Here is a 144,179-nt window from a genome sequence, read left to right on the forward strand (position 1 = left end):
GGATTCATCTCTTGGTTCTCTATTCTGTTCCAGACAACTAGTTCTCTGTTTTTCTGCCAGTACCATGCTGTTTTGATCACTATCGATGTATAGTACAGTCTCAGGTCTGGTAGCGTGATTCCTCCTGCTGTGTTTTTATTTCTGAGTAATGTTTTGACTATTCGAGGTTTTTTCTGATTCCATATAAAACGATGTATTATTTTTTCAAGATCTTTAAAATATGACAATGGAGCTTTAATAGGAATTGCATTAAATTATATATTGCTTTGGGTAGTATAGACATTTTAACAATGTTGATTCTTCCCAGCCATTAGCATGGTATGTTTTTCCATTTGTTAACATTTTCAGCTATTTATTGTCTTAAAGTTTCATACTTCTCTTTGTAGAGATCTTTCACGTCCTTTGTTAGGTATACTCCCAAATATTTCATCTTCTTTGGCACTACTGTGAAAGGAATAGAGTCCTTGACTGTTTTTTTGGCTTGGTTGTTGGTATATATAAAGGCTACAGATTTATGGGTGTGGATTTTGTAGCCTGAGACATTGCTGTATTCCTTGATAACTTCTAAAAGTTTTTTAATAGAATCCCTAGTGTTTTCCAGATATACGATCATATCATCTGCGAAGAGTGAAAGTTTGATCTCTTCTGACCCTATGTGGATACCCTTGATCGCCTTTTCTTCCCTAATTGCAATGGCTAAAACTTCCATTACAATGTTAAAGAGCAATGGAGACAATGGGCAACCTTGCCTGGTTCCTGATCTAAGTGGAAATGATTTCAATTTAACTCTATTCAATACAATATTGGCTGTGGGTTTGCTGTAGATGGCCTCTATTAGTTTAAGAAATGTCCCTTCTATACCAATTTTCTTAAGTGTTCTGATCATGAAGGGATGCTGGATATTATCAAAAGCTTTTTCTGCATCAATTGAGAGAATCATATGGTCTTTATTTTTTAGTTTGTTTATGTGCTGAATTACATTTATAGATTTACGTATATTGCCTTGAGACCCTGGGATAAATCCGACTTGGTCATGGTGTATAATTTTTTGATGTGTTGTTGGATTCTGTTTGTTAGGATCTTACTGAGTATTTTTGCATCAATATTCATTAGCGATATTGGTCTATACTTTTCTTTTCTTGTTGGGTCTTTCCCTGGTTTAGGGATCAAGGTGATGTTTGCTTTATAGAATGTGTTGGGTAGTATTCCTTCTTTTTCTATATTTTGGAAGAGGTTTAGTAATATAGGTACTAGTTCTTCTTTAAAGGTTTGGTAGAATTCTGACGTAAAGCCATCTGGTTCTGGGCTTTTCTTTTTAGGGAGATTTTGTATAGTTGATGCTATTTTAGAACTTGTTCTAAATAGGCCTGTTCAACATTTCCACTCGGTTCTGGCAAAGTCTTGGTAGGTGGCATACTTCCAGGTATTGGTCAATTTCTTTCAGATTTTCATATTTCTGAGAGTAAAGTTTCTAGTAATATTCATAAAGGATTTTTTGAATTTCTGAGGGGTCTTTTGTTATTTCATCGTTACCATTTCTGATTGATGAAATTAGATATTTTACTCTTTTTTTCCTGGTTAGGTTAGCCAAAGGTTTATCTATTTTATCGATCTTTTCAAAAAAACAACTTTTGGATTTATTGATCTGTTGTATAATTCTTTTGTTTTCAATTTCATTTAATTCTGCTCTAATTTCTTTTCTTCTGCTGGATTTGGGGTTGGAATGTTCTTCCTTCTCCAGTTGCTTGAGATGTCCCATTAAATTATTAACTTCCTCTCTTTCTGTTTTCTTGAGGAAGGCTTGCAGTGCTATAAATTTCTCTGTTAGGACTGCCTTTGCAGTATCCCAGAGGTTCTGATAATTTGTGTCTTGATTGTTTTGTTTCAAAAATTTGGTGATTTCCTTCTTAATCTCGTCTATAACCCATCTATCCTTCAGCATAAGGTTGTTTAGCTTCCATGTTTTTGTATGGGTATGCAGGTTCCTGTTGTTATTGAGTTCAACTTTTATTCCATGATGGTCTGAGAAGATGCAAGGAATAATTTCTATTTTTTAAAATTTGCTGAGGTTAGATTTGTGGCCTAGGATGTGGTCAATTTTGGAGTATGTTCTGTGGGCTGATGAGAAGAATGTGTGTTCAGTTTTGTTGGGATGTAATGTTCTGTAGATGTCTGTTAAGTCCAGATGTTGAATGGTTAAGTTTAAATCTAAGATTTCTTTGTTTAGCTTCTTTTTGGAGGATCTATCCAGCACTGCTAAAGGGGTGTTAAAATCTCCAACTACTATGGAACTGGAGGACATCAAGTTGCTCATGTCTGTTAGAGTTTCTGTTATAAATTGAGGTGCATTCTGGTTGGGGGCATAAATAATAATAATTGAAATCTCATATTGAGTATTACCTGTAACAAATATGAAGTGTTCATTCTTATCCTTCCTTATTTTGGTTGGTTTAAAGCCTATTGTGTCTCCAAATAGGATTGCAATGTCTGCTTTTTTCTGCTTTCCATTTGCCTGGAGTATAGATCACCATCCCTTCACTTTGAGTCTATATTTGTCTTTTAATGTAAGATGTGATTCTTGTATGTAGCAGATATCTGGCTTGAGTTTTTGTATGTAGTCAGCCAAACTGTGCCTCTTTAGAGGACGATTTAAACTATTCACATTAATTGAGAATATTGATAAACCTTTTGAGAGTCTGGTGGACAGTTTTAATCCTTTTGCAACTGTGGAAGTTGGAATTTGATCAAAATTTTCTGGATGGGTTTACTTTTGTGGCGGAGGGTTACGCTGGTCTTTATGAAGGATATGTGTGAGAATATCCTGGAGAGCTGGTTTAGTTATGGCCAATTTCTTCAACATGTGAGTATCATTAAAGTATTGAATTTCTCCATCATAAATGAAACTCAGTTTAGCTGGGTACAGGATCCTGGGTTGAAAGTTATTTCTTTTTAGGAGATTAAAAGTCGATGACCATCCTCCTTTAGCTTGAAAGGTTTCAGCAGAGAGATCTGCAGTTATTCTAATATTCTTGCCCTTGTAGGTAATGGTTTCTTTCGTCTGGCTGCTTTCAGAATTTTCTCCTTCATATTAACTTTAGTGAAATTGATTATGATGTGTCTGGGGGATGTCTTATTTGGGTTGAGTGGTGCTGGAGTTCTGAAACTGTCTGCTATCTGAATTTCAGAATGTCTTGGCATGTCTGGAAAGTTTTCCTTCATAATCTCATGGAGAAGAGACTGTGCCTCGTGAAGCTACTTCGTCACTTTCGGGGATCACTATAAGACGAATTTTGGTTTTCTTCGAATTATCCCAGAGCTTTCTGAGAGAGTGATCTGTTTTTGCCCTCCATTTCTCTTCCTCTTTGGGAGTTTGGGAGCGTTCAAAAGCTTTGTCTTCAATGTCAGAAATCCTTTCTTCTGCTTGCTCCATTCTGTTTACTGAGGGATTCTACTGTGTTTCTCAGATCTTTGAGGGCTGCAATTTCTTGTCTCAGTGTGCTAAAATGTTTGGTCATTTGGTCTTTGAATTTGTTGAATTCTTGAGATATCTTTTGGGTTACTGCTTGGAATTCTAATTCGATCTTATTTGCTATCCAGATTTTGAATTTGATTTCTGACATCTCAGCTATTTGTTTGTGCATGGGATCTTGTGCTGTGTCTGCCCCATTGATCCTTGGGGGAGTTGATCTACTCTGATTATTCATATTGCCAGAGTTTTTCTGTTGATTTCGCCTCATGATTGTTTTTACCATTGCCTGTGGCTGTCCTCAGAGTTGGGGAGGTGTCTCTCCAATATTAGATGCCAGCAGGATCACTCTAGTGTTGCTTGATCTTTGTAGGGAGTGACCCTGTGTAGTTCCTCTGGGGCTGCCCCAGCCAGGGAGTTCTGGTTGTGGGAGCAGCTCTGGAGTGTGACACACCCAGATCCAGCAACAGGGAGGGAGGTGATGCACACAGTTCTGGGAGTGCCTGGTGCCCAGTGACTTTGGCACAGAGAGCCCAAGGCTCCTGTAGTCTCTGGCCAGGAGAAGGGCTCCCCCCAGAGGCAGGGAGGGCTCCGGAGGGCACGCGGCTACCAGAGTCCCTGGGCAGACAATTGGGCCAGTGTGGAGGCAGGGAGGTTACGGGAGGGAGGAAGCGGGGTTGTGCGGCTCCTGCAGTTCCTGGTCAGGGCGTGCGGAGGCCTGGCGGACGCGGGGAGGCCTGGCAGATGTGGGTTGCAGGTCCGGCATGGTGGCACAGCTCTTACCCAGGTCCAGGCGGGCGCTGATAGTGGTCGTGGCGCAGCTCTTATGGAGGTCCGGGTGGGCGCGGATCGCAGTGCAGCTCTTAAGGGGGTCTGGGCGGGCCCTGATGGTGGTTGCAGCACAGCTCTGTGAGCTGCTTTGGTTTTTTTGGACATGGCACTCAGTTGAACTACCTTGAGAGAACTTGGGCAAGAGTGTGGAGGACTTAAAGCGTTGCCTAGAGCCCCCGACATGCTTTTACATAGTAATGCTTTTTAATTTGGATGCTTATGTTTAGTTTTACTTGAAAAGTAAGTTTGCATCCATGTTAGCCCGTGTCTAATATTTTTCACTGTTACTCATTTCTTATGTATCTTTGGATATATCTGTCCACTGTGGTGAGGTGAATTAGGGGAATCTGTAATAGTAAAGTGGAAAAAGATTTTCTTCACATGAGGTTTGTGGGCAGGAAGCTTCAGAAAGCAGAATGTCATCCTTGATGCCGACAGGTGACGTCATTAGGCTTGGAGGAGATGGGGTTGGTCTGTGTGTAAAAGCCACCAAATATATATGCTGGTGTTGATTTCAGCACATCTAAGCGTTAGTAATAACGGTGGGTGGTGGGATTGCTGGTGTCACCTAGATGCCCTGCTGTTGCCTATGGACTGCTTTTTGCAGAACCATCTTTGGAGAGGGCTCAGGATGTAAGCGCAGTTTCAGGTGGCAATTAGGCGGGACACCTACAAGGTGAGAGAATTAAAAAGGAAAGTTTACTTGAGGTGAAGGTGAGTATGAACAGAGGGCAAGTTTGGGGGCACATGTGGGTTTCAGTCCTGCTCTGCCATGGGAAGCTGGGTCACCTGGAGCAGTTAACCTTTCTGAGCCTGTTCGCTCATCTGTGTCATAGGGGTTTTGTTTTATTTTGCAGGGAATGGTAGTGGTAAAACTTAGAGATACTGAATGCCAAGTTTATGGTACCCACAAAGCACTCAATAAACTGATTCTATTTTTTTTAGTGAAAATATCCTGTGCCAGCAAGATATTCAGGAATCACTTACCCAGGTGACCCGATTCTCTGGAAACATTTAGAGAAGTCTTCTCCATTCGTCCTGATTACCCTCAGTGCCTGTAGATGACAAGTTTGATATTCTGTAATGGTATTGTCAAGGCCCCCTGGTGGTGCAGACAAGGTACAGGCCCAGGGCTCTGAGTAGTGGCTCACGCATAGCCAGTCCTCACCCGCAAGGGAGATTTTAATAGTCTTGAGGCCGTAAGTCACTCTAAACATCTGGTGGCTGTGTCTACCAGTATGCCTCCAATGCAGTCGCTAATAGGTAATGCTAATTCATATTCTCTCCATCTCTCTCTTCTCCCTGGTGGTCGGTTTGAAGGGATGGTCATTTCTGCCTCCTACAGTATATTACTTGTTGCAGGCAATGCTCGTCTCTCTTCCACCATCTGAATCCCAGACTCCATGCCAGTTGCGACTGTAGCATAAGATAATCAGTGACATCTAAGGGCTGCCAGTTAGGATTTTAGTAGAGAAAGTGATTTGCTCTTTTGTGGTTCCTGTGCTTGCTGCCTTACGCAAACAGAGGAGCAGTGAGCGCACCACCTGCTGCCTTTGGTCTTTCATGAAGTAGCTTTTATACCTTGCAATGGTGCTGTTGGATCTCATTTTTTCAAACTCAGGTAAACTTGAAAGGTGGGTGGCGTGGTGAGGAGCAGACAGCAAGCTTAAGGAATGTATGTGAATAGTGCCAACTTTATTCAAGAGAGCTTTCTCTGAGACACTTCTGACAATTACAGTGGGGCAGACATTCAATAGAAAGATATCTGTATTTTGTCTTCTGTAAAAGACATAGGAAGATAAGAGATGAGTGGTCAGAACTGAGGTTAAAAGGGCTGTGAGCGCTTGGATTTCAAAGAATGGGTAACTGGATATTAAACGAGACTCCTAAGTCTCCATAGGAGGTACTCACCAATTTCTGTCCTCAGCTTTGGGCCAAGATGGTTGTTGTTTAAAAGTTTATTTCAGCCTAAAAATACATACCCTACTATGTGTACCACACTGATATTTTCTATTCCTTTTTTTAATGCAATTCTACTGACAGGCCTAGAACCACAGTTTGAAACACATAGGAAATATTTCCCTACAGTATTGGGGCAGGCAGATGAGTATGGTGAGGCCATTGGCTAGCAGCAATAGCAATACTGTGCAGTCATTCCAACACCCAGATGAGGCTTCCAGCAAATGCTATCATTCCTCCTTCCTGTTGTTAATCATTCTATATCTGTATTAGTCAGGGGTCTCCAGAAAAACAACCCATACAATGGTGTGTGTGGGAGCAGAGTGATTATTCTAAGGAATTGGCTCATAATTACAGAGGTTGGCAAGTCCCACGGTCTGCAGAGGAGCTGACAATCTAGAGACCCAGGACAGCTAAGGGTGTGATTCCAGCCCAAATCTAAAGGCCTTGAGAACCAAAGGAACTGATGTTGTTGCTTCAGTCTGAAGGCCAGCAGGCTCAAAACCCAGTAAGAATTGATGTTTCACTTCAAGTCTAAAGGTAGGAAAAGACCCACGTTGCAATTTGAAGGCAGTCAAGCAGGAGGAATTCTCCTTTGTGGGAAGGAGATATTCAGGCCTTCAGGTGATGGGGTGAGGTGCACCCACCTTAGCAGGGCGATCTGCTTTACTTAGTCTCTGGTCTGATTAGGTTAACACATAAAGTTAACTATCACTATACCCCAAATAAGGCACCAATCTTCAATGCTGTAAGATCCAATTTAATTTAGACTTTACTAGTAGTCAAATATAAGAACCAAAAAAGAAATATAACTTCAGGAACTCTGGAAATGCTTCTATAATGAGTGCAGGTATATTCCAAAGTGTAGGCCCACATATCCAAAAATTGTGTTGCATTCTCATCAGCCAGGTCAGTTTGAGAAAGCACGCACAAAGTTATAGTAGTCGATCTTTCCTTCTCCGTGAGAGCACAGCCTGATTAACTGCAGAGGAGAGCAAAGCGAACAGGTGAGACAGAGCTGCAGGGCTTCCTTCAGTTTAACGGCAGAGCGCCCTTACACATAATGATTGTGAACCTGGTAGGTTGGTCAGACAGTATCCCCATCTTACAGTCAATGAAACCAAAGCTGGGTAAGTAAATGGCCTTCCCAAGATTTCAAGACTAACATCCATATTTATAAGAGCATTGTCATTTTCAAGCACTTTTCAATGTTTTTATAGTCAAACACAAGCCTTTGGGGGTTTTTTTGAGAAAATCTGACTCTGTTGCTCTGGGTAGAGTGCTATGCTGTCACAGCTCACGGCAACCTCAAACTCCTGGGCTCAAGAGATCCTCCCGAGTAGCGGGGACCACAGGTGCCCGCCATTCGTACCTGGCTAATTTTTCTATTTTTAGTAGAGATTGGGTCTTGGCTTACTCAGGCTGGTCTCAAACTCCTGAGCTCAAGCAATCCACTTGCTTGGCCTCAGAATGCTAGCTAGAATGATAGGTGTGAGCCACCACACCCAGCCCAAATACAAGACTTTTCTGCTCAGCTCCAGTAAGACTTTGAAAATAGCAGGATTCTGTTACCACAGCCTAGTGGAAGAATCTAGTTACACCACTACTCAAACCACATCCCCTGAAACTCTATTGTGACTGGTAACAGACTGATCTGCTGTGGTTATTTTTATATGACGAGTACAAATCTGCCCCACCCACCCCTTCCCTGTTCCACTTGCCAGTGACTGCCATTCCTGTCTCCTATGTCAATTCCCACATCAGACACTATGAATGACTTGAAAATAAAAGTTGGGCATGCTGTCAGTCCAAAATTTGAGGAGCTAAATGGGTACTTAGCCCACATGAGCAAATACCTTCCTTCCGTCTGCCCTCCCTGAGTCCCTGCTAAAGTTTCTATGAAAAATCCTCATCTCCAATCTAATTGTTTTAGACCAAACAAAACTTTTTCCTAAATGACTCTTAAATTCTGAACATCACTTTTGTCTATAACATCTTTAAGAGGTCTAAAGAACCTCAATATCCTTAGTCAGTGAGAATGCCTCAATGATTATAATACAGAGTCCTTGGCAATTGTGAGGAAGATGTTGTATTGACTTCCAAGGGAACCCGGGGTAAAGGGCTTTGTAATGAAGAAAAGGCACGAAACTAGGCACTCATGCACATGTCCATGCTCTTTCTCCATTTGCAGCTGGCCATGTTACCCCTGCTGACAGATGGGCATGGTCAGCCCTCTTCCATGCTAGCCTTGCGGATGGGCCAATGTAGATATTGGCCCTGAAGGGTATCAAAGGCTGCCAACCGTCACCATGAACTCGTCTTTGAGTCTCTCCCTGGCAGCTCCCCCTCATCACTTCAGCTCTGACATGGTCTACCAACCTGTCTGTGCTGTCTGACCACAGGCCCAAAGAGATGCCCTCCTACAGCAATTAGAAAAGGATGCCAATGCTGGAGTCAGGGAGAAGTACTTATTAGGGCAGAACAGTAGATCTGATTTGAACATCCTAAATCTGTTCTAGTTACCATGAAATACACATGCAGTTGTATGACCAATGCTCAGCCTCTGTAATCGACCTGGAAAAGTAATTCATACTGACCTCCTTAACCAAGGAGTCGTCAATTGGGACGTTAAAAGATTGGCAAATTTTAAAGAACTTCTCCCTATCCACGTATCCAGAAGCTTCCTTGTCGTAAATTTGAAATGCCTCACGAATGTTGTCTTTGCAGGAATGATCTTTCAGTTGCTTCTGGATTTGATCTATTAAGGCTTCCATTTCTTTTACACTTGGATCCTCTTCAGTTTGAATGCTATAAAGGAAGGAAGGAAATGACTAAATATGGTGTTCTTTTTTGACCAATCTTACCTCAGTGACCAAAGTTCTCACCTGATGAGGTTGGGGAAGTTTCTAATGACAAACAGCTTTGATGCTAAGCTGGCCAGTGACTGGACACCTGCCTCTGCGGGCCGATGGCTGACTTCCACATCAGGAAGGCGTGACTGGGGGCAGTATTTGAACTGCTTTCCTTCCATCTGTACCAGAAGGAGTCAAATCTATGATCATGCTGCCAGCATCTCAAATGCGGTATTTGTGGGAATCACATGATTGTCTCTTACTGCTGTTTCAGGTTAATGTTACCTCATCTAAAAATAAATGCCTGAGTGTTTAAAGATATATATACAGTAGAACCTCCATAGTTGGCCACCTCCCTACATTGGCCACCTCCTTCAGTTGACATAATTTTCATAGACTGGACATGCACCACATGTACGTATCAGTATAGTAAGCCTAGATCCTTACACTGACCACCTCTATATGCTGACCAGTTTGTTACAGTCCCTTGGGTGGTCAATTTACAGAGGTTCTACTGTATATATAACCACATGGCCAGGACTCTCTTGTAATTTTAACAAGTTAAGAGATTGCTCTGTGTGGTGGAGTGGGAAGTTTAGGCCTAGTATTTACTGAAATGAAGAGAGATAAGTAACAGAGCTTTTGGAAGACATGATATCAGAAACATTCATGAAACTCTCAAGTGAAAAACAAGCCGGTAAAATAGTGCTATAGCTTGGATGCTTGCCTCCTCCAAATCTCATGTTGAAATGTGATCTCCAGATCCTTTTGTAGTTCATACACGATGACTGGGTGTTCATGCACCTGTGCGAGATGTGTCTCATTCAAATTTTGTTACAGCAGGGAGGGAAGGAAGGGAAAGAAGGGGAGGTAGGTCTCCAGTGTTGGAGGTGGGGCCTACTGGGAGGAATTTGGGTCACAGGGTCAGATCCCTTATGAATGGCCTGGCGCTCTCCCTGCAGTGATGAGTGAGTTCTCACAGTATTAGTTCTTGCCAACATTGATTGTTTAAAAGAACCTTGCACCTCCCCCCACCCCTGCTCCTTCTCCAGTCATGTGACAGGCCTGCTCCGCCTTCACCTTCCACCTTCCTTGGCAGCTCCTTGAAGCCCTCACAGAAGCAGATGGTGGTGCCACACTTCTGGTACAGCCTGCAGGACTGTGAGCCAAATAAACCTCTTTTTTTTTTTTTTTTTGAATAAATGACTCAGTCTCAAATATTCCTTTATGGTAACACAAAACAGATTAAGACAAATAGTATTACAGAATTATTCGATTTTATATGACTATTAAAAAACAACAAATTAGAAGTAGTCATCTCTGGGTTATAAAAATTTCAAATGTTCCCTAAATTTTTATTCACAAAACTTTTTTATTCTGGACATTTATTTTTAGAGTAAAACAAAAACTACATAAAATTTGTTATAAAAATTCCCAATATCTAAATGCTCTCTCACACTATTTATTAAAGAAGCAGAGGGCGGTGCCTGTGGTTCAGTGAGCAGGGCGCCGGCCCCATATACAGAGGGTGGCGGGTTCAAACCCAGCCCCAGCCAAACTGCAACCAAAAAATAGCCGGGCGTTGTGGCGGGCGCCTGTAGTCCCAGCTACTCGGGAGACTGAGGCAGGAGAATCGCCTAAGCCCAGGAGTTGGAGGTTGCTGTGAGCTGTGTGATGCCACGGCACTCTACCGAGGGCAATAAAGTGAAATTCTGTCTCTACCAAAAAAAAAAAAAAAAAAGCAGAATATGTTTATCTGATGAGCATGATTCCAGTCATATATACTGTATGAATGACCACCACGGGAGCTATTTTAGTGGCAGAAAGCAGCCAAACCTCGGTCTTCCCATATTCCCAAGAATTAGAGCACAGAGCATATGAAATTAAAATGTGATCCTCCAATCACACTGAGAAAGAGAAAGGAACCCTCCCTCCTCTGAGGAAGCCAGATTCCTATTCTGCTTCATACACCAGGGAAGATACCCATGGCATAGGCTGCCTTGAGCAAGATGGAGTAAATGTGCAGATAGATGGCAGGTGGTATGATTTCAGGCAGAGCTAGTTGAAGTTACAGCCAGAGCCCTGGTCAGGGCCTGTTCCCAAGGGGAGCTGCAAGTCCCAGAACAAGGTTTCCTCCTGTGGGAACACAGGGCCAGCTGGTTGTGCTTTGCAGGGCCTGCCAACTGAGAGACAGCTGGAGGTCCCAGAATGCTGCATGAAAACTCTGTGCCAAGCTCACCAAACATGAATGTGAGTTTTATGGGGTGACTAATCTCCCATAGGTGAGAGGGACATCACAGTTTTTTCTGTTTGCTCTTAGAATATTTTGCTATGAGTAACCTGGCAAAGTCCTCCACTTAGCAAGAATTGAGTGGAATTCACATATTTTCTTAAAGAGCAAATAATCTGTAATGCTATTCTTCCTTACCTTTTGGTAGAGGACAACTCTGATACCAACATAGTGCTAGGACTTTAAGGTGACCATTTCAATTGTTAAGATTTAGCACGGACCCCCTCCTCCCCTGCCCCCATCTGACCTTGGCTCTTAATCTGTGACTAAAGACATCCCTTGAGCCCATTTAGACAAACTCACTTCCAGGACAGGGAGTCATTTGCCTAGTCATTTGGTAGTCAACAGTCTTTACTGAATAAGAACAGCGATTTCTTGGTACTTTTCTCTAACAAAGCAAAAAAGATTGTAACGGATTTGAAATCTCAGCTTTGCTGCGTGATCGTGACTAAATTACTTAACTGCTCTGTAGCTCAGTTTCTTCATCTGTAATATGTTTATAAAGGAAGCCAGCTCATAACGGTTGTTGTGAGAATGAATTATTACAGAGAAAGCATTTAGTACCTAACATAGTGATATACAACAATGTTGTTACTGTTTGTTTTTTTTTTTATTTTTTTTTTTTGTTGTTGTTACTGTTTTTAACTGGCAGTTTTAACTGCCAACTTTCTTTGGCAGTCCTGGTAGAAATACTCATTCACTCATTCCACAATTATTCATTGGGCAGGTAAGGCTCAATGCAAACGTTGGCAGGGGAGGAACAAATCAGCTTGAGTATGACAGGAATCCCGTCTGTAGTAAGGATCCCCGCTTTCTAGGTGGAATGTTAAGACACAGACTTTAACATCATTAACAGAAAGGAGAAATTCACATTACCATTTTAAGTGGGAAGAAGAGGAGAGGAGAGCCAGGAAGAGGTGAACTGAGGAAGTGGCATTTGTCATAGGACTCAAAGAAGGTGAGAAATTGGACGTGCAGGATAAAATGTAGGAACCACAGATGAGGGGAACAGCCTGAGCAAAGGCAGGAAGAAAGGTACTCTGTTGCCTGCGTTAGAGTGCCATGGGTTCGAGCCATCCTCAAGCCTCAGCCTCCCAAGTAGCTGGGAGTACAGGCACCTGCCATGACACTTGGGTAACGAATTTTATTTTTAAGTGATAGCAACTTGTTAAAAATTAGTAAGATGGCTCCAGGCGGGGTGGCTGATGACTGAAATCCCAGCACTCTGGGAGATCAAGGCAGGAGGATCGCTTGAAGACAGGACTTCAAGACCTCATTTCTACAAAAGATAAAAAACAAAAAACTTAGCCAAGTGTGGTGGCACACACTTATAGTCCTAGTTGCTTGGGAGGCTGAGGAAAGGACAAATGTTTGAGCCCAGGAGGTCAAGGCCGCAGTGAGGTATTAATATGATTGCACCATTGCCAATATGCAAGATGAATGGTTTGGTGACAGTGTGTGAAATGAATTAAGGAAGGGAAGAGAGTGGGATGGGAAGATAAGGTAGACACTCTATGGAGCCCTGGGTAAGCTGTGATGGGAGTACTGGCAGCCAGCCACTGGTGCTAACCTTCCTGATACTCATTCTCCTTTTCTTCTTCAGAGAGCCCTATTTTGTTTGGAGCAGGAATTAAGAGTGACCATGTGAGACAGCCTAGGCAATGAGATGTAAGCAGAAGTTTCTAGGGGGGGCTTCTGGGAAAGTCTCTTTAAAAACAGGAAAGATATGGCAAGATTGATGCTTTGGTCTTTTACCCATCGTTCTTTCCCTTCCTCCTGTCTACAATATAACTGCAATGCTTAGTGATGGAACATTCACGTTGAGGCCACAGAGTGATAAGCACAAGGACAAAAGCTACTTACTTGCTAAGGATGTCTGAGAAATGACAGAGAAGAAGTAAGGTCCCTGATGACATTGTAAAGACCCTATACCAGCCTGCCTCCCTCCAGACACTGCGTTCATGAGAAACATAAAACTCCACTGGGTTAAACTAATATAAAGCAGGCCCTCAATATTGCCAACCACCAAACCATGTTCCTCTAGTACATTCAGCCTCCTCTTTTCCTAGACAGCTATTGTATTTCTTTAAGTCTTGCAACAAGTTTTTCTTTTTACATTTTAACATCTCTGGAATTAGAATGCATTTTTTGATTGATCATGAATAAGGGTTATATGTGGCAATATTTTTCTTCCTTAGTAAATAAAAGAATGCTATTTTTTATTTTATTTTTATACTTCTCTTATTTATTTATATGTTCAATAAAATAGAGCATTTCTTTCTTTTTTTTTTTGAGACAGAGTCTCAAGCTGTTGCCCTGGGAAGAGTGCCACGGCATCATAGCTCACAGCAACTTCCAACTCTTGGACTCATGCCATCCTCTTGCCTGGGTGTTTTCTATTTTTAGTAGAGACAGGGTCTTGCTTTTTGCTCAGGCTGGTCTCAAACCCATGAACTCAAGCTATCCACCCACCTGGGCCTCCCAGAGTGCTAGGATTATAGGCGTGAGCCACCATGCCCTTGAGCCACCCATGAGCTCAAGCTATCCACCCACCAGAGTGCTAGGATTATAGGAGTGAGCCACCATGACTGGCCTAGGGTAGAGCATTTCACAATGTGTCCTCTTTCCTGAAACCTCCAACATCGCTCCAGCCTCACCTTTCCTATTGTGCTACTGCAAGAAACACAATGAAACAAATAGAAGAGCCTCCCATCCATATCTACTCACCTACCAGCATCTGTGCCCCCCACATACTCTGTCTTTCTGACTGTTATCATAGGTCAAAGTTTCAAAGAATAATCCTAGGACCCCTGGAGGTTCCCAAGACCCTTTGAGGGTCTATGAGGTCACCACTCTTCTTATAATAACATAAGTCATTATCTTTTGACTCTTATTTTCTCATAAGTGATAATGGAATGTGCCGCGGGTTACACAATGAATGATGTTGTAAGCACGCTGCATACAGAAGCAGGTGCCAGTTGTCTTCTATTACTGATGCTATATATTAGAGAGATTTGCAAAAGTGCATCATTTTATTGAGCATTTGTAAACACATACGGTGTTTTGAACAAAAAGTATGTTATTTGTATTAACATGAAATGGATTTATTATTGTTTTTAAAAATAAATTAATATTTCTAAAATTTTCAGATATGATTTCTAATATGCTAAGTATCAATAGATATAAATACATAAAAACTCTTTGGGGGGCCTCAATAATTTTTAAGAGCATAAAGGAGTCCTGAGACCAAAAAGTTGTGAGAAATACTGTCCTAGATGAATGGTTGGTGGTTCCATCAGCCAGTTCCCTCCACTTGGGCACTAACCCCCATTCTCTCATGAACTCCCGCAATTCTCTCCTCTCTCACACATATTTATGTTTCCCTTTCTACAGAATCATTAACATACAAACATGCTGTTATTTCTTCTATACTAAAACAAGAGCAAAACCAAACCAAAACAAACCACCTCTTGACTCCACTTCCTCTGCCAGATAATACCCCATTTCTTTTTCCCCTTTGTACCAAACCACCTCCCAGACCTTAGTCCTTGGAGCTATTATCCTCTTTATTTACACTGAGTTACAGAATTCAACCAGTCTTATGGCCTAAGATATCATGTATATGCCAGTAACGCCCATATTTATATTTCCAGCCCAGACCTCTTGCTGAATTGCATATTGACATATTCATTAGCCTATAAGCTATCTCTGCTAGACTATACTTGCTGTCTTAAACCGAGTATAGTATATTCAAACCAAAATCTCCACCACAGCCAGCCCACCCAGAATAAATAAACAAACAAACAAAACCCCACCTCTACCTCTTCTACCCATAGTCCACATCTTCCCTATTTCAGCTGATGACAATTCCTTACTCCCAGTTGCTCAGGCAAAAAATCTTGGTATCATCAATTAACTCTTTCTTTTACATCCCCTAGAAAATCTGTCTAAAGTCCTATCAGCACTACCTTCAAAATATATTCAAATCAGACCACTTCTCCCCACCTCCGCTAATACCACCCTCAGCCATCATCATTATTCTTGAATAGATTTTGCAATATTCTCTCTTAATCTCTATTTTAACATATTTTCAACACAACAACCAGCTCTTTTAAAACATGTCAAGTATCTCTTTTACTCAGAACCTTTTACTTTGAAAAAAGCCAACACCTTTCCAAAGACTTAGCAGGTCTATGTAACCTTATCCCCCGTTAATTTTCTAACCCTACCCCCTATTCCTCTCCCTCTTACTCGCTCCATCTCAGCCACTCCCACTGGCCTTTTTGGCAATGTTCCTTGAGCACTCTAGGCTAAGCATGATACCAGTTAGGGCCTTCGCACTCACCATTCCCTGTTCCTGAAAATCTCTTTGTCCATTTGGCTAACACGTTACCTTCCAGCATTTGCTCAATGTCACTTCTCAAGGTGCAACCGCCTATCCGATTAATTGCAACCCACCGCCACTCTTCAGAAACCTTAATTATGCTTATTTGTTCCATTTTTCCACAGCAATCTTCACTACTATACTATAATTTACTTATTTGTGTTATTGTCTATTTCCTGCTGCTTAGAAGGTCAACTCCAAGAGCACAGTGACCTCTTTTCTGTTTTCCTTACTGATAAAAGCCCAAGGGCCTGATGATAATATTTGACACATAGTAGGCATTCAGTAATCACAGTTATCCTTTGAGTAACACAGATTTGAACTGTGTAAGTCCACTTAAATGCCGATTTTCTTTTATCTTTATCAGCCCTGAGAAAAGAAGACCAACATTTCCTCTTCCTCCTCCTCCTCCTCCTGAGCCTCTTCACTGTGAAGATAATGAAGATCTTTATGATGATTCACTTACACTTAGTGAACAGTAAATACATTTTCTCTTCCTTATGATTTTCTTAATAACTTCATTTTCTCTAGCTTATTTTATTGTAATAATATAGTATATAATGCATATAACATAAAAAATATGTGTTAATCAACTATTTGTATTATTGGTTAGGCTTGCCTGTCAATAACAGCCTACTAACAATAGGCTACCAGCAGTTAAGTGTTGGGAGACTCAAAAGTTACACATGGATTTTTGACTGCGCAGGGGTTTGGATCCCCTAACCTCTGTTTTGTACAAGAGTCAACTGTATCTGCCAAATAAATGAAGTTGAAAAATTTCTAAGTTATTAGTTACTATATTAGACCCAGGGAATATTCTGCATATATCTAATAATTCCCACTTGGTGAGGGAAATCTGAAAATCTAAGATGTTGATTTTCCTTACCAGGTGGGAAACATTTTTTTTGTGTGTGGTTTTTGGCCAGGGCTGGGTTTGAACCCGCCACCTCCGGCATATGGGACCGGCGCCCTACTCCTTGAGCCACAGGCGCCGCCCCAAGGTGGGAAACATTTTGCCAAGAACTCCTCCCCAAATATCTTGCATATGCCGAAGCCAAAATGAACCCTAGGCAGTCAAACATACTTGTCCGCCTTTGGTGCAGGAGCTTCTTGCTTTCGGACACGGTTCTGAATTGATGAGAGTGCTTCTGGCGAATACTGGGCAGCATTGCTCTCCATGTATTTCAAAACATACTCATCTGTATCAAGGATGACAAACCGGTGGCCAAACACTGGGGAGAGGGTAGCAATATACATAGCTTTGTTATGTTTCTCTCAGGCAATCATGAGTAAAATAATATTAACCCTCCAATGATAACTTCACAGACAGGTGTGACCCAGACTAATGAATTTTCAATAGCTCTGTAAACTAATGTGTAGTAAATTCATTGTCAACATTTACAGCCAACAAATATAATCAATTTAGAGTTTAATTGATAAGGAGAGAGATCTTAATCATTATAGTATATATATATATACACAAGAATATTAGCTTTAATCTCAGCCAGAATACAGCCTGTCTCTTATATGAGTTAAATAAATTAAATTCTAGCCAAGAATAAAACCCATTCACTCCACCAGTAAAAAATTCTGCACTGTGTTGAGACCTACCCTCAATCACAGCACCAATGTAGAAGTCAGCAGGGCCATAGTAGATGGGGTTGTCCACCAGAGAGTTTGGTTTAACAACTTTAGTCCTGCCGAGGTACTTGCCCCCAATGATACCAGAATTGCGAACAGGAGGCTCAAAGATACTAATCATGTCAGTAGCTAGAAAATAAGATAAGATAAATCGGCGGTCTTTATCTTCTGGGATGGGGGATTCCTAGAAAGGTGAAGAAAAAGAGGATATTATTAAGGTTCATGATCCATCTAGATGCTCCAAACTTAAAAGCCTACAGGGGTCTAGGTATAGGGTATGAATGACACGGGTTGGGTTCATCTGATATAAACAAACAACATGTGGCGAAACTCTGGTGGCCTGGAAAGGACATGTTTCCTTTAAGGGAGGCTGCCTAAACTCAACGCCAGTTGATGGTTCCCTCATCAAAATGTAGGCCCAGTGTTGCTAGGTCTTTCAGTTTTTAAAAAGATGATAAAAATCTAGATTATTATATAAAACCCCTGATTTTAAAGTGTTGACTCCCACTCTTCCGAAAGCACCATGCAGTCCAAACAAAACACATAGTTTAGGGTACATATGTGGGCTATACATATTGTGCCCACAGGCTGCAAGTTTGAGATCTCTTGGCTGACATTAGGTTAACAAATTTTGAACAACTAAGATGATTACAGAGGTTTAGTTTTTTAAATGAATATATTTATATATATAATATTAAAAATAAAATTTAAGAAGGAAGGAATAAGTAATGTAAAATCACATAATTGATAGTGATTCTGAGAAACTATCTTATAAACAAGATTTTCCCTAAATCAAGTCACACAGTGATGACACTATTCTAAGCCTTAATATAGACATGCTGATTCCTGACTAAAATCTTATATTGCAAATTCAGCATTTATCTTCTCATGCAGACCATGCAATTATATGTGTAATAATTTCTTAACTATTGAAGAAAGTCTTTAGGTTTTCTCTGAGTAAAAGAATTCTCTCATAGCATTCCCTCTTCTCAGAGTCACCAGACCTTTTTGATTGGACACCCATGAAATAAAAATATAAATTTCAAACAGACACCCACAGTATGGTTAATCAAAATCAAATCATATTGCTCCTCTGCTATCAACTGTCCAAAAGATTCCCATCACACTTAGAAAATACAAAGTTCTAAGCAGGGGTAAACCAAACCGATTGGGAGCGCAGTGTTAACAGTTCATCATGGCAGGAAGGAACATTTTAAAAGTTAAAAAAAATTTTTTTTTAAAGTTTTAATTTTGAACTAACTTTACATTTACAGAAAAGTTGCACAAATAGTACAGAAAATTCACACATACCTCTTACTAAGTTTCCCCTAATGTTAATATCTTACATAACCATAATGCAATTATCAAAACCAGGAAAATAACAGTAGTCAAACACTTTTAAATAAACTACAGTCCTCATTCAAATTTCATCTGCTTTTTTACACATGTTCTTTTTCTATTTCAGGATCCTATCCAGGATCCCGTGTTATTTAGTTGTTATTTCTCTTTAGTACCCTCTAGTCTGTGATAGATAGATAGGTCCTGCCCTTATCTCTAATGACCTTGAAATGCAATTGAAGACTGTTGATCAATTATTTTGTTGATTGTTGACTGTTGAGATGTTCCTTGTGCACCTCGTTTTGCATTTTTGTTGAAAACATCCCAGAAAAGGTAATGCATCCTTAGTGCATATTGAGGAGTTAACGATATCAACATGTCGTTATTACTGATGATCTTGACCTTGCTGACTCAGTTAAGAAAGTCTTGCCCCTTAAAGTTACCATCTTTCTTTTTGTAACTAATAAATATTTGGGGGAGGTATTTTGAGATTATGAAAACCCAATTTCTCCTCAAAGGTTTTCCTACTGATTTTAGCATCCATTGATGGGACTTTTCTCCAATGACGATTGCTGCAGTGTGTGCCTGATGGTAAATTTTCTATTTCTCACTTTTCTTCTACATTTATTAATTGAAATTCTATGGTATGAATCAATTGTATCTTTGTGGGCATTTATGACTGATAGTGTTTAGAATTGCAGGCACATGATATTAATAAGAAACAGACCAACTTTTAGTTGGTTTTATCTTTAAATTCTCTATAAGCTCGTTACCTACACCAGCTTATTACCTGGACTACTCCTATGACCTCAGTCCTCTGGCCTTGTTAAATCATTGGTTACAGAGCTCTGGCCTCTGGCCTGTCATTTCCCACTAAATCAATCTTTATTTTGTGTCCCACTAAATAAATCTTTCCCTACTACAAGGTTAAGATTAGATTAAGAAGTTTTATTATTTTGGCTTTTACATTTACATTTTTAACCTACCCAGAACTGATTTCCATTTTGGTCTGAAGTGGAGGTCAAATTTTCTTCTTTTTTTCCTATATGGATGTGAAATTGTTCTGCTATCATTTATCGGAAACCTCCCTTTCCCAGCCCCTCTGCAGTGCTGCAATTTGTACCTTAAGAGTAAGTAGGTTTGTTTCTGGGCTGCCTGTTCCATTGCATTGGTCTAATTGTCTATCCTTGCACCAATACAGTATTGTTTAAATTACTATAACTTAATGATAGATTGTGATATTTTGTTGAGCACATCTCCTGATCTTGTTCATCTCTGAGAGTATCTTAACTGTCCTTGGTTGCTTTGCATCTCCATGTAAATTGTATAATCAGTTTGTGAAGATCAGCAAAATAAACACATTTTGGGCTTTTGATTACAATTGCTTCAAAAGCATAGATCAATTTGAGGCAAAATTTTTTTGTTTTTGAGACAGTCTCATTTTGTTGCCCTAGGTAGAGTGCCATGGCGTCATAGCTCACAACAACTTCAAACTCTTGGCCTCAAGCCATCCTCTTGCCTCAGCCTCTCAAGTAGCTGGGACTAAGGCACCTGCCACAACGCCTGGCTATTTTTGGAGACGGGGTCTTGCTATTGCTCAGGCTATCCACCCACCTCAGCCTCCCCAGGGTGCTGGGATTTACAATTATGAGCCACCATGCCTGGCCCAAGGCAAATATTTTTATAATATTGAATTTTCAAACCAATGAGCATAATATGTCCCTTTATTTATTTAGGTCTTCTTTAATTTTCTCTCAATAATCCTTAAAGTATTATATACCTTTTGTTAGGCTTATTTCTAAGAATTCAATATTCTTAGAAATGCTATGGTAAATGATATTTTTTAATTTTATGTTTTGTTTTTCGCCATTTGCATATTTATTAATGTGTAAGGTAGATTCTTTATTTTACATATGTATATTAATGTTCATTTGTTCTGGTGAATGTTGGTTTTATTTCTTCCTCTTCAATCCTTATACTTTTTAAATTTCCCTTCCTGTTTTATTGCTCTGGCGATGACCTCCAGAATGATATTGATCAGGAGAGGTGACAGCAGTCCTCCCTGTTCCTAATCTCAGAAAGTACACTTTTAACATTTCACCACTAAGTATGCTGTTTGTAGAAGATTTTTGGTAAATACCATATTTTGCTAGGTATGATGTAGTCCTATGTAAAATGAACACTAATGTTTTTGGCCCAAACTTTGAAGAAAAAAATCTTCCATTTTCATTTTTTAATTCAATTTAAAAAAATTTATATTTAGGTACTTAGCTTTGTATTATAAAGGAGTTTTAGCATATGGTACAAGAAATTGTATGTAACGAATTATTACAAAACACAAGAACAGATACAAGGTACAAGAAATATACTGGTAACAAATTTATCAGTATACATATATCCATGAATCACAGAAGGCCCAGGGCTCTTCATCACTGTCAGTATCAGAATTACCTTCTTCATTCATCCAGCCTTTGGCTTGCATGTGTACAATAACTCCACTTGGAATCTTTTCCTTCAGAAATGTTTTTCTTTTAAAGACGAGCATAGGTGGCCACTTTGTCCCGTCTGCACAACAGGCCAGAACCACAGTGCAGTGTGTTTTGTCTGGCCCCCTAGTTTAATAGCCACGGGCTTTGCTCCTTCTGCAGGACGGCACATCAAATGTCAGTGGGACCTCATCCATATTGGCGATTTAGGACAGCTCAAAATTATAAGTCTTTTGAAGACTGATAACGTGAGAATGAAATTCCAAACTTGATTCTCACAGGCTGCTGGAAGTTTTGGAGCCAGTTACCCCCTCTCTTTATAAAGTTAAAGCACCATTTAGGTGTCCCTGAGAAACCATCAGAGTTTTTTTTCTTGTGCAGTCCTTTTGCCCTCTTGTATCACCTCGGTTATAACAGAGACCCCAGTTTGACCCTGCTCCAGAATCCATGTCTTCACCTCCTGCTCCACTTCTGTCCACTTTGGAGGTTTCCCTCACATTGCCTTCTTCTGTTTTGGCATCTGAAGAAGCTTTGCTTCCTGGTGCCTCCAAATCTGATGACATTCTCTGTGGGAGGAGGTTCAAAGGGTCTTTCAGCAGCGGTTGCCCTGCTCTTTAGCATATTTAATAACTGTTAGCTTAAAGATCGCAGTGTACAAAAATCGTTTCAACATTTTCCAAGGGATTTTCCAATAACTTTTACAAAAATATTGGCTAGATTGTTAGCTCCCACATAGTATATGAAGATAAATACATCAGTCTTTGTTGGCCAAAAATACTTTCATTGCAAGTTCTTCATAAGTTCAACAAAACCAATGACCATATACTAGAGTGTTATTTTGCATGTGGATGTTATTTCTGCTTTCTAGATTTATACTTTTAATACATAAGCATAAATAAAAGAATTAAAAACATTTATATAAACACGGAATTATTACTACTCATATACAGTGCACATCCTTATTTTTCACTCAAAAATTTGGGCAGAAAATGAGTGTTATACATGGAAAAACATGGTATTCTTTATCAGATTAAGGAAACTACTTCTAGTTCTCTTTCTATTAAGAGTTTTGTTTTAAAACCATAATGGATTCATTTTAGTAAGTGCTCTTCAAAATCTAATTTTCCTCTCTTATTCTATTCATGTGATGACTTTTAAAAACTAAAAATAGGCTTATTTGGCTTCTCATTGTCTGCTGGAATTCTCATAGTTTTTTTTTTTTTCAAGTTTGAGTTATATAATGCTAGTATTTGAAGTCCCTATGGATATATTTCTATTGACTGTCATTTTGGTCATTTTTCCTTACGTTACTTTGCTTTGTTTCTGGAAATTATATCTAAGATGATGCTATCTTCAGAAAATTTATATTTGCTTCTGCCAGTTACCTGGAGGCATTAGAATCCAGAATCTCCTTAATCTGATTTATATAACTGAGATAATTCAGGGGCTGCAATAATTGAAAGGCAGAAAATAGTCCCTTCAAAAATTAGCCACTATGTAAATGTGGTACAGTGGACATTGGAGACTCAGAAGAAGGGTGGATGGGAGCGAGGCGAGGGGAGAAAAACTCTTTATTAGATACAATGTATACTACTTGGGTGACAGGTCCACTAAAAACCCAGATATCACCACTATACAATTCATTCATGTAACCAAAACCCACTAAATATATTGAGAAGGGAGAGAGAGAGAGAGAGAACTGGCCACATATACTAAAGCACAGAAGGTTTACCACCAGGTGCTTCTGCCTTTGACAGGCCCTAGATTCCAATGCTTGTCCTAATAGATGCTTCTTCTGGAATCAGCAAATGTGTCCAGGGCGGAAACGGCCCCAAATGTCAGGCTCCCTTCTCTGATTCTTACTATTCCCTCAGTTCTTGTTCAGTGATTCTTCATATCTTGCTAGTTGATTAGCATCTTCAAGTATGTACGTGCACACACACACATAGACACACACACACACACCTCTCAGCAAGAAGGTTGATCCATTATCTAGCATATCATTGCTAGAAACAGAAGTCCTCTTCAACATTTGGTGATAGCTCACATTTGACAAGGTTTTTTTTTATGTGAGTAGAGAAGATTACAGTCAATAGAAATGTATCCTTTCTCCTCATTTAGCTTTAACTAACATTATTCATAGACATTTTGGTAATAATTATATAATAATTTTTCCAGGATTTTCAGGGATGGAAGGTAAGCTTATAATTATGTAGTTTATAAACATATGAGCCCTTTTCTCCTTTCTTATCCTAAGCATTATACTGGTTCTTTCTATTATTATTATACTGGTTCTGGATCAAAAAAATACTAAGTTGAAAGTCAGAAAGATGAGTTTTAGTCCTGCCTTGGCCTAAGAAGCATTGGGACCAGGGATAAGCCAATTAGACTCTTTGATTCTTATGTTTTGAAACATAAAATGAGTAAAATATTGTATTGACTTATTCATGCACGATGTACATACATATGTATATATATATAAATTCATTTGTCCATGCAAAGTTATTGAGTTTATCGTCACCATATTGTAATTCAACAAGCCTCTTGAATTTTAATAGTAACTCAAAGAACTTAGTACTTATACAACCTTCGACAATCAGAATTCTTATGATTAAGAATCTAGTTCACCTAGATTTTGTTAGAATTCTCTTCTCATTTAAGGCATTGTTTGCTATTTTTCTAAAATAGTGAACAATTACTAATCAGTTATGTTTTCACTTAATTTTTATCTTTTCAAATATTGTATATAGTTTGAAACGTCAAATGACCCATCACTCCCCACTTCCTATTCCTATTCCCAGAAATAGCTTATTTTAACTTCTGTGATTTCATGTCAATATTTCTACATAAAATGCCTATATTCCCATTTGTGTAGTTTTTTTCCATTTTAAAGATATTATCCTTTGAATTCCTATTAGTAATTTGTCTGAAGTAATTCAGGAAGTTTCTCTGAAATTAATGCAGGATTTGAGCTTATATCTATTTCCAAGCTTCATGCTCTCAACTACTCATCATATAACTTCTCAAGGGCAGTATCTATTAAACTGGTATGATTCCATTTATTCTATTTAGTGAATATAATATTTTTCAGCTAGATATCAAAGGTAATTCTAAAATTTAGTAAGATATGATCCTTATACTCAGGAAATCACATTATACTCAAAAGGCATACAGAAACACAAATGGTTTGAATATAACTCATAATTTCATAACTGCTTAATAAAAGAGGCAAAAGGTCTTTTGACATTTAAGGAGTAGAAGTGGGAGATTAATGATCCAAGAAAGATTCTTCGGAGAGAAAGGCCTTGAGTTAGGTCTTGGTTCAGGGACACCATACTTTATTTATTTATTTTTTTAATTTTAATTTTAATTTTTTTTATTAAATCATAACTGTATACATTGATATGATCATGGGGCATCATACACTCGCTTCATAGACCATTTGACACATTTTTATCACAATGGTTAACATAGCCTTTCCGGTGTTATCTCAGTTACTGTGCCAAAACATTTACATTCTACATTTACCAAGTTTCGCAAATACCCCTGTAAGATGCACCACAGGTGTGATCCCACCGATCCCCCTCCCTCTACCCACCACCCCCCACCTTTCCCACTTCCCCCTATTGTTAGGTTGTAACTGGGTTATAGCTTTCATGTGAGAGCCCCAAATTAGTTTCATAGTAGGGCTGAGTACATTGGGTACTTTTTCTTCCATTCTTGAGATACTTTACTAAGAAGAATATGTTCCAGCTCCATCCATGTAAACATGAAAGAGGTAAAGTCTCCATCTTTCTTTAAGGCTGCATAGTATTCCATGGTGTACATATATCACAATTTATTAATCCATTCATGGATCGATGGGCACTTGGGCTTTTTCCATGACTTAGCAATTATGAATTGGGCTGCAATAAACATTCTGGTACAAATATCTTTGTTATGTTGTGATTTTTGGTCTTCTGGGTATATGCCCAGCAGAGGGATTACAGGATTGAATGGCAGATCTATTTTTAGATCTCTGAGTGTTCTCCATATATCTTTCCAAAAGGAATGTATTAATTTGCATTCCCACCAGCAGTGCAGAAGTGTTCCCTTTTCTCCGCATCCACGCCAACATCTCTGGTCTTGAGATTTTGTGATATAGGCTAGTCTCAGTGGAGTTAGATGATATCTCAAAGTAGTTTTGATTTGCATTTCTCTGATGATTAAAGATGATGAGCATTTTTTCATATGTCTGAAGGCCATGCGCCTGTCTTCTTCAGAGAAGTTTCTCTTCAAATCCCTTGCCCAGCCTGCGATGGGATCCCTTGTTTTTTTCTTGCTGATGCGTTTGAGTTCTCTGTGGATTCTGGTTATTAAACCTTTGTCAGAGATATACCCTGCAAATATCTTCTCCCATTCTGAGGGCTGTTTGTTTGCTTTACTTACAGTGTTCTTAGCTGTGCAGAAGCTTTTTAGTTTGATCAAGTCCCAGTAGTGTATTTTTGAAGCTGCTTCAATTGCCCGGGGGGTTCTCCTCATGAAATACTCACCCAGACCAATTTCTTCAAGGGTTTTCCCTGCATTCTCCTCTAGTATTTTTATAGTTTCATGTCTTAAGTTTAAATCTTTAATCCAATGAGAGTCTATCTTAGTTAATGGTGAAAGGTGTGGGTCCAATTTCAGTCTTCTGCAGGTTGCCAGCCAGTTCACCCAGCACCATTTGTTAAATAGGGAATCTTTTCCCCACTGAATGTTTTTAATTGGCTTGTCAAAAATCAAATAGCAGTAAGTAGCTGGATTCATCTCTTGGTTCTCTATTCTGTTCCAGATATCTACTTCTCTGTTTTTGCGCCAATACCATGCTGTTTTGATCACTATCGATTTGTAGTAAAGTCTGAGGTCTGGTAGTGTGATTCCTCCTGTTTTGTTTTTATTTCTGAGTAATGTCTTGGCTATTCGAGGTTTTTTCTGATTCCATATAAAACGAAGTATTTTCAAGATCTTTAAAATACGACAGTGGAACTTTAATAGGGAGTGCATTGAAATTATATATTGCTTTGGGTAGTATGGACATTTTAATAATGTTGATTCTTCCCAGCCATGAGCATGGTATGTTTTTCCATTTGTTAACATTTTCAGCTATTTCTTTTCTTAGACTTTCATAGTTCTCTTTATAGAGATCTTTCACGTCTTTTGTTAGGTAAATTCCCAAATATTTCATCTTCTTTGGCACTACTGTGAATGGGATAGAGTCCTTAACTGCTTTTTCAACTTGACTGTTGTTGGTGTATATAAAGGCTACTGATTTATGGATGTTGACTTTGTAACCTGAGATGCTGCTGTATTCCTTGATCACTTCTAGGAGTTTTGTAGTAGAGTCCCTAGAGTTTTCCAGATACACAATCATATCATCTGCCAAGAGCGAAAGTTTGATCTCTTCTGACCCTATATGGATACCCTTGATCGCCTTTTCTTCCCTAATTGCGGTGGCTAAAACTTCCATTACAATGTTGAAAAGCAATGGAGACAATGGGCAGCCTTGTCTGGTTCCTGATCTGAGTGGAAATGATTCTAATTTAACTCCATTCAATATGATATTGGCTGTGGGTTTGCTGTAGATGGCCTCTATCAGTTTAAGAAAAGTCCCTTCTAGACCAATTTTCTTGAGTGTTCTGATCAATGAAGTGATGCTGGATATTATCAAAAGCTTTTTCTGCATCAATTGAGAGAATCATATGGTCTTTGTTTTTTAATTTGTTTATGTGCTGAATTACATTTATAGATTTACGTATATTGAACCAGCCTTGACACCCTGGGATAAAACCAACTTGGTCATGATGTATAATTTGTTTGATGTGTTGCTGGATTCTGTTTGTTAGGATCTTGTTGAATATTTTTGCATCTATATTCATTAGTGATATTGGTCTATAATTTTCTTTTCTTGTTGGGTCTTTTCCTGGTTTGGGGATCAGGGTGATGTTTGCTTCATAGAACGTGTTGGGTAGTCTTCCTTCTTTTTCTACCTTTTGGAACAGGTTGAGTAATATAGGTACTAATTCCTCTTTAAAGGTTTGGTAGAATTCTGACGTGAAACCATCTGGTCCCGGGCTTTTCTTTTTAGGGAGGTTTTGTATAGTTGATGCTATTTCTGAACTTGATATGGGTCTGTTCAACATTTCCACTTGATTCTGGTTAAGTCTTGGAAGGTGGCGTGCTTCCAAGTATCGGTCAATTTCCTTCAGATTTTCATATTTCTGAGAATAAAGTTTCTTGTAATATTCATTAAGGATTTTTTGGATTTCTGATGAGTCTGTTGTTATTTCGTCTTTGTTGTTTCTGATTGATGATATTAGAGATTTTACTCTTTTTTTTTCTGATTAGGTTGGCCAGAGGTTTATCTATTTTATTGACCTTTTCAAAAAACCAGCCTTTTGATTTATTGATCTGTTGTATTATTCTTGAAATTGTTTTCAATTTCATTTAATTCTGCTCTAATTTTGGTTATTTCTTTTCTTCTACTGGGTTTGGGGTTGGAATGTTCTTCCTTTTCCAGTTGCTTGAGATGTCCCATTAAGTTGTTAACTTCCTCTCTTTCCGTTCTCTTGAGGAAGGCTTGCAGTGCTATAAATTTCCCTCTTAGAACTGCCTTTGCGGCGTCCCAGAGGTTCTGATAGTTTGTGTCTTCATTGTCATTTTGTTCCAAAAAATTGGCGATTTCTTTCTGAATCTCATCTCTGACCCAGCTATCATTCAGCATAAGGTTATTTAACTTCCATGTTTTTGTATGAGTATGCAGATTCATGTTGTTACTCAATTCAAGTTTTATTCCATGATGGTCCGAGAAGATGCATGGAATAATTTCTATTCTTTTAAATTTACTGAGGTTAGACTTGTGACCTAAAATGTGGTCAATTTTGGAGTAAGTTCCGTGGGCTGCTGAGAAGTATGTGTATTCAGTTTTGTTGGGATGAAATGTTCTGTAGATGTCTGCTAAATCTAAATATTGGATGGTTAGGTTGAAATCTAAGATTTCTTTGCTCAGCTTCTTGCTGGAGGATCGATCCAACACTGCCAAAGGAGTGTTGAAATCTCCGACGATTATGGAGCTGGAGGAAATCAAGTTACTCATGTCTGTTAGAGTTTCTCTTATAAATTGAGGTGCATTCTGGTTGGGTGCATAGATATTAATAATTGAGATCTCATCATGTTGAGTATTACCCTTAACAAAGATGAAGTGACCATTCTTGTCCTTCCTTACTTTTGATGGTTTAAAGCCTACTGTATCTGCAAATAAAATTGCAACACCTGCTTTTTTCTGATTACCATTTGCCTGAAATATGGATGACCATCCTTTCACCCTGAGTCTGTATTTGTCTTTTAAGTTAAGATGTGACTCTTGTATGCAACAAATATCTGGCTTGAGTTTTTGTATCCAGTCAGCTAACCTATGCCTCTTTAGAGGACAGTTTAAGCCATTCACATTGATGGAGAGTATTGATAAGTCTGGTGGAATTTTGGGTATCGAGTTTTTCAAAGGTCCAGTGGACATTTTTAATCCTTTCGCCAGTGTGGAAGTTGGAGTTTGATCCGAAGTTTCTGAGTGAGTTTACTTTTGTGGTATAGGATTGGGTTGGTCATTGTGGAGGATAGGTCTGAGAACATCCTGAAGAGCTGGTTTACTTATGGCAAATTTTTTCAACATATGAATGTCATTGAAGTATTTAATTTCTCCATCATAGATGAAACTCAGTTTAGCTGGATACAAGATCCTGGGTTGAAAGTTATTTTGCTTCAGGAGATTAAAAGTTGATGACCACTTTCTTCTGGCTTGAAAAGTTTCAGCAGAGAGATCTGCAGTTATTCTAATATTCTTACCTTTGTACATAATAGTTTTCTTTCGCCGGGCTGCTTTGAGAATCTTCTCTTTCATGTTAACTTTAGTGAAGCTAATTATGATATGTCTGGGGGATGACTTATTGGGGTTGAATCGTGCTGGGGTTCTGAAGCTGTCTGCTATCTGAATTTCAGATTCTCTAGGCATGTCTGGAAAATTTTCTTTCATAATTTCATGCAGAAGGGCCTCTGTGCCCTTCGAGGCCACTTCATCATTCTCAGAAATCCCAATAATTCGTATATTGCTTTTTTTCAAATTATCTGAGAGCTCTCTGAGTGAGTGATCCATTTTTGCTCTCCATTTCTCTTCCTCTTTGAGAGATTGGGAGCATTCGAAGACTTTATCTTTAATGTCAGAAATCCTTTCTTCTGCTTGCTCCGTTCTGTTGCTGAGGAATTCTACTGTATTTTTCATATCTTTGAGGGCTGTAAATTCTTGCTTCAGTGTGTCTAAGTCTTTGGTGGTTTTGTCTTTAAATTCGTTAAATTCTTGAGACAACTTTTGAATTTCTCCTCGAATTCCTAATTCCATTTTATTAATCTTGTCTGCAATCCAAATTCTGAATTCGATTTCTGACATCTCAGCCAGTTGTTTATGAATGGGATCTTCAATCACATCTGCCGTATCTTTTCTTGGGGGGGTTGATCTATTCTGGTTATTCATGTTACCAGAGTTTTTCCGCTGATTCCGCCCCATGGTTATTTTACTGCCTTTGATTTTTCCCCTGGGGCTTTATCGAGGGCCCGTACAGTGTTGTGGCCTGAGAAACTGGGGCCCTGTCTTGTGTGGTGGAGCTAAGTGGTTCTGTCTTGTTTTCAGCTGGTTTCTGTTCGATCCTATTGCAACTTCTACTCTGTCTTGAAGTCTCAGCTGTGTGGAAAAATCAGCAATTAAGTCACCCCGCCTGCCCCCCTCTGGCCCCAGTTGGAAAAGGAGAATCAAACCTTCCTACAACCGCACACCCAGGGCACTGCCTGAAAAGTCCTCAGTCTATTAGCCCAGTTCAAAAGGTCCAAATCAACTGTCTCAATCGGCACCTGTCTCTGGTGGGAGAGTTCAAGAGGTCTCTGGGAACTGGATCACAGGGGCCTGGTGACTCCTCTGACATGGCTCATCCCAGTGCAGCGTGGAGTCAGGAGGAGCCACCCAGCAAGCAGAGCAGTCTGGGAAGGTTGACGTCTCCTTCCCCACTTTGCCCCTCCGTCGACCCAGTCACTGGTATCTCTGCAGATGGCTAACCCAGTTGCCTGCAGTGAACAGACACTCCAGGGGTTTTCACCTGCCTGAATCACAAGGAAGTCTGCCAGGCCCCCGCAGACTGCCGCTATTTAGCAGGAGGAGATGGGCCCTGACATCTTTGAGTGCTTGATGCAGGTGATGGGAAGGAGGTGTTCACTCAGGCTTAGCCCCGTTCCCTGATGGGTGCTGTTAACAGAACAGAACAGAACAGACAGCTTTGCGGGGTTCTGTCTCTGTTCCTGCCGAAATCGCCTACAGAAGACGGGCTGTTCTGAGTTCAAACGTCTTTACTGCTGGAGGTTTGTGTCCTCTTTGCTGCTGAAGGCTTGCGTCCGATAACTTCTCTGGGTGGGCCCCGCCCTGGAAGCTTCCCAGGTTTGTGAGCAGTGTCAGGAAATCTCCCGCTCACCAGTGGCCTCCTCTGGTTGCCCAGGGAGACAGGGGGTGTGGCCTCAGAATATCCAGAAGTGAGCCGTTCTGCCGTTAAAGTAAAAAAGGCTGTTGCTCTGCCTCCAGGGAACTGCCGCTCTGGTGTGGGGCACTCAGCTGACCCTTTTCTCCTCTGTCTCGCACCCCAGAGTCAGCACTGAGCAGCCGCAGTTTATGCTGGGTCCACACCCCTCGAGAGATCCCCCAAGAATCCGAACTCTTGGGGGACAGGCCCCCAGACGCTGAGTGGGAGTGGGGGGGAAGCTAGAGTTTCATTCAGTTTTATGCCCAGCTGTACTGTTGCCCGCCTGGGGAGGGCTGCTGCACCGCACCACAGGGAAGTGCCACCAAGGCTTGATTTCCCCTCAGCAGAGTGCCCTCTCCTCGCTCATGTGTCTCAGAGTCAGCGCTGACCTGACGCAGCTCGGGCACTATGCACTCCCCTCGAGAAATCACCCAAGGATCCGAACTCCTGGGGGATAGGCCTCCAGACCCCGAGTGAGAGTAGGGGCGCTCAGCGGGGAAGCTAGAGTTTTATTCAGTTTTGTGCCTGGCCATAATGTTGCCCGGGGAGGGCTGCTGCACCGCACCACAGGGAATTGCCGCCAAGGCGTGACTCCCCCTCAGCCCGGTGCCCTCGGTGCCCTCTCCTCGCTCGCGTGTCTCAGAGTCAGCGCTGACCAGTCGCGGCTCGGGCATGTGCGTTCCCCTCGAGAAATCACCCAAGGATCCGAACTCCTGGGGGACAGGCCCCCAGACCCCGAGTGAGAGTGGGGGGGGAGCTAGAGTTTCATTCAGTTTTATGCCTGGCCGTATTGATGCACGGGGAGGGCTGCTGCACCGCACCACAGGGAAGTGCCGCCGAGGCGTGACTCCCCCTCAGCCCGGTGCCCTCTCCTCACTCACGTGCCTCAGAGTCAATTCTGACCAGTTGCAACTCGGGGACTGTCCACTCCCCTTGAGAAATCACTCAAGAATCCGAACTCCTGGGGGACAGGCCTCCAGACCTCAGTGGGTGTGAGGGGAGTGTTGGGGATTCAGGGTTGCCGGCAAAGGATTTTTAAAGTTTTATTCAGTTTTATGCCCGGCCGGAGAATGCCACGGCACCCCAGTAGGGGAGGTAGGTCCAGTTTTTAGAAGGTCTCTCCTGTGGAGTGTAGTGGGAGGGCCTTTAATTTCTGCCCGTTTGTTTAATTGTGGGGCTCTTGAGCCGGTCTCATGGGGGAGGGGGACTCCCGTCCGCTTGGTGGTGGATTTTGTACCTTTTGTTTGCGTCCTTGTGATCACAGCTTGCCTCAGCGGTGTTGATGTGCGTTCTTCAAACTTCTCTCTTGGTGTGGCTCAAGTCCACCAGGATACTTACTAAATTCCTGTCCCTTAACTCTCCTTCTGGACGGGAGCCTCTGCTGAAAGCTGGCTTCAGTCCGCCATCTTGTCTCAATATCGGCACCATACTTTAACACTATCCAACCTGCCCGAAGGCTGGCTACCAGATCCAATGGTTAGCTGGGTAATCAAACTCTGACAGCTGTTATTCTAAGCTTACAGATAAAATGGACACAATACTGAGACATAAAAAAATCTTAATACATAAAAATTAGCCTCACCAGTGCAGCCAAATAACGAAGCACCTTGTTATCATTCATCAGCATTTTAATAACATCTTTTTTTGGAGCTTTTGGAATGAGAACAAAGCAATTCTGAGCAGAATCTTCAACAAATCCATATCCATTATAAGGAGGTAATTCCTGGAGACATATAGGAAACATGTAAGGCAGATGCTATTTGTGTTAAATTACATTAAAGGTGATAATAACTTTTTTTTTTTTGTAGAGACAGTCTCACTTTATCGCCCTCGGGAGAGTGCCGTGGTGTCTCAGCTCACAGCAACCTCCAACTCCTGGGCTTAGGCAATTCTCTTGCCTTAGCCTCCCAAGTAGCTGGGACTACAGGCACCTGCCACAATGCCCAACTACTTTTTTGTTGTTGTTGTTGCAGTTTGGCCGGAGCCAGGTTTGAACCCGCCACCCTTGGTATATGCGGCTGGTGCCCTACCCACTGAGCCACAGGCGCTGCCCAACAATAACTTCCTTTAAAAAGCAACTCTGGAAAACACTTATTCAAAAATATTTTCTATATACATGGACATAAATATAGTAAAAAAAAAATACCTCTCATTCCCTTTCTATTTATTTATGGATTTCACATCATGTTTACCGATCATAGAAGTAACTGTTGATGCTATAAAGTAACTCCCTGGGCTAGATAGAAACTATTGCTGATGTTCACTGACCCCTCACTACCAAAGCAGAGCCTGGTCCCGCCCTCAGTCTCAAGGCAGATGACCTTGTGGTCATCCTAAAAGGGTGAGGCCCACAGGTCTGTCTGTGACCTCATTGTTCTTGGGTGTGAGCCTCACCCTGAAGCTCTGGAAACCATTTCCTCAGTCCATTCCAAGTGTGTGTGTGTGTGTGTGTGTGTGTGTGTGTGTGTGTGCATGCTGGAGTTGAGGGAGAGTTGGTCGGTATTTTACTCATGCTGCTTTTCCTCCTTTCTACCTCCATATTTCTAATATTTTTATTTCTTGATTTTTATATCACAAACAAGATGATGCTAATTTTTTTTGAGAACTCAGATGCCTTGTCTAAACAGGACCCTCCTTTTTTTAGTGAAGAAGCTCATTTATGAATAGGAAACCAAGTTTCAGGTGCAAAGATTATTTGATGAGTTGGTATAAAGGTATACATTGAATTTCCATGTTTCATTCTGGCTCCATGAAGAAACTGAAACATCAGTGCTGGGTGCAAAGATTCATTTCCCTAAGAATTTTAGGTCAGAAACCAGGTTTTCCTCTTCCTCTTCAATGCTAGCAAACACCAATGGAATTCTATTTCCATGACTCCTTTTTGCTCTGCTTTATCAGGAAACTCAGTTTGCACCACACTTTTTATTTATAGATACCCTCCCAAAATCTTTTTGTATTTTGGGCATTTTAATAAATTAGTCCATATGGTTGTAGTACCATCTATAACAAGATATTCTCTCAACAATAAATTACACTATTAAACTTGTCCTAGGTGTATTACCTGGAAGACTGACCCCTCACTCATTTGCTGGGGTTTAGTTAATGTGATCCCTCAGAGCTAGAATATGCCTAGTAGATTCTGCAGATGGACAATGGTCTAATTTGCTTCAATTGCAAAACCACTACTCAATGAATATACAGGTTACCATGGACAGAGGAACCTTGGGCTCACATCCTACACGATAAGCATTTGAGTTTCCTCTGAAGACCAGGCAGAAACTGTCACGTGGTGAAACCTGAACTTGCTTTGCATCTGTACCAACATACAATGTGAGCATCCTGGTTGAGGAGTGGGGTGGGGCAGGTTGAGAGATCTGAAATAAGGAGGTAGCTATAAGCCTCTGAGCCTTTTTCTCATATTCCTATTCTGTTTAAACATACTTTGACCTATTTTTCCCTGAATCACAACTTATTTCCCTTGCTTGGATAAAGATCTTGCCTAAATATCAGCCCATATGCCTGGGGTTCTGACACCTTGCTTCTCATACTGCGAGCTTTTGCCTGGGTCATTCCTGATCTAAACTATAAGAGCCATTCATCTGAATATGGACACCATCACTCCTAGACATTCCTGCTCATATGAACCACTTACCAGATTTTGACCGGGCTTTGTAACCAAGCTAGTACACATGGAGCCTGAGAGTTCTATAATCCTTCAGATACTACTTTTAGGGGCCGCCCCCATAGCAAATCAGCTCTCCTAATTCTGGCTTCTTCCTCTCCCCTGCCACCATGCCTCCAGATGGAGCCAACCTGAGATAAAACCTATCAAGCCATTGGGTCTATGCTACTTATTCCTGATCTAGCAGATCCCCATGATTCTCAAATTGAATATACCTACTTCATACGCACTTCCTATTCCTAACCATTGGCTTGGCTCTAGCTTTACCCCTCTAGACCCTGCTACAGCTTTCTATCCCTGGTTTCTGCTAAGGGTTAAGATGACTGAGGTATAACGACTAAGGATCATTCATGTAAAGCTAGTATGTATAAGGTATTTGCTGCTTGGTAAATGAAGCTCTCCTATTTATTTCTGATAAATTTCACAGACCAGCATAAAGAATTATTTCATAATAGAATTATTTATCATATAGAATTTATTGGGAATAAAATGACCAAATGCTATGATTAATGTGCCAAATATATGAATGCCTTATTACATAAAATTAGTTTTATTACACAGAAAGGCTGTAAAAGGGCAACCAAACAAGCCAAAAATTATAATGGTTCTTCAATTTTCTCTGCTCTTTATTCAAGCCTTCTCTCCATTTTTTACCCCCTTAGGAGACAGATTAGGAAAAAAAAAAAAATGACAGTAAAAGGATGGGAAACAGGCTGGGCGCGGTGGCTCATGCCTGTAATCCTGGCACTCGGGAGCCTGAGGAGGCGGATTGCTTGAGCTCAGAAGTTTAAGACCAGTCTGAGTAAGTGTGAGACCCCATCTCTAAAAATTAGCTAGGTATTGTGGTGGGAGACTAAGGCAAGAGGATCACTTGAGCCCAAAAGTTTGAGGTTGCTGTGAGCTATGACCCCATGGCACTGTAGCCTAGGTGAGAAAGTAAGACTCTGTCTCAAAGAATGAGAAAGAGAGAGAAGAGAGAAGACAGAAGAAATGTCTCTTGTCATTTCCTGCTTCCCTCCCCACCTTCCCTTTCCTACACGTTGAACTAACCACTGTTAGTAATAGTATGGTAGATATCTCTCAGGTCTTTCCTTTAGCATATATAAGTAGATGTTATATACAGAAATTTACAAAAATAGGACCATATTATACATATGTATTCACTTAAAAATGTTATAGACATTTTTTCATGTTAGTGTGTATAGGATAGGCTTTTTTGTTTTTTACAAGCCTTTTAGTCTTTTACTTTATGAATGGATGTCTTATAACTTATTTTGTCAATCTCCTTACTCTTTGTCTTATTAGAAATAATGTTACGATACATATTCTTTGACATATCTTTTTATAATCTCCAAAGCATTTTTTTTTCTTTTTTGAGACAGAGCCTCAAGCTGTCACCCTGGGTAGAGTGCTGTGGCATCACAGCTCACAGCAACCTCCAACTCCTGGGCTCAAGCCATTCTCCTGCCTCTGCCTCCCAAGTAGCTGGGACCGCAGTCGCCTGCCACAATGCCTGGCTATTTTTTGGTTGTAGCCGTCATTGTTGTTTGGCAGCCCTGCGCTGGATTCGAACCCGCCAGCTCAGGTGTATGTAGCTGGTGCCTTAGCCACTTGAGCCATAGTTGCCGAGCCCAAAGCATATTTTCTAGATTAAAGATATGCAATGTTTTATTTTGAAAGAAATATAAGTGATAACAAACTGCCTTTTAGAAAGATTATTCTGATTGGCTTTTCCATTAACAGCATATGAAACTTCCAATTCCTTCACATAGGGCAAACACTAGATACTTTGATTATCATTTAGATTGGGGATTTTTTCTTTTTTTGGCCATTTATATTTCTTCTTTTGTGAACTACTCTGTTACATGTACTTTGCCCACTTTTTATTGGGTATTCATTATTCACAAAGAAGTCCTTTTTTCTTTTTCTTAAATTTCTACCTCAAATAACTTATTTTGTCACCACCCTAAGAACTGCTATCCAATTACCTGTTTTACAGGAGGTGGTTCCTGCTTGCTCACATTGACGTGTGGCAAATCAGAGATTCCAAACTTCTCTTTGTAATACTGCCGGGTAAATGGGTCACAATCATAAATGAAGAAAGTTCTCCCAAGGATAGTAAGTGGTTTCCCAACAATGAAGTCTTTGGCAGTATACCATTCCAACACCTCTTGATCAGAGATTTCCAGCACACACCGAGGGAAGTTCTCTAATATAAGATAGTATTAAAGGGAAAAAAAGGCAGAATGAACATGGAAAGAAAGAATGCTATATAACAGCCAAGCATTCCTGTGATCCTGTGGGAGTAGAGTCTTTTGCTTTGGTCAAGGATCAGGGACTTCTCTACAGTCCCTCTAGAATATAAAGCTATATATTTCTATCTGTTGGCAGGACAAGTAAATATTATCCCGGATGGCTTTTGTAGAGTCTCTTTCCCATATTCAGCTCAAACTATCACTACAAATCACTAATATTAACAGAATTGATGCTTAGAAGAAATCATTATGGAGGAAAGAATAAGCTCCCTTCTATAAAGATAGTATCTTAGCTCTAGGAGAAATCCAAGTTATTTAGTTCAATTTGCTACCCATTTATCCATTCATCCAACAAGTTTTTAGTGACTGCCTATATCATATTAAGTATACTGCTAAATATTGGGAATACAACAATTAAAAATATAGATACAGGCTGGGTGTGGTGGCTCATGCCTATAATCCTAGCACTCTGGAAAGTTGAGGCAGGAGTGGGCGGCACCTGTGGCTCAGCGGGTAGGGCGCCGGTCCCACATGCCGGAGGTGGCGGGTTCAAACCCAGCCCTGGCCAAATTAAAAAAAAAAAAAAAAAAAAAAAAAAAAAAAAAGTTGAGGCAGGAGGCTTGCTTAAAGTCAGGAGTTTGAGAAAAGTCAGGAGTTTGAGATCAGCCTGAGCAAGAGCAAGACCCCATCTCTACAAAAAATAGAAAAATTAGCTAGGCGTGGTGGCAGGCACCTATAGTCCCAGCTAATTATGAGTAAGGCAGGAAGATGGCTTGAACCTAGGAGTTTGAGGTTGGAGCAAGATATGATGATGCCACTGCACTCGGCCTGGGATGACAGAGCAAGCCCTTATCTGTAAATAAATAAATATATCTATATATATATAGATAGATATATATTTTAAATTCCTGCCTTCATGAAGAAAATATTCTGCTTAGAGAGACAGACACTAAACAATTACACAACGAATGGTTGCAATCATTGTTATTAGAATAGTGTGACCTAGTCCTGGAGGCAGTGACCCAGGGAGGGCCAGCAAGATTATTACAATAATCCATTTATGTGAGAATCAGTCATGTTTTTAAATTTTGATATTTAAAAAATGTTTTTGTTACATGGATACCTTTCATAATGCTTAAGTCTAAGCTCTTAGTGTGCTCATCACCCAAATAGTGTCCTTTGTATCTGACAGGAAGGTTTTTACTCCTCTCTCCCCATTTCTTGATTTCCTATGATCTTTACATCTCTTGGTGCCTGGATGTGCCCTTGGATTAGCTCCCAATTATTAGAGAGTAAATGTCATATGTTTTTCCATTTCGAGATTGTTCACTTAGGAAAATGGTCTCTAATTCCATCTAAGTTGCTACAAAAGACATTATTTTGTTCCTTTTTATGGCTAAGTCATACTCCATGGTATATATTGTACATACCACATTTTGTTAATTCACTCATGAATTGATGGGTACTTATGTTGATTCCACATCTTTGTGATCGTGAATTGTGCTGTAAATACATTCATGGGCAGGAATCAATCATTTTTAAATGTGGAATCAATCTCGTATTTTTGGAGTAAATCCAATTTTATTGTACCGTTTTATGCAAACTAAAGGTTAACTTGTTTAAGATTGATTCCCTGCAGCCTGGCCTCCATGGAAATCATAACAATCACTTAGTTCTGGTAGAATGCCACATCTTACAGCTGTAACCACAAAGCTTTGACACAGAACCACTATCACATGGGAAATAAGAAGTAGGCTGTTATTCTCTTAACTGGTTATTATTAAGATTCAAAAATAAGGCTAGTTACTTTCTGGAACTAAGTTTCTGGAAGAAAGCTAAATTTACGCTATATAAGGTATAAAGGCTTGAATTCCAGCCCTTGATTATGGCAAAAGAGGGGCTGGTATTTCCCGAATCATGCATCTTAAAAGCTCTACAATCCAAGGGATCCTTCTCCTAATGTCTCTAATCCTACTAGATCACTTTGAGCTGCTGTAGGAAGTAATGGGCAACAGCGTATATAGCTCATGACTACTTGAATTTCCCTCACCATATTCCAGGAAATCTGGTATATGTTTGTGCTTGCCAGCCGTTTACCTTTGTTTGCCCAATAAATTATTTTTTTCATATACCACCGAATGTGTTATTTTATTAGTTGTTTCAAAGAAACAACTTTTGGCTTGATAAGTTTTCTCTGCTAACTTTGTTTTCAACTTTGTTTTATGTTCAGGCTCTTGTTTCACTTTTTCCTTCCCTTTAATTTCTTTACGTTTTAGTTTTTTAGATTTCTAACTTTTTGAGAAGTATCCCCAGCTTCTTGTTTTTTTCAGTTTGTCCTCTAGTTTTTTCAGTTTGTCAGTGTATAATTGTCATAATAGTTCTGATGATCTTTCATATGTTTCTGGTATCAGTAATAATGTCTCCTTTTTTGTTTCTGAGTTTATTTGGGTCTTCTCTCTTTTTTAGTCTACTTAGTGGTTTATTGATTTTATTTTTTTCATAAAACACCAACTTTTCGTTTTATTGATCCTTTCTTTTCTTTTTTTTTTTTTTTTAGCCTCCATTTCATTTAACTCTGCTCTGATCTTTATTATTTCTTTCCTTCTACTAATTTTGAGTTTGGTTTGTTTCTGCTTTTCTAGTTGCTTGAGGAGCATCATTAGATTATTTGAAATCTTTCTACTTTTTTAATATAGGCATTTATTGCTATCAACTTTCCTCTTAGCACTGCCTTGGCTGTATCCCCTAGGTTTTGGTATGTTGTATTTCGATTTTTATTTATTTGAAGACTTTTTTTGTATCTTCCTCAATTTCTTTCTTGACCCAGTGATCATGTAGGAGCATGTTGTATAATTTCCATTTATTTCTACAGTTTCTAAAGTTTCTTTTCTTTTTTTTTTTTTTGTAGAGACAGAGTCTCACTTTATGGCCCTCGGTAGAGTGCCGTGGCCTCACACAGCTCACAGCAACCTCCAACTCCCGGGCTTAAGTGATTCTCTTGCCTCAGCCTCCAGAGTAGCTGGGACTACAGGCGCCCGCCACAACGCCCGGCTATTTTTTGGTTGCAGGTTGGCCGGGGCCGGGTTTGAACCCACCACCCTCGGTATATGGGGCTGGTGCCTTACCGACTGAGCCACAGGCGCTGCCCGTTTCTAAAGTTTCTATTGTTACTGATTTCTAGTTTGATTCCATGGTGATCTGAGAAGATGGTTAATACAAGTTTGACTTTTAAAGTTTGTTTTGTGTCCAACATATGGTCTGTCCTGGAGAATGTTTCATGTGCTGATGAGAAGAATGTCTATTCTGTAGCTGCTGGATGAAATGTTCTGTAAATATCTAGTTGGTCTATCTAAGTGCAATGTAAGTCCAATGTTTCTTTTTAATTTTCTGTCTAGATAATCCATCTAATACTGACAATGGATATTGATATCCCTAACTATTACTGCATTAGAGTCTGTCTCTCCACTTAGATCTAATAATATTTGCTTTCTATATCTGGGCACTGCAGTGTTGGGTGCACATGTATTTAGAATTGTTATATCCTCTTGCTGATCCGATCCTTTTATTATCATATTGACCTTCTTTGTCCCCTTTTACTATTTTTGACTTAAAGTCTATTTTATGTAAGTATGACTCAATCTGCATGGAATATCTTTTTCCATCCCTGTACTTTTTTCTATATGTGTCTGTATAGGTGAGATGAGTTTCTTGTAGACAGCATGTAGTTGGCTCATTTTAAAAATCCATTTAGCTCATATATATCTTTTAAGCAGAAAGTTTGATACATTTACAGTCAAGGATTATTATTGGTGTGTGAACGTTTGATCCTGTCATTTTTGTTACTGAGTTTTAAAAGCCACATATATATCCTATGACAATTACTTTGTCAAATATATTTCACAAATATTTTCTCACAATCTTTAGCTTCCCTTTTCATTTTCATAATAGTGTCTTTTAAAAGAAAAAGTTTTAAATTCTGGCTTTTTCTTTTATAGTTTGTACTTTTTTGGTCACCTTTAAGAAATATCTGCCAAACCAAGGTCACTAAAACTTATGTTTCCTTTTAGAATGTTAATGGTTTTTACTTCTTACCTTTAGGTCTATGATCCATGTTGAGTTAATATTTGTATATGGTGAGGTAAAGGTTGAGGTTTAGTTATTTATTTTTTGTATATGCTATCCAATTGTTCTAGAACTATTTGTTAAAATGACTATCCTTTATCAGATCTTTTCATCTTTATTAAAAATCAAATGACTGTATGTATATATGTGTGAGTCCATTTCCAGACAATTTGTTCTGTTCTATTGGTGTATATGTCTATCTTGCCAGATTGTAAAGCCTTATGAAATATGGGCTTATACTAGTTTTAGATTTCTATTGATTAGCATGGTTCTTTCTTCTTAAATGAATGTTCAGTTAATATAATATTATTTGAATGAGGCAATAAAAATGCTCAATTAGGAAAAACATTCAACTTTCTAGAGCACCAAAAATCTAACTAAAAGGTGTTCTAGATTCATTTAAAATGCAAGATCAGTCATGATCTATGTGTATTTGACTTAATAAAAAAATAATAAAAAATAAAATGCAAGATCAGGCTGAGTGTGGTGGCTCATGCTCGTAGGCCCAGTACTGTGGGAGGCCAAGGTGGGAGGATTGCTTGACTCCAGGAGTTTAAGAGCAGCTTGTGAAACCTGGTGATATCCTGTCTCTACAAAAGATTAAAACATTAGCAGGGTATGGTAGCATGTGCCTGTAGTCCTAACTACTCAGGAGACTGTGATGGGAGGACTGCTTGAACCCAGGAGTTGATTGTGCCACTGCATTCCAAACTAGGTAACAAGAGTAAGACACTCTCAAAAATAAATAAATAAATAACGAAAAATGGCACAATATGTGAAAAATTAGGAAAGCCAGTTTAAAGGATAGCTAACATATTTAGACTTTCAGAACCTCATGCCTTAGGTTACATGCCTTCTGAGGAGAAGGCTTTTGGTAAGACAAATACCTATTTTGACATCACCTACTGGTCACTTGTAATCACCCTCAATGAAAAAAATAACTTTCAGGATTCTAGATATTTTAACTTCATCTATTATGAATATATATATATATTCATATATATTCAGAATATATATAAAATTCTGATTAATCTTAACTATTAAAAGAAGGCCCTATCAGAGAGAACTTTTAAGAGATACTCCCATAATTTCCTTATTACTGTCCAGCACAAACTCATCATCTCTTGGATGCCCCTAAACATGCCATAATTGTTCCTAATTCCCAACCTTTGCTCTGTTCTTCTCTGTGTGTTCTTTCCCTTTGTTGTCTGACATTCTAAATCTGTGTATAATTCCAGCTCTTCCACAAAGACTCTTTAGTTTTTTAGGGCCAAATCTCTGTTCAGTGATCTCCATCTGTACGACAAAACTAATACATAATCAGACATATTCAATGTTATTATTTTACAGCTTTGTATATTTTATATTACTTGTCTCCCTGGGGATACTAGAAATGCCTCAAAGACAGGATTATGAGCTGGAAGTTGCATTTTAATTTTATTCTCTATAGCACTTAGCACATGAAATCATTCCCACAGCAGATACTTAATTATCATTTAACAAAATTTAATAAAAATCGCCCATTAGATAAATACGTTTGAAAGTCAGCTGCATGCCATGCCTTTAAAACCACCATTCTAGTTAAAGGGATTATTTAAATTGTGGAGCTCAGCCTTTTCTGTACTTTTACCTCATGAGTAACAATGATTTTCAAAAAAAAGATATGTTTCCTGCCTCTGAAAAGGACCCCATATATGTCTCTAGGCTATCTCTCCATATAACCGTAATAAAAATTTTTTTAATTTAAAAAACATGTAAAGTTATAGAAAAAGAAGGTATAGAAGATGATTATATATTGAAAGTTTTAAACATAGGTCACATTGCTAAGACAGAGACAAACCTAGAACCCCAAATTTCAAGGGATTCAGTTTCACTATGGCTTTTTTTCATTCCACCTGGAATATATTCCTAGTCTTTCTTTTTGTCTACTGTAAATCTAACATTTGTTAGCTCCAGATGGGACGAATTTCTGGCTCATTTAAGCAGTCTGGAAGCCCAAAATTAGTATATTAGTTCCAGTGTCACTGAACTTGAAGAGGGTTCTATAGGAGGCTGAGTATAATATGCATGGTAGGCAGTAGCTGGACTAAGCTGAACCAGGGCACAGATCCAGTCACTGCCATTTGAGAATATAAGCTGTGTTAACAGTTAGTCTCAATTTTCAAAGAAAGAAATACTTAGTGTGAAATTTCCTAATTTTAAAATGACCATTTTTAGTTTTTTTATCCTTTCCCCCAATCTCCTTCTCCTCACATGCAACCATCCTAGTGTGTAGCTTTTTGACTATGTTTTGCATGTGTTTCACATTATATGAATGCTCTTGTATTATGTATCTCATTTTATCTTTTTTTCCTACATAGCATTATATTTTTAAGATGCATCCATTTGTTCCCTGTGTATATCTTGTTTATTGCTTCTAACTACTGCATATTAATAAAAAATGTTCACCACATTTTGTTTACCAGTCTCCCAAGGATGAAAACTTCCAACTCCTTACCTTTTTAAAAATAATACTCCAGTTTTAAAAAGAGACACTCTGCAGGCCAAGTAGTACATGTGGATAGGCTGAATTTAGTCTTAGACTATCAATTTGTTTATAATCTCTGATCTAGGCAAACCTCTTACTCATTACCTGGAATTTCTTATCTCCTAGTTCTCAAAAATACAGTAAAAAGAAAAAAAAATCAGTGAAAATATTTTCAGAATTCTGTTTGCCATCCAAACATGATAGATGTCATTACATGTGACCAAGAGGACATTTGTGTAAGAGAAAATTCTTTAAGTGTTAAGTCAATAACAAAAGAAAGCCTAGTTATCTCAGGAAACAGTAAACAACAGCTCTCCACTGCTATTTTGTTGCATTCTCACTCTCCAACATACCAGGTTATTTTAAACCAGCAAAGAAAGAGCTGGGGTTGACACAATGGACTCCACCTCTATGAGTCACAGACATTCCTTTTCCAATTTCAACCCAAGCCACCTAGAAACGTCCTGTTTAGACATAAAGTCAGGAAAGCATGTAAGGTAATGCTAAGCTATATTCTTGAATGACAACAGGCCTGTTTGAAAAAAATGTATTAATAATCTAATATTAAAGTGCTTTAATTGAGAAGTCTTGCTCTATGGCACTTTAAATGAATCTCCCACTTCTGTTTTCATTTTGTTTCCTTGAGCTAGGTATCAGTCACCTCTACCAGACTGTCTCGGAAGCATGACTATACCAAGAGGAATGTAAAGGAGGAAAGTTGTGGGAAAGCCATTTTCTGAGCACCTAAGAAAACACAGCTAAAGCCTTTTAAGCATAAAGGAATAACCACACTGATTAAGTAATTCCTTTAAGATCCTAAATATATACCAAGTGGCAAAGGATAAACTGAATCAAACGTACTTGCAGTCTCCGCTAAAACTTTAGGCATACGCTGGCGGTTCACCAGGAGTGGGAAAGGATCTCGCCCATCATTCCGTTCATGGACTTCTCGAATTTCCACCGTATCATCCATAAGATAGTAGTGAATGATGTAGGTCCGACATTCACCAAACATGCTGTCGGTATCATCCCAGATTGCATAGAATCGAAGAACCTTTGAGGAATCCAAAGTAGTGACTCAAGTAAGAATCCTAAAAGTGGACAGTTTAACTTAGCTACTTCAGTATTTACATATCAGACAGTGATGAAGAGATTAGCTGGAAAGACCATGAAGTAATCTCAGATGGTAAATTGAAAAAAAGAAATATTCATCAAAGATACTAAAATGTCTGAAATTATACACCAGATGTCAGCAGCTGGAAAGAATTAAATAATAGGATTGTAAGTTTGTGTCAAGAAAGAACAGCCTACTTTGATCTAAAATATTAGTCAGGGAAAGAGAAGTAAAATCAAAAGAGCAATAAGGTCCTTAACAGTGGTTTATACATACGTATTAAAAAAGGTACGTGTGAATATGGTTTACATACAATCTGTGTGGAAAATAGTTTCATTTATTAACCAGACTTTTCTTGATCCCATCAACACACATCTTTGAATAATAGTATCAACACAATATTTAAATATAAAACAATAACAGATATATGATTGATATACAGAAAATCCATAAAAGACCATAATAATGTTAGGTTAAATTTTCTGAGTTAAAATAAGTTCAATTTCTGAAAAAAAAAAAAAAGCAGCAAAAAAGCATTGTGGGTCTCTCCTTTTAGTATAAAAAGGAGAAGATTCAAATCTGCTTATACACATCAGCTCACAAGGGACAGGATTAGAATGGTTGGAACAGAGCTAAAAAATGCTGAGAGCCTTCTGTACTCCAAAGTAATATAAAATTTAACTAGGAAACATCTGCAATGGAATTTCTGTTAAATTAACTATTTTAATATTAGAAACCTACACATACGCAATAGCTTTGAAATTTCTCAATAATTCATTTAAGGTTTCCCTAAGGATCCTATGAGATTAACTCATACTTAGGGAAGGATATGGTCAGATGGAAATGTAAAGTGGGAAACAGATGTAGCTCAGGAATAGGTTTAAGATTTAAATGTTTGGTGGAATTCACAAGACTTAACTCCACAATCTTCTCTGGATCTCTAATGTGAAACTTAGGGATTCCCACAGTTCTAACTCTAGATGAAAACAGAAAGCACTGTACCCAAACAGTTAACTTACAGAAATAACATTTCAAAATAGTTACCAATACAGCCACCAAACAGCTTGCTAAGAAATTCCTGCCCTATCTGGAAACTAATAAACCTCCTGGGGTGCTTAGGTCACTTACTTGTTTGTCAAAGGTGAGAAACTGCTTGAGCTGATCAAAGTCTGATGGGGTGATATAATTACGAACAGGCTTTTTTCGGAGTTCAGTGTAAGGATCCAGAGCCATCTTCTCTGGTGGATTTAATTCAATTCCTTGACTTTCCAAAAATGTCTAAATAATTTAAAATTAATAATAGTAATTTTTCTTAGAGCTTCTTAGAGTAAGTAATAAGGTAATGGTATAAAAATAAGTGTAATGATAATTTCCATGCTATTGCTCAAGTCAACCATTGGTTTGCTGGTTTAGCATATCTAAGCTTTATTGTCTCCCCCGATTCAACTCCGTAATGCAGATGATAATTGATAACTACCTGAAATACTCTATATTGTAAAATTACTAGGTAATATGTATGCTAAGCTAGTTGAAAGGCATGGTGACAAAGTAACTGGATTCAAATGTGAATTTAGATCAATAAAATTTAATTAGGTACCCAAGAACAGAATAAGTTCTAGGGTTGCTTACATACACACGTCTGGAACCTAACCATGGTTTATAACAATATGTAATTCATATGGAGGCAAGCTGTACAATGGCCAAGTTAGGATGAAATCATATTACCAACTTTCCAACTCACTTAAAAGAAATGTTGTTTATATATGATTAAGTCCCTCCCCTTCACGAAAAAGAAAAGAAAGCATACGCACTGGTCCTGAAAATGCTTTAGTAAAATAGGAAAGAGAAACAAAGTACTCAAATATCCCCATAAAAAGTTAAAGAAATCATATGAATTTGACACAGTCTTGAATTTTCTTTTTCTAATAATGAATAAATATCAATTTCAGAATCACTATATCTTTTAATACAGCTTGGCATTTCATCTTCTTAAAAGCACCACCATAAACTGTACCTTTTTTGATAGTCAGAAAAGAATAACTCCATGGTTATCTGTTAACATTATGGAAGTGAAAATTAACTCAAAATTTGGGTTTCTTTTGGGAATTATGCATCTTGCTTTTGAACATTTCAACAGAAAACATACTCAGAGCCAAGTATGTGAATTCCAGTATTAGCTCCACTGATAACTATCCTGTGATCTTAATATTTAAACATTTATTAAGCAGTCTCCAATATCTTTTCGGTATAAAAACATTAAGATCTTCTATTAAAGCTATTGACTGGAGATAATGATTAACAATAAAATTTTCCCGTGAAGTGTAGGTTAGTATGGCAAGAGTAACTGATTGTGGTATTTAATAAGCACTGTACTCCCTTCTCTTAACTTTCAATAGATAATTGGGCCCTTTTTAAACCCTATCTTAGGAATTCGGCAGGCATGCAGAAGCCTCTTTAAGTTGTCTGTTTTTCCTGTCTCTTAGAAAAGCCTTCTAATCTCTTTGAAGAATTATTCTAAAATGTCCCAGAAGGAGGGGAAAGAAAACAGAATGCCTTTGAGGGAAAGAAGAGAGAATGGGGGAAATTCCCCCATACTGGAAAAGACGGGGTTGGTGGGTCTCAGAAGAACAGGATTCTATGGGTTTGCTATGGAGCACTCTGAGCGCACACGCAGTTATAGTCAGGACCATCCAGGCTCAGGCATTCCAAGTTCCAGGATCTTACCTAGAACCAAAGCCCTGGGTCCCTGGATAATCTATGGGTCCTGCCTGTATGATCGCTGGGAGTACATCTGCTTCCTTGTTATTCACAGGGCTTGGAATATTTTTTCTTTAGCTGCCACTTGCCTGGGTATAAGATGGGCTTGGAATCTCTGGCAAAGCTGAGAGTGAATAGAAACACCAGCTGTTATAGACCAAATGTTTGTGTGCCCCCCAATTTCATATACTGATGCCCTAACTCCTAGTCTGACTATTGAGAGATAATAACCATAAAGGAAATAAGCAGCAGCACCAGAGCCAAGATGGCGGCCAGCAGGAGGCTGATGAAGGAGCTTGAAGAAATCCACAAATGTGGAATGAAAAACTTCTGTAACATCCAGGTTGATGAAGCTAATTTATTGACTTGGCAAGGGCTTATTGTTCCTGACAACCCTCCATATGATAAGGGGGCCTTCAGAATCGAAATCAACTTTCCAGCAGAGTACCCATTCAAGCCACTGAAGATCACATTTAAAACAAAGATCTATCACCCGAACATCGATGAAAAGGGGCAGGTCTGTCTGCCAGTAATTAGTGCTGAAAACTGGAAGCCAGCAACCAAAACCAACCAAGTAATCCAATCCCTCATAGCACTGGTGAACGACCCTCAGCCTGAGCACCCCCTACGGGCTGACCTAGCTGAAGAATACTCTAAGGACCGTAAAAAATTCTGTAAGAATGCTGAAGAGTTTACAAAGAAATATGGGGAAAAGCGACCTGTGGACTAAAATCTGCCACGACTGATTCCAGCAAGTGTGAGCAGAGACCCGGAGCAGTGCATTCAGATACCCCGCAAAGCAGGACTCTATGGAAAATTGACACGTGCCACTGCCTGGCGTTCGCTTGTGGCAGTTACTAACTTTCTACAGTTATCTTAATCAAAAGTGGTCTAGGTACCCTGTAAAGAAAGGATTAAAAATTAAAAAAAAAAAAAAAAAGGAAATAATTAAGGTTAAATGAACTCATAAGGGTGAGACCCTGATCCAATAGGACAAGTGGCCTTAGAAGAGGCACTAGAGAGCTAACTCACTCTCTCTTCATGCACATGCACTGAGAAACAGCCATGTGAGCACTCAGCGAGAGCTGGCTGCAGGGAGAGGGCCTTCAGTATAACCTGACCATGCTTGGCACACTGAGATCACACTTCCTGCCTCCAAAACTGTGAGAAAATAACTGTCTGCTGTTTAAGCCACCAAGGTCAGGGTAGTTTTATTATGGCAGCCCCAACCAGCCAAGACACTATCCCCTTTGGGTTGGGCTTAAGTTGGTTATGCATTATTTTTTGAAAAACAATATTTCTTGCACACTAGAATGTGTAGAATAGGATTCACAACCAGCAATGATATTTTAACAAAAAAATGCATTCTAGATCTATGATTTCTAGAGCTTTATTTTTTAATGTGTTCAGTCAGTTCTGTCTACAGGACCGAACATTCATTTAGAGCAGTGAGGAAGAAGGAGGAGTTGTGGTGATACACGTGAATAGAGGTGTTTCCTGGTCAAATCATGCCATAAAGACAGCTGTCTTCCTTAACCACTCATTGGTCTAGTCTGAATAGATTTAGATGGGTATAAGTTTTAAATTTCCATAGGCGCCAACTTCAAACCTAATAGGTCAGTTGCTGAAAACATAATTCAATCTAGTCTCAGTGCCTGAAATAAACAGCTCTAGTCAAATATCAGTTATTAAAACACATTGATCGTCTTCATTCACAGATTCCATTACTTGTGACTTTTCCTGTTCACTAAAATGTACTTAACACCCCACCCCCCACCAAGTACTTGCCATATCTTGCAGTCATTCATGAATATGTACCCAGTGGCAAAAAATGTGAGTTACCCAAATGGGCAAATTCTTCGCAAAAGTTGAATGAAATGAAGTTCTGGCTGTCTTATTTCAGCTTTCACAGTGTAACACGTGTCCTTTTTGAGGTCTATTTATTGATGCATTTTTGTACTTTTTCTCGGTGATTTTCCTGTTTAAAGTGGTCCCAAAGCACAGTGCTGAAGTGCTGTTTATAGTGTTCCTAAGCACAGAAGGCTTTGATGTGTCTTGTGGAGAAAATGTGCATTAGATAAGCTTTGTTCAGACACGAGTTACAGTTCGTCAGGTGTGACTTTAATGTTAATGAATCAACAATATATATTAAATAAGGTGTCTTTAAATAGAAACATACAAAATAGCTTATATGTTAATTAGTTGGTTGACAAAAAATGTTATGACAAGAGACTGGCAGAAACCTAACCTTGTACTCCCCTCAAGAGCAGTGATTTAGTATTCACGAATTCAGTGTTTGGGGTGACTATGGGCTTACCTACCATGAATAATTAAAATTGTCACTGGATTAGATCAACTGCTCAATGATGAACTTGTAAATGTTCAAACTGTGCATGTAGATACAATAGTAAAAAAAATTAATATCTTTAAGTTGAGATAACATTTTATAATTTTTCACTGTTGGTACAATTCTGAAACTGCTTGTTGAAAGAAGCAACTATCTCAAAGGTGGTCTAGCTTTCTATCCTGTTTTCCTCTGTTGCTCTGGAATGGTGCTGATGCCAGGGCTTCTTTCTTTACTTCCTTCAGGCCTCTGTTTACGTATATGATATCAGTGAGATCTTCCCTAATCAGCCTTGGTCAGCAGCCCCCCAACTTTCATTCCCTGTATTCAGCTACAGATTCCTCCATTATCTGGTATATTACATATTTATCTGTTTGCTATTGTCTTCTCCAACCAGAATGTAACCTCCATAACAGCAAGTCTTTATATCTAGCACGTAGAACAGTGCCTGATACGGAGTAAGCATTCAATAAACATTTGCTGAATTAACTACTAGGAAAAACGTTAAATAAGTGAATTCATAGGAGCTCACTGCATGGTAAAAATTAATCACATTTGACATTAGGTAGTAAGGGGTAAAGGACATAAAACACTTCAGAAACTATCTTTGTTAGCCGGGCGCAGTGGCTCGTGCCTATATAATCCTAGCACTCTGGAGGCTGAGGTGGGTGGACTGCTTGAGCTCATAAGTTTGAGACCAGCCTGAGCAAAAGTGAGACCCCCATCTCTACTAAAAATAGAAAAACTGAGGGAAGAGTTGAACCTAAGAGTTGGCAGTTGCTGTGAGCTATGATGCCACAGCACTCTACCCAGAGCAAAAGTGTGAGACTCTGTTTTGGGGGAAAAAAAGGAACTATCTTTGCTGCTAGACAAAACAAATTTATAATTGATTTCTTATTTCCTTACATTTTATACTAAAGAAAAGTCATCAAGTCCTCTATATATGTAATGTTAAGAAAAGTTATCTTTGTGTAAAAATAATCCAATTTTATAAAATAGAGAAAGTAAAGAACTTCCTCCATATAATTTTTTTTTTTTCATTTAAACATGGTTTTATTTCAGGAATCCTTCAGATAGCAAGTTTTCTCAGAATAGAGCAAGCATCGTTTACCAAAACATGGCACAAAAAATTTTAGGTGTACATCTGTTAATAGAGGTAACTATTTTTGTAAAATCTAACTTAAGATAAAATGTTCGATGGTACTGCAGCAGGGGTGCTACTTGAACTGCCATGGGAACCAGTTCTAACCAAATGATTTAGCTATGATGACAGTCTGACTTGGAGTGAATATGTATCAATATCATTTGGAAAAAAGACATTATTACTACACAGTGTTGGCACGTATCAGCAATTCCCAGACACAAATACCTAGTTAATGTTCTTCACACAGGAGAAATTACCAATGTCCTCCCCTTACCCTAATAAATTAAATGTATCCTTCCATAAGTCAGAATGATGCCTTAGACCCCACAACTTCCAAAAATACAACATATACTATACCTGTGTGAACTGGTCACAGTCAACAATGCGGAAAGTTTTGCCATAAATTGTGATATCTATTCCTCGATTTAGGTCTTTCCAATGGTAATGGTCTCCCCGGTCATTCTTGGCTAGCCGCTGGCGTTTGATTAATTTGCCTTGAGGGATCCCAGAGTTTTCCACAACAGGCTCTATGACAGATATGCTGTCATCTTCTAGATAATAGTAAATGTTCACCTGACGGATTCTATAAAATTCCTCAGTTGAGATAGGAACATCTTCTTGGAAATAGGCTTCAAATTTCAGCACCTGTAACACACGAGAAAAGGAGAAATGGTGTAGGATTAGTTTGCCATTGTCATCAAAAAAATATCAAGTACACTTCTGAAAAGAGAACCACACAGGGAAATTTGAATACTTAACCACTCCTATTCTCTAAATCATGGGTGTCTAACCTTTTTTTTCTCTGCCACACTTTAGCAGAATGAGGATTGATTGCCTTAGGCCACACATTAAATACACAAACACTATGGACAACTGATTAGCAATTTTTTTCGCAAATTCTGTGATATCCAATACCACAGATAAACAAAACAAGTCCTCACAGAATTAGCAAGTTGGACACCCCAACTCTAAATCAAGAGTTGGCAGACTATAGTCCACAGGACAAATTTGACTTCCCAAATGTTTTCTTCTATGAACTCCCAGCTAAGAATATTTTTTAACATATTTAAACAGGTTAAAAAAAATGAAAAAATAGTATTTCATAACACATGGAAATTACATAAAATTTAAATTTCAGTATCTATAGAAAATCATATAAATAATTAACACTCATTTGTTAATGGCTGATCTTCTATTATAAGGGCAGATTTGAGTAGTTGTAATAGTGATATATGGACTATTACTATGGACTGAATTATGTCTCCACATGTCAATTCATACCGTGAAGCCCCTAACCTCTAAGTGACTGTATTTGGGAGAGAAGAGTTGTTAGGAGGTAATTAAGGTTAAATGAAGTTTTAAGGGTGGGGCCCTAATCCAGTAGAACTGGTGCCACCTAGGAAGAGAAAGAGAAATATTCCCTTCCTTCAAGCTCCTCCTGCAACACCCAGGAAAAACTTCAAGAGAACATAGCAAGGGTCACTGCCTAGGAGCCAGGAAAAGAGCCATCACCAGAAACCAAATAAACTGGAACCTTTATCTTGGGCTTCTAGCCTGCAGCAGCATGAGAAAATAAATTTCTATTATTTAAGCCAGTCTGTGGTATTTTGTTATGATAGCCCAAACAAAATAAAAACACTAAAACAACCAAAATGTATACTACCTGGACGTTTACTGAAAAAGCTTGTTGACATCTGCTTTAAATACTCACAGTCTGTATAGTTTATTTACTGTGTGTTCCTTGGTGAGACAGTTTAATGACCTTTACTCTACGAGCTTCATCTCCATGACAGAAGTCCCTCCCAGACCTTCTGGATAGAGTAACAAATTTTAGACAAGACTTTTTTTGGGTCTTAAAATGGATGCAAAGGCTCAACTTCACTTCTTTAGAAGTGGAATCCCTTGTAAATACATATTACTAACACATTTATTTTTATAGACTTTATATTAATGACGTTCAAATCATTAATCCACCAATCTTTGAAAGGCATGTAAACACCCTTACTGTGCTTTCATCTTGTTCTTTCACAGTTGACACTATCCTTTTTTAGCAACAGCACTCATGTATAAAATTATTTCATTTTCCCATTCATCATTCATAAAATACATATTATGTTGAGCAAACCGTTGGTGCTCTGGGGAGCATCAGCATCAAATCAGAATGGCACACTGATTGCACTTTTAAAAAATATAACACAATATTATAAAAAGCTTATGTTGACATGCTTTGGAATTAAATTTTAAATTTCTGTTATTCCATTTCTATTTTTAATATTTCTTTTCAAGGAGAGAAAGTACTAGAATGGTGTTCTAGGTAGGCAAGAGTGTTTACCCAAATCTCTACTGCAGTGGTTCTCAACCTTCCTAATGCCACAATGTATTTTCATGGTTAAAAAGGTGTCGCAACCCACAGGTTGAGAACTGCTGCTCTACTGGAATAAAAGAACAAATCAAGAAGACCCTTAAATGAAGACACAAATACAGCTTGATGAATGGAAGATGAAGTAATTCTATCCATGAGTGCTGTTGCTAAAAAGGATAGTGTCAACGGTGAAAGAATAAGACGAAAACAAAAGAGAACTGGCAATTACATAGAAGAAAAGCGAATATAATGGAATGGGGTCTTTAGAACTCATAATAAAAAGATGAAATAGATGAGTGCTTTGGAATGTTTAAAGGAGTAAAATAACACGGTAAAAACAAAAGGCAAAGATAAATTTAAAGTGACATTTTAGATCAATTGCAAAGAATTGCAGGTGAGGACGTGATTATAATAATTCTTGTGTGAAATGGCCTGTATTTGAGCCATAGATTTATAAATATGTAAAATGTTAAAGCTAGAAGTGATGGGCTAATTCAACCCCATTTGTTTTACAAAGAGGAAAATGAGGTCCAGCATCATAAAGTGGCTTGCTTGAGGCCATACAAGGGTTTAGGGCCAGAGTCAGGACCAACACAGTCTACTGACTCAAAGCTCAATGTTCTCTCTACACATCTTACTACCTCTCAGAAAACAGGTGCTATAGTGGTTCAGAGAAGGAAATGGCATGGGCCAAAGTGGTCAAAGAAAGCTTAACTTAGAGAAAACAGAAGATTATTAGATTTGAAGAGTGAGAACATTTTAGATAAGTAGAGGGGACAGCGGGGATTCTAGGCAATGGTAACAACAGAAGCAAAGGAAGGAAACTCAGCAGCAGGATGCAGGCTATGGTGGAGGAAAAAGTGCGAGGCATGGTCATCAGATTGAAAAGCCCCTTCAATAGATAAGGTCTGCAGTCATAAATTGCCAGCATGGAAAAAACATAAGGCAGCTGACTGAATTGGTAATATAGATGTGCAAGGATAGAAGCCAGATGAGATATTGAGAAAATCTAGTGCTAGGGATATAGTAGTGATCCCACAGAAATAAAAACATATTTTGGTAGGACAGATGGTGAGCTTGATTCTATTAAATTTGAGTGAAAGCACAAGTTGATACTGCAGGGAGTAATTTGAGATGCAAGACTGGGTTTTAAGAAGGAAGTTAATATTAGAGAATAGTCAAGGATAACTCCAATGCTTTTGGCCCAAGCAACTGGAAAGATGGAATTACTACCAAATTAATATGTAGTGGCTCACACCTATAATTGTAGCATTTTGGGAGGCTAAGGCAGGAAGATCACTTGAGCCCAGGAGTTCAAGACTAGACTGAGTAACTAGCAGAACTCTCATCTCTACAAAAAATTTAGAAAATTATCTGGCATGGTAATGCACACCTGTAATCCTAGCTACTTGGGAAGCTGAGGAGGAAGATTACTTGAGCCCAGGAGCTCCAGGCTGTAGCAAGCTATGATTGGGTCACTGTACTATAGCCTGCATGACAAAACAAAACTCTCTCTCTAAAAAAATCAAAGATTAAATTAAATTTTAAAAAATCAAATTGATAAGAGGAAGACTTCCATTAAGCAATTTTGGGGGACAAAATTAGGAATTCAATTTAAGACATGTTTAGTTTGAAATATTAGACATTTAAGAGAAGATGTCAAACAGAAAATTATATACACATATGTTTAGAGGACAACTCATTCCACAAAGAGGACATTTCAAGTCATGTATCTGGACAATTCACGAAGGGAGTAAGAGGAGAACTACAGAGAAGAGAACCAAAGAATGAGTCCAGGACCACAGCTATGTTCCTAAATTATCAGTTTACTAACACTGGAGGGCATGAAGATACCTATGGCCACAAGAACTTGGCCTTAGAATGGGAAACAGGGAGGGTGTGTGTGTGTGTGTGTGTGTGTGTGTGTGTGTGTGTGTGTGTGTGTTTGTGGGGATACATACATATATTTTAAATGTTCAAATAGCCATACTTTTTGTATTCTGGTTTTTAAAAATCCAAATGATTATTTAATAATTAAATCATTTATTTAAAAACCTTCTAGATGATGCTATATGATCACTACAGATTAATCCTAATTTCCTATCTTTATACATTTATAGAAGTAAGTTGTGACCATATGGCCATTTTGTAAAATCCAAAAAATCCCTTTGAATTGAATTTAACAGACATCTACAGAACATTTCATCCTAACAAAACTGATTACACATTCTCATCAGCCCATGGAACATACTCTAAAATTGATCACATCTAGGGTCACAAGTCTGACCTTGGCAAATTTAAAAGAATAGAAATTCTTCCTTGCATCTTCTTGGACCATCATGAATAAAAGTTGAACTCAGTAACAACAGGAATCTGCATACTCATACAAAAACATGGAAACTAAATAACCTCATGCTGAATGATAGCTGGGTCATAGATGAGATTAAGAAGGAAATTACCAAATTTTTGGAACAAAACGACAATGAAGACATGAATAAATCAAAAAGTTGGTTTTTTGAAAAGGTCAATAACATAGATAAATCTTTGGCTAACCTAACCAGGAAAAAAAAGAGCAAAATCTCTAATTTCATCAATCAGAAATGGTAAAGACAAAATAACAACAGACTCCTCAGAAAGTCAAAAAATCTTTAATGAATATTACAAGAAACTCTATTCTCAGAAATATGAAAATCTGAAGGAAATAGACCAATACTTGGAAACATGCCACCTTCCTAGACTTACCCAGAAAGAATTAGAAATGATGAACAGGGGCCGCGCCTGTGGCTCAGTGAGTAGGGCGCCAGCCCCATATGCCGAGGGTGGCGGGTTCAAACCCAGCCCCAGCCAAACTGCAACCAAAAAATAGCCGGGCGTTGTGGCGGGCGCCTGTAGTCCCAGCTGCTCGGGAGGCTGAGGCAAGAGAATCGCGTAAGCCCAAGAGTTAAGAGGTTGCTGTGAGCCGTGTGATGCCACGGCACTCTACCCGAGGGTGGTACAGTGAGACTCTGTCTCTAAAAAAAAAAAAAAAAAAAAAAAGAATGATGAACAGACCTCTATCAAGTACTGAAATAGCATCAACTATACGAAATCTCCCAAAAAAGAAGAGTCCAGGATCAGATGGCTTCACATCAGAATTCTACCAAACCTTTAAAGAGGAACTAGTACCTATATTACATAACCTTTTCCAAAGCATAGAAAAAGAAAAAATACTTCCCAATACATTCTATGAAGCAAATATCACCTTGATCCCCAAACCAGGAAAAGACCCAACAAGAAAAGAAAATTAAACACCAATATCACTAATGAATATTGATGCAAAAATATTCAAGAGGATCCTAGCAAACAGAATCCAGCAACACATCAAACAAATTATACACCATGACCAAGTGGGTTTTATCCCAGGATCTCAAGGCTGGTTCAATATATGTAAATCTATAAATATAATTAATCACATAAACAAATTGAAAAACAAAGACCATATGATTGTCTCAACTGATGCAGAAAAAGCTTTTGATAATATCCAGCATCCTTTTGTGATCAGAACACTTAAGAAAATTGGTATAGAAGGGATATTTCTTAAACTGATAGAGGCCATCTACAGCAAACCACAGCCAATATCGTATTGAATGGAGTTAAATTGAAATCATTTCCACTCAGATCAGGAACCAGGCAAGGTTACCCATTGTCTCCACTGCTTTTTATCATTGTAATGGAAGACTTAACCATCACAATTAGGCAAGAAAAGGCAATCAAGGGTATCCACACAGGTGAGAAGAGATCAAACTTTCACTCTTCACAGATGATATGATTGTGTATCTCTAAAACACCAGGGATTCTACTATAAAACTCTTAGAAGTGATCAAGAAATACAGCAGCGTCTCTGGTTATAAAATCAACACTCATAAATCTGTAGCCTTTATATATACCAACAATAGTCATGCTGAAAAACCAGTCAAGAACTCTATTCACAGGAGTGCCAAAGAAGATGAAATATTTGGGAGTTTACCTAACAAAGGACGTGAAAGATCTCTATAAAGAGAACTACGAAACTCTAAGAAAAGTAATAGCTGAAGACGTTAACAAATGGAATAACATACCATGCTCATGCTAGGAAGAATCAACATTGTTAAAATGTCCATACTACCCAAAGCAATATACAATTTTAATGCAATCCCTATTAAAGCTCCACTGTCATACTTTAAAGATCTTGAAAAAATAATACATCGTTTTCTATGGAATCAGAAAAAAACCTCGAATAGCCAAGACATCACTCAGAAATAAAAACAAATCAGGAGGAATCACACTACCAGACCTCAGACTATACTATAAATCGACAGTGATCAAAACAGCATGGTACTGGCACAAAAACAGAGAGGTAGATGTATGGAACAGAATAGAGAATCAAGAGATGAACCCAGCTACTTACTGTTATTTGATCTTTGACAAACCAATTAAAAACATTCAGAGGGGAAAAGATAACCTATTTAAGAAATGGTGCTGGGTAAACTGCCTGGCGACCTGTAGAAGACTGAAACTGGACCCACACCTTTCACCATTAACTAAGATAGACTCTCACTGGATTAAAGATTTAAACTTGAGACATGAAACTATAAAAATAGTAGAAGAAAGTGCAGGGAAAACACTTGAAGAAATCAGTCTGGGAAAATATTTTATGAGGAGGACCCTCCCCAGCCACCCTTCACCCCCCCACCCCCCAACCCCACCCAGGTCATTGAAGCAACACCAAAAATACACTACTGGGACTTTATCAAACTAAAAACCTTCTGCACAGCCAAGAGCACAGTTAAGTAAAGCAAGCAGACAGCCCCTAGAACAGGAGAAGATATTTGCAGGTTATGTCTCTGACAAAGGTTTAATAACCAGAATTCACAGAGAACTCAAACTTATTAGCAAGAAAAGAACAAGGGATCCCATCGCAGGCTGGGCAAGGGACTTGAAGAGAAACTTCTCTGAAGAAGACAGGCGCACAGCCTACAGACATATGAAAAAATGCTCATCATCCTTAATCATCAGAGAAATGCAAATCAAAACTTCTTTGAGATATCATCTAACTTCAGTAAGATTAGCCCATATCACAAAATCCCAAGACCAGAGATGTTGGTGTGGATGTGGAGAAAAGGGAACACTTCTACACTGCTGGTGGAAATGCAAACTAATATGTTCCTTTTTGAAAGATGTTTGGAGATCACTTAGGGATCTAAAAATAGACCTGCCATTTGATCCTACAATTCCTCTATTAGGTATCTATCCAGAAGACCAAAAATCACATTATAACAAAGATATTTGTACCAGAATACTTATTGCTGCCCAATTCATAATTGCTAAGTCATGGAAGAAGCCCAAGTGCCCATCGACCCACGAATGGATCAATAAATTGTGGTATATGTACACCACGGAATATTATGTAGCCTTAATGAAAGATGGAGACTTTACCTCTTTTATGTTTATATGGATGGAGCTAGAACATATTCTTCTTAGCAAAGTATCTCAACAATGAAATAAAAAGTATCCAATGTACTCAGCCCTACTATGAAACCAATTTATAGCTTTCATATGAAAGCCATAACCCAATTATAGCCCAAGAAGGGGAAAGGAGAGAGGGAGGGAATGCGGGGGGGAGGATGGGTGGAGGGAGAGTACCTGGTGAGACCACACCTATGGTGCATCTTACAAGGGTACATGTGAAATTTACTAAATGTAGAATATAAATATCTTAGCACAATAACTAAGAAAATGCTGTGAAGGCTATGTAACCAGTTTGTTGAAAATATTTCAAGTTGTACATAAAACCAGCACATTGTACTCCATGATTGCATTGATGTACACAGCTACAATTTAATAAAAAAAAAAAAATCCCTTTGAAGCAAAGAAAGACTAAATAATGTGCATTTCAGTTCTTGCTCTATATGCCTTTTAGTATATTCATATTATGTAAGAAGTATAATGTATATATGGCATATTGGGTAAGGAGTAGGGCGCCAGCCCCATATGCTGGAGATGGCGGGTTCAAACCCAGCCCTGGCCAAAAAAAAAATAATAATAATAATAATAATAAAGAAACTGACTATTCAATTAACTTGGGTACTAAATTCCCAAGTTCTCTGATTATTTGGGAGCTTCTGAAATAAACAGCAAATGGTAAAAATTCACCTATTAACCCAACTTCTAGAAGTTTTTTGTCTGCACACTCATTTCTCATCATTTAATATGTGTGAATTTGTCCTATAAAGTACTTGGGCTTCCTTGGTATATGAACTACCTGTATGCTAAAATAATACATTTTCAACATGTAATTCATGTTACAGAGAGCCACACTAGTATATGAGGTCTCAGGTAAACAATACTCTAACTTACCAAAATACTTATTTATATTACTCAAAATGGTATTTACCTATTTACTTATTAAGAATAGTTGTAAGAGTTCTATGGTTCTCTAACAAAGAATGACTGGGAATGTAGTTAATAAGGAAAAGCTCTTTAGCAAGTAGTTGGGATAACATCAGCTTTCCCAGATAGAATAAGAACTTGATGTATTAAGGACAGAAAAAATAACATGTAGATGCTGTTTAAAGTGTTTTTTTTTTTTTTCATGGAATTTTATAGCAGGCCGAGCTCTTCATGTAAGCTTCAGAGTTTATATATGAGGAAACTAGAGATTGTGATTCTAGAAATAAGGCCACTCACATAGCAAAAGCATAAGGTTATGTAATATCACACCTGAAATGTTCCTTGAAAAACAAATACTTATTGGTAATTTGTCTGTCTTCTTGGGAGAAGGTTCTGTTCATGTCTCACACTCAATAGTTAATGGGGTTGTTTGGTCTTTTCTTATTGATTTGCTTGAGTTCTTTGTAGATTCTAGTTACTAGACCTTTGTCAGATCCATAATATGCAAAGACAGATGCATGGCCAACACACACATGAAAAAATACTTATAGTCCTGAATCATCAGAGAAATGTCAATCAAAACCACTTTGAGATATCACCTAACCCCTGTGAGAATAGCTCATATCACGAAGTCCCAAAGCTGCAGACGCTGGCAAGGATACAGACAGACAGAAGGGAACACTTATACACTGTTGGTAGGATTGCAAACTAATACAGCCTTTTTGGTAAGAAGTATGGAGAATCCTCCAAGAGCTAAAAGTAGACCTCCCATTTGATCCTGCAATTCCATTACTAGGCATCTACCTAGAAGAAAAAATATCTTACCATAAGGACATTTGCACTGTTTATTACAGCTCAATTCACAACTGCCAAGATGTGGAAACAATCCAAGTGCTCACCAACTCCTAAATGGATAAATAAACTAGAGTGTCGTATACCATGAGATACTACTCAGCCATAAAGAAAGATGGAGACTTTACATCTTTATATTTACCTGGATGGATTTGGAGAGGAACATCCTCCTACGTAAAGAATCACACAAGAATGGAAAAGCAAGCATCCAATGTACTCATACTAATATGAAACTAGTAGATAAACAACTACACATGAGAGAAAAACACACATTCAAGAAGGGGGGAGGAAAGGAGAAGGAAGTTCAGTAAACTATCACCTGTCAGGTACAATGTAGGGGTACAGGGCACATCTCCTGGGTGAAGGACTCAACTACAACTTGGACTTTACCTTATAAACACAAACAACATAGCCTAATCATATGTACCATTATATTAACCCCCCCCCCAAAAAAAAGAAGGAGGAGGAAAGAAAGAAAGAAAAGAAAAGACGAAAACTTAAGGAAACAGCCTAGAGAAAAATAACAATATATGGACTCATAGTTTTAAAAAAAATTACATTTTTCATTTTAAAGAGAGTGAAGATTTGTCATCATTACAGAATATAATACTTCCAAAAAGCACAAAACACAGAGCAGGTAGATATAGAGCAGTATAAACTTAAGAATTCAGAATTAACTCAGCTTTTCTTCAACTGTATTTGGAAAATATTCCAGTGAAGTCTACAGGGAATTACTTTATGTAATCGGCTTCCTGACTAATGAAAGCCTCTTTTAAGCCCAAGCTCAGCTGTCTATGAATAAGGGTTGAGGCATCTGAACAATTTTCTTCTCAGAGCACTCTGGGAATCCTGTGGTTTATTGTTAACTTTTCTGCAAGCAGTTGGCTTTCAGACACTTGAATTCAAGGGGTACCCTAAAATCCCAGATGATACCTTTTTGTCAAAAGCCACATGTGCAGGAATAAAGTCTGCAGGTGGGGCTTGCTTAGGTTGCCCGTAAGTTAGAATTGGTGCTTTGTTAGCCAACTCATCCAGGTCAGCTTGGGACAGCTGGTTGACCTGGAGCCGGTCCCCACCTATCCCAACTGTTGGACGTCGAGCAATGGCATAGCCATTCCGGTAGCCCAGTGTCTGGCTTCTATGGAAGGCTGTTTTCTGAGGAAGAAAATAAATGTGTCATTAGAACATTATATAAATTTTTGTTTAAAAATATGACTTAAACCTTCACTTATAAACATCACAAAACTTAAAAAGTTTACCTACATTAAAAGGTTCTAGGGCGGCGCCTGTGGCTCAGTCAGTAAGGCGCCGGCCCCACATGCCGAGGGTGGCGGGTTCAAACCCAGCCCCGGCCAAACTGCAACCAAAAAAATAGCCGGGCGTTGTGGCGGGCGCCTGTAGTCCCAGCTACTTGGGAGGCTGAGGCAAGAGAATCGCTTAAGCCCAGGAGTTGGAGGTTGCTGTGAGCTGTGTGAGGCCACGGCACTCTACCGAGGGCCATAAAGTAAGACTCTGTCTCTACAAAAAAAAAAAAAAGGTTCTATATTTTTTTAAAAAGGTTCTATATTTTAAGCTAGAACAGTTGGATAGGATCAAGAAGAGACGTTCCTACCTGAGCTTAAAATAAAATTTAAAGCCTTGTTCTGCAATGCCCAATTAAACTACAGGTTCACCTTACATGAGAGACTAAAATAATAACTCATGTATACTCTTAATTTTTCACTAGTCTTCCCAAGTTTTTCTTCTCATCTGGTGGTTTTAAAGCTATAAAACCTAGAAGATCTAGTTCTGTGAAATTTATATTTATGTGCAACTCATTTATTTTTATCTGCCCTTCTTATTACAGTGACACTGATACCTTCATACAGCTCTTTGGAAAGCAGCTGACCATATAAATTCTTGAACTTAATAATTCCATCCCTGATCATTTATTTTAAGGATATGAGCCAAATTTACGGGCATATAATATATGCCTGAAGCTGCCCATTACAATGGTAAATATTGGAAACCATCTAAAAGACAAACATATGAAGATGTGAGTAAATAATAGAAAATTCACTCAATGGACCATTATGTGGCCATTAAAATACTTGTTTTAAAAATGATGTAGCAACCTAGAAAAACATTTTGTGATCTATAAGGCCAAAGAACAACAGATAAAATTATATGTATACTATAATTATAAGCATGAAAATCTGTGCACGAAAAGAGACTGGATTTGGCAGTCTTTATAAATATATATAAAGACTTTATATATACTTTATATTGTACTTCATATTTCTGAATTATGTTTATTTTTATGCTTTTTTCTGGTAATTAGAAAAAAAATAAAAGATTCCATTTTAAAGAGTAGAAAGGCAAATTAGGTTATGTTGTATATTTGATGGTTTTCCTTTTTCTGTTATTGGTCAGGTTACTTTCAAAATTTTATATATAATATTCAATTACAGATAATTATATATATAATGTAAGATTAATCATAAAATGCTTTTATGAAAAATAAAACTTGTCTAATTCTAATTTCTTTGAATTTCAGCCTACCATCTTTCAAGGTTTGTGCTAACACAAAAGGGATGATAGAATAAACTTCTTTTGCTAAAATACTTATGAACTGCAGCCTTCCCGCCCCCCAGAGGCTCACTCATTCTGTTGCCCCAGGCTGGTGTGCCCTGTCATCAGTCTAGCTCACAGCTACCTCAAACTCCTGGGTTCAAATGATCTGCCTGTCTCTGCCTCCCCAGTAACTGGGATTTACAGGCATCCACCACAATTCATGGCTAATTTTTCCATTTTTAGTAAAGATGGGATCTTGCCCTTGCTCAGGCTAGTCTCCAACTCCTGAGCTCAAGGGATCCTCTGTTCGTGGCCTCCCAGAGTTCTAGGATTACAGGCATGAGCCACCACACAGACTTATTTTTAAGGGTTATGTATTAAAGGTTACAAGTCAGTGACAGGAACTGCTCCAGTTACATGACATAGAACAAAATGGGCTGAATTGACGTCCTCATTAGATAACTTGTCTAACTTCAAGGTCCTTTTTTTTCTACTCTAAAGACAGAAGCAACATCATTGATTTCAGTTTGCTTTTCCACTTTTAATAATGTCTGTACCATCACTTGCCATGACTCATATGCACCCCAGGCAAATCAACCTCAGGCCTCTGGAGTGCTCTTATTCGCTATGGTTTATCTTCTCATTGCCTTTAGAGTTACCTATATCTTCAGTGTTGAAGATACCATGACAATGTTTTTCACACTCCAAATAAGGCAAATTGGTTGATGCTTGGCCAGAGTCCTTAAAATGTGAAATATGTCCAATGCACAGCTCATCTTACTTGTAGTACAGGAATATACATCTTTAGAGTCTGGTACTTTTATTCACATCTCTGTAATTCCCGAAACCAACTTAACCCTGCCTACAGTGTAGACTGACACCAAATGCTTAAGCTTCCTCTATGGGGCAGGAAAATGGCTATAACATTTTCTAAATTACATAAACCTGAAAAGTCCACTGAAATTAAGATACAACTCTATGATGTTGTATCTTAATGCAGGAATAATTATGAAGAGATTCAGAATCCAAATTCTCTCAGGAAAATAAACTGACTAAATATTTTATCTTTAGGAACATGCTCATCTGTGTAATCAGTCTACTGAATCTCATTATTGATTTCCCAGAATATATATTTCAGTGACCCTGTTAATATTAAAACAAATACTCAATAATTTTAAGAACTAAACTATGTCGGGAGAAAAAAAAGAACCTCAGCTGTTGTTGCTTCTTTAACATTGTCTAGAAAATGCGCCTAAAAGCAAAGCTGAGAGAAACAGCAAAATAAAATCTATACAAGAATCATTTACTAAAATATTAGAATAAAAAGACTAAGGCTAGGGGAAGAGAAAACAGCAACTACATTGTGGTTGAGGGACCTGAAATGGAATATCTCCTATAAAACAGGGAAAGATGGTTAGAGAGAAAGATGGGCAAGCTTCACAGAGAACTCACAAAAGCGTTAAGAAACAAAACAAAACAAAAACTCCAAGAATGGGGAGAGGGTGTCCCTAAACTATAGAAAAGGCAGAAGTGGAGAGGAAAGGGATGGGGTGGGCAGAAGTATAAAGAAGGGAAGAGACTTCGGGAAAGGACCTGGTGGGAAGAAGAGACATGCATACACACAAGACCTGAAATGGAGGTGGGAGTGGGAGAGACGACCGAGTCCAGGATTCTGAAGGAGGAGGCGGGGCGAGAATAAAGGACACCGGGAACGTGCGTAGGAGGCGGTTGTGGGAATGAGGATGAAGGTGGAGAGAGCCTAGAGTGATTAAGGATGGAGCTGGGCAGGCAGGGCACGACGTGGGGGAACCTGCTAGGAAAAGGGCCTACCGTGCCTGGGAATCGAGTAGGGGAAAGAGAGCAAGGAGGAGGAGGGGGTTGGAGGAGCAAGTGAGAAAGCGGTGCCGTTCGGGGGATGAAAACGAAGGTTGAGTGGACGAATTAACCAGAGGAACCACATGGAGGGTAAAGGATGGGGGAAGGGATGAGGCTGGCTGGGAAAGGACCATAAAAATTCGGCAGAGAAAAAAGAATTGGGGCAGAGACGAGGACGGGACTAAAGGGAGAGAGGACAGACTTGAGAGGAGAAACAAGGTTTTCTGATTCGCCAGCCCTCGGGGTGAGGAGCCGGAGGTGGGGACAAGGTGGAGTTGGGCAAATAAATCCTCACCGTGGAGTCCTTAAAGGACGTGCCCGGGAGAAAAGGCAGGCCATGCACAGGGTTGGACACCATCGCAGCCGGTACCGCCGCCGCCCGCACGGTCCGGCTGCGTCCTCTCCGGTTGCCTTGGCAACAAGCCTCTCGCCGGGGCCCCAGTCTCCATGGTAACATCAAACATCCCAGGAGCCGGCTAAGGGAGGGCGAGGCCCGAGGCGCAGACGGGACAGGTCTGCGCGTGCGCCGTCCGCGGGACTCCATACTCTCGCGGTAAGGTGGTCGCGGCCACCGGGCGCGGTTAGTGGGTGTTGTGGGATGACCCCGCCCCTTACGCTTCGCCCCGCCCCTTTCCACTCCCAGAGGAGGAGACGAGGGATCCTTCAGTGAGACAGGGAAAGGGGGTGCATAAGGAGGCGGTATTTCTCCGGGCGATGACTCGGGTCTGAGCCAGCCCTTAGATGGGTTGCGTAGGGTGGGATGTACCTTCTTCTTTCCCTCCACCCCAGTCATCGCCGTCCTCACTGAGCTCGGGCACTGTTCTCCCAGCTCTGTCCTTGAAGTGTAAATGGTTGATCCGGAAGAAAGTGTCGCGACCCCAGTTGCAGATTATTCATGATTACATTTATGTTGCTCTGGGATGGTCAGTGAGCTAATGTAACGGTCTCGTTTCTGATCCTCCCACTGCAACGTTTCCTCATCCCTGTCTGCTTTCAGCTTCCTTTATTCTACCAACACCCTCTCAATTCTTGTAGGCTGGGCCTTGAGAATTTGCTGACTGAGAGCTGGAGGCTGCTTGTCTCGGTATCTCGTTTATACGTGTACATACCTGTAGCTGCGATGAAACGATTAGAACCGCAAAGGGAAACAAGGCTGCTTTAAAGAGAAAGACTAAATCATAAGAAGCAAAAACTGTAAGTGGGGTGGAACATTGTCGACAGAATTTTTACCTTTGGTGCTTTTTACAAAAGTCTTTTCAATTATTTTTTTTCTTCAAAGAAACATTTCTTCAAAGAAACTTCCTATTCCTGAAACATTTTCATTGCTGAAACCCGTCAGCGCTAAGGAGCTTAGACATAAAAACAAAAAGCAAACAAAACCCAGGTCTCTGGAGATTTGGATTTATTAGGGCTGCAGTGGGGGCCAGGAATCTGATTTTTGTAACAGGTGTTTCTGACAATCCAGCCTAGGAACCTGATAGAGTAGTAAGCCTGACACAGAAGGCATGGTTCAGTGTCATGGGTGGTTTACTGCCAGCACAGACAGCAGCTTTACTTTTAGTGCTGCTTGTCAGAGCAAATCCTCTTGTTGGGTTTCACTAATTGGCCTGAATGCACTAAGTGGCACCTGGAGCAGTTACTGATGCCTGTCGACCACACCTTCCCTAAAGAGTTCTGTTTCCTTGTCACTCTCTCTTTTTTTTACTTTTAAAAACGTAAAAGTTTCTTTTCATTGTCTGTCGGTACTTTAATACAGCAGTTTAATGCACTAAAAAAACTTCAGTGAAGTTATTAGCATTGTTTAAGTTGTTGAAAACTTTAAAAGTACATGACCCTTGCATTATTATACCTAAGCCACCAACCTAGGATGGAAGCAAGTCACTGGGAGAATATGTCCTGCTGGCAACTTCAACCTTCCATAGAGAAGGAAGGTTCCTCTCCCACTTCTCTCTACCACTGATGCTGATTATCCAGAATCACTGATAACTATAATTCTCACCAACTCTTTAGGTTAACCTTAAACTCTTACAAGTACTAGGATCCCTCCCTCCTTCCCTACTCTCTTAGTAATAAAAGTAAATCCCATGGCATTAGGACACACTGCAAAGCCTACATTGACTAACTGCATAGTTACACTTATATCTGTATTTCCTGGGTTGGGTAGGGAAGGAGCTTGTGAGGCTGGAAAGGGTGAGTCATTCCTAAGCTGATTGTCCATTGTGGCATCTGTTTCTATTTGAGGAGTGCCCTCTACTCAGATGCTTTTTCTTTCCCAGAAGAACACCCTAGTTAAATGGTTAGGAGTGTGTTTTAACTACTTTGGAGCCCAGAAATGCACGGTGAAGAAAACTTCGGTTGGTCTATGACCTCCTAAATATACTATCATCTCCAAGGAGGGGCAGTCTGGTAGTGTTGCATCAGTGCTAAAAAGCATAAGGACAGGTATGTGAAGAAGGAGAAAAAAAACAAAGATAGGACTTTAGAAAACTGCCTGGACCCTTAGAAGGTTTGGTATGATTAAGGGTTTACATCTCATTTTGACCACTCAGCATGTATTTCCCTTTAGTTTGTACCCACGATTTCCAACTTTGTGGAATGTATACAGGAGAGGGCAGGAACCTGATTATCTTTGGCAGCAAAAAAGTGCCATGATTGAAAGGCTATTGCATAAATCCTGGATTCAAAAGACCACAGAAATATTGCATGATATTTGGCAGGTGTTTCAGAGCTTAGGGAATGGAAAAAAATGGAAAGGTCAGACTTCTAGCAGCCAAGCCCAAAACAAGGCCTCATGGATTGGATGACGTCTCTCAGGGAGACTGATGGGAGATGTCCTGATGAGACAGATCACGAACTGTCACCTAAAATAAATGTCTCCCCTTTAAGCATTTTGCCCACAGCTGGCTTCACCCAGACTTTGTTTTAAATACTATGATATTCTTACTCTTCAGTACCTGAATTCAGGGGATGAAAAATACCAAACAGCTGTCTGTGTTCCATTGTTTCTGCAGTGATTTTTGGTGTTCTACTTCCCTCTGCTGGAGAAAATTGTTACAGCAAGACTTCGGGGCCCAAGGCGGGAAACCCCAAACAAGGAATTACACACCGGCAGGTTTTGCAAATACTGGTGGGTGGTAAGTGTGTGAATACAAGGATACGTTGGGCAGAGGTGTGTCCCTCAGTCAGAGTGCTCTCCAGCATTCATTTCCATCATCCCATGGTCTCTGGAATCTCTTATATAAAGAGCAGGCCCCGTCAACAATACTGATCTCTACAAAGTATGGCAAAAGGAGAAACATCCAGTGATTTCCAAGAGGTTCTGGAGTGGATTTAGGAGCTGCAGGAGATTTTTATTTGACACAAAATCAAACAACTTTGGTTTACACTATTTTAATCTTTCTCTACTGCCTGCCGTTTGGAAAAACCTGTTTTTCTGATGCTTTTTCGTCCTATTTGATGGCTTAGCTGATTTGGCTAGAATTCCCTTCTCTCTTTAGAGGTCATCAAACATAGTTCACAAGATATAAACTTCATAAGAATATCTTTTTTTGCTTTTTTCATTGCCATTTTCCTAGCTCCCATCAGTGTCTGGAATCTTATAGATACTCATTAAGAGTATCTATCAAATAATTGACCAATGAATAATGGCCAAATGAATGAACAATGATTCAGAGATCTGCTGGTAAAGTATTTTTCAAACTGCCAGCAGCTCCTCATCAGTAATTCTTAAAATTAACTTAATTAATTGTGACCACAACCAGACTTAAAAAAAAAAAAAAAAGGAAGAAGTTGTCAGGATGCATCCCATGTTATATGGGTAAGAATAATACAGGGAAAATATTTTCAAGATACATATACAATCATATTGTGAGTAGGGCTATCATGGTCACAGTAAAAATGCTTAGAAAGTGATTGACACAATTTAGCTGATTCATTTTACTAATAAGAAATTCACAGACCAAAAGATGTTAAGGAACCAACTGACATACATCTTAGACTCTAACTTAATTCTCTCACAGCTAGAAATGATATCCCTCATTTAGCACAAGAGAGTTCATTGATCTTGGCGTTCTGTTTGTAAGGTATCTCTGAGATAATGAAACATCAGTGTGAACAAGTGTGCAAAGGCAAGTGTGGGAATGGCGGGGTAGTAATATTGATTACAGTTTTAGATTCCAAATGTTGACAGGATGTGATTCCATTTATTCAGGTAAGTGGCAACTTTGAAGCAAAGGGGAAATGACTTTGATACCTCCTTTCTTGTTGCACATCCCAAACCACTTTTCCTTTTCACCCTTCACATATGCAGTGTATAACAAAGTGAAACACCAGGTTCATAATAAAACACCAGGTTGGGTTCTGAGAGCCACGTTCTTGCCCTAAGTGTGTTCTGAATATTTATATGAGTTTCGATAATTTACCCAAGTATCCTACTTTTTATCTCTAGAGAAGCCTAGATCAGAGTTAATGATCATTGCTTTGGGATCATGGGATCATTTTGAAAATCCTATAAATGCTGTGTACTCTGGCTCCTCAAAATGCACATATTCACATGTACAGATTTTACTTATAATTTCACGGAGTTAATAAGTAAGCTCCAGTGGGTGTAGGAAGAGTCAGTTGAGCTCTCCCTTCTCTGAAATTTAAGAGATAAGAAGTTCATTATATAGTACACCAGAGGCAGACTGATATGGTGGTTAAGATTGTGGACTGTAGAAACTCTTTGGGACAAAAGACTCTGGTCTGCAAACAACTGAATTGCAAAGGCAGAAAAAGAGTAAGGTGGAAAGAAAACTTATAGATTAAAAGTCAACCAATTGCAACATGTGGGCCCTATTGGGAATCTGATTCAAACAAAAATACTTTAAAATAATTATGATACTTCTGAGAATCTGAATGTTAAAGAATTGTTCTTTAATTTTTTAGCCATGATAACAGCATTGGGGTTTTGCTTAAAGCGTCTTCATCTTTTAAAGATACATAAATAAGTATGTATTATGGAGAAAATGATATAATGTCTGGAACTTGCTTCGAAATAATATGGAAAGAAGCAAATGAGTGGGGATATGGAGGAAACTAGATTGAACGTGAGTTGATAATTTTGATGTGATTATCTGGGAATTCATTATATAATTTTGCCCACTTTTATATATGTTTGAGGTTTTTCATAATAAAAGTTAACTTTTTTTTTTTAAAGTATAGAGTCTAGAGCTAGGCTACAGAGGTACAAATTCTAATTCTAGTATTTACCAGCTCTGTGACCCTGTGGAAATTTCTTAATCTTTCTTTAGCTGTAAACAGGGACAATAATAATTACTGCCAATTCATAAGGTTGTTGTGAGCATTAAATGAGTTATTACGTGTCAGTATTTACAATAGTGCTTGGCACAGTAACTGCTCAATGACTGCTTGCTGTTACCATTGTCTGGGGTAGCACTCAGAATGGAAAGTTTGGAGGGTGAGTGGGGATTGAAAAACTATAGATGACTAATTCAAAACAGATTGAATTCAAAGAAGAAGGGAGGTGAGTTGGGGAAAGGTGCTGGGCATTTTAAAGACTGCAACATTTAGAAAGGTTTGGCTTGCTTTCCCACAGAGTCATGACCTTTTCCTCTTTCTTTGATTCCTCTTCTATTTTTTATCACCACTGGGATATGAGAGCAGACAGGGAATTTAAAGCCTTTGCACCCAAGTGTGAAGGTGCCGGCTGGTAAATGAGCTGGTTGTGAGGCTGAGGAGTAGAGGCAAGGACCCGGTTGGGAAGTCACCCAGGTGCAACCCAGGAGTGCCGGCTTACACGAGTAGATTCAGTTGGGAAACACATTTAACCACACTGACAATTGGCCACTCTCAACTTTTAACTCCCTACTACAGAGGTTCTTTTGTATCATACATGTGATAAGCTTCCCGTCAGTATCTCTAGTGAGACCTGCAAATCCTTCTCTCCCTTTCATAGGGGATAGGTGGGGGAAAGATGGGGTCTTTGTGTTCCATTCTCTGCCTGGACTGAGCTGAGAAACTGTGAGCCACTGGTTAGAGAAGATTGCATCAATCTAATAGTTTAAAAACTGGCATTGGCCCTGGGATGGTGTACTAATTTTCTAGGGCTATCATAACAAAGTATCACCAAACAAGTGGTTTAAGAACAACAGAACCTTTTTGTGTCCTCGTTCTGAAGTCTAGAAGTCTGAAATCAAGGTGTTGGCAGGCGGTGCTTCTTCCCCTCTCCTTCTCCCCCCACCCCGAAGCTTCTGGCTGTTACCAGCCATCCTTGGCACTTCTTAGCTTGCAGGTACATAACTCCAGTTCTCTGCCTCCAGCATCACACGTTCTCCCCTGGGTGTGTCTCTGTCTCCACTTGGCCGTCCTTCCTCTGGGTCTTCTCTTCTTATCCGACCCTAGTCATGCTGTGTTAAGTATCCACCCTACTCCCTTACGACTTCATCTACTCTGTCTCCGAATAAGGTCACCAGTTGAGATAGTGGAGATTAGAACTTCAACATATCCTTTCGGGGGACACGAACACGTAACACATGGGACTCAAGCAGTAAAAAATGAGTGAGTGGACCAGTAGGGTTTGACAACTCTTGGGGACCATAGTGAGAAAGGGCAGTGCTGCCAGCCCGTCTGGGTGTTGGGGTGCCAGTGCCTGAGGAAATCATGGAGACTGAGTGTAGGGGACGGAAGGGGGAGGACGGCAAGAAGGCCCACACCATCCCCTTAGGAAAATAAAATACCTACTCTGTTATGGGTGGAGAGAAATCCCTCCTGAGGGCCTAGAGCTCTTGCTCTGAGAGTTGTCTGGGAGCTAAGGGGAAAGGGGAGAGGAAGAGGAGCAGCGGGAAGGGCAGAGAGGGCGAACCCACAGCACTGCTCAGCACGATGTGACAAATGATAATGACAATTGCCACTAGCACTTACTGAACACAAGCTCTGCTCTGGGTGCTGTGCTAAGGTATTTTTCCCATAGTAAAGTTTGTCAGATCCCAGGGTAATTTGTTCTTGTTTAGCAAAGAAAAAACACTGGGTGGGGGCAGTGGGGGGGGCCATGTCCTGCATGTTGCCATAGAAGTCTTAAAGAAATAAGGTTAGCCTGGAATAGTGCTCAAATTCAATTTAATGAGGAATAAGATAAATTAAAAGGTCCTGAAGGTAAGCAAGGATTCACTAGAGTCATTTTATACACATTAAACAAGTGTTGAAAAATAATTTAAGGGCAGTCAGTGATTCTTAAAGTAGGTTTGAGTCCTTTAAAGTCTTCAGGTGACTACAAATGACATCTGAGATTAAGGTTTGTAATGTGACTGGGTCCATGTTGGATTCTATAGCACAAGACACGTTTAGGAATCTCATCATTGGTACCACCTCAAGAATAATACCATGAGGACTTTTGCTTGCTACGTGTCTAGAAATGAGAATTGCATGTTTAGTTTCACTTCATTTATTGTTGGGGGAGGATCTACCTCATATTTCCCTCTCATTTTAAACTTTTTCTTATGCTTCACAATTGGCAATGGGGTAATCAGGTTAAAGAATCTTCTACATTCACTTAATTTTGGTGGTTAAGAATATGGAGTCTGGATTCAAAAGGTTGGGTTTCTGTGATCTTTCATCATTTAATAGCCAGGAAGTATTGGGAAAATTCACTTTACACTTCATTTTCCTGATTTGTAAAATGGGGGAGGTAATAGTACAAACCTCACAGGGTTGCTATCAGGGTTAAACGAAAGAATCTAAGAAAACAGTTTAGCCAGCCCGGTACTTGGCCAGTAGTGAATACTAGATAATGTAAACTGTTATTATTATTTCCAGTTTGCAGACTCTTCACTGGATGTGTCATTCCATATCTTCCCAGGAATTATCCAAGAGTGCAAACTAATGTCAACAGAGTAAGGAAAATTCAAAGCCTGTCTAGGAAGTGGAGGTCGGCACTCTAAACACGCTCTGGGAGGAATGTGGGGAGAATCCTGCGAGCATGAGAGTGTGTCCATGGGAACAGTTTGCTGGGCCAGGCCCATGAATGGAATTAGTTAATGTTAACCTGGTTTTGTGCAGATGGCAGGAAACACAATTTGCCATATTTGCTAAAGGCAAGGTCATGTTTAAGTAATAATTAATACATGTAAACAGTTCACCTAAATTTCCTTGGGCAGAATTCTTCCCCAGCTTGCCTCTTCCTGAAGTCATAAAAGCAGAAGTCCTTACAAGGCCCAGCTTCTGTCCTCATCTCCCACTCTCCTCCTCCTCCCTGTTCACATGCTCTGGCCTCGGGGCCCTGGCTCTTTTCTTTCTGCCTGGGAGAGAAACACAGCTGCCTCCCTCACCTCTCTTTCAGGGTTTTTCCCCAAGTCTGTTTAAAAATCGCACACTCACCCACCCCTCCAGGCTATCCTTCTCCCTCGCTCTCTCTTTCTCCTTGGCACCGTCACCTTCTAATATACTACTGTATATCACTTATTTGATTTCTCTGTAAAGGGTGAGGAATTGCCTGTTTATTCATTACTGTGTCCTAACTACTAAGAACAGAGTTTGGTAACTGGTGCTGTTTGTGGAAAGACCGTCAGTGAATACACATACCTCCTACCCGCTCAGCAGGCCTGGCCTCGCCTCCAGGGAAGGTCTTTCTAGCATAGCATTCTGAGTCTAAGGGCTTGATTCAGGAAAGGCATTGTATCCAATTCTTTCAATACAAGAGATAATGTATCATTGGCTTGGTTTCATGAGCAAGTATCTCTGCCACAATATCATCAAATTACCTATATAATGTCACATAAGAAGGGAGTGTATGTAACTATCTTGGTATTCCTGTAAACTGAGACAAGGGCTTTTGATTTTATACTTTATGAAATTGAAAGTACCAGGTTGCTTTAAAATTTCTAGTTCAAAATTTATGGTTTTTCAGGAATCTTTATGTATACTGCTAATTTACCTTTGATCATTGACAATATTTTGACACAAGCTTATTTTCCCCTAAAAGGGATTTAATTTTAGTGATGGGCCCATGGATTATCTTTTCTTCTGCATTCTCTTTAATAACCATGTATCACTTTAAACTGAGAAATAATGAGTTCTTTGGCTTTCTACTAAGTCTATATAAATATTATAAAGCAGAGAAAGATTTTTTAAATTTCATACTCTAATCTATAACTCTTGTTAAAATTCCTGGGAAAGCCAATTGTTTGAGGAACTGATAATCCCACTGAAAGATGAAAGGGAGGGTTTGGGAATTAGTAAGAGTATCAAGACTAGAGGAGATTCTCATCCAAAGATTCAAAGGTATTTTCAAGAAATTGACTGGAGAATGGGATTTAACCTGTGGACTATGAAACTTTGGGGTTTCTGAGAAGCCTCTGTGTGCAAAGAATGCCTCAGTTGGTATCCAAGGATGTGGTGGAGAATCACTTTACCTCAAAAAGAAGTGATACAGCCCTGGCTGTGCATGAGATATTTAGAATAACAAGTTAAAATGAGATGATATAAAGAATACATTATGCATAAAAGTGCTCCATAGGCTATTAAGGGCTCTGCACACATTTGGTCCTCATGTTTCTGATTCAGTGGGCCCTGAATTTATCTGAAGGACAAATGAATTTAAACATTCCAAGTAGTGTGATTTCAAACCGGTCACTCTACCTTTCTACTGTTTTCTGGTTCAAAGGGGGCCTTTTTTGGCCTTACTTCACATGGTTTAGAAGCTCAATGGATATAAAAACGTTTTGGGCGGCACAATGCATGATAAAATTTGAGATGTTACTTTGTAGCCTTTAACTTGGTCAAAGCCTCTTGAAGTCTTTACAGTGAACAGAACACCTCTTCCAACGAGACTCATGTAAGAAGAGCCCTTAATTAGAGATGCTCTCAAGGTTAACATTTAAATTCTTTTTAATAAAAACAATTTTCCTTCCATATGAAATTTTTTCCATGGAATTCCATAAGGGTTAAGGTTATTTATTTATTTTTAAAGAAGGCAGCATGCTGTTTTCAATTTACCAAGTCAGGAACTCCACTCAGATTAAACCCCCACATCCCTCTCCATCAAGGCTGGGACTTTATGTGCCTGGGAAGTCTATGCTGTTTGTCTAAGTATAGGGTTCCTTTGTGTCTGGATGTGTCTAGGATTCCCGGGACTGAATTAAAACAACTAGAGGGCAGTGGGAAGGGTTAGAGAGGAGGCAGGAACGACAGGAGGTCCAGGTGGCTTTAAGATGACAACTTTGCTGGAGGGAAAATGTTTTCAGCCTCTAGAGAGACAGAGGAAAGAGCTTAATCCTTTTGAAAAGGTTCTGAGCCAAACCAGATTCCTGCTTCCCCAGGGCAGGTGGCCCTCCCAAGGGTCCCTTGATCTGGGACCAAGATCTGGGAAGGTGACCCAGTCATGGACCAGGGGCAAGCTGTTGGTCCTCACTAAGCAGAATGCAGACTCTCTGAGTAAGGGTGTCTTTTTTTCTTTACTCCAGTATCTCCAGAGCCAATATGGCACCTGCCACTAATAGGTACTCAATAAATTCTTGAGTTTAACAGTGACAATGAAAGCATATTCAAACTGCCCAGTGCCCCTGCTTGGATTTGGGCAACAGGGAAATCCATAATTCTCCAGGTGGGGCCTCTAGCCATCGGAATGCCGCTTTCTAACTGCTACTGTGACACTAAATAGCCCGGAGCTGCAGTATCCTAGAGGATCATCTTTTCCACAGCTATTTAAATTTAATAGTGAAGGCTAAAAATTATTTAATGGATAAAGATCACATTTCTTAATTTTTGCTTTTTTTTTTTTTTTTCTTTAGACAGGTTCTCCCTCTGTCACCTGGGCTCAAGTACAGTGTTGTCATCGTAGCCCAAAGCAACCTCAAGTCCTTGGCTCCATCAATCCTCCTACCTCAGCCTCCGGAGTAGCTAAGACCACAGGCATGCACCACTGTGCCCAGTTGTTTTTTCTGGGTTTTTTTGTAGAGACCAGGTCTCCTCTTGCTCAGGCTGGTCTCCATCTCAAGTGATCCTCCTGCCTTGGTCTCCCAGAGGGCTAGGATTACAGGTATGAGCCTCTGAGTTCAGCCTTAGAGGTCACATTTCACAACACATATAGTATAGTATCTGTTATGGTAGATATATAAGTATAATACATAATTATTAGATATCAAAAAATGTCCAACAATTCAAAATTCTGAAATCTTTAAACTATTATCTATGAAAGTAAAAGTGTTTATTTAATTAGCTTAAAACCTTCATAGTGATTAACCCCATAGCTCACATAACTCACAAGGAGGGATTACTATGTGTGTGTGGGGGGTGTATGTGTGCGTACATATGTATTCTGGGGTTTGGGTATGTGGACTTTTTTTAAAAAGCTTTTCTATTTTCTTACTTCTTTATGGATGTAATGTGTCCCAGCCTCCTTCTCCTGGCAATGTCCAGATAAAACCTTTCTTTAGGAAAGGTATCCTTGTCAAGGTATCCCTCGTAAAGGGCCTTGTCAAAGAAAAAAAGTAGCTGTTTCTTTAAACTGTTGACACTACAATGATTCATATACAAAATGCATTTGGTGGTTTTTCATGTAAGTCTATAAATTTATATGGACATAACCTAGTTCCATTTTTTTCTTTGCCAAGCAACCAAACAAAACACATGACCAACAAAATTGGTAGGCAGAAGACTTGGGGACAGTGGCTGTGCCCTAAGGCACCATCACCATCTACAGGATTGATTTGGAACTACAGTGCAGGAATTTGTGAACAGGTAGGCAATGGAGGCTGGAACAAACTACCTTCCTTCCATGGCCCTCAACTCCTGCTACTTCTTTTAAGCTTCCAGGAAAAGACACTTGAGAATACTGTTATTGAGTGAAGTATTGCAGCCAAAATTAGAAATGAAACTGTAACATCTTAAGAATATTAACATTTACTGGTCAGTAAATATGGGTCAGGAAGAACTAGTCAAGATGGAAACAGGCACATGTGTCCCCACTTTGCTGAGTCCTGCTAGCGTCTCGCTGAGTAGAGGCTCAGACAAATCTATCAGGATTTTCACTCACAGACAGATGTAAACGATGGATAAGTTTAGGTTTTTTTCTATTTATATTTTAATAGGTTGAAAGTCTTAACTAAAAAAGGGAGAGAGAGAGAGAACCAGCAGCCCCTTCCAGTAGTTGTCTATTACAGGAGGGGCTATTATAGAGCAAGACAGCCTTCTCCTTTAATGCCTAATTATTCCCTTTAAACAAACTAGATCTGCTCCTTACTGATATAGTCATTAAGTGAACATGCTTTAAAAGGAGAATTTAACCTCTCAAAAGTCTGAGTAGTTAAAAACATCTGCATCTCCTGTATTTATATATTTCTAATAAGATGCTGATATTTTAAGAGCATCTCATAGCCCACTACCTCAATGCTTCTCAAATATCTCTTCTAAAAAACTTTCTTTTTTATTTTTAATTTCTAATCACTTGATGGGCCAATATTTATGTAAATTAAAATAAAAACTATATGGCAATATCTACGTTTAGTGCCTCTCTTGTGTCATAGGCCGTGAACAGTGTGCAGACTGGCCCTGGTCTGTGCATGCATCTGAGGATCACTCCTCCACCTCCTGTTCTCTCTTTTTAAAAATGACCTGCATCTGACCTAGAGTCTCTGTCCACGAGAATCATCACAGTTATATTCAAGATCTTCATTGACAACCTGCTTTCTTGTGCCCTCTTCCCTCACTTCTCCTTCCAACTTCTAAAAATAGTCTTTGAATTCATAACAAAAATTTCACTTTCTAGTTCCTGTTTTAAAATGACTCTACGTTTGCAAAGTATTTGCACACTTCCCTTATCCTCTTGTTCAGTTCAACTCTGTTCAGTTTTGCTAACTTTTATTTGCTGTGAATTTGGCCTAGACATAAGAAGCTTGTGTTAAGACACCTGGGTAGCACGGAAGTTCAGATTATTTGAGGATACACAAGAGAACTCCATCTAGGAAAACAATATAGCTGACAGGACACCTGCTTTTTTGATATAGGAAAGCTTCAGTTGAACATCTTTTTTTTTTTTTTTTGTCTGTTTTTTGATTGATACACAACTCTAGCTTTCTGTTTTCTTTCGTTCACTGGTTGAAAAGCAATGAATTCTTTTTTCTTCTCCAATAACTCAAAACAGAAAATTCTACATGGGCATACATTAACTAGTCATACATTTCCATTTATAAGGCACAAAAGCCAAAAAATTCTCAGAAAAAGGAAAAAGACAAAGATCTGAAGACAACAAAGTAAGCTAATAATACAAGAGGTTTACATAATTAGAGTTAAAACAAACCACTTCCCCTTTTAATGAATAAGGGAACTTCTTATACTGATAAGAACTGTAGTCTCTTAGGAGAGGGCTTCGCAGCCCTTCCTCTGACACAGCCTCCTTCACCGGATTAGTGCAGAAGTCAATCCTCAGAGGGCTGCGTGGCCAGAAAACACCAACTGCAAGTACCACCCACGCCACAGAAACTGCTGGGCTGGGTCACACCTTGTCACCCAAAGGAGACGTCGAGGACTAGTCCACTGTGAGCACACAGGCTTGCTTGTCTTGGACTTGATTATTTTGAAGCGTTCTCCTCTAAGCTGAAGTAGAAGCGTCTCCCTGTGGACCCTGAACGGGGGGAGTTATGCGGGTCCTTCATCAGGCAGCATCTGTATAGGAGGCTGGATCTTGGGTTCCTCTTGATTAGATCTCTAGAGGGACCTTGAGAACCAGTTCACTCTACTAAGGGCTTTGTAACACGCTAGTAAAATCTGGAAATGATTCCCTGGGGCAATCTCCTGATCTCCTAGCCCTTATAGCTCTCAAATAGCCTGCAGTCCACAAATATAAAATAAAAGGGTCCCCTGACATCAGACGGCATCCATCCTTGTTGGCTGGGCCTCCAGGTGGCTCTTGGCACTGTACCTTCTAGTACCATTGACATTAATATATAATAATAAGCTTCCTGAATGTCCACACGAATCCAAGCACTTCCTAAACTGCTTCCCAGTCCTTTATATTATCGTGCAAGGTTGGGATGGGCATGAACAGCACTTCAGAGGGAAACAGCCAGGCACACAGTCATCTGAGAAAAAGGTCAGTGTTATAGTGGATGAGAGAGGAGGGAAGAGAATCAGATGAGCTGAGTGATTCATTATGCCTAAGAGTTTCACCGATTCATCTTGAAGATTCTGAATTTTCTGCTCTAGACAATCTGAAATCCAAATGAAACGGGTCCTCAGATTAGTTTATTCAATGCAATTCCCCAAAACTAGCATGGTAGGATGGCCATTCCAATAGGGTGAGGACCAGCCACCTATTTATTTGCCAGTCCAATTTAATTATCCATTTGGCTCTAGGACTTGCCCCTGGAGGCCAGAGTCAGAAGTCTGCTAAATTTTCAGGCATAAAGATGGTTCTCCTTAATTCAGTGTTCCTTGAATCTCAACCAAGATCTCTTCCCTTCCTGTGCTGTGTAAGACTATGATCCAAAAGGGAGAGGAAAACTTTTACTGATAACAACAAAAACTCCTGAATCCTCTGGCTCTCAAATACTGCAGGATAGCATATCTTGGAAATACATATTAACTTAACAGCCAACCCTTAAAAGTAAAAAGTCAACTTCTATTGTATCAAGTTTTCTGCAAATCACTACAGGCTGCCTGCACAGCTTGCCCCACCGGCCAGCTTCAGGAATCCTTCTTGGTCAGTCTGGCCTTGACCTTGTGCCTCAGGAGTGCCGCAGTGGCAGCGCTGCAGGCTGCCAAGAAGAAGAAGGAGAGGCAGGCGGTGTAGACGGACAGGGGCCCGTGGCGCTGCAGGAAGATCTCCCGCCGGGCCTGGTAGTCCAGGAGGATGGCCTCCAGCTGGGAGAGTGTGCAGATGGACAGAAAGGCGTGGAAGATCTGATGTCCATGGCCCACGATGTCGCAGGAACCCGGGAAGTACTTCTCAGGCACCGGGCAGGAGAAGAAGTAGGCGCTGACCAGGAAGAAGAGGATCTGGAGGGTGTGGTACCAGGCTGCCTGCTCCTGGCAGCCAGCCAGGTGGCAGAGAGCCACGCGGTGCGCCACAGGGCTGATGTCTAGCACGAAAGCCAGCCCTGCGGGCACCACCTGGCAGATCTTCCTCATGACTGGGTAAGGCCTCCGGTAACGGTACTTGGCATAGCAACAGCCGGCACAAGACAACCAGCCACAGAAGGCGGCCGCCGGCAAGAAGAAAAGCCAGAAGCGCTCGTACCAGGCCTGGTCGGAGCTGTAGAAGAAGTGGGCCAAGGCACTGCCGTACTGGTACACGCTCACGCCGACGTAGTCCGCGAAGTAGAAGGTGTAGTGGGAGAGCTCGGACTTGGACTGCAGCAGGTGGGCCAGCAGGCTGCAGGTGAGGTAGGCGATGGAGGACAGGATGAACAGCAGCAGCGGCAGGGAGCGCGGGGACGCCCACGGCAGGGCCTCGGTCTCCGCGAAGGCCCAGAAGCGCAAGAGCACGGCCAGGGCGGCCAGCAGGTGCGTCCACACGTTGACCACCTCGTTGTGCTTCTGAAAGAGGCTGAAGAAGTAGTAGCGCCACTCGTGCCCCGTGGGCCGGTAGCCCGTGTGGATGTAGGGCTCGCGGAAGAGCTGCGGCACGTCGCTCTCCGGGACGGTGCAGGGCATCTTGGGCAGCCCGTCCTCCAGGATCTTGGGCAGGCGGCGCAGCTGCTGCCCGCTCACCGACAGGGTGCTCAGGCGCTCCAGGATGGCGGTGGTCATGGCCGCGCCTGCCGGCCTCTGCGGCACCGTCTCACGGGGGGTGCAGCCTGCAGAAAGGGAAGCAGATGGGCAAAACCACAGTGAGACCCCAGGGCAGCTAGATGACCGAGGGAGGACCTGTGGCTTCCTTAACGTGAGGCGGCTTTCTAGGGCAGTGGGGGAAGCTGGCCACTGCAGATGGCTGCGCCAAAGCTCATTTTCTTCTGTGCAGTGATGGAGATGGACCAAGATCATTAACTGCCCTAATATTCTGATTCTGTACCTACTACACACTACACAGTGAGGCAAAGTTACATCTTGTAAAATGGAAATGTTAGCTACCTAATATGAATTCATGATATCAGTGACTTAACGACTTTCAAGATATAAGGATATCTACAGGGCAAGTAGGTGACCTTTAAAGGCTACCAGGTTTTCTAGGTATTGCCAAAATGTAATCATCAGACAGGCTCTAAATATTATGTTGAAACAGAAGAATTAATAAATGTTGACATTACTAATAATAGCCTATACTTTTCTAGCACTCACCTACCTTAAACCATCTGCTAATTTCATTGGTAACTTAAAAATCTGAGGTAAGCAATTGACTGAACCTCAAATTAAGGACAGGTAAAAATGATTCACCAGTTAGGTTGGTAAAGACCAATGTGTATCTGGGATATTTCACAGTTAAATCAACATGTGGCTAAATTTAACATAAAATCTAATTGCAGAGATTGCTTTTCTTTTCTCTCTCTCTTCTTCTTCTTCTTCTTTTTTTTTTTGCTTTTAATTATGGTCCTGAAAGCAATAGTTTTGGATTTGCCTCTTCTGAATAACTACATCTGTACTTAGTGAACCTCCAGTGTCAGAAATGCTTAATTTACACTTGGCATTTCTAGGTGACTAATGAGCCAGATGAGCATAGCAATTATTTCGGAAAATATTTCATAAAATTGCTGTAAAATTTCATATGGAGTTGTTAGGTAAAGAAATAGATTTTGATCTATTTTAGATCTACATTATCCTCTGTATTTATATTTATCAAACATTTTTCTCCAGACAAGTTCAATATCTGATTTACCTAAATGGCTCCCTTCTTTCAAAGACCCTCAATTAGGAGAGATACCATCCATGCTGCTCAGGGTATGACTAATTTTAGCACAGAAAATGTAATATTCCTATTCACACTTCTTAATATTAAAAGAGAAAAAAGCCCAATCAGTTTATAAAAAAAAAAAAAAAAGAGGGCATGGAAACTAATAAAATGTGACACAAGTTTAGAAAGAGCTGGAGTCAAGACCTGGCCTTGTCACTTACTGGGTGACCTTGGGCAAGTTACAAAACTTTAAGCCTCAGCCTCGTTATCTATAAAATGGGGGTGATAATTCTACATTTGTGTAGAGGGGTTATTGTGATGGGTTATTGTGATGGCTAAGTGAGAGAATCTGAAACATGAAGTGCTTAGCACGCTGCCTGACCCAAGACACGTGCTTAGTAAATGTGAAGCACTACTGTTATTTTAATTACTATGAGGCGGACTCCGAGGTAGGCACTAGGGACCAGGATATAAAGACTGATAAGAGAGGCTCTCTGCCTTTCAGGAGGCCACAGCCTACTGGGAAAATAGGAATGTAGAGGACTCCAGAGAAAAACGAACAATGAGTGGAGGAAGTGCTCCATTAGTGGGCTGCAAGGTTCAGAGGGTCTCTGCCAACACAACCAAAATAGATGAAGTGGGGGCACCCCTTCTCCAAGCAATCTGTGAACTGACTCTTGAAGAAGTCAGAGTTTCTAAGAGAAGAAAAGGGGGGAAGAGACTTTCAGGCAGAGATCAAGGTCAAAGAACTTTTGCCAAGATGTGGGCCTGGAAAGCCCAGAGCATCTGAAGTCTAGTTCACCGTTTGACCCTGGTGCCAGAGGGACCTGAACTCCAATCCTGAGCCCCACTGTCAATGAGCTCCCTGACTCCAGCTTTGTTGTCTGTGAGGTAGAATTAATGATAAGAGTTACTCACAAGGCTGAGTAAGAACTACATAATATGATGCCTGTAAAGTGTTTAAGTATTTGGTTCCAAGGGTGCAAAAACATTTGACATTATCATGACCATTGCGGGGTGTCAGAGGCAGGAATGGTTCATAAGTGGAGGGCCTAATGTCCTCTCACTACTTCTATGGCAGCCACCATAACCAATGTATTGAGCCATTAATTCAGCCAGCACCTATCAGGCAGTGGTCTTCTGGCAGGAACAGGCTATGAAGTAGCACTCAATATAGGAATTACAGACACTAATAGAAGGGTATTAAGGATTATGGGGCTAGCTAGAAAGAGAAAGAGAGAGGGAGTATAGGAAAGAAAAATAAAGTGATCACTCAGAACATCTTAATTCTTCTAAAAACAACTGCGGTGCTTCCAATATCAGCCAGCAGAGGGATCTGAGTGCCTGGGAGTTAAGTTCCGGATGGAGGCTTCTCTAACCCACCTCAGTGGTCAAGCTGCAGGAATGGACCTGGGACCTGGGACAACATTTACAGTTGTCTTATTGTTATTAGCAACACATAATCTGGGGGAGCTGGGCTTGTTTGTGTTCTGGGGAATTAAAGTGCTCTATCCTTTAGATACAGACTCCTCCTGTCTCTTGTGAAGCAGAGAAGGAAATCAGCTGGAATTACTAATCTGATTTTATGGATGGGAGAAATTGAGGTGAGCCAATGGGCATAAAAAGCTATAGAAGAAGGAATCCCTGAAGATGCTCCCCAGAAGGCCCCATCTGCATACTGTTTAAGGTCAAGGATAATTCCATCATCTTTGGGCATCCAAACCAACCTGAGACAATTCTTGTATCCAGAGTTCAAGTACATAACTGCACAAATCTTATTTATCTTCATATCCTTAAAACTGGGTGTCTATTGCACAGCAATTTCTTACAAACCAACTCCAATGATTAAAACTTTAGATTTTAGTAGTTTAATGATTGGAATGGAACACAATTCAGACCTGAGAACTAAGCAGCCTCTCTTCTGAGAGAGAAAGGACAGAATGTGATGTGCCCTTATCGTCAGGCTGCAGAAAACCATTACTACATAGCCCCGACCGAGATGGTTTCTCGAGCCCTCATAGCCTCAACCTTCCACCATGGCTTTAGGTGACAAACCTTTTTCAGAAAATTATTTCTACTTCTCTCTCTCTCTTTTTTTGTAGAGACAGAGTCTCACTTTATCACCCTCGGTAGAGTGCCGTGGCGTCACACTGCTCACAGCAACCTCCATCTCCTGGGCTTAGGTGATTCTCTTGCCTCAGCCTCCCGAGTAGCTGGGACTACAGGCGCTCACCACAAGACCTGGCTATTTTTTGTTGCAATTTGGCCGGGGCCAGGTTTGAACCCACCACCCTTGGTATATGGGGCTGGCGCCCTACCCACTGAGCCATAGGCGCCACCCTCTACTTCACTCTTAAGGAAAATAAACTAGGAAGAGGCACATAGAATTAAGAAGCAGAGAGATACAAGACCCAGAGGATATTAATTTTAACTTCAAAGGAAAAGGTACTTAGGGAAAGAAGTTAGCAGAATCATTTCCCTTGTAAAGGAGATTTTTAAAATGCAGCTTCACCAGTTTCAGGGGTTCCTTAATAACTCCATGCCCTGGGGTGTAACCTGATACCCACAAAGGACCAGGTAGTCAAAGGACAGAACCACCACAGCATCCAGTTCAGAAAGTGATCCTTTATCTCTCTGGGCAATGACAGTGCAGCAAACAAGTGCTCTGTCTGCGGATGAAAAGGACTTAAGCTTTCCTTTGAAGCACAGAGTCATGAAAAATTCTAAACTTGTTATCCTTTCCTTAGCAACTACCTCTCCCCTTGCCATGAAATTCTCCCTTTGAAAGAAGACAACACAGTCACACTGATAGAAATGAATTATAATTCTTTTATCATTATTAACTTCAGAGCTCCTGTCAGGGAGGGTCCAACCTTCCCCTAAGACCTCATTTTCACCAATCAAGAGTGGGCAGTGCTTCCAGAACAGGATTCCAAGGGCTAGCTGTAAAGTTTAAGTCTGTTTTGGAGGAAGCCATATAATGGCATCACGATGTTGATCTTCCCAGACTTCCCAGGAGGCTGCTTTGAGCAAGGGTCCCTCCCTCATTTCTGGCCTCTGTCCCCATGCACTGCTCCTCAAACTGATATAGCTAGCAGCTGACCAAAATGCTACCTTAAAATGTAATCCAACCTGCCTTGGGACCACACACGCAAAGCTGCTTGAATTTATGGATTCCCCAGGTCAGTGGTCACTCATGCTTGGCTCAAACCTCTTTAAATTACTTTATCAAGCTAGGTGTTTTCCCATTAGCAAGAGTCATTTCTTGTTCCTGAAGTTTTTAGCTTGTTTCAATGCTTATGTCCCCTGAGCGCTGCAGGATTCTTGGTGCCTCCTCTTTTGGCACGAGTCATGTTACCCTTTCTGGCCCTATCTTTGTTTTCCTCTCCCACCATCTGTGTCAATTGTGGTGTTTTGAGAGTTCCACTACCTGCCCCTGTGTCCACAGTGCCTCTCACACAGGTATTGTCCTCAGGTCCTCAGCTTCAGCTAGCACTTTTATCAGCTAATCCCCAAATATCCAGCCTAGATTCAAATATACAATTTCTTTAGATGTGTGCAACTGAATATCCCATTCGCACGTCAAACCCAGTATCTTCAAACCTTCCCTTCAGCTCAGACTCAACCCTTCCCTTACATCTAATCAGCCCTCTAGGCCTCCTGATTTTTTCTTTTCTTTTCTTTTTTTTTTGAGACAGAGTCTCTGTCTGTCTCCCGAGCGAGAGTGCAGTGGCATCATCCTAGCTCCAACTCCTGGGCTCACTAGTTCCTCCTGCCTCAGCTTCCCAGAGCGCTAGGATTGCAGGTATGATCCATTAAGCCTGGCATCTGTTGATTTCATCTCAACATTTTTAGAATCCATTTTCCCTTTCCATTTGTACTGCTCTCCCTCCCTTCAGGCCTTCAAAATTAACTTATGTTAATGACAACAGCAGTCTCACAACTGACCTTTTTCCCTCCCCAGCCTCACATTCCAACTTTCACTTCATTCTCCAAACGCCTTTAGGGTGATATTTTTAAAATGAAAATCTGATCCTCACTTGCCTCCTCAAAATTCCTCAGTAGCTCAGCATGATTTGTTTATAACACCAACTCTAATCCCTCAGCATGGAAACAGGCCTTTTCTCTGTTCATCTCCTTTCTATTCCAGTCTTTTCTCCCAGGGCCCATATCCCTAAGGCCATCTGGGTGGCCTGGCCAGGGGGAGCTCTTCACACGTTGTCTCTCCATGCATCAATACTTAGTACCCTCTAGGCCAACAACTCTTGCTCATCCTTAACACTTTGCCCAGGACCCTGCTCCACTAGCGGGATGTTTCCTAACGCCCAGACTGGTTTAAGGGTCTCCCCAGCTCCCATCATATCCTGGCCTCCCCCCCCACCCCCCAGTTCACTTCTCTCTAGGAGCCGTGATCATCAGTTTATCCTACTTATTTCCCCTTTAGCCACATGGTCCTCTAAGGGTAAGGGTTGTTTAGTGCAGCAGTCCCCATGTTTAAAATACTATCTGGCACACAGAAGACACCTAATCATTATTTACTGAAAGATGACTTCAGAGCAGTGGAAGGGAAGCTTGCCATGACTAGTTCCATTTTACTTCCAACCTTCTGCAGTAATATCTTTTAGGTTAAAAGCTTCTACTTAGCTCTGCACGTATGCCAGCATATTACAGAAAGAATTTATTAATAAGCTTGTAGTTCAACTCTAGAAAAAAGATGATAACCATCCTTTTTCCAAAACCAACTCCCAGAAAGATAAGAAGAGTTAGAGCATGCAAGTAACAATGCTAGGTGAAAGATTTATATATAAAGAGATTGTATATTTGAATCTAGGCTGGATATTTGGGGATTAGCTGATGAAAGTGCTAGCTGATATAAAGATATAAATCTTATCATGAACTGTACTACTCATCCAAAGCTAACTGACCAAGAGCAAAGAAGTTTTACAATCTCCATAGGCCCTCAGATACGCAGAAGTCTGCAGTTTTCGGTGACGTCTTACAATCCTCCTCATCTTCCCCCTTCTACTAAAATAAAAAGGAACCTAAAGTTCATACTAACTTAAGATGGTTCTTTAGGGGCGGCACCTGTGGCTCAGTCAGTAAGGCGCAGGCCCCATATGGGTTCAAACCCAGCCCTGGCCAAACTGCAACAAAAAAATAGCCGGGCGTTGTGGCGGGCGCCTGTGGTCCCAGCTACTCGGGAGGCTGAGGCAAGAGAATCGCTTAGGCCCAGGAGTTGGAGGTTGCTGTGAGCTGTGTGATGCCATGGCACTCTACCGAGGGCCATAAAGTGAGACTCTGTCTCTACAAAAAAAAAAAAAAAAAAAGACTAGAAAATCTTTGGGTGGCGCCTGTGGCTCAGTCGGTAAGGCGCCGGCCCCATATACCGAGGGTAGCGGGTTCAAACCCGGCCCCGGCCAAACTGCAACCAAAAAATAGCTGGGCGTTGTGGCGGGCGCCTGTAGTCCCAGCTACTTGGGAGGCTGAGGCAAGAGAATTGCTTAAGCCCAGGAGTTGGAGGTTGCTGTGAGCTGTGTGAGGCCACGGCACTCTACCGAGGGCCATAAAGTGAGACTCTGTCTCTACAAAAAAAAAAAAAAAAGATGGTTCTTTAGGACATTAGCCTGCCAGCCTCTCTGATTCCTGGCTTTGTAGGAGGTAAACCTAAACAGTTGGCCCTAGAGTGTAGGCTCTTAATGATTATGCCCTCAAAAAAATGTGCTCTAAGACTAAACCAATATTTTTTGATGACATATAACTTCAGATGTGTTGCTGCAACACTGCTTTGCTCCATTAACAAAAATCACTTATTTTTGGCCTTACAAAAATAATCAGTACTTCAAAGCTTCTCAGTTTTCCACCACAGAGTTTATTTGTTAATCAGATTCTAATACTTTCATGAAATGTGGATTTCATAATATCTGAGGGGAATCTATCAGACAGATAATCCAAGCAGGTCTCAAGCCCAGATAGACGTCATCACATACCTAACGGGCCTCCTTCATATCAAAGAGACATGTGGCAGGTGCAGTGCAATTAGAATCTGATTAACAAATAAACTCTGTGGTGGAACACTGAGAAGCTTTGAAGTACTGATTATTTTTGAAAGGCCAAAAGTAAGTGATTTTTGTTAATGGAGCAAAGCAGGTGTTATATATCACACCTATAATCCTAACACTCTCTGAGGCCAAGGCAGGAGAATTGCTTTAGGCCAGGAATTTGAGACCAGCTTAAGTAACATAGCAATGCCCTATCTCTACAAAAAAATAGAAAAATTAGCCAAGCAGGGTGGTACAAGTTTGTAGTCCCAGCTACTTGGGAGGCTGAAGCAGGAGGATTGTTTGAGCCCGGGAGTTGGAGGTTGCCGTGAGCTATGATGATACCACTGAACTCTAGCCCAGGTGACAGGGTCTCCAAAGGAACAAAGAGAGAGAGAGATGCAGTTCACAGGGGCTAGCTTTGCAGAACTGAGATGTTCCAATCATAAACCTAAAGACTAAGGTCATTTATCATCCTGCTGGTGGAAAGCACACTGATGCTGAAAATAATCGCTGAATTCTGCTAGGCATATAGTATGCCATCTAAAAACTTCTTCTAGATTAACAAAGTAGAAAATTAAAGCTCCATATTTGAGAAACTGGCATAATTTGGGACTGAAAACATTTTGTCTGGAGAAGCACTCCAAAGCAATTGTGTACCCTGACCTATTTTAAAGACCTATGTGAACCTACCGCAAATTTCAAGGAATAGCTGATTCTCTGAAAAGAACATTGAGCAGAAATTATAAGCTCCAGCTCTACCACTAACGATATGACTTTAGGAAAAGCACTCAGCCATTCCATGCCTAAGGAACTCTGTCCATCAAGTGGGGGTATAATTTGTAGAAACCCTAATACTCTAAAATTTTGTGATTTATCTAGGCTATGTTTTGCTTTGTACTGAACATCAATCTGTGTGATGAAATCACCAACAAACAGACCCTGTGACATCAGCTCATGTTGCTATGTGTGGGACTCACACAGATGGCAGGAAGGTGGCCTGCTGGTTACTGGACGGAGGACAAAGAGGGCAGAAGAAATGCTTCCAGAATCCACAGAAGCCAAGCCTCACACATCACTGCACAGCCATAAATGGCTTAACAATGGCCAAAACAGCTTGGTGTCCATTTTTAAGGACCGGAACCATGCTTTGGGCAGCCTTTGAGATAGAAGGGGAGTTGGAAACAGTCTCAGATGCCTCCAGGATCTCTATAGTCATTAATCAAGTGAGAGACCTCTGGGCCCATACTGGTCTTTTTAGCCATATCTGCCAAGAATCATACTACTGTTTATGAGGTCATATTTTAAAGACTAATACTACCAGAGGAATCCTATTATTAGCTGAGATAATTTTAATATGGATTCAGATTCACTGATGGTCAACATATATTTCCCCCTCTATTAAATAAGCCTAAACAACATTAGACTTGCAGCATTTAAAAATTAAATATTTGCTTAATTGTATAGGCTAAATCTATACCATAGAATATTATATACTTGTTACATTTACATTTATTGTTATAGAAAGATGCACATAACCTATGTCCTCAAGGCCACGTGTCGCCCTCCAGATCCCCAAGTGCAGGCCCTCAACTGCATCCAAACTTCACAGAACAAATCCCTCTACTAAAAGGATTTGCTTTGTCAAATTTGAATTCAGTCAAAAGGTTGCACTTGAGGATCCAGGTCCCATATGGGCCGAAAGCACAGGTTCCTCACCTCTAGATCATCCATGTTCAAAAAAGATTTCTTAAATAATGAATGAAAGGCATTGTTACAAAGAAAAACCAAATTAAAAGTATGTGTCTTGTTTTTACAAACATTTAAACATGGCGCACAAAAAGTGTGAAAGTGCACATAATCAGAACAAGTATACTAAGGGGTGGGATTATGGGGAATTTTATTTTTCTTCTGGGGTAGATACTGTCATTATAGTACTTTTTAATAATGAACATTTACTACTTTTATAATTGGCAAAATAAGGTTATTGCTATTCTGCAAATAGGAATATCTGACATAAATATGCAAAAATTGGCAAAACATGATTAATTGGTAAGATAGATAGTAAGATACCCAGTACAAATACTCCAGCATTGCAAAGGAATATATACATATTTGCATTATTCTGTGGATTTTGAGCTAGACTAGTTAACATACCATACTAATAAAATTATTAGGAGTAACCTAACTGTACTTGCCATAACATAAGCTAATGGTCATGGGGGGTTTAAAGGGAAAATATACATATAACATCCGCTGGTAACATTGCAATCACCTTCTCTTAGACTGGGAGTCAGTATACATGATATTGTCAAAAGATTTTTCCCAGAGCACACAAACCCCAATGGCTTTCATAAGCAAGTCAACTCCTGTGGGTTTGTGGTATGGTTGAACAATGCCTATAAAACAGGTAAGGAACACGGGTGTGCCACACATATGACAAGTACATTTGTCACCTTCTGGGCTCAGTGATCTCCATGCCTCTGAATCTTTTCCTCTGTGGATTCCTGTAATATTCATAAGACGGGAAAGAAAAGGCAAACCTTAATTTGCTGCTGTGCCCGCAGGGAAGATGAGCAGAGCATATGCATATTTCCTCTGAGTGCCTTTCTCTTACCCAACTGGAACCTGCTAGTTGGCTTTCTTCCTGTTCTCTACTGTCGCTTCCTATAACTCGCACATCTCATTCCATAATGCATCATTACAAACACAGAATGCACGCGCCACGAGGAATAAACAGTATCATCTATCACGTGGGAGAAGTCAGAGGAGCTGGGAACCATTTACAAGGACACACTGAGCGGTGAAGGCCAATCAACAGGACAACAGGTGTGAGGATCAATTTCTTGCCAGACTTCTCATTTGGGTAAAGGATCTGAAACTCCCATTATCAAAGCATAGAAACAGGAGTCTTCCCGGGCTTTTCCATGTCATCAGCTTTAGTAGGTGTGGTATGGTGTGACTTCAGTCATGCAGTCTCCCGACCTGATCTAGCCTTCCTCAGCAGGAAGCTTCATCACCGATTGGTAAACCTGCTGGGACCTGGGCCAGCCCAGGGGGACCCTGATGAGAGTTGTCCATATCTACTGGCAGGAAATCAATCGTAAAAACTGTCCTTTCCTTACTACAGTGATTTTCAACCCGTGTGCCATGGCATACTGGTGTGCCATAAGAGGGTCTTAGGTGTGCTGCAAAAATTATTTATTTACTTGTTTTTGCAGTATTTTGGCCAAGGCTGGGTTTGAACCTGCCACCTCGGCATATGGGGCCGGCCCCCTACTCCTTTGAACATCCACTGGTAACACTGCAATCACCTTCTCTTAGAAGCGACAGTAGAGAAATTTTGTGCAGCAAATTGTTTTAAAAGATCATTCACTAAATTATTTTTGAAAAAAGTTGAAAGCACAGGCTCGGCGCCCATAGCACAGTGGTTATGGTGCCAGCCACATACACTGAGACTGGCGGGTTCGAACCCAGCCCTGGCCAGCTAAACAACAATGACAACTGCAACAAAAACATAGCCGGGTGTGGCGGGCATCGGTAGTCCCAGCCACTTGGGAGACTGAGGCAAGAGAAAAGAGTTGGAGGTTGCTGTGAGCGGCACAGCACTCTACCAAGGGTGAGAATAGTGAGACTCTGATTAAAAAAAAAAGAAAAAGAAGTTCAAAGCACAGTGAGTATATTCTTTTTTTTTACTCTTTTTCGGATCAACATAATTTGAGTGTGCCCTGCAAGTTTAACACTAGGTTCAAGTGTGCTGTGAGATAAAAAAGGTTGAAAGTGCGGCGCCTGTGGCTCAGTGAGTGGGGTGCCAGCCCCATATACCGAGGGTGGCAAGTTCAAACCTAGCCCTGGCCAAACTGCAACAAACAATAGCTGGGCATTGTGATCGGCGCCTGTAGTCCCAGCTACTTGGGAGGCTGAGGCAAGAGCTGGAGGTTGCTGTGAGCTATGATGCCACAGCACTCTACCAAGGGTGACAAAGTGAAATTCTGTCTCTAAAAAAAAAAAAAAAAAAAAAGGTTGAAAACACTGCCTTAGTAGAAGAATTTATTCATGAACTAAGCCAAGGTCTGGAGCACCATATAAAGAATGCTGAGCTCCCTAACAAGTAAACACTAACCCTTCTGTAGCAAAGCACCCTCTCCTGGTGGTCCCAAGATACCAGAGTGTACTACAATGAGTCAAGCAAGTCACTTCATTCTCAGTTTCTCCTTAAATATCCTCAAGGCCTTAATTCAATTCCAAATCACCACAAAGCCTTCACCAGGCCATCTTGATTTCTTTCCCCACTTGTTTCTGTAAGTACAACACCCACACTCTAACGTTGCTTCTCCCCTGGGTGTGCAGACAGCCAACCTCCTGAGACAGGAACACTGACTTATCCTTTTATTTCTCCCATCAGCAATCAGGGCAAAGGTGCCCCAGAATGCGTCAACAGATAAGCATTCAAAGACAAAGTGGAACAGGACTATCCTTTGCCTGCTTCTGAAGGTAAGACCAGAGAGATCTAAGATAATGAAAATGTGGGGTATTTTTCAAAAGGAAACCCCCCCCCCCCAAACAAAAGGGCGGCACCTGTGGCTCAAGGAGTACGGCGCTGGTCCCACATGCCGGATGGTGGCAGGTTCAAACCTAGCCCTGGCCAAAAACCAAAAAAAAACAACAACAAAAAAAACAATGTTTGAGTTGGCTGTTGTTTATCTGTATGTGGTTCATCTACCTGGTAGGCATCTATAACAATAAATTGGTAACTGGATTTTTGATCTCTCACCTCCTACCATTTGTACTTTTGTGCCCCAGAATGCCTAAACAAAGATTTAGGAAATAGAGAAGCCAAGCAGGAAAAAAAAAAAAGAATGCAAAAGAACATTGGAACAGAGTTAGGAGAACTGGTTTTTTATTCTTGTTGCATAGAAGAAGGTAGAACAGACTGTCCTGGTTCCCTAAGGAAGCCGCACACTTGACATTGCCAATGTGTCCGTACCCCGCTGTGCCTGGCAAAACCTACTTCTCTCTCAAATGCAGGCTCAGATAAAACCCCTTCTGTGAAGTTCAGCAGCAGCCTCCAGCAGAATTAATCATGTCCTGTCAAAGCCTCCATCGTGGCCCATTCAGAGTACTAAAACAAAATACCACAGACTAGGTTGCTTATAAACAACAGAAATCTATTTCTCATCATTTTGGAGGCTGGGGCAGTCCAAGATGAAGGCACCAGAAGATCTGATGTCCGATGAGGGGCAGCTGCTGGTCCATACATGGTTGTCTTCTTGCTGTGTCCTCACATGGCAGAAGGCACAGGGAGTGCTTCGATCTCTTTTATAAGGGCACTAATCCCCTTCATCCATGGATGAATCACCACTTCCCCTATAGACCCACGTAATCATTAGTAACGTCCCCAAATTCCCACCTCCTAATATCCTCACATGGGTGGTTAGGTTGCAACATGTGAATTGGGGAGGCACATACATTCATTCTGTAGCATCCTCTTAGCATAATGCTGTAGCTGGCTGTGCGTGTGTCTTCCTTTACATTTAATTGTAAAATGAATTGAGTTGCACAAGGAAATTCTTCAAGACACTTAAAAAACTTTTTTAGTCTGTGTTACTTGACTGTGAGAAGAACTGAGGAATAGAGAATTAAAATGACCTATTCAGAACCCTAAACCAAATCAGCCTTAATGCATGGGCAGACCCCACTGCATCTGACTCCTTGGTCCCAGGAGTCCACACAACTGATGGTGTCAGAGTAAAAGAAAGTCAATCAAGCATGCATGACTTTCTTTGAGGAAAGAAAGTCACTTAGAAAGTCACTTCCACTTAGAGGAAGAGGAGAAGGTGCCTGTCTCCCTCTCAGGAGGACAGAGCTCGCAGTAACAACCCAGGAGCACTATTCACAGCCTCCTCTCCCTGGAGGGCTTTCCTAAGGGTACTGTGAAGACCCACTGCACCTTCCAGTGTGGCCTTTTCCAAAATTTAAAATAGTAATTCGTAATCAGTAGCAGATATGGTTAAAATCATTAGCAGTTCTATAGAGAAGCATCACTGGAAAAGTCAATCTACTCAGTTCAGGTCAGTAACTGTGAACTATCTCACAGCCAGGGCTTTCATCTCCATTATATCACCACTCCCCACCTGCCGGCCTTTGGCGCCTACAAAGGTTGGGATTCAGAATCATTCAGAAGTACTTTAGCTCCAAGGTCTCAGGTCTGAAATCCCTCCTCCCTGATCACAACACTCCTGACATCCACGTGTAATATTTCCTCACACCTGCTGAACACGTTCTCTAGGCTTCTCATAACTTCACCCTCCCAACCTTCTTCTCTTGTAGTCCCACTGCCATCCCAACGCCCCGACCCAGTGCCAGCCATTCACCTCCATCCCACCCAGCAATGCCCCTCCATCCCCCAGGCCTTTGCTTGGGCTGCCCGCCTAGCCACGCCCTGATTACACCTCATTTCGTTTTTTCCTCACCAGGTACTGTGCACTGCTACAGAGAGCCATACACATTATGGAACCATTATGAATTCATGTCTTTTACCCTCAACCAAGACTTCACTATATCCATCTGGATGTCCTCCCCATCAGCATCTTAAACACAGTGTGTTTACAAGCAAACTTCCCTCATATACCTGTTATGGGAGAGAGCAATCTCCCAGTCACCAAGCCTTGAAATCAAGGCTGAAATCTGTCTCCTTTCCCCTCACCTCCTCTTCAACCCCAGACATCAAGTCCTTATTTAACATCACAGCCTATTCAAAACCTTCTTTTCACTTCCCCTTTAGACCCACATCCTGTCCCAGATACACGGATGGTTAACTGATCTTGATCTTCCGATCTTTGGCCCCGTTCCATCTTATTTGATTTGGCTAGCATTCAGTTCAGACAATAATGTGCCCCAAAGCTACCAGTGTCCCTCTCCTCCCTGACAACTAAAGCTCACGTTCCTGAGCTGGACAGGCAAGGCCTTCCATGACCCGGCCCTAAACTGCCTCTGAAGGCAGGCATCACCCACTGGCTGATCTACTGCAGGAAAAAAACATAGTAAACAGAATAGAACATGTAAAGGTATATACTTCATATACCCTTGATTCCTGGCTTCCAATATAAAATAGATTTCTTATCAAGGGTCATGTTAAAGTTTGAAAAACACTGCTCTCTACCATCTGCTATTCCTGAACATACACTGTGACTTTCCCCTTTATTTTTACATTATGAAATATCTTAAGTGTACAGAAGAGTATACATGTTTGTGTACATATCTTAACATGTCATAAAATATGGATGTATGTGTACATACATATGTGTAGATGTGAGTGAGTCTGTGTGTTCATCATTATCTACCGGTCTAGTCTATAAAACAGACATGGCTGACACCCACTTTCCTCATCCGTACCCTCTGCCCCCAGCAGCAGACTCGACCTACCATATTGGGTGGTTTTCATTCCTGCTAATTGTTTTCATAGGAAAACATTATGAAATTATAAAGTTATATATCTACATATGATGATATAATAAAACACAGGAAATTATACATCCATAACCAATTTATATTGTTTTAGATACTTTTAACATTAATGACTTTTGGTCCTAATATTCTTCCGCCTTCTTTCTTTCACTGAATGTATTTTTTCTACACTAATTGCTGTAGGATTCTCTAGTTGATTGATTTCTCTGCTAAATATTTTCCACTGTGTGAACACGGTACAATCCTGCTGTGATGGCCACAGGGGTTGGTTTTCGTAGCGTCGTCTTGCCCATGTCTTCTTGGATACATCTATGATGAGAAGGGGATGCCTCTTCAGGTCTTTGCCCAGGCTGTTCTCCTAAACTGGACTGACGTCCTCCCTATTTCTACCTCAGAAAATTTTACCCATCCCTGAAGGCACCAGTTCTTCCATGCCATCCAATTCACACAGTCGAAGCAATAGCTTCTTCCATCCGTTCCTCTGAGTCTTCAGTTTGTATCATTCAAATGATCCCGTCATACACAACTGCATCCTGTAGTTATCCGGGTACTTTTCCTATGTCCTGAGCAGGCCATAAATTTCTTACTGGCAAGTACTGTGTTGCATGGCACTAAATTCCCTCTCCTCTCTACTTTGAGGCTAACACAGATGTTTCTCCTGAGCGTAGCCTCGATAGATGTCTGTTGATCCATTAAACTTTCCTGATTTTGCTAAGTACTGCTATCACCATCTAATGATACACCTAATGGCGGCTACACTCCCTGTGTTCTCATTTCAGCATGAGGGTAAAAAAAAGCCTGTCTCTATTGTCAACACCAAATGTTGGGTTACCCTGACCTCAACAACTGGCTGAGGCTAATGGCCTGTGCACAAACACAGAGGAAAATACTCTTCCTCTTTTCTATTTGTTAAAGCACCCAAGACACTACGTTTATGTAAATAATTTTGTAAGAATGTTGTTCAAAACTAAAAGAAATCAAACCTTGCACGAATAAGAATGTTACCAAAAATTTGAGTGGGGGGCAATTTTTGAGATTTGGTGCTCAGCCAGCATCTGTGCTCAAAGGGGTAGGGCGCCGGTCCCATATGCCAGAGGTGGCGGGTTCAAACCCAGCCCCAGCCAAAAAAAAAAAGAGATTTGGTGCTGTGCCTTTTCAGTCAACCAATGCTTGTTGCCATCAGGGGAGAAAAGCCTTCTAGAAGGGATTGCTTCCTCCTTCCTCTATCTAGTCCCTGTGACCTCAGCAATTACTCTACAACTTGAGCAGGGAATGAGAGTCACAGACAGCACATCTGTTCTGAATGAATGCTAGTAAAGCTTCAGAATCCTCGGCCAGGGGACTTGTCCAGCCATAGATGTTAACCTTCTCCCAAAGTTCAGCGGGAGAGGGAGGCTGGAGGAGATGCCTTCCTGATTGCCAAGTAGAGAGTCATGTTCATTAGACTTCTTTTTTTATTGGACCTGGAAAAGTGAGCTTAAAAAAATTACATGTGGAAAAACTCAAGTTCAGGAATCCAATGTCACAAATCTCCATCAGTTTTTTCGTTATTGGCTTAAGTGATAGGAAGTTGATACCTGTTTATACTAGCCTCATCAATTGATAATAAAACATGTCCAGGTCATGAATTTCTATAAGCAGTTCAATATTCAGTGCCATATAATCCATCATATAAAGTCTAACAGAAATAAGAACTTTTGAGCTAACATCCCTAAGTTGCTAAGAACTTCAGCTGAAGCCTTGAAAATCCTTGTTGTACAAAGGAGTTTAAAAGTGTTTGTGGAAAAATTCCTCAAACTGCGCTTCCTCTCTGTTCTTACACCAGGACAATCGTCAATGCAAAAGACTTCTGTGATCAAATATGGGGGTTTCCCCCCTCCCACAAGGCAGCAGACACCAGCTGGGTGTCCTCTAATTCAATTCTGACACTGGAGATAGTGGCAGATGCCACAGGGTGAGGGCTCAGTCCCCCAAACCAGACCCCATTCCAGACACCAGTCACAAGATCAGGTCTCTAGAACTCCTGACCAACTGGCCTCATGTGGGGGTTCCCATGCCCCCCTCTTTGGGTTTGATACAGAACTCAGGGAAACACGTTTGCTGGTTATTGTAAAGGATATGAGAAAGGACACAGATGAAGAGAGGCATAGGGCAAGGTAGGAGGGAAGGACCGCAGGGCCCCACCCTTCCACGCCCTCCAGGGGTGCACCAACCTCCAAGGAGCCTCCACCTGTTCAGCCATCTGGAAGCTCTCCCAACTCTGTCCTTTTGGGTATTTATGGAGGCTTTGTTACTCAGGCAGGGCTGGCAACCGTGCAGAAATATAACTGTACAAAAAGCAGGTGGAGGCCTGTCTGTTCAGATTCTTCCTGCCCTGTGAGACACTCCTTCCTCCAAGGAACGGGGGAATACTTTCTCTGGAATGAAGGTCTTCTCACCCACAACCGGATTAGAGCCCTGCCATGGGCAGGTGAGAAGAGGACAGGAGAGGGTCAGAGTGAGAGAGATTCTATCTCCAGAGACTTGCTCCTGAGCCCTGAAGTGCCCCAAGATTACAACAAGGACTATGGGACACATGAGCCAGGAACTGTGGATAAAAACCTGCACACACACCCACACCCATGCAGGGTGCCAAAAAAAATGTATACACATTTTTAAGAAAGGAAAAAACTATATTAAAATTGTAATACTCAAGTCACATTTGACTTCTGAAATTATAAGAGGTGCTGAAACGTGACTTGTATTCATCTATTAGTATATGTTGACTATTACAATTTTAATATAGTTTGTCTTAAACTGTATACATGCAGAGGTGCATAGATATACACTGCATATACCATAACACCACAAAATTCACATCAGATATGAATGTTTTCTAGGCTCCCAAGGCACCACGATTTCTCAGGCTAAATGACAACATGCCAATTTAGGAGTAACTGAAAAATCAAACTCCTGGTATTTGCATCTAGATTATAGTCTGACTTTTTAGAAAAGGCCACATATAAGAACAACAATCTTCACTGTAACATAACCTCGAGTCTCAGATGACATCTGATTATAATCTGTGCAAGCGGCACCTGAGTGCCTGAGTTGTTTTTCCAGGGGAGTTGAAATGTCCACATTCATAGTTTCTACGTCAGCTGTCCACCACTTTACAGATACACACACGGGACCACTGCATGGGCACTGCCACACCACGTGTGGGCCCCGAACAGCAGTCAGGAGACACATAACTCCTTCCCTTCCTTGCTCAAATCTCACCTTTTCAAGGAGGACTCCCAACCACCCACGGACTTAATATTGTATTCATGCCCTGCGTGGCCTCCCAGAGCCCTATTCTGCCCTACTTTTTCTTTGTTCTCTATAGTACTTACCACTTTGTGAGTTAATATGTATTTTTTTCTTTCTCTAGTTTTAGACAATTTTAGTAAAATACACATAAAATTTACCATCTTAACCATTTTAAATATACAGTTCGGTACTGTTAAGTATGTTTCTGTTGCTGTGCAACCAATCTCTCGAATTCTTTCCATCTTGCAAAACCAAAATTTGGTGGCCACTAGACAACTGCCCATTCCCCTCCCCCCAGCAGCCACCATTCCACTTACTGTCTCTACAAATTCCGGGCAGAGAGCACTACCCTAAGAGCTCTGTGGATTCATACAGTATTTGTCCTTTCGTGATTGGTTTATTTCATTAGCATAATGTCTTCAAGGTTGATCTAGGTTAGAGCATATGGCAGCCCTTCCTTTTGAGGGCTGAATGATATTTCATTAGATGTACATACCACATTTAGCTTATCCATTATCCATCGATGAACACTTGGGTTGCACCTTTAGGCTATTACGAATAATGAATAATGCTGCTATGAACATGGGTAGATAAACACATCTTCAAGATCCTGCTTTCACTTTTTTTTTTTGGCCGGGGCTGGGTTTGAACCCACCACCTCTGGCATATGGGGCCAGCGCCCTAACCCTTTGAGCCACAGGCGCTGTCCCCCGCTTTCATTTTTTGTTTTTACTATATACTCAGAAGTGGGATTGCTGGATCACATGGTAATTCCCTTTTTTAAGCTTTTGAGAAACTGCTGTACTGTTTTTCACACCAATAGTGCACAGGGGTTCAAGTTTTTCTACATTCTTACCAACACCTTTTATTTCTGTATTTTTTGATAGTGACCATTGGTAATGGGTATGGGTTAATATATTATTTTTATTTATTATGTTCATTGTCTTTTCTTCCTCAACTTGATGCTGGCCCCAAATATAAGCCCCATTAGCAGATGGATCTTTGTACATTTTGCACACTGTTACATCCCCTGTATCTAGAGTGGTACTTGTCACATTGTAGGTGCTCAGTAAATATTCATTGTAACCATGAATGAACAAATGGGTAAAAGAAAGACATATTGAAAGTATACCAGCCTTTCCAGGCTGTGCCTGTGGCTCAAGGAGTAGGGCGCGGGTCCCGTATGCTGTCCCATATGCCGGAGGTGGCGGGTTCAAACCTAGCCCCGGCCAAAAACCAAAAAAAAAAAAAGAAAGTATACTAGCCTTTCCTTCCCTTGTTTCTATTTCAAAAATATCAATCTGGCTCTAGGGTTATCTTTATGTTTATACATTACCTGTCTACAAGCCACTGGGAACCTTTCAGAAAGCAATTACCCCTTTAACAAATATTTGCTGAGTATCCAATATATGCCATTATTATGGTCATTATAATTCAGATGGATGTTCTGAAACTCACAGAGTATAGTTTTTTTGGGAGCTCACAAGAAATCTGTAGAAAAACCAAAGAGAGAATTTGCAGTACACGGGAAACTTGGTTACTATCTGGAATGGGGTATAGCTCTGCTTAGCTGTAACAAAAACACCTCAAAAAAATACTAGCAAAAAAGAATCAAGCTTCCGCCACCGAACCTACTTCTGTCCTGTGCTTCTTGTTCCCATCTCAGTAATTGGCGGCACCCAGGTGTTCAAGGCAGAAACCAGAGACAGACTGTTCCTTCTTCGCCCTGTACTCCATACCCAGTTGTCAATGACAATTACTATAATGACTCACATAAATTGAGCACTTATGCCACACCAGGCAAGGTTCTAAGTCCTTTTCATGTATTAGCTCATTTATTCCTCACAACTCTATGAAATAGAATCGACTAATTTTTAGCTGTTGTACAGATAAGTGCCCAAAGTCACTAAGACAGGAATTGGGAGAGCCAGAATCTGCACCCAGAGAGTCTGGCTCCAGAGCCTGTGCCCTAAACTTTTATGCTTTCTGTTTCAACCTCAATTATTGGACATAGTTCTACAAGATATTAGTCCACTATCCTAAATGCATAAGTGAATGTAACTTTGTCCAGGTCCTCCATCTCTTTCGATTATGCAGCTTGGCTTACTAGAGATGCCGAAAGTCAAGACTGGACTGTGCCTAAGACCTTACTGGGCAGTTGTTCTTCAACAAAAGTCCTAATGGCAGTTGATTTTCCTGTTGTTCTGATTTTTTTTTTCTCTAAAGCGGAACATGTAAATTAGTTTAATTGAAGACTGATTAATCAAAGCTATACTGCAGTAGATACAGTCATCATATCAACAAGGTCCATCTATCATAAACACCATTTACAAAATGACAACCTTCCTTCTTTGAGGTATTATTGATCTTGGAGGCAAAGTGGGCTGGAAGGCAGACAGCCCAAACCCTACTCCCATCAAATTAAATGAATCATATACTTAAATAAACCACAATCTTTCTTGCACCAATAGTGCCATCTGTAAACTGAAAAGCGTAATAAATGCCAACAACTTGAGGTTTCTGAATTCAAGTTGAAAAAAATGAATGCAATTGCAAGCATTAAGACAAGGTGATTACAGGGTCACTTTTGAGTTTTAAGCTTATTCAGGGTCTAAAAGCCGATATTATATAAGTTCACCATCAGGTTAACATTCAAATAAGATACTCCTCAAAGCCAAAGGATGTGTTTTAAGTCTCCAAAGGTACCTTTGGAAAACAAAGGATATGGCATCAGCAAGAAGCTATGTGGGTTCACAGATTACATGGGCTAGGAAGAGACAAGCACTCAATGTTACCAGAAAGTTCAAGGTCAGCACTTGCAGTTTCATTCCCATCACCCCCGCACTCCCTTTAACAAAGGATTGTAGTATCTACTCAAAAGTTACATTCATTCCCCAACTTGCTATTCAGCCTCACATGCCACTCATCCCTCCAGAGAATTCAACTACTTACACATTCCCAAATAACAAGAAAATGATAATTTTTTAGGGCCTCTTTTTATATGACATCCAAAAGATGCAGAAAATTAAAGAATAATAGGAAGCCAGAAGTGATTTCAGCTGAAGTATGATTTTTTTTTTTTTTTTGAAGTATGATTTTTAGATAAGCATTACTGGATACAAGTATACAACAAATGCGGGTGAGTCCTAAGTCTTACCTGATTTTTACAAAGTACTTTTAGAATATTTGGCCAATCAAATACTCTTTCTGACCTATATGAGGTCCTTCTCTCCCTCTCCCCACTCCCAATATCTGAAATGGACAAGTATTTCTGCTTGTCCTTGCTGTTAAATCAGAGCATCCAAAATGAACCTTATGTGGCTTTTCCTAGCAGAAGAATGCACTGTTGATTAAACAACAAAAGGAAACCACACACAGCCTGATCTCAACCACCCAGAAGGCAGCCTGACCTGGCTGCCTCTGCAGATTTCCTGCCTACACAGCCCATCAGCTGGTAATGATTTCTAGTGACTATGGATAAACCATTCCTGCCTCCAAATACACTGTCAAATGGTTGTAAATACCTAAAACATCTGTCAAAGAAGTCTCCATGCTTCACAGACATTGTCTTCATATCCGCCATGTTTCTCCAAAAGTAGGGAGAATTATTAGCCAGCTGAGAATGAGTTAATTATAACGAGGCACTAAGTTTCTTGCTTTCCTATCTCCTTAAGCCACACTGAATCCAAATTCAGCTCAATACAACTGCTATACCAGATTGGGAACTCCTTCAGGACAGGCTCTGGGTTTTGATTTCCTTTTATTCCCCTTGAGCATTCTATTAGCATTTCATTCCTTCCATAAAAAGAACGACTTTATTTAGTATTACCGACTAACCAACCAATCTACAAACCCACTAGAAGGACCTACGATGACTTGAAAAGGGAGAGCTGTAACCTCCAAACCCTCCATGCGCCATCTGTGTTTAAAGCATTTCCCCTTGATATCTGCTTTCCAGAGAGGCTGGGCATCCTTGGGGTAGGAACACTCCCCCTCCCTTTGATCTGAATGACTCTTTGTGAAAGAGAACTGCTCCCTAGCTCTTAGGGGCCTAATGTGACCACAGGCTAAAAGGCTCCTGGAATTTTACTTACTTAGCAAATGGCAAATGGGTTTTATCCTTCAAGCCACTCCCTACTGCTTGGTAGCAAATCCTGGAGTAATGTACTAAGGCATCCAGGGCTGGATGGGAACTCAGAGGGAAGGGCGTGTGATCAGTTTACAATGTCTGCCACAGGCTCTGGAGGGAGGTGGGGCTCAGATGGGAGCCCTGGCACACAGCCATGTGTTTGCCATCCGGGAGCTGACTCTGCTACAAAGCTAAGTGACTCATGGGCCACTGTTTTTCCCACTAGACTTTTTTAAAAGGCAGAAGTTATATCAATAATGAAAAATTATTTCAAAATATTTGCAACAATAAATGTTTAAAGAAAATGCATTTTCCCTGAAAAGAGCACCGCCTTGCAATACCTCTACTAATGACCATCAGGTAATCAAGTCCCACAGAGGGCCAAAGGTGGAATTTCTAGGCTCTTCTTAAATAGTACCCCCTGGCAAGTACCACCTTTTAGTGCTCTGTGGGTGAGATGGTTAAGGAGGAGGTGGGTAGCTCTCCAGTTTATGGCTTCTGTGATGGGACTAGGCCAGTAAGTGGGACAGAAAAGAAACTGACGTTTAAGAATCAAGCAAATGGGGCGGCGCCTGTGGCTCAGCGGGTAGGATGCCAGCCCCATATGCCGAGGGTGGCGGGTTTAAACCCGGCCCTGGCCAAACCGCAACAACAAAAAATCCAGGCGTTGTGGTGGGCGCCTATAGTCCCAGCTACTTGGGAGGCTGAGGCAAGAGAATCGCCTAAGCCCAGGAGTTGGAGGTTGCTATGAGCTGTGTGACACCACAGCACTCTACCGAGGGTGATAAAGTAAGACTCTATCTCTACAAAAAAAAAAAATAAGAAAAAAAAATCAAGCAAACGTCAGTGATCCCAATGAGGAAGGAAAGTATTAAGTAGAAAAGTCAATGTAATACTTGTTTTCCTTGGAAAAGAATGGAGAATAAATGTCTTGAACTAGCAAAGCTCTCTTGATCACTTAATCAACAGTATTTACTTGCTTTCTGCTATGTTTCTAACACTATGATAGATCAAATGGGTACATCTAAGGCAGAAGACACAGATTCTTCCATAGCCAGCTTATCTAATCCCTCTCTCTCCCCAAAGGGAGACTGTTGTCATTGGGGCCAGGTCAGATCTCTGGGGAAGCAAAGTTGGCCTCCCAACAATTTTACTTGGTGTTGTCACCAACTGGCTCCCAGGTGGGGCGCACAATCGTGGCAGCACACAGCAGGCAAGAGACTTAAGAAAAGGCAAGGGAGAGGAGGCAGGCATGTGATTCTGGAGACAAATAAACACAATTAGCTGCGCTAGAAAAAACTGAAAAGGCTCAGTGGGAAGACTGATGCCTTCCGCCAAGAGAGAAAACCAAAGGAAAATTCTTTTTAAAAGAAACCTTTTAGCTCCTTTGGCAGCCATGGACAGTCATATTTTTTCTGTTAAGCTCTTTCCATTGTGGATTTCTCCAGCATTTCAAATACTATCATCATAATGGTTTGACTGCTTTATCAGTTTGCTGCCACAGAGAAGCCATTCATCTTTCAGGCTGGTCCTTCCAGATGACAACTCCAGGCCTTTCACAGTCATTCTGTCCCTGTGTTCCTAAATAGACTCAATTTGCAGCATGAGTCAGGTGGATGAATTCACAGAAATCAAGAGTCACACATATCCTTGGGAGTTTGCTCTTTTAGTCCTAGGATTCAATTCTATAGGGTAAGGATTAGCTACAGCAGAGAGGTCTAGAGGCAACCAGAGAGCTTAGTGGTTAACATGGTGGGTTCTGGAGTTAGGCAACTAGGGTTTCAATCCTGACTCTGTCACTTACAAGTTGGGAGACCTGGGGCAAGTAGTTTAACCTCCTGTGTCTCCCTATCTTCATCTGTAAAATGGAGATACACTATCTAACTAAAGCACCTAACAAGGTTGTGAATTTTAAAGAATTATAATAAAAAGATCTTTACCTTTTAGAAATACATTCTTGAAAATTCACAAATAAGGATATGATATCTGGGATTTGCTTCAAAATAATCTGGAAGTAAGTTAAATACAAAAGAAGCTGGCCGTGAGTTGACAATTATTGAAGCTGGGTGTTTGGCACGGAGAGGTTATTACATTCTGTACACTTCTGCCTGTTTAAAATGTTCTACAGCAGAAAGTTTAGGAAACACAGAGAGAGGGTAATACATGTAAAACTCATAACATGCTCAATACATGCAATCTGGAACAGATCCAAAAGTGTCTTGAAGGCACTATACCCAGTCACAGAGGCACAATGACACAAGCCTGCCTCTTTATAGACACAGTGGGTTCTGGGGCCCATATGAGGATGGAGGGGTGGACCCATGGAGAACTTCACTGTCACTCCAGGCCATCAATTACTGTCCAGTCTTTTCACCATCAATAATCAGTTGATTACTGTCAGTTCTCTAATCTTTGGAAGTTTATTAATTCAACCAGATTCATCTGATATTCATTACCCTATATCTTTGACAGATACAAGAGTTTTAAGTCAGCGGTGGCTCCAAACTGAGCTGTTGTCACCCCAGCCAAAAGCAAAGCACTTCCAAGTTTTAATGCACTGTGCAGCTGACACACATGTGGTTTTACAGTCATACGAAATAATAAAAAAAACGCTCAGTGCACCCTCCTCCCCCAATTCCCAGTCTATGCCTCTAATGCCAATGGACAAGAAGGGCATGAATGACAAAGCTTGACTCCATTAGCAAAGACTTTAGTGGCCTTTATGCTTCTCTAGGGAAGTTAAGAGGTAATCTAAAATCTTTTTTTTTTTATTAAATCATAGCTGTGTACATTAATACAATTATGGGGTACAATGTGCTCGTTTTATATACAATTTGAAATACTTTCATCAAACTGGTTAACATAGCCTTCACCAGATTTTCTTAGTTATTGTGTTAAGATATTTATATTCTACACTTAGTAGATTTAACATGTACCCTTGTAAAATGCACCATAGGTGTGGTCCCACCAATTACCCTCCACCCATCCTCCCCACTCTCCTCCCCTCCCCTCCTCTTCCCCCTTCAGCTTGGGCTATAGTTGGGTTATAGCATTCATATGGAAGGGTGGGTGCTTATAAATTGCTTTCATAGTAGGGCTGAGTACATTGGATACATTCTCTTCCATTCTTGAGATACTTTGCTAAAAAGAATATGTTCCAGCTCCATTCATGTAAACATAAAAGAGGTAAAATCTCCATCTTTTTTTTAAGGCTGCATAATATTCCATGGTGTACATATACCACAATTTATTAATTCATTCATGGGTTGATGGGCTCTTGGGCTTCTTCCATGACTTAGCAATTATGAATTGGACTGTCATAAACATTCTGGTGCAAATATCTTTGTTATAAAGTGATTTTTGGTCATCTAGATATATACCTTGTAGAGGAATTGCAGGACTGAATGGCAGGTCTATTTTTAGATCCCTAAGTGATCTCCAAATATCTTTCCAAAAGGAACATATTAGTTTGCATTCCCACCAGCAGTGCAGAAGTGTTCCCTTTTCTCCACATCCACGCCAATATCTCTGGTCTTGGGATTTTGTGATATGGGCTAATCTTACTGGAGTTAGATGATATCTCAGAGTGGTTTTGATTTGCATTTCTCTAATGATTTAGGATGATGATCATTTTTTCATGTGTCTCTAGGCTGTGTGCCTGTCTTCAGAGAAGTTTCTCTTCAAGTCCCTTGCCCACCCTGATATGGGATCACTTGTTCTTTTCTTGCTAATACGTCTGAGTTCTCTGGGGATTCTGGTTACTAAACTTTTGTCAGAGACATAACTGCAAATATCTTTTCCCATTCTGAGGGTTGTCTGCTTGCTTTACTTACTGTGTTCTTGGCTGTGCAGAAGCTTTTTAGTTTGATCAGGTCCCAGTGGTGTATTTTTGGTGTTCCTTCAATTGCCGGGGTGGGGTGGGGGCATGGGGGTGGGGTCCTCCTCATAAAACATTTGCCCGAGCTGATTTCTTCAAGTGTTTTCCCTGCAATTTCTTCTAGTATTTTTATAGTTTCATGTCTTAAGTTTAAATCTTTAATCCAGTGAGAGTCTATCTTAGATAATGGTGAAAGGTGTGGGTCCAGTTTCAGTCTTCTACAGGTCGCCAGCCAGTTCACCCAGAACCATTTGTTAAATAGGGAGTCTTCCCCCACTGAATGTTTTTGATTGGCTTATCGAAGATCAAATGATGGTAAGTAGCTGGGTTCATCTCTTGGTTCTCTATTCTGTTCCATACATCTACCTCTCTATTTTTGTGCCAGTACCATGCTGTTTTGATCACTATTAATTGATAGTATAGTCTGAGGTCTTGTAGCATGATTCCTCCTGATTTGTTTTTATTTCTGAGTAATGTCTTGGCTATTCAAAGTTTTTTTCTGATTCCATAGAAAATGAAGTATTATTTTTTTGAGGTCTTTGAAGTATGACAGTGGAACTTTAATAGGGATTGCATTAAAATTGTATATTGCTTTGGGTAGTATGGACATTTTAACAATGTTGATTCTTCCTAGCCATGAGCATGGTATGTTTTTCCATTTGTTAACATATTTAGCTATTTCTTTTCTCAGAGTTTCATAGTTCTCTTTATATAGATCTTTCACATCCTTTGTTAGGTAAACTCCCAAATATTTCATCTTCTTTGGCACTACTGTAAAAGGAATAGAGTCCTTGACTGTTTTTTCAGCTTAACTATTGTTGCTATACATAAAGGCTACAGATTTGTGAGTGTTGATTTTATAACCTGAGACGCTGCTGTATTCCTTGATCACTTCTAGAAGTTTAGTAGTTGAATCCCTGGTATTTTCCAGATATACAATCATATCATCTGGGAAGAGTGAAAGTTTGATCTCCTCTGACCCTACATGGATACCCTTTATTGCCTTTTTTTCCCTAATTGCGATGGCTAAGACTTCCATTACAATGTTAAAAAGCAGTGGAGACAATGGCAACCTTGCCTGGTTCTTGATCTGAGTGGAAATGATTTCAATTTAACTCCATTCAATATGATATTCGGTGTGGGGTTACTGTAGATGGCCTCTATCAGTTTAAGAAATATCCTTCTATAACTATTTTGTTAAGTGTTCTGATCATAAAAGGATGCTGGATATTATCAAAAGCTTTTTCTGCACTGATTGAGAGAATCATATGGTCTTTGTTTTTTATTTTGTTTATGTGTATTATACTTATAGCTTTACGTATATTGAACCATCATTGAGACCCTGGGATAAAACCAACTTGGTCATGGTGTATAATTTGTTTGATGTGTTGCTGGATTCTGTTTGCTAGGATCTTATTGAATATTTTTGCATCTATATTCATTAGAGATACTGGTCTATAATTTTCTTTTCTTGTTGGGTCTTTTCCTGGTTTGGAGATCAGGGTGATATTTGCTTCATAGAATGTGTTGGGAAGTATTCCTTCTTTTTCTATGCTTTGGAAAAGGTTATGTAATATAGATATAGTTCCTCTTTAAAGGTTTGGTAGAATTCCGATGTAAAGCCGTCTGGTCCCAGACTCTTCTTTTTTGGGAGATTTCGTATAGTTTATTTCAGTAATTGATATAGGTCTGTTCAACATTTCTAATTCTTTCTGGGTAAGTCTAGGAAGATGGCGTACTTCTAAGTATTGGTCAATTTCTTTCAAATTTTTGTATTTCTGAGAGTAGAGATTTTTGTAGTATTCATTAATAATTTTTTTTAATTTCTGAGGTGTCTGTTGTTATTTTGCCTTTGTCATTTCTGATTGATGAAATTAGGGATTTTAATTTCCTATTTCTGGTTAGGCTAGCCAAGGCTTTATCAATTTTGTTAAACTTTTCAAACAACCAACCCACTTTTGGATTCACTGATCTTTTGAATAATTCTTTTGTTTTCAATTTCATTTAATTCAGCTCTAATTTTGATATTTCTTTTCTTCTGCTGGGTTTGGGGTTGGAGTGTTCTTCCTTTTCCAGTTGCTTGAGATGTCCGGTAATCTAAAATCTTTATGTTATCCTGACCTCACGTAAAATCAGCACTCTTTCCTCTTATCCTGATTTATTTATAGCATTTTTCACTACCTAAAATTATATACAGTAGAACCTCCATAGTTGACCACATGTATTTATCAGTACAGAAGGCCCAGTTCATTATGTTGACCATCTCCATATATTGACCAATTTGTTACAGTCCCTTGGGTAGTCAACTTATAGAGGTTCTACTATATGTATTTCCTGATTTATTTGTTTACTGTCTGTTGTCCCCAAGAGAATCTATGTTTCATGAAGACAAGGATCTTGCTCATCTCTGTATCTCTAGTATCTAGAACTGTGCCACATGTATAGTTAGCAGGCCCTTGAAAAATATTGTTTAATGAAGGTTTTAATTTCCTTTTCTTTTCTCCGAATACCCAACTTCAAAAGGGAATCTAGATCAGAGATTCTACTTGAGTATTCCTTACGCTGCTCATGCCTGTAACCAGTGTAGAAGGCAAGAGCGTAAACAAATACACATGGAGTATGTGAAGTGGTACCAAGTGATAGGAAGACAAATGAAGCAGATTTCCCCGGGGCCTTATGTACCATATAATACCATTCTGATTTTTGCCTCTGTGCTATTGCTAAACCTATGTCGTCCATCAGAAATGCTCCCCTTCCTCATCTAAATGTTATCCCTCTTTCAAAACCTCATTCTGGTTGTTTCTCCTGGATTACATTCAAACTTCAAGAGCTCAAGCTGACTTCACCCTGTCCTACACTGAGTGCTGCTTCACAATCCAACATACAGTCATAAATGATCCAGAGTTTTCTTTCTCTTTCATGGTAAAAAAAATTTGGATGTTCCAAATATATTACAGGCTTCTTAAGCGTGAAAAAAAAGAAAAGACTCAAAACCCCAAACCATGCTTTATATTTCTCTTATATCCCTCAAAGTACCTAGCACAGAGTTAGGCAAAGTGGCAAAAACATCCCTACAGATGGGCTGACAGATTTCCTATTTGAACTTTACCATGGCTGCCCTGACCTGATTACCTTTATTTCCCACAATACCTTCTTTCTCCCCTCTCTCCTTCCCAAGTGTCCCTCTGTGTTAGAGTAACTCTCCAGCTGCAGAGCTCTAAAACATCAACATCCCAAGAGAGACAAAAATATTGTTAGGGACCCTGTGAACTGACAGCAGTATCTCAGGAGGTGCTAATACTTCGAGGGATGTAAGTCATAAACAAGTCACCATTTAGGATATTTAAAAGGCAGGGGGGAAGGCATGCAATCCAAGAAGTGCTAATGATAGTGCTTCATGAATTAGCCTGAACCTCTTCACCAAACTGAGATTTGATGAATCAGTTTCTACCTTCCTGAAATGCCACCCAGTTTCAACGACATTCTTGAATCTATCTGGGTGACATTTTATTACTACAGGCAATTTACTGTTAGCCTATGCATGAAACTAATTTTATTTATTTATTTTTTTTATTTTTTATTTTTTTTCAAAAAAGTCTTTATTTCTGAGAAAGTCTCTTGTGCTCTCCCTTTGCATGTTTAATATATTATTGAGTCACACTGGCATTGGGGAGCACAAATTAATGATAACCAGCTTACTGCGTCACTGAGAAAAAGATTCAAATTCATCTTTAGAAAATATTTTAATTATTTATGTTTTATTGATAAATAATTGTATATATTTAGAAACTAATTTTATTTTCTAATGTGCTCAGGGTCCCTGGCAATGCAAGGGAATAATGTTAATTAATGCCTTAATCTTGCTGTTGCACAGGAATTGAAAAGTGAAGATGGGATTTCTGGAATGAATTCACTGAGAGAATATAAATTTTCTCCTTCAAGAGCTATTGCACTCTACCACTGACTATACATTATCCTCCCTTTTCTTTTCATACAATCTTAGTAATTCTCCTTAGAATGAGTCTAAGAAGAAAGTGTTTTTTCACTAACAAAAATAATTATAATAACAACAATTTTCTCATAAAATTATGATCTTCGGGCAATATTCAGCACAGTTTGTGCATTTTATTTCCATCTGCAACTGGTTTGGGAACGTGTAGCCCTTCTCTAGTGTCCTAACTAAGGACGTCTTGAACAAGGAGGTCAGGACTTATCTTGAACTCCTTGGAAATTCTCTTGGACTCAAAAGAGAAAGTGTTAAAGACAGGGCAAATACATAGTTTCAAGATATTGATGATAAGCTCCAAAGTGTCTATTCTTTAAGAAAAGAGACTTTATTTTTCTTCTTTGCTTTTTTTTTTTTTTAAATCTCAGACTACATCAACCTAGCAGGATAAATGTCACTGTTAGCTGTGTCTCAAGACTAATAAAAAGTTCTTATAGCAACAATCCCAGCTCTCATCTCTCTTAAATTCTTACAGCCCTAGGAACTGGGGGTTGATTAAAGTCAGGAATCAGGTCAGCCTGGAAAGGGCAGGGGAGCTAGCCTTGTATTGTCTCAAAATTATAAAGTCACCCATGACCTCTGTTTTATTAACATTCACCATAATTATTTTGAAATCACTCATTCAAAAAATATTGCTTTGATATAGTACTAAAACTTTCTCACACAGCAAAACAGGGATAATTTATTAGGTACCTAGATAGTTTGTAAGCTTGTACTCTCCCAGACATGCAGAAAAGTCTTCCCTATGTCCAAGGCTTAACTCAACCTGATCATCCAACTCAGGTGACATAGTACAGAGAGCAGTTTTCCCATCTTTGGGGCAGTGTAATTTCTGGATGTCATACGAGGTAACATAAAGCCTAATTCTTTCATTCTAAGCTTCTGAGTAGGTAAGTAACCATTGCCTTTGTATTTACATGTGGCCTGAGCCTTGGTTTGGCCTGGCGATTTTAGGCCTGTGCACAGGTATGAGAAAACCATGAGAATTACCTTCTCTACCCATCTTGGAAGCCAAGAGTTGTCTCTAGTACTAACTACAATCCCCATAAAGGCAGGGATTGCTCTTTCGTTCCTCATTCTATCCCCAGTGTTTGGCCCAGATCCTGGCACCTGCTAGGCCCTTCATAGCTGGTGAACGAATGAATGAGGTATCCCCAGATCACTGGGAAGTCCATTAAGATCTTACTCCATAGGGGTTAGGATTTAGGTTCCTTCTCAGACAAGACCACCTAAGCCACACCACGGATTTCAGCAAGTCACTGCATAGGTGTCACAGACAGGCTGGACAAGGTTCCATAGAGAATTTCGGGACGGCAGAGGGCCTTCCTCCGTCACTCACTGCGGGGCTGAGGTTCCAGTCACACACGTAGGAAAGCAGAGTGAAAGCCACAGGTACTAGAGCCATCCCACTTCTACCTCAACTGCCTGAAGAGCAGGGGGACCCAAGGCAGAGAGAAGCCACAGACTGGTGCTGGGCAGTAGAGGGCACAAACAAGGCTCCTGGACTTTCCATTAGAGTCCCCCTCTCTGCACCTCAGCCTCCTCATCTGTGACACGAGACCATCAGTAGCACCTACCTCACAGGACTGTACTGAGAATTAACGAGGCAACGTAATACTCTTCCTGACACGGGTCAGCGTCCAGTCGATAGTTACACATTGACGGCGCTGAACGCAGCCTCCCTGCCCAGTTCCCTTTCTTCTCACAGGATCTGCTAAATCAGAAGCAGCAGAAAAATGTAAGCTGGACTTAGAGCCCTTGGGTTTGAGTCCCGTGGTTGCCATTTTCTCATTGTGACTTCAACCAATTTCTTACCCTCTCTAACTTTGTACAGGCTTCATCTGAAAAAACTAATCAATATAATATCTGCTCTCCACACCTCACAGGATGGCAGTGAAAGTCATATTTGATATGATAAATAAAAGCACTTTGAAAACTGTCCAGCAGAAATACTGAACCAGATAAATGAGCTGATACTAAACACCTATAAGGCTCTAAAATAATGTTTTTTTAAACTTTTTTGACTGCAACCCATTAGAAGAAAAATGGTTTTACACTGCAAGTCCGCACTCACTCGTCATGAAAATAAAGGCTCAATCAAACAATACTTATGAGACTTAGATATTTGAAATTCAGTTTTCTTTTTTTCTCTCCCTTTTTCTTCTCTTTTAAAAATGCAGGTCATTAATTTTCACAAGGCAGTCAGCAATCCTTAACCCTCGCCTCTTGATGGGCATCAGAACCATCTAAGGAGCATTTTAAAAACCTGATACCCAGGCCCTACCCACCTGCCACGGCAGCAGTATTCTCAGACGGCCCCTGATGAGTCTATCCTACAGCCAGGACTGAGAACCACAATCCTAATGGTTTCTAACTCACAGCAAAAAAGTCATTGTTACTTACATCCCTGTCTGCTAAACACTCGGTGTGCCCAGAATTGGTCTCACTCCCACCCAGCTGAAGATGTGCGTGTTATTGTGAGATGAGAACTCACTAATGCAGGCCAGTGTGTGTGTGCGCGTGCATGAGGGAAATGCACCGAAAGGAAGGAAGTGGAGCCTGGCTTTCCCCTCCCATGTGGCCAGGTAACCCCATGCAGATAAAAAACTAGAGTGGATTTGCAGTGTTTTGTAAAAATGAAAGAAGTCCTCTGAGAACCCTCAGCCTGCATAAAAGGGGCTGAGGAAAAGCCAAGGGAGGCTGCCAGACCTCTCCACCCACTCTCACACATGAGAGCAAGCTCTGATTACACGCACACGGGGGTCTGAGAGGAGCCTTTGGAGCCCGGAAGACACGCTTCGCTGCTTAGTCTGAGCGGGCTTCAGGGCCGGCTAGCTCCTCCCTCAGAGCAGGCCACGTGGAACACCAAGTTCTTCTACTTTCAACTCATCCTTCCTGTACAGGAGAGAAGTCTGGGGGTGTCCTACTGGCTCACTTGACGTGAGCTGCACACTACACTTAGTGTCTGGCAGAGCCCAGGCCGGGATGCCAAAGGAACCAGGGACACTTAAGGCCATAATCTGTGTCCCTGTCCTGCCCTTGGGCACACAATGGGATGGAGAAACCTGGATTCTTTTTGTACACAATAGTTTAAAAAACCAAAGCTGCATCCGTCTGAAGCACAGTCTAGATTTTGACCCAGATCTCGTAACTAGTCTTGATACTAAAACCTACCATTTATCAGGTATCTCCTGGGTCCTAAGCATTTGATACACACTATCTCATTTAATCCCACAATCTCTCTTCAGGCAGAAGAGACGTTTATAGACACTCAGGTTAAGTGACACAGTCTGGGTGATACAGTTAAAAACTGATGATGCCCAGGGTGTTACTGAAGGTTTATCCACCAGAAATACTGAACAAGGTAAATGGATTGACATTAAACACCTCACAGGCTCTAAAATAATATTAAAAAAATTTTTTTTGACTGCAATATATCAGAAGAAAAATGGTTTTACACCGCAAGTCCACACTCACTCATCACCAAAATAAAAGCTTAACCAAACTGAATTTCAAATAAGTATTTGAGATCCCACACTGCAGTCCATGGGTTCTCAGCACTACTGACTTTTAGAGGCAGAGCCTCACTCTACTGCCCCGTTTGGAGTTCAGCGGCAACCCTAGCTTACTGCGGCATTGAACTCCTGGCCTCAAGCAGTTCTCCTGCCTCAGCCTCCATGGAGCTATGACCTCAGGTGTGTTCCCCCACACCTAACTAATTTATAAAAACTTTTTTTGTAGAGATGGGATCTGACTATTTTAACCAGGCTGGTCTTAAACTTTTGGTCTCAAGTGATCCTCCTGCCTCAGCCTTCTAAAATGCTGGGATTATAGGCATGAGCCACCACACCTGGGCTACTACTAATGTTTTGAACCAGATACCCCCAATTCTTTGTTGTAAAAACCTGTGCTGTGCACTACAGGATGACAGCAGTGATCTGGCCTCTACCCTGGGGTGCCAGGATCATCCTTCCCCTCCCTGTTATCAAAAATATCTCTAGATGTTGTCAAAGGTTGTTCCTTAGGGAAGAGGGAGCAAATTCATACCTCCTCCCCATTAAGAACTATTGCTTTAGCTTAATATATTGTTTCCTGATACTTTCCAAATAAATAAATCACTGCTCAGAAAAGAGAATAAGAACCAAATACAAGACTCAAGGACATATGGAGCAATAATAATGCCATCCACCTACAGTTATTTACCACTGTATAACCCACTAAGCATTTTTACAGCACTTATCTCCTTTCAAGCCTTTGAATACATCTTGGGATCTAATCCTGAAAGAAGGAATCCATCTCAGAAGTAAGACAACTATTGAGAGATCCACCTATTTTGCCTTCTCCAAGAAACTGAGGGAAAAGAACATCTAGTGAAATCCACATTGATCCTTAGCCCCATAAGCCATTAGAAGAAACTCTCATCAATGCAGAACTATATTTGGTGGGCTCCCCTAAATGTATAACCTTTCATGAAACATTAACTGTTTCATAGCAACCCCTAATCATTTGATAAAAATTAAGATAAAATCATTTTCCTATCTTCCTAATTCATATATATTAAATAAAATGTATACTTATTTTTATTTTTATTTTTGAGACCAGGTCTAGCTTTGTCACTCAGGCTAGAGTGCAGAGGTGCAATCTTAGCTCACTGCAGCCTTCAAAGTTCTGGGTTCAAGTGATCCTCCTGCCTTAGCTTCCAAGTAAGTAGTTGGGACAACAGGCATGTGCCACCACACCTAGCTAATTTTTTAAATTTTTTGTAGAAATAGGGTCTTGCTATTGCCCAGGCTGGTCTCGAACTCCTGGCCTCAAGCAATCCTCCAGCCTGAGCCTCTCAAAGTGCTAGGATAACAGGCGTGAGCTACTGCACCCGGTCAAAGTTTATAAATGTGAAGAAAATTAATGTTATTTATGGAAGACCTAAGAACTTAGTACCAGGCTAATCTTCCCTATAAGTTAAAAAACTAAACAGAGCAAAACTCATGTTTGAACTAAAAGGGAATGTTTACCAGGATCATCCCTTTCAATACACGCCAAGAGAACTATAGCGATTTCATTAGAATAATATTTTTATTGGATCAAGGAAACAAAGTTACAGGAGAGGCTTTTAAACTCATTTTTGCTTCTGATTTTCACTTACACACCAATCTCTTATACCTAATGCACAACCATAACAAGAGCATTCATTTTTCAAAAAATACAAATTCAAAAGAAATTAGCTCATCATGGTTGCTTGTAAGGTCACCCTCTAAAAACTCCTCAGAAGCCAGGACAGCAAAACACAAAATGTTCTCATTGACACAGTTTGCTAAAAAGCCCAGCTGAAGAGAATATCATTACCTGAGGTATGATAGATTTCCACATGGCTTCAAAGGAATTTTCATATGAAACTATCAATAAATAATCTTTCTAACAAAAATAGCTAGACTGTATTGAGCATTCATTATGTGTCACGCACTGTACTCAGCATTCTGTGGGCATAAATCTGATTTCACCTTCATCACAGTCCTATAAAGTACACATCCATCACTGTCTTCAACTTAAGGTAAGAAAACTAAGGAAAAAGGATGAAATGACTAGTTCATGACTGCAGCTAGATTAAGAGTCAAGCTATGGCTGTATGAAGTGTTAAGCTACATAACCTGAAAAAAAAAGGGGGGGGGGAATTTAAGAAAGGAATATGTTCAGTTAATTTTTTCCATTCTGTGTTATGGAATCCTAAATGAATTTTCAGAAATCATTCTCTTCCCCTTCTATAGATCCTTTCACATCAAAAGTTAAACACCAAGCATTACCTACAGATGGGGTAAAAGGCTTGCTGGGTACCTTTTTTTGTTCTGCTTTCTGTAAAAATCTGTAGTGATGGAAACAGCCTCGTAATGACTATGAGGAAGAGGAAAAGAAAAGTTTATTTTTTCCAGCCCAGTATGCCACAAGCTATAACAATAAAGTGATAGGACAAATTATTTTACACACATACTAGAACGTAAACACCAAAATGTACTCTGTACTTCAAAGTACAGTAGTTAATAGCACTTTTGGGGAGTCAAAAGTTACACTTGAGGCCTGGCATGGTAGCTCATGTCTGTAATCCCAGGACTTTTAGGAGGATGAGGTAGAAGGATCACTTGAGGCAAGAAGTTTGAGACCAGCCTGGACAACACAGTAAGATCTCGGGGTCTAAAAAATATTTTTAAAAATTAGGCAGGCTCAGTACCCATAGCACAGTGGTTACGGTGCCAGCCACATACACTGAGGGTGGCAGATTAGAACCTGGCCTTGGCCAGCTAAACAACTACGACAAAAAAATAGCCGGGCGTTGTGGCAGGTGCCTGTAGTCCCAGCTACTTGGGAGGCTGAGGCAAGAGAATCACTTAAGCCTAAGAGTTGGAGGTTGCTGTGAGCTTTGACGCCACAGCACTCTACTGAGGGCGACATAGTGAGACTCTGTCTCAAAAAAAAAAAAAAAAAAAATTAGTCAGACATAGTGGTGTGCACCTGTTGTCCTAGCTACTCAGGAGGCTGAAGCAGGTGGATCACTGGAAACCAGGAGTTGGAGGCTGCAGTGAGCTATGATCATGCCACTGCACTTTAACCTAGGTAACAGAACAAGGCCCTGTGTCTTAAAAAAATAAAGTCATTTGGAGATTGCTCAAAGAACTTAAAGTAGACCTACTATTTGATCCTGCAATCCCTCTACTATAATAAAAGACATTTTTAGGTTGGGTGCAGTGGCTCACACCTGTAATCCTAGCATTCTGGGAGGCTGAGGCGGGTGGATTGCCTGATCTCATGAGTTTGAGACCAGACTGAACCAGAAGAAGACCTCGTCTCTAAACATAGCCAGGTGTTGTGGCAGGCGCCTGTAGTCCCAGCTACTCAGGAGGCTGAGGCAAGAAAATTGCTTGAGCCCAAGACTTTGAGGTTGCTGTGAGCTATGATGCTACGGCACTCTACCAAGGGTGACAAAGTGAGACTCTATCTCAAAAATAAAATTAAAAAAAAGAAACAAAATAACAACAACAAAAAAGACATTTTATAATAAAGACACTTGCTCCTGAATGTTCACAGCAGCACAATTCACAATCTCAAGGATGTGGAAACAACCCAAGTGCCCATCAATACATGAATGGATTAATAAAATGTGGTATATGTATAGCATGGAATACTCTTCAGCCGTAAAAAGGGTGACCTAGTATCTTTTGTAACAATCTGGATGGAACTGAAGACCATTCTCCTAAGTGAAATATCACAAGAATGGAAAAACAAACACCACACATATTCAATACTAAGTTAGAACTAGATGATCAACGCCTATGTGCTCATAAGGAAGCAAAACTCAACAAAGTTCAAGTAGGGATGAGGCGGAGAAGGGGAAGGGTAAATCCCCACCCAACAGGTACAATGCATGGGTACACTGCACACTTCCTGGATGAATGGCACACCTATAACTTTTACTTAAAATGTACAATAGCAAACTATAGCTAAAATGTATGTAACTCCATAATATACTGAAATAAACTTTCTCGAAGAAAAAACAAATAGATAGTGAAAAAGTAAAATAAAAATTATACTTGAATTTTCCCCTAGCCCATTAGTTGTTCAAGGACCAACTGTAATTACATTCCAATCCTAAACACATACACTAAATGACTCACTAAGCACTTTTATAGCACTTACTTCCTTTTATAGCCTCTGAATGGATACTGGGATCTAATCCCCAAAGAATGAATCCACCTCAAAATTAAGAACCCTGTTGAGAGTCCAAGGGCTGTGGCTCACACTTGTAATCCCAGGACTCTTCGGAGGCGAAACCAAAAAATCCCTAGAGCTCAGGAGTTCAATACCAGCCTGAACAAGAGTCAAAGCCCGTCCTTACAAAAAACAGAAAAATTAGCCAGGTGGTATGGTGGGTGCTCATAGTTCCAGCTACTTGGGAGGCTGAGGCAGGAGGATTGGTTAAACCCAGGAGGCTGAAATTGCAGTGAGCTAGGCTGATGTCATGGCACTCAAACCTCTGCAACAAAGTGAGAAAGAAGAAAAGGAAGGGAAGTGGAGGAGAGGGCAGGGGAGAGGAGGGGAAAAGAGGGGAGGGGAGGAGAGGAGAAAAAGAGGAGAGGAGAGGAGGGGAGGGGAGGGAGGGGAGGGGATGGGAGGGGAGGGGAGAGGAGACTTTTGAGAGATCCACCTATCTCTCCTTTACCTTTCCCGGATACCCCCTGAGAACTGCCAGTCCTTCCAAGAGAATTTTCACAACTTTCATGGACTTACTTCATATCACAACCTCCATTCCCACCCTGAGAAACCCAAGTTGGCCCCATAAGGTATTTGATTCTTTCCCAGCTGAGGAAGGTTTGCCATCACCAAGGCAATTCAGTAAATGTGTGCAGGTAGAAGATGGACCTACATGGGCAGCATGATGGAAAAGAGGGGAGAGGGCCTTGTCTCCCAAACCCCAACCCCAGGTATCTTCCAATGGAGAAATCCTCTTAAGAGGATTCCTAGGCCTTGGGTCTTCCTCAATTAGCTGTTACACCAAATAATTAAACTAATTGCCACACATACTTAACAATCCTGGATAAATTAATGTAGAATAGTCAACAGTATTTAACGAATTGAGGGGAGTCAGGCACCCAGGAGAAACAAAAATGAGGGGCACAGCCATGCCTCGGTCACTTGTTTGTTTTTAGATACACACTTGGATACCCATCCACTGAGATCCTATGTCGTCCGGCTCCCTGCCAGCTGATCTGGCCAAGAGTGCAGCAGTTCAAGGGTGGGTACAGACTGCACAATCTCCACAGGGCAGTCAAGGGCAGTCCCACCTTCCACGCACGGAACTCCTCTTAACTTCAGTAAACGGATCCCTCCCTCATTGACACAATCCCAAATTGTACAATACTCCTTGTGTTTACTCCGCTGTGGAATGCAGCGTATTTGTGGGCGTTTTGTGTATATCTGTTTTGCCGATTTTCCTTGCTTTTGACTCAGAAACAGCCTCTCATTCTGTACTCACCGAGTACAGAATCAAGGAGTCCCTTGGTCCCTGGAGCGCCCGCAGGTGCACCGGGAGCTGCGGTGCCCTGACTGCTTCCAGATCCCCGTAAGGGGTGTCTGCGAGGTGCACCTCAGGTCCCCAAGACTCCCTGGGCGCACCGAATGCGGCGACCTCATCTGCCCTCGACAGGAGTCGCCCAGTCTTGCTCTTTCCCAGGAGTCCACGCCCTTAATCCACCGAGGGCACTGCGTCCACCTGGCTGACCTGGTCCCCCGTCCCTGCCCCACCTGGTGTCTCCAAAGCCTCCCCTCTGTCTCCGTTCCCATCTCCTTCAACAGCTCCTCCTCCCCTGCCTTTTAACCCGCTTTCCCCACCCATCCACAGTTCTCCACTACACCGCTCCTCGAGCCCCCCACCCGGGTCTCAGAGAAGGCCCCTTAAGTCCTTCCAGGAGAAGCCACACTCCTCGCCCCACCCTAATCCGGGGCTCCCCTTTCGGGCTCCCCCTCCCACCCCGGCTTCCTGCCCTTCGCCTTCTGCTCCTGGCTTCCGTTCCCCTCTGCCCGATGGAGGGCGACCCAAGAATGCGGACTGGACGCCCCCAAGTCCCGATCCTGGCTCTTCTGCCCTCGGGGCTCGGCCCCCAGACATCGCGGTCATAACGCCCTCCCCCCAGCTCTCCAGGCTGGGACGCTGGGGATCTCCCTCCAGGGCTGCAGGGCTGCCCAACATCACGGTCCTACCCCCCCGTCCTTCTTCCGGGCGCGGGTTCTGATGCTCCCCAACATCAGGGCCCTAACCCCGATAGGGCTCGGGTTTCCCAACACTGCGCTTCCAGACTTCCTCTCCGGGCTGGGATACTGGGGCTCCCCACCGTCGCGATTCCGCCATCCCCGCCCCCCAAGCTGGGGCCCGGGGGTTCCCCACCATCGCGGTCCTGAACTCCAGGTCCACCCACTTGGCGCCTCCCGCCGCGGACTCACCGGTCGGGGCGGCGGTCGAGCCAGGGCGCGCAGCCCAGCCCGGCCCGGCCCGGCCCGCACTGGCGGCTCGGGTTCCAGGCGACAAGCTTCCCGCGGGCGCCGCGATCGCCGCGAGCTCTGCGCTGGGCAGCGGCCGGGGGAGGACACCGCCGGTGGCCGGGGACGCCCAGCTCCGCCCCTTCCCGGCCTGGGGGCGGGATGCGCAGACCCGCGCGCACCGCGGCCGCCAGCGCCGCCGCAGCCGAGGAAGTCGCCTGACGCCGCTTCCTTCCACCCGGGACTCAGACCCTCAGAGCCCCCTTCCACCGCCCAAACCCCGAGAGTTTGAGAAAGATGAGAAAGAGACGCGTTAACCAACCGCCCTCAGATTCTTTCCAAGAACCCACCCCCAGGGACCATCCCCCAAGTCCCCCGCGAAGGGGAGAAAAACAACAAACTTCTCCGGAGATGTTTCAAAAGATGCTTCACCCGTAAGATGGCAGGGAGCTCTCCCATATCCTCAATTACAAGACTGATCAAATCCTGGCTTTCTTTCTCCCACCACCCTCACATGGACTTGAGGGGTCGTGCCCATGCGGTTAGATCACCTGACGACATACCACGAAGGCCATCGCAGACGGACACTCGCTGTCACACCCCGAGATGCACCTACGATCCGCGCCTCCCACGTGGCTTCACCTCACCCAAACACATCTCACCCTGTGGTGCCCAGGAACACTCTCCACCCCACATCCTCCGCCCACAGCACTGTGGTGGGTGCAAAGACCCGCACATACAAGGGGGAGGCGCGAAGGAGGAGTCCACCTCCCTACTTGCTCTGTCACCCCCCAAATGCTCTTGCGTTTTTACCATTTAAAAAGAAGAAGAAATAGGGCCATCAATTAACAAATCGAATTGACTTTGCTGTTAAAAAGCTGTCTTCCAAGATGCACCCTAGGTGTGGACCCACCAATCACCCTCCCTCCTCTCTTCCTCCCCCTCCTTTCCACTCCCTCGCCCCCTTCCCCATATTCTGTACTGAGATTGGGTTATAGCCTTGGTATAAAAGCTATAAATTAGTTTCATATTACGGCTGAGTACATTGGGTACTTGTTCTTCCATTCTTGGGATACCTTGCTAACCTCATGATTGCATTATTGTACACAGCCATGATTTAATTAAAAAAAATTAAAAAATAAAAATAAAATAAAATAAAATAAGCTGTCTTCATTATCTGGAGAAAAGAGAAAGCAATGAGATCCTGGGGAGATGACTGGCACCTAAATTACCGTCAGATTTTCTGAGACCATCAGGCCTTACTGTTGATTCCCAGTACTTTTCTCTTAATACCACTCTGACTGAGTGACATGTCCAACAACATCTCACATTTTGTACAATGTTTTTACTTTTCAAAACAGTTAAACATTATTTTAATTATCTGCAGCAAAACACAGTGAAGCAAAAAAAAAAACCCAAAAGGTCATCTAGCATATTTCATTTCCATAAATGAAGACGTTTAGACTCTGAGAAGTTACACAGAATTTACAGCAGGTTTGAAGCAGGGTCAGATGCAGAAAAATGGCCCAGGATCCTGTCTTCAGGGTTACTCCTCTCCCCATACAATCACACACAGCCCAGCAGTGGAAACGCCACAGGCAGCCTTTGGCAGTTTGTCCCCCTTTCTCTGCTTCACCCAAAAGATGGCAGGGAGCCCTCCCATGTCCTCAAACACTTGAGAGGTAAATAGTAACAGACATTCCTTTTTCAGCCAGCTCACAATTGTAAAACAGAAGTGATTGAGAGAAGGTAAAAATCCTTCTGCTTTGAGTCACTCCTAGAAACAAAATGACAGGTCAGCAAATCAGAAGACCCACCCATAGTCTCCATGCAACTAAAGTGAACTGTGGGGTGGGAGCTTATGAGCCTGTGAAATGCATTGCTGGTTATTCTCTATTTTCTCCTCCTGAGAGTTCCTTCATGTGTAGAGTGGGGAAGTCTTAAAAGGAGACAGACTAACGATCCTCTAATCATTTCTACAGTGGTAAATGTCCCTTTCTTCTTGCGTTTCGTCTAAAGGGCAGATGCGAATGTGCATGTAAAATTAACGGTGTAAGGCATTGTTATCTGTGCACAAGAGGGTTCTGTTTATAAGTGATGCTGTCCAGAGCCACTAGATAAGAATGGCGGTTTTTCACCCTCCATGCCTTTTTTTTTTTTTTTTTTTGTAGAGACAGGGTCTCACTGTACTGCCCTCAGGTAGAGTCCCGTGGCCTCACACAGCTCACAGCAACCTCTAACTCTTGGGCTTCAGCGATTCTCTTGCCTCAGCCTCCCGAGCAGCTGGGACTACAGGTGCCCGCCACAACGCCCAGCTATTTTTTTGTTGTTGCAGTTTAGTCAGGGCTGGGTTTGAACTCACCACCCTCAGCATATGGGGCCGGAGCCCTACTCACTGAGACACAGGCACCGCCCCTCCATGCCTTTTAAAATTATCTTGGGTCTCATGCTAGTTTCTTCCATTTTCTACTGTGAGGTATTGGCCTACTTCAATTTGAGCAGTAGAAGTGATGTTTTGGTAGTTCTGGAGAAGAAAAGTTTTTTCCTAGAGTGACCTGGCTATTTTTGAATCATAATAAAAGTCTGTTGGATCCCTTATAAAAGACAGTCAGGATGGCCTTTGGTATAGCGACATTCACAGCCAACTTTAGTTCACATAATACTGCCGTCTGGCAACAGAATTTTTTTTTTTTTTTAGACAGAGTCTCGCTTTTTCATCCCAGCTAGAGAGCACTGGCATCACACTGCAACCTCAAACTCCTGGGCTCAAGTGATCCTCCAGCCTCAGCCTCCTGAGTAGCTGGGGCTACAGGTACCTGCCTGTAAATGCTCAGGTAAAATTGTTTTCTATTTTTAATAGAGACAGGGTCTTGCTCTTGCTCAAGCTGGTCTTACTCCTGAGCTCAGCCATCCTCTCCCCTCAGTCTCCTAGAGTGCTAGGATTACAGGTTGAGTCACTGTGCCCGGCCTGGCAACAGAATTTTGACCTGAGATTTTCCCAAAAGCTGGAAACAGGCAAAATCTTTGATGTTGCAGTATTATCCTCAAAAAATGGGATGCTAAACTGCTAATCAATCAATATTCTATCAAACACTATTTCCCTTTCAGGTTGCTCTTGAAAGCCCCAGACACAGGCAATAAACAAAATGATGAAAAAATAGAGAGGCAAGATTAACGGGCTATTTTTGTCCTAATCTGTAATGAAATAATTTAATCTATTTTATGTTGGCTACATACCACACTGACACTGTTTTTATAAAACTTCTACTTTGTGTTTACATAGCATCCCTTTTCCAAGAAACTCAGAGTACATTATATCATTAAAATTCATACGTTTGTGTGAAGTAGGAAAGGGGTAGGAGCTGCTAGTCTTATTATAACAGGGAGAAATGGAAGTGGGATGTAGATAATGTCATTTTTCTGAAACATCTGGCATATATACTGGTTTATACCGGTCTATCCTAAAAGAAGGCCTACTACAAGACCTACTTGTGAAAACTCATACAATAAATAGAATTGTTTAAAATCTCTAGTTACTATTGTTTCATTTTTTACATATATGGAAGGACTGAGGGCCATTAATTTCTTCACAGAGAAGAGGAGCGGTGCTTTGCATAGTGGTTAAAAGTATGGGCCTGGACATTAAACCATTGTGAATCTGAGACCTAGTAGCACCACTTAGAGTCTTTGGGAAGTAACTTAATCTTTCTGTGCTTTAGAATCCTCATCTGTAACATGGAAATAATAATCATGCCCACTTCATCTCGCTATTGCTAGAGTTAAATGAAATAATGCATATCACACAATTAGCACCCTGCCTATCACATAATAAGAACCTGGTAAACGTGAGTAAAAGGCAATGGTTTGAGTTAAGTGGTTGCTTACGGGATCTTTGTCCAATACTTTACTTAAAGAAAAATATACTATTCTAGTGGACTTCACGGGAGGAATTTAGGGAGACTTGAATATCTACATTTTTTTAACCCTAAAACCAAATCTATTCATTCCTTGACATTCCATGATCTTTTCTATTTAGACTACATGCCAGCTGGCCAAATGAAGAAAAGAACCATGATACTAATTTCAAGATTTCACATATAGGAAGCTAAAGAACTGTTCCTGAGTCAGATTAAAAATAATGATTTTCTTGTAATTTGTGTCTGTTTTATCTCATTTAATGGTAGAATGATAGAGGCTCACTGTACCCCATTTGATTTTCATCGGAGTTGTTCACAGCTTATTTTTATTCCTGTTTATTTCTCACTAATAAAAAATAAATAATTCAGGAAGCAAATCAAGTAACACATGCAGACAAAAGCAGAAATTGCTCCTGGGACCTCAGTAAGCCTGAGAGTATTTGATATTATGAGATCTGGTATATGATCTCCCACTCTATCATGTGACCAGCTTCTGGTTGAAGAGTTTCAGATGCAAACCACAGGGTTAATAATGAAATGACCATCTAGGAACCTATTATATTACTATATATTACTATTTTAAAACGATTATCAAATTAAAAAAATTTTATTGACATATAATAATTGTACATATTTGCAGGATACACATGATGTGGTTTCCTAATGAGCAAATTGCAGTATTTAGGATATCCATCATTTCTTTGTGCTGGGAACATTTCAGATCTTATCTCCTGGATATTTTGAAACATATACTTTACTGTTGTTAACTATGGTCACCCCACTGTGCTATCAAATAATAGAACTTCTTCCTTCTATCTAACTATATGTTTGTACCCATTAACCAACCTTGTTTCATTTCCCCTCCCCTTCCCAGACTCTGGTAACCAACACTCCACTCTCTACCTCTATGAGATCAACTTTTTAAGCTCCCACGTGAGTGACAGTGAGATCCTATAGATATGTTTTTCTCTGCCAGCATTCTTTCACTTAGCACAATGACCTCTAGTTCCATCCATGTTTCTGGAAATGACAGAATTTCACTCTTTATTATAGAATGTGCTATGTAATAGATCACTCAATTTTTTAAACTGTCAAATCAAAATCAAATTAAACTAAAGTAGACCTCACTGCAAGAATTTTTAGCTTAGTGAAGAAGCATCCTGAATAGTTCAAATTAAAGTAAAATTCTCCTCCTTCATTCTCTGTCCCAATTAAAGTAAATTTCTCTGATTACCCTCCCCTCCAGCCTGGGATCCTTCAGCCCTAAGGACATCCAGGGAGGACCTGGAAAGCTACTCTACCTGTGAAGACCCACCTTTATTGGGTCTTTCTCTCCAAATGTGCCTGGAGAGGCTCTAAAAGTCACCTGACAGCCTGGTGTCCAGAGCCTTAGTATCCTGGCGATGGGCCAGGCATGGTAGCTCACACCTGTAATCCTAGCACTTTTAGGCAGGTGGATCATCTGAGCTCAGGAGTTTAAGATCAGCCTGAGCAAGAGCAAGACCCCAATAGAAAACAGAAAGTAGAAAAACAGAAAAACTAGCTGGATATTATGGCAGGGACTTGTAGTCTCAGCCACTGGGAGGTGTAGGCAACAGGATCGCTGGAAGCCAGGAGTTTGAGGTTGCTGTGAGTTATGATGCCACAGTACTCTGCCCAGGGTGACAGAGTGAGACTCTGTCTCAAAAACAAAAAGTTATATATGTACATATATATATATATACATGTGTGTGTGTGTGTGTGTGGCAATGCCAACGGGCAGTCCCAGCAGGAGGCTTATAAAGCAGGTGATCTGTGATGAAGTAGGATGAATGAGGACTGACCAAATTAAATAGGGTCCATGCAGGAGACGGACTACCATTGTCAAAAATCACATAGACGGAATGGCACAGAGAAATATGCTATCTGTGGTCCTGTTGTTTAATAGCACAGAGCAGATTATAGTGCAGTGTGATTCAACTTATAAAAATAAAATATGCCAGGCCGGCGCGGTGGCTTATGCTTATAATTCTAGCATTCTGGGAGGCCAAGGTAGGAGGATTGTTTGATCTCAGTCAGGAGTGTGAGACCAGGCTGAGCAAGATGAGACACTGTCTCTAATAAAAATAGAAAAATTAGCCAGGCTTTGTGGGGGATGCCTGTAGTCCCAGCTACCTGGGAGCCTGAGACAGGAGAATCGCCCGAGCCCAGGAGTATAGGGTTGCTGTGAGCTATCATGACACTACTGCATTCTAGCCAGGGTAACCGAGTGGGATCTGTCTCAAAACATGTGTGTGTGTATTTAGCAAAGAAAAAGAGAAGCAAAAGAGCATTTATAATGATATTTTCTTTTGCAGTTTTTGGCCAGGGCCTGGTTTGAACCCTCCACCCCCGGTATATGAGGCTGGCGCCCTACTCTTTGAGCCACAGGAGCCACCCCATAATGATATTTTCAAAAGAAAATTTATATAATTTTTGATATTTTTCAAAATAGTGTATTTTTTAGGCACCAGCCTCAAAATATTACTAATAAAATAAATACATAAATGAATGACTACTGTTCAATGTTCTGTACCTAACTAAGTATAATTCAACTGGGTTATAATTAATTGTAGGTTATTAGATGGTAGTAACATAACATAGTTAATTGCAACTATTGTGACTTTCCTATGCCTCTGAGCTCACAACAGCAACACATAAGAATCTCTGTTGTTCTAAATTAGATGTTAGAAGAGGTAACCTGCTAAAGGCAGCCATGCACTGTTGGAGTCAGTCCATCATCAGTGGGACAGCAGGAGTGGGTGGCAGGGAGGTCGGACTTCATGAGCTCAGACTCCCAGGAACGTGAGATTCTTGGAGGGGATGCTGAGTGTAGCAAACAGGCTACACTGCGCCCTTGTCTTAACAGCCACTAATGGGTGCCCCTGGCTCTCCAACCAGCTCCTTCACATCTGAGCAGACTCCCATCCTCCCCTGCTTCTCTTGACCCCTTTATTAAATCAGGGCTGAAAGAGAATTGTGCCAACTGCTCCAATTTTTTATTGACATTGAGTCCAGCAAACTTCGAAGCAGGATAGGGCCTGGATACTTTAAATCTCTCTCTCTCTCTCTTTGGAGAAATCCAATTATCCCTGATTCCTCCATGTTTCTGACGAGGGCATCAGCAAATTGTTTAGATCAGAAAGAAAGCACCTTATTAGGATGCCATGAAGACACTAAGTAAGATTTAGTCTTGGGACAAAGGAACACGTGGCTATTACTCAATGTACAATATTCTCCTAATAATTCTTTCATCTATTCTGAAAATATTAAACACCACCCAAATGCTAAGAGCTGAGGATAAGGAGATGAACATGATGCAATCCTCACTCTTTCATCTAGCTGAGACGACATATTTATACAAATAATTACACTGCTGTAACAGAGGTACACTGGAATGCTATGGAAAAAACAGAGGAGAGACCCTGAGCTTTCTGGTCACCTAGCTTTTTAGTGTTGGGAAGCAAAAGCTCCAAGGTGAGTCAGGAAGGTTGAGTCTAGCAAGCAGATGAAAAAGAAGTAAAGGTTCCAGGCTGAGGGAGCCGCAGGTGCAAAAGCACAGAGGCACACAGCAGCATGAACTTGCTAATGTGGGTACAACCCCTGCCTATACCCCTCACCACAGAAGGAAGAGATGGTGCAGTCCATAACCAAGTAGTTTTACTATTAGTGACTTAATCACACACAGAGCAGAAAACAAAGTAAACACAGTTCTTTACACGGGATTCCACTGGCATTTTCTGACTATCATACATCCTTCCGGGAATAGACATTCAGGAACAGCCTTCTCTGTTCCACTCACTCCCTACTACCTTTAATGAGCACCAAGATTTGATATACCTTTCATGGTGGCCATGTGGTCAGCACCTTGCACGAATAAGTACAAGAGAGTCATCTCTCCTCTTTGGGCTCTTGCTGTTTTATCTCTCCTTCCTCATTTATTTGATCCATTTAAACATGTCATTCCCTCCACTCCCAGCTCAGCCCTGTGTCCCACCTGGTCTGTCCTTGACTTTAGGGATGTTGTCAGTCACTTGAACTACACAAGGAGCAGGGGGAAGAGGATAGGCTCTTACGTGTCGCCTTTTGAATGAATCCAAATTTTACAGAGCAAGTCCTTTTATTTTTGTTAATACGTTTGTGTATCTTATATTTTTATTTAATTTTTAATATAAATGTATTTAAAATTCCAAAGAATAAAATACGTTTCCACAAAATAATCCTCCAAAATGGGCCAACACAATTAGTATATGTGCTGCCGAAGTGAGCACATGACCAGCAAAATCAGAACATCAGTGAGTCATGAGGGCAAGATTAATGGCTGCTATGCTCATGAAAACTTCCCCCACCCACTGGTTCCACTACACATGAGCTGGTTGGGGAGAGTTTATATAGGAGTTGAGTATGTCAGTCTGTTATCAGCTTTTGACAACCATCCACTGTGTTGTCTGTTTGAAGTGGAATTTGTGAATAGTTGCACAGCTCAACAGTATCTCTTAATTCTATATTCTCAACAGCCCATCATGTCAAAGAAGACCAAGAGAAAGCTGAAGGAAGAAAACAGATTTTTAACAAGAATCGAGAATTGCTCTATCACCTTGTTTTTGCTAAAGATAAGATGATTTGCTTGCTTTGTGATACTGCAATATCAACATTGAAGAAATTCAAGGCTCATCAGCTTTGTAACAGTCATAAGAACCACTAATATTTTATTTTATTTTTTTTTTGTAGAGACAGAGTCTCACTATACCACCCTTGGGTAGAGTGCCGTGGCGTCACACGGCTCACAGCAACCTCTAACTCTTGGGCTTACGCAATTTTCCTGCTTCAGCCTCCCGAGCAGCTGGGACTACAGGCGCCCGCCACAACGCCCGGCCATTTTTTTGTTGCAGTTTGGCCGGGGCTGGGTTTGAACCCGCCACCCTCGGCATATGGGGCCGGTGCCCTACTTCAAGGCTCATCAGCTTTGTAACAGTCATAAGAACCACAAATATTTTAAATTAGAGAGAGAGGCATGAAAAGTTGTTCTGCAGAAATTAAAAGATAAAAAGCAAAGAAAACTCTTTCAAGCAGAACTGGAGCAATTTATAAAATATCTTATAAAAAAGGGGAAGCTATCCAGCCAGATAGGAATTGAGAAATAATGCATTATTGAAGTTGTATGAAGCTTAGACCCTTATAATGTTTCAAATTACAAACAACTGCCTCTTTCAAGGAGAACCATAACTGATCAGCAGCATAAATTTGTGTTCAACTTGACAAACCAACTTCATGCAATACTTCAAAAGGAAAATATGTGCATATTATTCAGTCATTTTGGATGAATCAACTGATATTACCGACTTAACGTATGTTTTAAACTTGATTCAGGTTGTAACATAAGAATTTCTTGGTACAAAGAGTTACTTGCTTTGGATGCTCTTACGAACAGAACATGGGAATAAATATCTTCAACAATGTTCAAGATAAATGTGGTGATATTGGACTGAATTTGGTTAATTTAGTATGTACAGATGGTGAGCCTTCCATGACAGGAAAACCTAAAGAGTTTATTGCACCAATTAAAAAAAGTATTAACAAATCCAGATCCTCTCATTTGTTTTCATGGTATCAGCAAAATCTCTGGGCTAAAGATACTATTTTTTTTTGTGTGTGTGTGTGGTTTCTGGCCGGGGCTGGGTTTGAACCCGCCACCTCCAGCATATAGGACCCGCACCCTACCCCTTTAAGCCACAGGCACCACCCTAAAGATATTATTTTAAGTGACAATTTGTAACAAGTTATAAGTATCTTTATATTCCTGCAAATGCAACATGGCATTATCAGTTTCATAACCTGCTAAAGTTGAACAATGAGGTATTCAGTGTGAATTTGCCTAATCATTCTAAAATGTGTTTGCTATCCCAGGGATAGGTGTTAGCCAACATTTTATCTGCAGGCAGAATGGGAACCAAAGACCCTATTCTAGGCAAGGGAAAACACCCCCAGAAAAAGGCAAAAACAAAATAAGCTGAGCAAGGCAGAATAAAAACGGGTTAGCTAGTTTACTTTTAAACCAGCAACTAAATTACTTATCTGAGCAGTTCCTGCTTTTGCTAGAAGCCTGGCCTGTAAGGGACCCAGCTTGCAAACACCCCTGCTGGGTCTGTAAACACTCTGAAGAAGAGAATGGCCTTAGAACAGTGGTTCTCAACCTGTGAGTCACAACCCCTTTGGGCTGTATTAAAGTTCGCAGCATTAGGAAGGTTGAGAACCACTGCCCTAGAAGGAAGCTAGCTGTATGCAAGGCCTGGGGTGGGGGAACATCAACCAGGCTGTCCCCTGCCCAGTCAACTGTTAAAGCAAATACCCATTGTGGGGATTTTTATTATAACCAGGACAGAGATCAAGGGAACAACTTGAGCCCTGAAATAAGGGTGGGTAGGGGGCTTGTATCTTAATCAACAAAAGAAAATGCCTCTGGAGTGGAGATCAGAGGAAAATTCTTCTGTTTCACTGATTTTTCAATTATCAGAGGAGACTGACGCCATAGCATCTGCTTCATGGTGAACTAGTGGGGATTAACTTCCCCTAAGGAATCTGTGTGTGACCACAGATAGGAGGCTGCCCCCATACAAGGCTCAGGTTTCAGATTTCCCAAGGCTACTCAGACCTTTAAAGTTAATGATTATAGATAGAATAAGAATTAACTGTGTTTACTCAGAGAAATTGCTGACATTTTTGTTCCCTTCTTCAGCTTACCCTCTTAGCTAAATGAGATAATGACCTTCAATACACCTGAGTGGAATAAATACTTAGGGCCATTCATGGGAACCCCACAAGCTACCAATGGTTTCCCACCTTTGAAAACTCTATTCTGTGTGTCCTGTCTCTTTATCTTTTGACACTTTCAACTTTATTTTTCTTCAGTTGATTGCCACCAGCTCCACAGGTCTTAAAGGCCCCTGCCCCTGGAGTGGGACCCCAGCATTTATCTTTGCAAAAATAAAGTTTGTGAAGAACAGAATCAGCAAAGTTTTTTTTTTTTTTTTTTTTTTTGCAGTTTTTGGCCAGGGCTGCGTTTGAACCCACCACCTCTGGTATATGGGGCCAGTGTCCTACTCCTTTAAGCCACAGGCGCCACCCAGCAATGTGAATTATTAAAAGAGGATTTCTGTAGGAATGCAGCATTTCTGTGTGATATCATGTCAGATCAAAACAACTTAAATATTTCTTTGCAAGGGAAAACTAAGTCTATATATGTGTATGTTATGTGGCAAAAAATCCAAACATTCAAAAAAAGCTACCCTTTTTTCAAAATACTTCATCTTCAAGGGGAAATTTCAGTTGAGCACTTTTCCCAATTAGCAAAGGTCAATGATAAGCAGGAATCATTGTATGTGAATTATTTGAACAATACCCACTGTACAGACCTATTAATTGGAGAATACAATGAAAGCTTCCCTGACTTTGAGAATCATGATATCACACTCAAATTAGCATTTTGGCTTTACCTAGTTGATATCACCAAGGCACCCAAAGAACTACAGCTGGAATTGGTTGAGCTCTCCGTAGATGACATTTTAAAGTCATTATTTGATGCTATGAAAGATACAGCTGAAATATGGAAAGACGCAGGATACCCTGGGTAACATACCTGAAAAATGCTTTCTTGCTTTTCAACTTCTTACTGTTGTGAATCTACATTCTCCTACCTAACCCCAATCAAGATGCCCTTAAATTCACAAATGACTGGTACCCATCTAGAGGATCAACTGAATCTGGGACCTCCACGTTGCAACCAAATATTTAAATACTTTCCAACAAAAAGAAGACACAACAAAGTTATTAAAATGTTAGTTAACTTCAAAATTAACAAACAGTTTTCACGTTTTTCAATTATCAAGTACGTAATAGTTAGATTTTTACAAAATAATGTACATTTTTAAGTATATCTAATCGAAGTTTCTTAACTGCAACCTTAAGTGATCATAGCTAAATTAATGTGGCCTTCCAACACAAAAAGGTTTCCCACTCCTGGTCTAGTGGTACCAAGCCTGGAACATTGCAAGCACCTAATACACGTTACTGTAGCAACACCTTGTTTCTATTATTAAAAAGAAGGATGCCGTGGGCCAGCTCTAGGACCAGTAAGTTGTTTATGGCTCGTGTCTATTGTCAATGTTTGCTACCCTTACCACACCAGTTGTTAAATACCTTCAATATCATTCCTGCGACACCATCTCCATAGCAATATCAATAGGATCTCAGCAGTTGTTTCCCAGTATGACTATGCCATGCCTATCATAGTTAGATTGTCCATGTAAAGGCACCTGTCCCAGGCTTTGCCACTTGTACCTTCTTCAGAAAGAATTTGGATGGTATTGATCCTTAGTCTATGTGATATTTTGAACAACAACTAAAAGTAAATTCTGCAGATGCAGGGAGCATGCAAACTGGAGAACTAGACAAAGCCATTCAGAGCACATGAGAGAAAGAAAACAGAACAGTAGTCCTAAAAAGAAAACAGCTGCAAGAGGTGGAGTGAGGGTCTTAGGGGTGTTCAAGCCCAGCATCCCATTCCTTCTTGTAAGCTAACTGCGTCTCTGCCCTTGAGCTCCATACATGCCCATGTATCTTTATGTGTCAAATTGTATGGAGGTACTCATGTTCTTGTTTATTGAGGAAAAGAATTAGAAAAGAGAAGAACTACGTATGTTTTATTCTTTTCCCCTCAAATTCCCCCCTACCATCCCACTCTACCAACTCCCAACGACTTTCACCCAGGCCGATGTTCTATCATGGTTGTTAAGTATCTTGAACATCATCCTGGCTTTTCAACCCTCCACCCCTGCACCTGCACACACCCTATCCCACATGTTCTTGCCAGTGCAACGGATGGAGGAACAGAATTCGATTTTGTCTGAGTCAAAGCAAATTTACCAGTGTGCCATTGCTCGCCACTAGAGTTTCCAATAAATATCTAGCTCAAGTGTGTTTCTATTACCAATAACCAAAAGAGTTAAATTGAAAGCATTCTGAATGCTTCTAATATAGACATAAGGATTTTTTAAAGCAGAGTTGGAGGAGATATTGGAAATCATTTCATCATTTTACAGGTGAGGGAGCTAAAGATCCTGACGCGATATCACACAGGTGTGTCTGATATTCACCCAGGGGACTGTCCCTTCAGCATCTCTCCTTCTTCTTGCTCCCCTGGTAGTGTACAAATAGGAAAGATGTTTTCATTATTTAATAACAAGAGAAATATGAAGCAGTGCTTACAATGCTTACCCTGATTATTGGCATTAGTCAGCAGGGTATCATTGCATTTTAGGGAGTACTTGTGGCCTTAAGGAAGCAAACCTTATTGATTTGCTAGGCAATTTTGACCATGGATGACAAGAAGGAATTGGTGCATACCATGGTATAGTGGTTTAATTTGGGAGTTATTATATAAAGACAGCATTGAAATGGCCAGGACACATTCAGAGGATTTTCTGCTCTGAGCTTTGCACCTGCCAAGCCCTCTCGCTGGCCATCTCCACCTCATAACTGCATCTTGTTATGACAGCTAGCAACTACCTTCTCTTTTCATATGGTTTCACTGCACTTTCCACAACCTCTGCTCTTGTCCAAATTTGGCAAAGGACAATGAGGAGACCTAGAATGTCTTGAGTCATCAAGGATGTCCTGTGTCACTGGTTGTGAAATGGTCCTTTCATTGGGTAAGTGCCAACCAGGCTGCAGGTGGCTGTGTCCTGCCGTGCTCAGTGCCTAGCCACAGGCTTTGAGGGTGCCAAGGTAAAACACGATCAGTCTGTCAGCACTCCCTGTGTCTGGAGTTTAAAATTTTAAAATTCCAAGCTGGATGACCTCAGGAGGTTACCTCCCAAAGTAAGGACTCTGTATTTTGACACCACCTAAGTCACAACTTTCAGTGCTCCTGTAGACATCATTTAAATCTCTGTTTCATTTTGTTTATGCAAAATATAACTTTCACTTACTTCTGAGTCTCTATTATTCAGAATCCTGTGGCTTTATATGCTATAGTATATTTTGTGAAATATTTTTCTTATATATATATATATATTTTTTTTTTTTTTGTAGAGACAGAGTCTCACTTTACCGCCCTCGGTAGAGTGCCGTGGCGTCACACGGCTCACAGCAACCTCTAACTCCTGGGCTTACGTGATTCTCCTGCCTCAGCCTCCCGAGCAGCTGGGACTACAGGCACCCGCCACAACGCCCGGCTATTTTTTTGTTGCAGTTTGGCCGGGGCGGGGCTTGAACCTGCCATCCTTGGCATATGGGGCCAGCGCCCTACTCAAAATGTCACCAGAATAATTATTTCTAAACAAATAACTACTGCCTCACCAGACTGTCGTCGTCGTCGTCTTCTTCTTCTTCCTCTTCTTCTTCTCTTCTTCTTCTTCTCCTTCTTCTTCACCTCAAGCTGTCACCCTGGGTAGAGTGCCGTGGCATCACAGCTCACAGCAACCTCCAACTCCTGGGCTTCAGCGATTCTCTTGCCTCAGCCTCCCGAGTAGCTGGGACTACAGGTGCCTGCTGCAACACCCAGCTATTTTTTGGTTGTAGTTGTCATTGTTGTTTGGCAGGCCTGGGCTGGACTTGAACCTGCCAGCTCAGGTGTATGTGGCTGGAGCCTTAGCCCCTTCAGCTACAGGCACCGAGGCTGTATTCTTCTTGAAGGCAAATACTATATCTTTTGTATTTTGTATGTATTTTGTATACTGCCCAGACTGCTGCCAGGATAACAGCATTTAAAAATCCGTTAAAATCTTATGTATAACTATATAATCACATTCTGATTTAATTTGACAGAACTGTATTGACTCCCTCTGGAGTGCGTGTCCGTTTCTGTCTGGCTGCCTTTTATTTAGGAACTCGCCCTCCCTCGCATGGCAGCTCTGATAATCATATCGCCTGGCTTATGGGAAGGAAATGGACTCAGACTTGCCAGTCAGAATGTCTTATCCCCTTAGCCACAGGGATGGAAATGTGACCCCAACTAGACCATTTGGTGTTTTCCCAGAACTGGCAGGAATCATTAGTAAAGAGATAAACTTTTTCACTGTGTTATCTGCTTATTGAGGACCGTGGAAACCTATCACTGCCAATGGCATCCAGATCACCATTTTGAGAGACACTGCCTGAGATTGAAGTCATGGATCCAGTTCTGGCCTGTAAAACTTAAAGAAAAGCTGACAAATATGACCCTGGAAAAACTTCTGTTCGTGAAGAAGACAGTCATGGTCTCTTCTGTTTTTCTTCCCTCCTAACTTGAATGCAAATATTATGGTTGGGCTTGAAGCAGTTATCTTGAGACCATGAGGAAAAGACCAAGAGAATCGCAGAGATGTCTGTCTTGATATGTTCAAGCTACCCAGACAATAACTAGCAATTTCCTTGTTCTAAACAAGGGCTGGCAAACTACAGCCCCCACGCCAGATCTGTGTCTGTGTGTCTCAGGAGAATGGCTGAGCAGTGTAGCACTGTGAGGCTCAGCCAGGGCATCTTCCTCTGCCCCTACTTCCCCTTCTGCTCCATCACCTGCCTCCCAGGCCACTGGGAAGCTAAGCACTGCCAATACCTAGGGCTCAGGTGTGTTTGCTGCCAACATGCTGGGGACTCCATTGTTGACAACTGCTGGGCGTTGTGTGGTTGATTGTCAGTTCAGAAGTCGATGACCTTGCAAGTTGCCTTGCATCTGGTCAGCTGTCCAATTGATGTGTCTGGACCACCAGAAGTAGAGAAGGGTACATAGAACTTTGGATATCACTGGGGCAAATAGTGAAACTGACCATGAAAGTTGCAATCTTTCTTACCCACCTGGCTGGCCAGGTCCCTCCTCCTTGGGCTGTGTCTTCTAAGAATGTCTAGCAGACGGCAACCAGATGCAAAGCATGCCCACCACCCAGATGGCTCAAGCAAATGGGGCAGGGCAGAAGTGTTCTTTTCTGTTATATAACTGCCTACATAATATTTTCTTTTATTATTATTATCACGATTATTATTTTTGAAACAGTCTTACTTTGTCACCCTAGGTAGAGTGCTGTGGCATCATAGCTCACAGCAACCTCAAACTCTTGGGCTCAACCAATCTTCTTGCCTCAGCCTCCCAAAGTAGCTGGGACTACAAGTGCTCACCACAACACCTGGCTATTTTTTAGAGATCAGTCTGCTCTTGCTCAGGCTGGTCTCAAACTCCTGAGCTTAAGCAATCCACCTGCCTCGGCCTCCCGAAGTGCTGGGATTACAGGCGTGAGCCACCACGCCTAGCCTGACTACATAATATTTTCAATGTTGCCAGTCCTCCTGCAAAGTCTCAAATGTTTACTATCTGGCTCTTTACAGAAAAAGTGTGTCAATAGTTGCTCTAGACCAGGGGTTCTCAGCCTGTGGGTCATGACCCCTTTTTAACAATGAAAATACATTGTGCTATTAGAAAGGTTGAGAACCACAGCTCTAGACAATACCTGTATGGCAAGAAAAAAACCCTCTTTTTAAAAGATACTATAGTCAAATTTTTTGTGATTTGTATCCAAACACATTCTTAAGTTATACTAATAAGTGGAACTTCAATTACAGTGCTGCCAAAGGGCATGATGACAAGACAGAGTTATTTCAGGAGAAACATGAAGGACATGAAGGACAACCTGGACAGGAGTAGAAACATGGGGAGCTTATGAGCCATGTGTGAGGACAGCAGGACCTGTAGGGTGGCTTGAGAACAAGGTTGGTATAGTCAAATAACCAAACTTTTTAAAAAATTGCAGGCCATGCCCATTAGTTGATTATGAAGTCAATTTATTTATTTAGACAGAGTCTAACTCTGTCATCCTGGTAGAGTGCTATGGCATCATAGCTCACAGCAACCTCAAACTCTTGGGCTCAAGCTATCCTCTTGCCTCAACCTCTCAAGTAGCTGGGACTACAGGTGCCCACCACAGTGTCTGGCTATTTTTTAGAGACAGGGTCTCACTCTTGCTCAGGTTGGTCTCAAACTCCTGAGCTCAGGCAATCCACCTGCCACGGCCTCCCCAAGTGCTGGGATTATAGGTTGGGATTATAGTGCTGGGATTATAGTGCTGAGCCATCCTGCCCAGCCCCATGAAATCAATTTAATGAGTTGCAACCAGAATTTGTTTAGTTTAGGTCTGTTTGTTATATAAGTTTTCATAGTGGCTTTATCTACAATAGCTCCAAAGAGGAAATACCCTAAATGTCTTTTGACTGGGAATTGGTTAAATAATCTATATTACATTTGTATCTGTGAAAAGCAGTAGAAACAAACAAAAAAGCCATTGGTATAGGCAATACCTTGAATGGATCTCAAGAGAATCATGCTGAATGGAAAAAGGCAATAGCAAAAGGTTACTTACTGAATGATCCATTTACATAATATCATTGAAATGGCAAAATCGTAGAAATGGAGAGCAGATTAGTGGATGCCAAGAGTTGGGAGTGGTGGAAGGGCAGGAGATAGCTGTGGTTTTAAAAGGGTAGCATGAAGAATCCCCATGATGAGACTTTTCTGTATCTTGATTGTGATTGTGGTCACACCGACTTACATCTATAATAAATTGTGAGGTCTGACAATGAAATTTGCAACTCATCCTAGAAAAAGTGCAACATACCTCATTGCTGTATATCATTATGGTCACCTTCAAAGTACTCCCCTTAGGAAGTCATGCACCCATGCCAGCACCTAGTCCACCTTTCAAAGCAATTTTGGAAATCTTTTTCTGGAATGACCATCAGCGCTATCATGGTACAACACAAAAAACCACATAACAACAACAATGAACACCACTCAGCAAGATATCACTACACACTGACACGGACACAGCTGTGAAACACTGATATGACAAGGCTGTGAAACAAGTTGTTTGTACACTGCTGCTAGTGTAAATGCACAGTGGCAAGTTTGCAAACTTAATTGTCATACCGTCATATGACAAGGCATAACCAAACACATGCACACAGATGGATGCAAACCAAACTGGTGAAATTTGACCAAGGTGAGTGGACTATATCAATGTCAGTTTCCTGGTTGTGATATTGTACTATGGTTATGCAAGATGTTATTACCATTAGGGGGAACTGGGTGAAGGGTAGATGAGAATTCCTATGTATGATTTCTTACAAGTGCATGTGAATCTCAAAATAAAAAGTTAAAAAAAATACATGAAACAGTGAATAGTAGCTTGATCTTGGCAGAATCTATGGGAAAAGGATACAAGATGTTGCAGAAAGATAGAAGAATGTGTTCATAACAGAGACTGGAGTGCTAAGAATATGGGCGTGTGGCAAGCCAACTCATTTCAACTGCAACTTGTTATATCAACACTATTGCAAACTTCCTTTATACTCAATTCTATTTCAAGGGTCTAAAGACCTGCTATATTTCAGGCAACTTGACAGAACATTTTCTACTGGCTTCCTTTGAATTAAATTAAAAAGTGAGCTTTTCTTGGGGGGAAACTTTGAGCCCATAACTACATTGATTTATATTGAAAATGTTACTTACTGTCCTGTTCGTACATCTAAAAGACAAAAAAAAGGAGGCTTAGAATATTCTGTATATGTCACTAAACAACTTATTCTTTTCAAAGACAAGAAAACCACATGGCTATTATGCATCTCAAGGTAAGGAAGGAGCTCTTAATATTTTTGTAATGATTGAACATAAAAATTTTAAATGCCTGTATATACAGTATTTCTTATTGTGGGTAAGTAACATGTGAAAAGTTTAAGAAACACTGTAATAGATGGTGGTGAAAAAGTAAGCCAGGGCTAGATTGTGAATGTCAGTCTGGGGAATTCTGGTTTAAAGCTGCCTTCTGCAAGGTGGCCTGGAGACTTTTCGGGAGAGAATTGGCACAGCCAGATACAGCAGAGAAAGAAAGGATTGAGGGGTAAGAGAAACCAACTAGTGGGCAATAAATTAGTGAAGGTTCTAGAGGGGCACAGAGAAAAGTGTGCTACTTGGGATTCTTTCATGGCAAGAGGTAGAAATTCAACTCAAATGCAGGTAAGCGAAAGAATATATTTATTGGCTGGCAGAACTAGGAAGGATGTGAGGCTATTTTAAAGAACCAAATAAAATGAGCTGCAGGACGCCAACGCTTCGTGCCAGTAGGGTGACTTATCACTGCTATATCTCTGTCTTTCTCTCTGAGTTTGGCCTCGTTCGTTCCTGCACAGAGGTTCTCAAAATGCGGTAACAAGCACAGCTTCCCGCAGCCTGGGATTTGATTCCTCCCCCAACTTAGTAAGCCTAGGGAACTTTATTCCGAATCTGGACATTATTCCTAGTAAATGACTCTGAGCGGGCCCTGCTTTGGTCACATGCCCATCCTTGTCCTGAATCTTTTACAAGGTTTCAGTTAGAGTGCTTTTGGCTGGGATCTGCAGATATCCACTTAAAAATGGTTTAAATGATGAGGATGATGTAATGTTTTACTGACAAGAAGTTCTGAGGCAGTTAATATAGTGACTCCATAATGTCAGAGCCCCAGGTGGGCTTCACTGCTATTCTCTCAACTTCAAGGGCAAAATTGTTGCTTCAACTCCTCAGATAACAAAGTCCAGGGCAGGAAGAAGTAAGTCCTTGACTTACATCTATATTTAGGATGAAGAAAGCTTTCTGGGAAATGTCCTCTTTAATTTCATTGATTAGAATTGTATCATATACCCATGTTGATGTAGTCAATCATTGGTGAGGCAAATTGGATGAACAAGATTGGCTTGGACCAAACAACCTATACCCACTAAGGTTGGTGAGATGCCTTTGAAGCAGACGGATACCCAATATCTAAAATACCATTAGTGTTCTAACAGAAAGAGCATAGAGAAAATGGTTTAGTATATGCAAGGTCTAACAATTAAGTTCAGGAACTCATCCTAGAAAAAGTGCTACATACCTCCCTGCTGAATATCACTATGGTCATTTTCTAAGCACTCCCCTTGGGAAGCTTAGATGCCCTGATGCCAGCACCTATTCCACCCTTCAGAATGATTTTGGACCTCTTTTTCTAGAATGGCCATCAGAGCTGTCATTGTATGAGGTCTGATAATTAAGTTCATGAAGCCGCTGCTGTATGCATATGTGAGCAGCACTGTACAAACAACTTGGTAAGGTTTCATAACCCTGGTGTATCAGTGTCTCACAGCTGTGTTTGTGTCAACATGTGGTGGTATCTTGCTGAATGGTGTTATTTATTGTTGTTGTGTGTTTTTGTGTGTCATACAATGACAGCTCTAATGCTCATTCCAGAAAAAAAATTCCCAAAATTCCCAAAATTCCCTTTGCAAGGTAGACTAGGGGTTGTCATTGGTGCGTGGCTTCCTGAGGGGAGTACTTCAAAGGTGACTGTGGTGATATTCAGCAATGAGGTATGTAGCACTTTTTCTAGGATGAGTTCCTGAACGTATCTGTCAGACCTTTGTCTGAGACTAAAATATCTTCCAGGCAATGAGAATGAGATATTATGTCAGTTTTCTATTTCTGTATAAAATTTTACCACAAATGTAGTGACTTAAAACCATCCATAGAAGAATTTCTTATCTCACAGTTTCTGTAGGTCAGGAGTTTAGGCCCAGCTTACCTGGGATTTCTGTGAGGCTAAAATCTAGACACCAATGCTGGGTTTTCATCTGGAGGCTCAGCTGGAACAAGGTCTATTTCTAAACTTGCTTAAACTATTGTCAGAATTTGTTTTCTTATAGGCTGAATACCCAAGCCAGCAGGGAAGTCTCCAAAGCAAGTCTTTTAGTAACATGGGTCTTATACAATAAAATGCAGTGACGAGAGTGACATCCTGACTCTATAAATAAAAGCAAATCTTAGGTTCCATATACACTCAAAAAGAGGGGATCACACAAAGGCATGAACACCAGAAAGAGGGGATCCTGGCGGCCACCCTAGCGTCTATCTGCCACAGACTCTATAGTAGCCAGGCCTGGGTCATATACCATGCTCAATTACCAGAAGAAGAAAGATGGGAAAGTTTTCTGGGAAATTAAAAATAGATCTCCTTCAATTCACATAAAATGAAAGAGAAATTTTGAATCTATAATTTCTGTGACTTGGCAACCACTGAGTATGGCACAGGGGAAGGAAAGAAATGAAGATGACTCAGGGCTTTAACACCAATGACTGGAAAGAGGACACCCCTATTATGGAATCTGGGAACTCACACAGAGTGTGAGATAAGGGAGGAAGATGGAGATTTCAGGGGAAGTTCCCGTAGGAAATCCATTATGGAGTTGGCTCCCTGGAGCTCAGGACCGAGACCTCAGACATAGCTTTGGACATTGTCTATCTCGAAGAAGATGACATTTGCAGGTGGGGAGTGGATGGCATTTTGATGCACACAGCAGTAGGTGACCATTTCCGTGTACGCCCCTATTAAAAGCCTTCCAAGTTCCCACCGAAATTCGAAGGTCTTTCATGATGGAGCCCTTGCTTACCTCTCTAGATTACTGATTGGCCTCTCTCCTACAACTTTATTAAACTCCTACACGTCTCAAAAAAGGCTCTCTAAGCCTTTGCTTACCATTTTCCCACTGCATAAGATGGCTCTTCCTTCACCTCTCCTCTCATCATTCCTTGCCTAAGTATCTTTGAAGTCTCAGTGGTGATCATACTCTCCAGAAAGCCTTCCATGGTGCCAGCTCAGATGTCCCCTCTTTGAGCTCCTAGAGCACAATGACAGGCCCTTTCTGTGGTCTAATGGCACTATATTTTCCTTACCTATTTACTTTTCTCCTATAACCTATAAGCATCTTGATGGCAGGAATAGGGTCTGGCCTACCATCACATCTCCAGTTCTTAGCATAGTCTTTAGTATCCAGAACTTGCTCAATGAGCATTTGTTGAATGGATGAGGAGTGAATGTTAACACATTTCTCTCTTAGTTAAAACCCCTTGGCTTATAAGTGTCAGAAACCAAACTGTTTAAACATAAAGGGGACTGAAACGCTCATGTAAGCAATGAAGTCTAGAAGCCATATAGGTTTCAGGTGCAACTTCATGCAGAGGTCCAAATGAAATCACCAGGACTGGTGTTTTCTTCCCCCACTCCTTGGTTCTGCTTTCTCTGGCTTAGCTCCATTCATGGGCAGTGCCTTCCTTGTGGTAGCAAGATAGTGGCAGCTACTTCTGGTCTTCTGTCTTTGCATACATGAGCAAAAACGTGCTTGCTTCATGTTCAGAAGCCTCAGCAGAAGTCTCAAGAATCCCAGTGTCTCTGAGAGGAGTCTTATGCACATTACTAGAAACAATCACTTTTTTCCAGGAGAATTCAAGGCTCTGACTAGTCAGGCCTGGGTCACATGCCATCTCCAGGTCTGCTTTAGCAAACCCACTCAGACTATGGATGAGGGATAGCTCTGGGGCTTGGGAAGGGGTCGACTCCCTAAATAGAAATCTTGGACTCTCCTTGGAATTTTGATGAGGGGATCCTCAGTGTCCTTTAGAAAAATAAATTTTTATTAAGCAATGCCTATCATTTGGGGAAATAAGGGAGGACGAAGATCCAGCAAAGAAATTCTAAATTAAGCAGTCAAATAGGCAAAGAACTAAGAACGTATAGTGTCGGCAAAGGAAAGGCAACTAACATTTGTTTAGCACTTACCATGTGACAGGAACTTTCCATATAATATCTCATTAATCCTCACAATAACCCTGATACATAGACATTATTACTCCCAGGTGAGAGAGCCTTGGGTTAAAGTGAGTCTCACGGAGGATACAGACTCATCCAGGCCACTCAGATAAGAGGTGGGTTAGCTGGGACGGAGCCAGTGCCTTGCTGTCTCAGTGAAACCATGTTGTTACAAGCGCTCAGCAGGGATCAGATCTGGCAAGAGAGCTGGGATGAGTGAGCACCAGGATGGGGTGTGGACATGTAGCAAATAGGGAACCATGGCTGACTTCCATGATGGCTATCTCATAAGAGCTGTGAGGACCAAAGGCATTGAGTAATGAGCAGCCAATTATTCTTCTAGGAAGTTTGATAGCGATATTATAAAAAGGAGGAACAGGCCATCAGTATTTACCTCTTTAAATGTTTCCCCCCCAATCACAAAGTAGGATCCTCAAAGGCAAGGGCCAGGAAAGACATTTGTTTTTATATCTCCTACCTATGACACGGCCTTGCCTATAGCATCCATCACTAAGCATTTGTTAAATTAATGAGTGAATGATTGATTGCAAGAATGACACACATACATGTATCCCAAGAAGAAATGAAGGGAGAGAAAGAATTAGAGGGGTGAGTTAGATCTGAGCATGTTTTCAGGGCAGGGGGAAAGAGGTCGAAAATGAGAGAAAAGGATGATGAATCAAAATGCCATGTGAGGATCAAATTCTAAGGAGGAGGAAACTTTAGATCAGGATTTTACTCTTTCTTCCCACAAAGCAGGAGAGAAAAAGGAAAAGTATGGTTTCAGAGTGGAGGGGAGATAAATAAAAAGCCTCTTACCTGCTGTCCTTAGTTTTTACTGTGACAAAATAAAGATTCTTCCTTCTATGACTCTGTTGAATATACCTTCAAGGCAGATGCAATATTTTAATTCATGCCTCACCCCTAAGATGCCAGGCATAGAATAGACGCAACTCATTGGGTTAAATTGAATGAAATTAAATGATCTTTAATAAAAATTTGAGCACAGCCTATGGAAAGGGCAGGCATGTGCAGGCATGATTTGGTGACTTGCAGGGTCTTTGATAGGTGCTGGAGGAAGATGAAGTAAGGCAGGGTAATGTGTGCATGTT

General features: G+C 40.8%; 3 protein-coding genes and 1 pseudogene across 5 annotated transcripts; 2 read left to right on the forward strand and 2 right to left on the reverse strand.

Annotated features, from left to right (window-relative positions):
- Positions 1–7,002: 7,002 nt before the first annotated feature.
- EFHC1 (EF-hand domain containing 1) lies at positions 7,003–120,567 on the reverse strand. 3 transcript variants are annotated; one of them, XM_053603107.1, is made up of 11 exons: positions 65,107–65,272; positions 61,317–61,538; positions 51,119–51,406; positions 45,645–45,794; positions 44,264–44,456; positions 36,487–36,707; positions 32,399–32,539; positions 17,394–17,607; positions 16,867–17,014; positions 8,854–9,064; positions 7,003–7,238 (listed from the first exon to the last, which is right to left on the reverse strand). In XM_053603107.1, the coding sequence occupies exons 1-11, from the start codon at positions 65,266–65,268 to the stop codon at positions 7,167–7,169; spliced, it is 2,022 nt and encodes a 673-aa protein (XP_053459082.1). In that variant the 5' UTR covers positions 65,269–65,272; the 3' UTR covers positions 7,003–7,166. The 3 variants fall into 3 exon arrangements, with proteins under 3 accessions (XP_053459082.1, XP_053459084.1, XP_053459083.1); XM_053603109.1 differs by lacking the exons at positions 61,317–61,538; positions 65,107–65,272 and adding an exon at positions 120,423–120,567; XM_053603108.1 differs by lacking the exon at positions 45,645–45,794 and having other exon boundaries at positions 65,107–65,271.
- On the forward strand, positions 9,871–9,954 carry LOC128595277 (uncharacterized; annotated as a pseudogene).
- Positions 47,524–48,196, forward strand: LOC128594382 (ubiquitin-conjugating enzyme E2 L3-like). The gene has a single exon (XM_053603116.1). The coding sequence runs from the start codon at positions 47,539–47,541 to the stop codon at positions 48,001–48,003; it is 465 nt and encodes a 154-aa protein (XP_053459091.1). The 5' UTR covers positions 47,524–47,538; the 3' UTR covers positions 48,004–48,196.
- PAQR8 (progestin and adipoQ receptor family member 8) lies at positions 75,566–80,586 on the reverse strand. Its single transcript, XM_053603112.1, has one exon. The coding sequence runs from the start codon at positions 80,550–80,552 to the stop codon at positions 79,488–79,490; it is 1,065 nt and encodes a 354-aa protein (XP_053459087.1). The 5' UTR covers positions 80,553–80,586; the 3' UTR covers positions 75,566–79,487.
- Positions 120,568–144,179: the final 23,612 nt, after the last annotated feature.

This window comes from Nycticebus coucang, chromosome 9 (assembly GCF_027406575.1).
Source record: "Nycticebus coucang isolate mNycCou1 chromosome 9, mNycCou1.pri, whole genome shotgun sequence".
Lineage (NCBI taxonomy): Eukaryota > Metazoa > Chordata > Mammalia > Primates > Lorisidae > Nycticebus > Nycticebus coucang.

Bases quoted from the DNA above. Each gene is read 5' to 3' on its own strand.
- LOC128594382 (XM_053603116.1), top strand. From the start codon at position 47,539: ATGGCGGCCAGCAGGAGGCTGATGAAGGAGCTTGAAGAAATCCACAAA.
- EFHC1 (XM_053603107.1), bottom strand. From the start codon at position 65,268: ATGTTACCATGGAGACTGGGGCCCCGGCGAGAGGCTTGTTGCCAAGGC. The intron at 45,795-51,118 runs GTATAGTATATG...TAAATTATTTAG, and splicing joins ACTGTGACCAGTTCACACAG to ACATTTTTGGAAAGTCAAGG. The intron at 9,065-16,866 runs GTATGTTTGACT...CTTCCTTTATAG, and splicing joins CCTGCACCAAAGGCGGACAA to CATTCAAACTGAAGAGGATC.
- PAQR8 (XM_053603112.1), bottom strand. From the start codon at position 80,552: ATGACCACCGCCATCCTGGAGCGCCTGAGCACCCTGTCGGTGAGCGGG.